Here is a 144,179-nt window from a genome sequence, read left to right on the forward strand (position 1 = left end):
TTTATCTATTTTTCAGTTTCTATATAAACTCATCAATTTCCTCCACATTTTAACACAACTCCCATAAATTTTCCAATCTTCATTTAAAATCTCCATTGTTTTGGAGCTCTCTCGAACCTTCCAATTTTATTTTTATTCATTCCAATTTTATTTTTATTCATCTTATTAGAGAGATTTTTATTGTATGGTGAGAAAATAGTTGTGAGTGCTTCAAATTGTAAATCTACTCTTTGAGAGAGTTATTGTGTGTTACTACCAAATCCAAATACTTCTACCGGTTTGATCCTGCGTCGTAGAAAGAATTGAGTTTGCTCTTGAACTCATAAAAATAGCGGTGTAGCGGTTTGGCTCTGATCCGTGGAAAGAGTCGAGAAAATTTTTTATTCAAATTCCCAAGAGGCGCTTGGGGAGTGGAGTAAGTCGAATTTGACCGAATCACTATAAAACTACCATATTTTCTAACTCTTTTCTATTTAATGTCGAAATTATTATTGTGATTTCTTGCATATTCTAGTTGATTATTGTTTTGACTTGAATTATTTTGTTCGAGTAATTATCATCTTTTACTTATTTGTAAAAAGTTTCATACTTAAAAAAATTAATAACGTTTAAATATTTTATTGTTAAAACCCCATTCACCCCCTCTAGGGTTGCCATACCGATCCAACAAGCTTTCCCCTAGGTTTGATTGGGCTAGCACAAACTTAAGCTATCGAAAAATTGGTAGAAAAGAAATGAACGTAAAAATGTTGTGATGTATGTATTTGTACATATCATAAGTAGAGAAATAATTCATGATCGTATGAGCATACAACATACATGAGGTCTCGTATTTATACATCATAACTGGAAAAGTAATCCATGTAGAATGAAATGATCCACATAATACTTCCATACATAGTATGACTGTACATATCCATGAAATTTAAATCATATCGAGTTAATGTACAAAAAGAATATCACATCGACCACAACATCACAGTCTAGCTGAATAAAGGAAGAGAAAATGAATGTAGCTAGGTCACTGGCTCTCTGGGACTAACTCTAAGTTTTGTAGCTTTAGGCGAGCTTATGTAAAGCATTGGACCCTATGAGTCTCAATCTCTTGAAATCTGGCACTATTCAGGTCTTTATTGAATTGTTGACCCTCATCCCATAGTATCTCATGTACTTGCCCTATTTAGGCATTAATCGTCTTACAGTGTCTCGTTATTCGACCCTTTAAAGCACATTTATACCATCTGAGTTCTCTCTGGGATCTTAGTGTAAGTTAGTTAATCATAAGTTGAAGTGTTATTGCTCATGTCACGTACCAAGTATCATGTATATGTGAGGTACGACATTTATCTGCTTCTAACTACTAAGTTGTTCATAATTTAAGAGCAGACAACCCTCGTGCCTACCAAGATAACTCATACGAACCCTCTCTCTTCAGGCAAGTTCAAGATCAATGAATAGTTGAAGATTCCTTAATTGTCCCATCATGAGTTATTTATTTCAAACTCAAGGAAAGCCAGAACCCTATCAAATCCAACTTTGATAAACTACTAAATACGAATTCAAACTCCTACCACTGAGATAGGTTCACTAATAGGAGTCCATAACAGGCATCACCGTGAAGACATTCACCCCTCAAAATGAGTTTACAATTAAGGATAAGTTAGCCAGCCCCCTAACTATCCCTATGCTAACTTACCCTACATGCTTGTCTCATTTAACTATAAGCTACTAATCATGCGTCATGAGATAAAGCATAAAACTCTCTCGCCTTCTTGTAAGGTTTAGCTCTCTATATACACTGCTTTAAACGGAGGAATCAATATCTTAATCATAAAATATTAATAAAATAAGAAAAAAGAGTAAACAATTGGAGAGAGAAAGATTTGTTGTCATTGGTTGCTGAATTAGGGTTCTACTTTTGGTTAGATAGTCTTTCTTGTCTACGTTAAAAGTCCCACAATCATTGAACTTAATTTGGCAAGAATCCGAGTGAACCATCACTTAAAATATTGTGCCAAAGATGCAATTATTTGAAGGTTGATTCTCACCACCTCAGACGTTCTCAAGCCAATCATAGTTATTGGATAGCCTCGTGAAGATACATCATAGTTCCTATGTGTTATTCATGAAACGTGAAATGTTGTAGGTCAACTAATTTGGAAAAAAAAATCTCAATGGGAAATAAATCATAGGTCCTAAGTGGATTTTATGAAATCAATAGGGATGAATATGCATAATTACATGTTATATTTCACTATATCATTCAACCGCTAATTTCTCATCCCTTATTGGACCTCGTGCATATATGTTACTTTATTTTGTATATGGGTTAGTGAGTCCAAGTTCAAGTTCATGTATACACGTTGTATGCAGTGGGACCTAGGATGGTTAATATTTTCTTAGGGGTTTACGTTCATATATGTTGTATGTGCTTACCTTTTCTAATCCCAAAGTGGTCAAAATACTAATATACAATCCATATATCAAATATTTCAAACGATAAAACTTTTTTATTAATATGTCGTTTCTCATGATAAATGTATATATTGTTTTGTACATTAAAAAAAAAAAAAAAAAATAAATATAAAAAAAAATAAATAAAATCTCACATTAATAAGTTTAAACAACATTATAGATTTGTTTTTAATATAGAATGGCGTTAGATTCTGTAGGATTAAAAATAACTTACCTATTTTCTTTTCAAAGTTTAGTACAGATTGTGTCATTAATGGGGTTTAAAGTTTGTCGTCAAAATTTTACAATAAAAATCCACCTTCGCACCTATATCACACATATCAACAATTTTTTTACAACACAATCAAGAGAGATGGCAAAAGTAGGAGCAATTTTCACGTGCGTTTTCATTGCCTTCCTCGTCTTATATTCAAGTCTAACTTTTATTATCAAATAAATTTTGAATGTTATTTTTTTCTTATTGAAAATTAATGAGTAGAGTTCTAGGGAGTTTGAATGCCAATGGTCAATTGTGTTGTAACAACCATCCCGAGTTGGGAACTTGCAAGCCTCGACTCACTGCATTTCTAGATGTGAGAAATGAGGAGTTTGTCAGCTCAATGGGAATCGTCGTGTATGTCATTGCTATTGTTGATTTCATATATTTTATTTCATTTTCGCCTTCATTTTCATGTATGCAATGGAATGCATTGCACTTTTTACAAATTATGGTATTAATAACGAAAAAATAATGATTATTTCTCAACTTTCAAGCGTTCTATTTTATAAATTATGGTTTTAGTAATGAAGAAATAATGATTATTTATGAACTTTCAAGCTTTCTACTTTACAAATTATATCGAAACTTAATGAACTCAACTAAGAAAAATACATATTTTGTTATGTTGATTTCTGTGAAAGAAAAACACAAACAAATTATAACTAGTGTCACAATTTGATGTTTGAGAGTTCGAATTTCGAACAGTGACTTAAAAGAAAAAAAAAAACAAAGTAAAATAAAATAAACTTAAAATACAACAAATATGAAAATTTAAGCAAATATGATAAGTTTACGGAATCGCAGTGTTAACCCATTTCTACACGCAATAGAAGCATTTGCCTAAACATAACTAGGTGTGTAATCCCAAATCCATCTTCATGGCTGGTTTACAAAGTTACGGTGTCAGTCTTTTGTTCTCTCTTTTTGGCGTTTCGGTATTGCCTGGCAACTTCCGAAGAGGTCTATTTTGTAACTCGGTGGCTAATTGGCCTACTTGAATTTCTAGATTTCGCAAGAATTCTTGCAAATTTTGTATCATAGTATCATCCTGGTTCATATATTCGTTCATTAGGCTCTTAAGTAATGTCTTTGATATTTGCTAAGCTTGACTAGTTCCTTTCCATTGAGTATTGGCGTGTTGTAAGCCATATATCATTTGATTTTATAGTCCAAAACTTGGAAAGTAATTTACCTTAGCTGACTTTGTTGATTGTACGCGTTTTGTCCCTTCCGTGAGAAGTTTGGATGGTTCTCCACATTTGGTTGTAAGTATTGAAGAATTAGCTTGATTCCTCACATAAAAAATTGAAGTTGGATTACTTAGACATTGACCAAAAGTGTGCTCATGTCCACAATATACACAAGATTCAACTGTTGCTTGAGTCATTATAGCTGCAACTTGGACGGGTGCTTTAGTCATTGAGCCTTGACCCAATGCTAGAGTTTGTAGAATATTAGTCACTAAAGCTAATTGAGCATTGATAATCTCATAAGCTTCATTGTACGTCTTTGACAAGATAGCTCCATTGACAGAAGCATCTACCATTGGATTAGTAGCAATGTTCAGTCCATTGTAGAAAGTCTTCATTTGGATACAATGGGGTAGCTTATGGTGAGAACATTTTCGAATATCTCCCAAGCTTCACTTAGTGTTTCATCGTAAAATTGTTGAAAAGCAATAATTTCATTTCTAAACCATGCATTTCGAGTCGGTGGGAAATACTTGATCAAAAGTTTCTCTGCTAGACTATTCCAAAAATCAATTGCTTCCAATGCTAACGTATTTGATCATGATTATTTAGCATCATCCCTCAAACAATAAGGGTCTAAACTTGTTGGCTTTTTGGCCGTTGATCTCACTTTAATTAATTTCAATCAATTAATTTATTGATGTTTTGATTATAACAAACATACTTTTAATTATTAATTATTTACGGTATTTTGAACTGTCTACCGTATATAGTAAGTAATAAGTAAAATATTAATTACTCAAATTTTTTTTTTTTAAACTTTTGTGGCTGAAAATTAAGTGAGTTTTAAGTGTCATTCAAGTGTGTATTAAAGTGTAAAATATCTAAACAAAATACATCCAGAGTGGTAACTTACGGTCGAAAAACAAAGAGCAATGAAAAAATCAATAATAATGAGGAAAGTTCGGCTTCCAGAGCTTAAATAGATAACTTGTTGAACTTTGTGGTGGAGTTAACTTCTTTTAACAAATGCCTAAACCGTATATCGAGGGTTATGCATGATGATTATTTCTATAATCATTTTGGGCTCTAGAAGAGAATTATTTAATCCTTCAATTAAATTTAAGTATGATTGTCCTAAAATTAGAGTATTAAAGAGAATTTTCTTGCTCTTTCTCTTCTTTAGAATAAGAGAAACAAAAATCACACCGTCAACATGCTTTAAGTATATAAAACTCTCTCACCTCTCCTATAACGTTTAGCTCTCCATACAAACTAAGTTAAACAAAGGAAACAACATCTTAATCATACAAAACTAATAAAATAAGAAAAGAGAGTAAATGATTGGAGAGTTATCATGCTTACTAATTAGAATAAATGGAGCAATTAAATCTTTCTGTTACTAGTTCAAATCTGCTATGAAAATAAATAAAGATAATAACGAAATGGTGAATATTGATGCAAAAATATTTATGAAAATACTCGGTATAACTCTACTTTTGCAAAGTTATCATAAACCAAGTAGGTATGCCCTCGTTCCTTGAGACGCTTTTTTAACACGATTTGAAGGAGAAAATCATTGGTTTCATTTTCATTTTTTTCGTTAGGATCGTTGTGTGTTAAGCCCTTATTGTCACAAGCAACAAGAGCGTTCACTAAGGAGAGTGGTGGATGAGAGAATAGTTTGAATGCTATCAAAGAGAAGTCGGAGTATGCGTGAAGGTGAAAAGGAAAAACGAAGAAAATAAGGGATTGAAATATAGGGAATTGGGCGAAGAAAAAAGTACTCTCGGGTCAAAATGGGAGTTGGGTCAAATTTAGGTCTAAATCAGGTTTAGTATTCAAGCACATGGTGCACAGATGTTCACGGCCCAGATTCAGTCACATTCAAGTAAGTGGCTTTACTGTTGGCTTAGTTGGACAAATTGTGTGATCTATGATGACGCGTGCCACATGCCTCGTGGCCCCTACACATGTCATATTTATGGCTGTTAGTTATGTTATGTTATACTATGTCATGCCATGTTATGTTATGTTAATCTATGTTGTGTTATGCCATGTCTATAAGCTATGCTATAATGTGATTATGCATCGAAATACAGATGTGTACCTTATTATATTTATATTTGTCATGATATCATGCCGGTCATTTCCCTTTGTGGAGCCTGACGGCACATAAGCGCATTAGTCCAACGAGCCAGGCCCATGAAGTACATATATGAGCCTACTTTGTAGGTCTATCTGTGTGTCATGTGTGGGAACATATCATCCAATCTTGTCTAGACTGGAAAGCGGCACCCAAGGCCATGTTATGATATTTTTAAAAGTATAGGTCTTACCATGATTGCTTGTATTTTTATTTTCCGACCCCAACAGTGGGGTTAGTTACTTAGTATTTTTAAAAATACTTAAGTCACATACTACTCTTATTTTTTAGGTAAGGATAAGGTCGTGGAAGTGAAGTTAGGACAGTAGTATTCATTAGTTTCCTTTAGAATTTTGTAGGTAGTTTAGGGTTTTTGTTTGGTACATTTGAACTTATGTTAATGTTTTTACTATGTTGTTGACTGAAATGCCCCAAACCCACTGCTAGTAGATATTGTTTTCTTTCGGCTTTTTCTTTCACTCCCTCATAAGGTTTTTAGAACGCGTCTGCTAGGGAGAGGTTTTCACACCCTTATAAAGGGTGTTTCATTCTCCTCCCCAACTGACGTGGGATCTCATAATCCACCCCCCTTCGGGGCCAAGCGTCCTCGCTAGCACTCGTTCCCTTCTTCAATCGAAGTGGGACCTCCCAATCCACCCCCCTTCGGGGTCCGGCGTCCTTGCTGGCACACCGCCTCATGTCCACCCGTTTTCACACCCTTATAAAGGGTGTTTCATTCTCCTCCCCAACCGATGTGGAATCTCATAATCCACCCCCTTCGAGGCCAAGTGTTCACGCTGGCACTCATTTCCTTCTTTAATTGATGTAGGACCTCCAAATCCGCCCTCCCCTTCGGGGCCCAGCGTCCTTGCTGGCACACCGCCTCATGTCCACCCGAGCTCCCCCTCAAGGTTTTTAGAACGTGCCTGCTAGGGAGAGGTTTTCACACCCTTATAAAGGGTCTTTCATTCTCCTCCTCAACCGACGTGGGATCAAATAATCTACCCCCCTTTGGAGCCTAGCATCCTCGCTGGCACTTGTTCTCTTCTCTAATCGATGTGGGACCCTCCTTGGGGCGCATCGTCCTTGCTAGCACACCGCTTCATGTCCACCCCCTTTGAGGCTCAACCTCCTTGCTGGCACATCGCCCGGTGTCTAACTTTGATACCATTTATAACGGTCCAAGCCCACCGCTAGCAAATATTGTCCTCTTTGGCTTTTTCCTTTCAGACTTCCCCTAATCGTTTTTAAAATGTGTATGCTAGGGAGAGGTTTTCACACCCTTATAGAAGGTGTTTCCTTCTCATATTGACAATGTTATTTTAAATGAATATATAAGTCCATGGTTTCATTTTGAAATGTTTTAACGATTATTTTAAGCATATTAGTCAAGTCATGCATGTAGCAAACATCTCTACCTAAGTAGGAAAAATAGGGACTTTACATGAAATCAACACTCAAGAGAATGACTCATCTACTTTCAGCGTATGGAAGCGAGTAAAGTTTATCTCCTAAGATTACATTCCTGACTCCGTGTTTAGTTTCTAGAATGGTAGGCATATTAAATCAACTACAAAACTCATTCTCACCCATGCAAATCAAAGAACAAACCTTCACAACTATAAGTTTATAACTCACTTAGGATTAAAATCGAGTCACATCTTATCGTCCTATGAAATATTCATCTTTTAATTAATAGATTATAAAAAGAAATTATATTTTGTAGTCCAGCCATACATAAAATCATGTATATAATATCCCACACATAAATCTCCACATGAACAATTTGGATTAAATGCCTAGGGTTCAATACAAGATGACGAGTGAGAGGCAAGGGCCAATACAACCTCTTTAGTTTTTGCATAATAATTATAAAAATAAGTCTAGGGTTCAGCCATTTGAGCCAAACCATTAGCCAGCCGCCAACCTCTTTAGTTTTTGCACTCAGCCAGAGGCAAGTCAGCCACAACAAACCCTAAACCGACCGCCGCTCTTTCTTCTTTCTTTGTCATCTTCTTCCTTATTCCAACCGCTGCCCTCCCTTCTTTCTATGTTTGTTGTGTGCTGTGTAATCTTATTAGGTTGTGTGCTGCGTAAGCTGTTGGGTGTGTGTTGTGGGCTGTGTAAGTGTGTGTTGTGGGCTGTGTAAGTGTGCCGTGTAATTGATTGGTGGGCAATAAATATTGGGTAACTGATGACTGTTAAACATTGTATAAACTGTTAATTGTGTTGAGTTGTATTTTGTGATTGAGTTCGATGTGAGTTGTATGACACAATATATGTGAGGACCTATTGCATGCATAGGCGATGGTGAAGGGACTTGTGGTTGTGTTGAGTTGTATTTTGTGATTGAGTTCGATGTGAGTTGTATGACACAATATATGTGAGGATCTATTGCATGCATGTTGTGTTTGTTGGTGGCGATGATTAGGGGACTTGTGGTTGTTGGTGGCGATGGTTAAGGGACTTCGTGGTAGTAGTTACACGTTATGTGTTTTGGGTAACTAGCCATTAATAGTCACCTTCGGTGATGATTGTAGAAAATGACTATCGATGTGTTTCGAGTAACCAGCCGTCGATAGTCATTTTGAGGAAATAAGGAGTGATGTTGATTTCCTCGTGATAATGATTACACGCTGTGTGTTTTGGGTAACCAGCTAAGGATAATCATTTTGAGTAAAGGCGGGTGTTGATTTTCTTATGGCAATAATCACCTGCTGTGCGCTTCGGGTGATTAACCACTAGGGTCCTTCAATTTTGGTTGATCGTCCTGTGACGATTTATGTATTTGACCCAATAGGGAAGTTCTTTACTGAGTATCCTGTTTTTAAAATGGTTTTCAAACGAGATGACGAGTGAGATGCCAAAATCAGTCATGGGGCGACTCAAGGATTTTATGTTTTTTGGAGTTTTATTTTGTTGGATAGACGTTTCCGCACTTTTGTTTATTAGTTTAAATTATGTTTGTGGACACCTAGTTTATGGAGACTAGGCAGTCACGCCAGATTTTCTTTTAGGCGGCATGTTTTTAACCTTTTAAAGGGTACCCCACCTGATTTTAATAAATGATCGTTTTTGCATCTTTTTTATTAATTTTTAAATAAAGCAAATTATTTTTGGTAACGACCCTGACCGCTACTTAAAGGATAAGTTGAGTCGTTAAAAAATCATTTATAACAATATAAGGTGGGTCGTGTAACGACACTATTTTTCTATTAAAATAAGGTTACCACTGCATGCATGACGTGTTTATCATGCATAGAACAATTCATTTAAAACATTTCATAGATGATGTAACGTTGATAAAATTCATTTCAATTAAAAGTAAACATCAATGAAATAGGAGAAAATGAAATAACAATAAAATTTAAACATGCAACTACTCTAGTTTTGGTTCCATGGTCTACATAACAAAGTTGTCATTCGTACTTAATTTTACCTGCAAAAATAAGAGTAGTACTGACTCGAGTATTTTAAGGAATATTTAGAAATAAGAGGAGTACTGACTTGAGTATTTTAAGGAATATTTAGTAAGTAACTCCATTAATGGGGTCGAAAAATGCATACACAAACAATTATGGTGGGACACTTTGAACTCTACTTTCCTGGACTAAAATTGTATGTGTAGTACTCCTCTTTACACAACCCACGTATGCACACATGAACCCACCAAGCAGGGGTAGTATATACCCTCTGGGTCTGCCCTTCATCTAGCACACACTCACCTGCCGAAGTGACACACTCACCTTCATCTAACAAACACCCACCTGTCATGCACACTGTGGTTACTTCGATATCATAATGTATACATCTGTACTCATCATAACAAGGAAGTATCTTGATGCACATGACACACAAAAATGCCTGAGAACCCCATAGCTTTAAATCATGTCATAAACGTAAGATGCAAATCGTACATTCGTTTTTTCATAAACATTTTCATGAATACATACTTGACATAACAATATATCATAATCCCAAAATAATTGTGCTAACACAGTGTGCATGACATATCATAACATAACATAAATCATAACACATCATCACATAGTCATAGCATAACATAGCTTAATGTACATCATAAAACATCATCACATAGTTATAGCATAACATAGTATAACATAAATCATAACACATCATTTCATAGTCATAGCGTAATCTAGCATAAGTCAATAGCATCACATAACATAATACATGTCATAACAATCATATAATACAACACACGGACGACCACAGAGCACGTGTCGTTCATATTTCTTTCAATTCATCTAACCAAACCAATAAGAGAGTAACTTACCTGGTTGGCCTTGGTAGGACTTACTAATTATTCTTGGTACTTGCTTGAGTGTTCTCTTCAAACTTACCTGGTTGGCTTAGGTAGGACTTACTACCTTCACGTACCGTAACGCATACAAACGTCATCTTCATCATCCATTCCGTAGCTCATAGTGCCATTGCCAATACCTTTTTCTCCACGTTCATGTTTCTAAAGCAACCTCTAATTCATAGGAAGGACACTCGAGCCTCCTGAACCAAGTGTCATACATGAATCAAAAGAAGGTTAAATACGATCAGGTAGCAAGGATATGTTCGAAGAGTGATTGAAGAAGAAGAATCTAAGAAGATATAGGACATAAGTAGGGGAATAAAGAGGAAAACTTCTTACGATAAATGGGGTGAGAGATTTAGGTGGAAAGTGGGTAGAAGTTTTTTTTAGTTGGTACGTGTTGTATCAATAGTATTATCAATATATGAGTAACTAGCACTATTAAACTCTTGCCCTTCAAGATGAGTTCACGACTGAGGGTAAGTTGCCAAACTTTCTAACCATCCTTACCCGACAATCTCATCTATAATATAAATTATTGATCCTGAATAATGGAACAAAGTATAATATCTGACCTGACTTATGTAACACTCGAGTTCTGACGAATATTAATTTCATGATTTTTCCTTTTAAGCTCAATTTTTTTGCATTGTATTGAGGTAGGATAGAAAAATATTTATGCTGTGGGGCCTCGAGAGAAATATTTTGGGCTTCGAAATCACTCAAATCCCTCCAGAATCAAGGAAGAATTCCAAAGGAAGAATTTTTATTTTTGTTCTCTAACTTTTCTCTAGAACGGAGGGATTTATGAGAAATTATGATCTAAATTTTTAGCATGTTATTCTTGGAGGAATTTTGAATTCCTCGAAGGAAGGCGTAGTTAAATTGGATCTGATGATGAGTTTTCAGTATGCATTAAGAACAGTGAGATTTATAGTTTTAGAGCGATTTTGAACGTGTTTATTTTATTCTACCGTTTATTAATTATGAGAATAATACCTTTGCAAAGATGAATTAAAACTCTATAGTTTTGGTGAAAGGAACCAAGTTGATTCAAATAGAAAATTATGAAAATTCAAAGAAAATAGAAAAAATTTGTAAATCACGAGGAATTCTATGTTTCTGCACAAGAAAGAAGGACACACATCGACGGAGGAGTGGTGTTGCGTAGCCGTTTGAGAGGACACATGTCAACAAAGGAGAGGGTCATGTGTCTAGCAAAGAAAAAGCCACGCATCGGCACATGGTTAGTCGGAGGAATCTGACTCGAACCCGAGGGCTGACCCACATCACCAAACTCAAGAACCAAGTTGACCAGTAGGCGTCTATCCATGTGCACCATATGTTGTGTTGGCAACACACATTGTACTTGCGTGTGAGGAGCCTTTCAATGCGTGTGGACAACGCATGAGTCTCCATTGTTTCTCCGTTTGAATTCTGTTTATCAGTATTAATTTCGATACTGACCCTCATTTGTCTGGAATTAGGACTTACTAGAGAAGTTTTAGAAATTTTGGAGCTCCTAACCTGTAAAAAAAAACTTGCTTGGAATGACACACGCCATCCAAGTAAGTAACCACATAGACTTTAGGCTAGTAATACTTGTAGGAATTGGTAAGGTATACTAGCATGCGAGCATATTCTTTACCTTAGGTGGTTAGAATATGCATGTTTAGAATTACAAAAGGGTAATTTTGTAATACTTCTAGGATAAGATTATGAGATGCATGTTGTTTTTATATATTTTGCAGAGCTAGAAAGAAAACATGTGTAATAGAATACGAGTTGGACAATATGGATGAGTATGGTTTTTAAGATGTAAGAACTTACTAAATGTCCCGATGAGATTTGTGATGAATGCTGTTTTAAATGCCTTTCGATTTGTTAGAAAAGAGGACGAGCTAATGTGATATGTACTCCAGGTGATTGATGAATGTTATCTCCTCATTTAGCTTATTTGTTTGCATAAATGTTTTAGTTTATGTTTTTCAGTGTTTTAGGTGATCGATGGGATATCTCCCTAATAAGCTCATGAATGTTTATGTTATGTATACCATGTTCTAGGGGGATCAATAGGATAATCTCCCTAGCAAAGCATGCATAAAAGAACCAAAATAAGACTAGAGTGCTAGAGCTAAAGTAGTTGCAAGTTGACCTAGGTCAATACGTTTCCAGTAGACCATGCACCATAGGATCGTGAGTTGCGATCAAAGTTTTAATCTGTGTGCACCCAAAGAGTGGCTTATCCCTGAGGAGCTAACCTCATACGTTTTGAAAACGAAGATGAGATCTAAACCACGTAATACCCTAAGAACTTAGTAGACTTCCACGACATTCAAGTACGACAAAGGTAGTTCACCAAGCTATAAGCAGTATGAATCGTGTCATTAGTTTCTCCATTACTCTTTCCATTCTTATATCACTACTTTTGAGGTAGGCAGTATGAATGGTGTCATGTGCCCAACCTTGTGAAAATTGGCTAGAAGTCTCTTAAACAGAGCCATATTACTCTAAATCAATTCCTAAAAGTATGGAACCACATAGGTTGACCTAGTAGCTGGCTGACACCTGGGGATTGCATCCCCCAAACTTTGGTGATTTTAGGGTCCTGTGGGAGTATCTGCCCGTCAACCTTCTATGGATGATGTTCAAATTAGCTCACACTATACTATCCCCAACCAAATTAGCTCACGCTATACTATCCCCCAACATTTTTATGAGGTAGCGCTTCAATCCAAGACACCGGATATTAAGTGAACAAAGCAAGTTACCTAAATAAAAAAAATAAAAAAGTAGTTTACCCTAGAGATGTAACTTGTCACTCAACGATTTGCGACGCTAGGAAAGTGTGACCCACCATCTCCAAACTCAGAGTGGGTCTGCGAGCAGCTAGAGTACTATACAAAAATTTGAGGCCTCCCTAAATGTCCAGATAGCCGAAGAGACTAGGCCACAAGATCCTAAAGCCCATAGTAAAACCCTTGGATGCTTACTAGATTAAGGATGGGGAGCCTAGAAGTAGGTTACTTATCGATTATTTTTATACTCACCTTTTTTTTTCTAGGTGTTCGTAAGCTACTAGCGAGGGGGGAGTGTTTGAGAGTTGTGGTCATAGAGGGGTCGTTCTAAAGTGTCAGTCCGTTTTTTTATTTCATTTTGTAATTTTGTATTTCGTTTTGTAATTGTATCCCATATCCATTTTATCTTTGTGATAAATTTGAACAACTTCTTGTAATTGGATTTCATTTACTAGCGAGGGGGGAGTGTTCGAGAGTTGTGGTCATAGAGGGGTCGTTCTAAAGTGTCAGTCCGTTTTTTTATTTCATTTTGTAATTTTGTATTTCGTTTTGTAATTGTATCCCATATCCATTTTATCTTTGTGATAAATTTGAACAACTTCTTGTAATTGGATTTCATTTTGTATTTAATTGTGATGTTTGTTTATTTTTATTTGATTTGCAGGAGTTGAGTCCATCCATTTTTATTCTCTCTTTCCTAACTTATTCTAAGGAAATTTTTAGATACGGTAGTTGTCGTAACCAGCATTTTTATATTTTATTTTATTAGCATTTTGGTCGCATTTTTATATTTTATTTTATTAGCATTTTAAAATCAGATCGTGATAACTCTCTATCGACTCAAGCTCATTTCTTTAACGTGTTATCTATCCCCTTAAGCCCCCTTTGGGCATACTCGAGGATCCCTAAGATCCATACCAAACAAATCAATCACGAATTGTCTCTACTAAACCTCACAACCTAGCACGCATTTAAGGACCAAATCACAGTGGTGATTAAGTCCAGTATCTATAGTAGTTTGTATTATTGGATTGCAAAGTGTATTGGCTTCTCCACGTGAGGTGATATTGAGAGCTATAACTTCCAAAACATTAAATCATATCATTCATCAAAATTCAAACTATCATATTCTAAAACTTCCAAAACACTAAATCATATCATTCATCAAACCTCAACAACCAAAAATTTTACATAACGATACCATGCAATGCTTGTTACAAATACAAACTCATACAAGATCGCGAATGAGGATAACACTCGTGACATTCAACTTAAAACGAAGACACTACTACTTAATGATACTCTGCAATCTCAAAAACACGAGCTGTATTATCAAGAGCAACAGAAACAAGGTACTCGTGGTTGGCAGACACCGAGAGAGATTGGATGGCGTCAGTGTGCCCTGTAAAGGTTCTAACACATTCTCCAACTAGACTGTCCCATATTCGTACTCGACCATCGACACATCCGGTCACAACGTACCGTGACGTGCCAATCCAAGTCAGACATGTAACTCCATCCTGTACAAAATAGGAAGGGAACAAATGTTTTAGCCAACACTATACAAGCACGGATTGTCAAAAACTTGAATCTGTTAGCAACGGACCTCGTGCTCGCATATACTGCGTGGCGACGACTGTCGAAGATCCCATATGATGAGCTTCTGATCCATTCCTCCAGTTGCAGCCCAAGGGGAGCTGATTGCAAGTTTATAACAATCAGAACATTCATACGCTATGGAAAATAAAAGGTTCAATAGCATTTTTGCAGAAATCTATTCTGGACTTAACTACTAATTCAACGTAATTTATCAAATTCTTGGCATCTGGCAAGAAGATTGGTTTTTTCAGATCATCATGCTTTCATAATCTCTTGTTTGAAACATCTATCCTCATGATAATATGACATAGCAGAAAGTGAAGATTACCTTGGTGCTAGACCAATGCACTCGATTGAATCTGAATGGGAAACCAGAGAATTTACCACCTGTCAAAGGCAATAAGTGATTCGTTTCAATCCATCAATTGCACAACCAAGCCAAGAACATGAAAACATAAGAAATCTATATCCATGGTCAAATTTTAATCCTTAAATGCGAATGTCCAGGCCAACTTAGGGATATCTCAACTAGTCATATACAACATTGGTCAGACCCGACAGTATTAGTATTAGAAGGAAGCAGATATGATAAGCCAAGATTTTGTCCAAATTCTCTATCTATCTTGATGCATGACCCGTTAGATAACAAGACAGAAAATTCATAGAAACCCCATTTGTCATTATTAAAGGCCCAAAATAAGTACAAAACAAAGTTTTAATATTGATTCGATACCAACTCTCACAAAACCGTTATGTTCATGAAATGCTTTCAAGAAGCCAGATTTTCCTAAGTTTTTAAGATGCTAGGTCTCACAATCATGCTTGTCCAAGGCATGTTGTCCATGGCCGCATGCTCGTGACACGCCGAAACCTTTGCCTTGTACTATTTTATTGCTTTCTTTTACCGGTTTCATGTTGTATTATTTCTTTCTTGTTTTCTTGAAGAGTGACATTTCGGCGATGTCATGGCTACGCCTGGTAGACATGAAATGCCTCAAAATGTACTATAGGAGGATATGACTAGTTGTCAACTTCTCCCAACCCGATAGTTATATGCAGTAAGCCGTTGTTGTTGCCTTTTGCTTACATTCCAATATAACACCAATTTCAATTTCTCTCTCTTGCTTTCAAAACTCTTTTTCCAAAACCTCTCTCCCCCGATTTCTAAAATCTTCTCTTGAAATCAAGACCTGAGGTTTGTATTCACGTTGCCCGATTGCAGGCAACGTAACTCGAAGTAAGCTTGACCCTCCCAGTGCTGAGAGTGGATACCGCACAATCGCCAAATCTGCTGCCTAGAAACCGCGATTGTGACACTAGCTCTCGCTGGCTCCAATACAATGCTTATCTCTCTTATACATAACCGACCAACTAATTTCCAACATGCTATATTTTATAATATCCCCTTCTCTTTACGCCTTCCTCTCTAGCCGCATAGTAACTGCAAACTGTACCGTATATTAATGCACATATGTGCAACACCTAGTCCAAATGCTCAATTAAATATTCAACAAAACAATGACGTGGCCATATTTCACAATATCCTTCCAAGGAAACTAACATTTCCAAGAAAGATAAATGGTCATTCATTGTTAAGAACTTCCCTAGCAACTCCCTGCATAACAGCTGTCAGCTAAATAGACAGACGAAGGATGTGTAAATGAATTATAGAAATAACCTTTCCAGTTGCTATATTCACAATATGAACAGAACCATCATTTGAACCAGAAAGGGCAAGGGTTGAATCAGAACTGAGTGCTAGGGCAGTCAATCCTTCAGTGTGATAAGGATGACCTGAAGAATACAAAAAGGTAAAAATCGTCACCACAGAAGAACTACCGACTTAATACGTACCCAACACCGAGTTCAAGTTATTATCATATAAATAGTAATCATTTTAAAATATTTTGGTATATACATTGTTTTTTGCTCAATGATGTAAGCTTAAATTGTATATCTCGATGAACTTCACAAAAAACTAAATCATGATAGTTAACCTAGAAAATATGTCACAAGTTTATAGTTACATGATACCAAATTATTTGAATTAAATTGTTACGAATTTGAAACGGACTAAGGACTACAATTGAAGAACTAATCATGAACGTATAGACACCAAAAGGATTTATAACCAAAAAATATATATATAATACTCCTATAAATTCAATTTCCTATGCATAATAACTTACTAATAGGCAAGGATAGAAATTTCAATTCTCTCGGTACTCCGTAACCAATCAACATCTGTCCTATGGTAATTTCATTTCCCCAAAATTAGACTCAGAAGATTGACGGTCAAGTTCCAAAATCAGGGTACGGATTTCATTTTTTAATTCCTTGTGAGTTTGAGATCTCAAAAAAGCTTATAACTCTGTAAGGAAAACTTAAAAATGGGTTATACACTCAGTTTTCAATCATACCCCTCACAACATGAATATTTTCACCACTTTTTGGGTTCCATATCCTCATTGTTGCATCGTCCGAACCGGTGCAAATAATTTTACCTGGAGGGAAAAAAACAAAAATAAAAAAACAGAAACGGAAAATTTACCAAACATGCACCAATTTTTACATGGGAAGTAAGAAAAAGAAACGGAGATTAGTTAAATACCATCAGGGGTAAAATCACCACAAGTAACACTCGCACCATGACCAGAAAACATATTAAGATAGACACCTCTATCAGCATTCCACATCCAAACGGTGGAATCCTCAGAACCAGCCAAAACTAGATGTCCTCTCGGATGCCACCTTACCCACTGCGATATCAAATGGTTATTATTGATGAATCTACCACGATCATTCTGTTATTATTGATGAATCTACCACGATCATTCTGTTATTATTGATGAATCTACCACGATTATTGTAAAGAATGAACGACTTGGTTAGATTATCAATTATATAAAAAATAAATATAGCTCCACCTCAATTCCCCCTCCAGGGCCTTCAAGTGTGCATTTAAGATTCCCTGACGAAATATCCCAAATTTGGATAAGTCCATCAAAACTCCCTGATGCAAGTAATTGTCCGTCTGCACTAAATGCTAGGCTAGACACAGAATCCTTGTGACCTGCATTCAGTTGCCCTTGAATCGGTTAGAAAAAATTATCAAATATTACATCTAATATGCTAATTCACAGGTTTAGCCAAGGGGAAGTGGGATTTGCTACTTAGCAAGCACAATGCAATGCTTTTGGAAGTGAAAACAAAAGGATAAACATAAATTTACAGTATCATTGCACAAACCAGTAAGCTCCTGTGCAAAATCTCCTCTGCCAATCTTCCACATAAATCCTTTGTCATCTCCACCACCTGTTGCAACTAACATGGCATCTATTGGACTACAAGCCACCGTGTAAACCTCACCTAAGGAAAAGAGTTACACCAACATGAACTTCCATTACAGAAATGACAAAATTAACAATATTAAGATCTAAGTGAAGGGGAAAAATAAAAAAAAAAGCCATTCCCAGAGTGCGTGTCGTCTGTAAAAAGATGAAAGGACATGAGCGATGTGTAACATTTTTTTTTATGGAGAAACCAGATCTTCCAAGTCTTGTGCGGATATTGCCAAATCCAATATGACGTCAAAGAAATTTCCAGTATGATCCATGAGGAACTATGCCTCTTCTGAACTTTTGTGAAATTTAGTTGTAACCAGGTTATGCATATGATAACTAGAAGGATATCAAGGGGGCTCTTGAGGAACATTTGAATATCAGTAGTCAAATTAATCCCCTTCATGGATGATAAAGCTATCCTCAGACTGGAAAATGGGAAAACCCCTTTGGTTCTTGAGCCAGTTGGAAGGTGGAGGTTAAAAAGTGTTTTTTTCACTTGAAGCTCGAAAATTAATCAGATGAAAGCATGGAATTTTAGATTATATCATATGTTATTGTGCCTGAATTTCAATAAAAAAAAAACTTACCTCTAATATATTGGGAACACCAAACTTTTGAAGCTATTAGAACTTACTTTGGGGGTCTTGCTGGTATTTCTATCCAAACTCTCAATCTCTTGGATTCCTCCTGTTCTTTCATTGAAGTAAAAAAGGAATCATTGTGGTTTTCTTCTAACCTAAAACGAGATAAATGAAAAAAATAGGGGCAGTACCTTTCTAAGAGTTGGTGATATTGCTTTATGTTCTGTTCAACATTTTTTTTCTTCTTAAAAAACAATTTAATATTGGAAACTTTTCAAATCCCTTGGATGTTCTTTGAACACCTTTAGTGCATGCTTCCGAGGTTAAGAGGTGGTAGACGGAACATTAAATTCGAAAAATTCCAAATGAGCTTTGCATGTCCTGCTGGTTTTCTTGAAGGTCCTATCCAGAGGAAGTTATTGCAAGTTCCTTGCATGAAGAGCATTTGCAGTCGCTTTGAAAGAAAGCTTGTGGTTGAGGATCATTAAAACGCGTGATGTATTTTTTCTTAATCCCTGATTGAGATGGAGACTGTATCTCTCGAGCATAAATCTTGTGATCAAGCCATTTGTTGGTCTTCTCTTCAGGATTTATGTTCAATTTAGAAGGTGTTCTTATTTTTTCATTTTTTTGTTTTGCTTCTCTCCCTTGTGGAGATGGTATCTTTTGAGCTCTACTCTCTTTTCATTTTTTTTTTCAATGAAAAGTTTCGTATAAAAAAAGGAAAAAAAAAACTGAAGCTCCATTAATATGAGAAGACAGGTTTAATAATCAAATTAACTTTACCATATGCATGAAAAGTAAAAAACACACCTCTACTTATAAGATGAATAAGGATAAGCCTAACATTGTTAGATTAGGTGAATTTAGTAGAGCTAACACAACTCCAATTTGATTCAAGCATTTCAAACGTAGTTATTCATTGTCATCAAATAATTCATTTAATAAATATTTCACCTTGCAGAAAAGAGCAAACGAATGAAATGAAAACACTATACATTCAGATATAATTTACAACATAATTGAAAAACAATTAGAATAGATTCTTACCAGTATGGCCAGTAAAAGTATGAACTGAATCATCAGCGTCATCTGAAAACACACAATAAATGCAACACATTTAGAGAGCAGAATACTCAAAATAAATTGCTAACTAAACCTATATAACAGAAAGATTACTGAAAATAACATCTCATACCAACAAATTCATCATCAGAGCCTTCTTCATCAACAGCATGAGGAAGATCTTAAATTGACAGAATAAGCCAAATCATTAGTAAAGCAAAATTCACAGCAACACACACACACACGCTCACAATCATCAGTAGGAAAGAGATACCTTCATCATCAATCACAACTTCCTGAATTATGTCAGATTCATCAAGGAAGACCTCTCCGTGATCCTCTTCCTCCTCGTGTGAAGCTGGAGCATTCATAGCTCTATATGCAGTAGAACAGTTGGAGTTGCTCTGAAAGAGGGGGGAAATATAATTTGAGAATCTAGGGAGAAAATACTCTTCTCAGTAATGTTTTTTCTCTTTTGTTCAGTTTTTACATTTTTGAAGAAAATCATTAAATAATGAATTATAGCTCAACCCCAACTCTCAATCATATTTAACACATTGCAATGCGCCTTGATGGTTTCATTTAAAAAAAAAAAATTGTTTTAAAAAAATAGGAATATTTATTACACAGTGTTAGTGGTACAACACCGATTTTCCTTTTCAGACATTTTTATATACTATATGGAGAAAGAACATATTTCAAAGAAAGCACAAAGAGGAACAGTCAAGGGACGAAGGGCCCCTCCAAAAAGTGAAAAACTCAAAAAGAAATAAGAAGACCAACAAAAGAAGAGTCTTCCAATCTACAATAATTCTGAGAAGATTGTAATTACAAAAGAATTTCCATAGCTAGAGCACCACAAAAAAAGATCGTGTCATACACTGTTACAAAAAACAATCAGCCACCATTGGTTCTTTTCGAAGGGAAAGGTTATAAATCTCAGGAAAGGCTTCACAAGGGGGATCTCCAATTCACACATCTAAAAATGTCCATTTAACTTACGGGACTAGGGACCCACAATTTGGAGCGGGGAATAAAGCCGAGAATAGACAATATTCCCCATCCCCGCCCTACTTTATATATATAAATATCAAAACTATGTATATGTGTGTACATATATTAAAACTAAGACACAAAACTAACCTATAATGCATTTGTATTATATTGTATATACACATTTCTTGCTTCCATTTGTTTAAGTATGCTGAAGTTTTTTACAAGTGCTAAAGACTATGCTGAAATATTGAAATTTGAATTTTTAAAAATTATGTTGGTAAATCATTATATTATATTTTTGCTTGTGAAATATTATTGGAGTTATTAAGATGTTTTACCTTTATTAATATAAATTATATAGAAAAATAGAAATTATCCATTAAAAATATTTTTTTTGAAATTAATAATTTTTAATATATATATATATACACATACACATATATAAAATTGAAAAAGAATTCACCACGAGAAACCCAATCCCCGCCAATTTCTTGTAGGGAATCCCTACCCCAATCCCCACAAAAATAAATGAAAATTTTTAGGGGATAGGAATTGAAGTAGGTGGCGGGGTCAAGCCCTCTCCATCCTTGCCCTGTTCTGCTTTGTGGACATCTTTAATCCTTCCCAAAGTAATTTTCTGCCCATTTCCGACTTTGAAAGTAATGAACTGAGGGGACAAAGGGGCTTGCTCAGCCATGTCGATCTTAGCCTTTCCTTTAAAGCTCCAGCCTGTAAGGGCTTCCACAAGCTACTCATTCACCAATCTAGGTAAGCATAATGATACACCAATCTCCTCAAACCACCCTCACAAGGAAAGGACAATGCACAAACAGATGGTTTAAAAACTCCCCACCTTGGAACATAAGCACCAAACCGAAGGGAAAAAAAGACCAATTAAGAAATTTCCTTCGAAGCTTCTCGTGGGTATTGAGGCTCATGTATGAAAACAACCATAAAAAGAACCATATCTCTTTTGAAATCAAAAAACTCCCAGCCGGTTAATTAGGGTGGTTTGCAACTTTGTTGACGAGGCAGCAAGCTTCGAAAGGGAGGATTTGGAGGAAATTTTCCACAAAGAGTCAAGGATCGAACATAGTTGTCATGACCCTTCCCCAACTAAACAGAGCCAATTATCTCGATATTAGCTGTCCAATACCAAAATTTTGTCAAATTATCTTCTTCTTACCCCCAAGAATCCAGGTCAACCAATCATTAACCCAGCAATCCAAAATTAAAGCCCCTTTCTTCTGGGAATCAAATAGATGTCAGGATATACTTGCAAAAGCTGGGCTGACTGGGCTCAAGGTACCTCCCAAAAATGAATTCTTTTGTCGTTCTCAACTTTAACTCCAAAAAATAAAAGAGAGCATTACCATCAACAATGTTGAATCAAGGCCTACCCCCGCAAGCACCTTTGAGAGGTTTTGATCCACAACAAGACTCGAACTGTTCTCCACAAGGTGATTCCTCTACTGGAAGGAACCTACCCCAAGACCCCATATTGGATAGGCAACGAAGCCCAATTCCAACTAACCAAACTAAATCTTGGAATATAAACATCACAGTTCCACATGAAGTCTCTAGTCAACTTCTCCATGGTGTCGATGACTTTGACCGTGTCAACCCATTATAACAACCTCTTGAGACTTAATTCAATCTACATACACTTATCAAGATATTTTCTCTGAAGTTTAGTTGAAGCATGTATAACAACCTCGAATTTAGACCAATCAATGAAATGGTTGCTCCCTGTAAGAAGTCCCTAAAGACATTTTCCATCCACCTTTTTTTTTCGGTAACAAATCGAGATTTCATTAAGAGAAATAAAAGAATATACAAAGGCTTACAAAAAACAACCCCAACAAAAAAAGGAGACCCATTCAAACTACAAAAAGGAATTCCAAAACAACAAAATCAAGGACATAGTTACAAAAATGCCTGGTGACAACGCCCACAAGGAGGCATTGAACCTCGCCATTTCCCTATAAATCCTAATGTTCCTCTTGAGCCAAACTCCCCACAAAATAGAAAAGAAACTAACTTTGTCATAAAACTTTATCCTTCTTCCTAAAAGGAAAACCCAAGAGAAACTCCTCAACAATAGTGTAACCATCGCGATTTCATGCCAAACATAAGCCAAAAGTCTCCAATCAACAAACCCAGAGAGAATGAATAAACTGATAGCCCCACAAAAGCAATGAAAGTCCTCTACCAAACACCCACAAAGAATACACCATTGCAAGTACAACACAAGGGAAGAATGCTTTTAAACAAGGTCCATAGTGTTGTCTCTGCCATGAGAAGTCTGCCACACAATTTTTTATTTTCCTAGGGACTTTAACCATTCAGATGGAGAAAGAAAAGGCGTTTAGGACAAGGAAGGGACAAACAACTTTTTCCATCTTACTAATATCCAAAGGGATTCTAATAAGTAATAATAGGAGGGATAATATGAAGCACTAAATGAAATACAGCAGATTTAACTTCTTAAGGGATATAAAGGCCCTCCTTTCAGCTAATATGCTTATGATTTCGACACAGTCTAGGGCTCAAAACATATCAGTCTCGGTCCCTTGGACCCCTTTCACCGATTCATTTCACTCAGACGCCTCAACAACTATCATAATAAACAGGTTTACTTCCTTAGTCTCTTATGCATAACCACAACTTGCCGAACCACAAGAACGAAACATGAACCTAAACTTCATGCTTTCTCACATGCCCATACAAAGCAGCATCCTTCTAACTCAACTACAGCACTAAACTATAACAAAACAATCATTTATCAACAACATTTCAGCATGCTATCCTTATTAAAATCAATTAGCAGATAAATCAAATATAATGCCTTCAACATGCATTGAGCAACAAGCCCACTATCAAGTAAAACAATTGAACAGGCACAATTTCCCACAAGGCAGAAGTACTTACCCCAAGTTTTTAATGCACTTCAATTCCTATTGGTTCAAATTTCCTATCTTAGCAAAATATGGTAAACTAGGTTTAGAACCTATTCTAGTCTAAAACGATTTAATAGAGCCTAGGAGATTGTTCAATAAAGTTTTACCGATTGGTTGACGTGAGTCCTCGCCGATTCGTGTCCGAAAGGAAGCTAAAACACAGGGTTAGTTGCCTTACGTCCCGATTCGCGTGGGTGTGTTCGCCGCTCAGGAACACTCGTCTAAGTTTTCCGTCGCCTGGAGGGTGGGAGGTTAGCTTCGCCGGGAAATGTTACTGGAGACGTAGTCGCGCCGCCGGCGTGCTGGAAGGGGGTTTAGCGTGAGAGGGATAATAGACAATTTCAAATTATGTTTCAATTGACTAAACCCTAAAACTTGAAATTTCATTTCATAATTTTAGCTATTTACACTATTTCTATTTTTTCAATTTAAAAATGGTTTAATTGATTAAACAAATGCACTCTATTAATACATCACATGTTCGACTAAAAATATATACAAATAAATAAATAAGCAAAAAGTAAAAACTTTCATGTTTTTTAACTCTAAACCAATTTTTTTTATGTGAAAAAAATTTATACATTTATTTTAAAAATAAATAAATAATCATTTTTCAACTGCATCGAGAATGGGTTGTGATGGCCAACGATATCCTGAGACTTGGGATGGCACCAAGACATATGAACCATATCGATGGGGATCGAGATGACAAGATAAGATGCGACGATGCATTGAGAGACCTTGGGCCCGAGTAGAGGCAAGGTCGAACCAAATGACTTGGTCTAGTGTAGAGGCAAGTCGAATGTGTCACAGATAATTGAACATGCACGCACAGGCGCCGTGTGGGGTTGAACAAGCTTGGATTCCGCACAAGTTATGTTCGATTGGCAAAGACAAACTTCGCCTAAGGTCCAACGAAGCCACAAAGTTGAGGCGAAAAATTTATATGGGGCTTAATTCTCTTTAAGGCTGATCGTGAGCATGTCAAGATCATGACGCCGCGCGGTAAAAAATGTACGTATAAACAATGGATTTGCTCGTTCATAAGAAGTGATATTATTAAACCATATTTGTGGAAGGAGCATGCTCACAATAGAGATAGTGCATATAATTTTCGGTGTGCCTCCTTGTTTGGCATAACAACAAAAAGTTGACTGAACTCTACCATATGGAATGGACATATTTACAACCAAATGCTTATCTTTTACAAAGATAATCACCTGCCTTAGATTTGATTTGCTATTTTCCTCCTCATCATTTGAGAACACGATTGTCGCCAAGTTCATCGAACACTTAGAGCTTCCCAACCTGTTTGGCGAGAGATCTCTCGAGAGTTCACAAAAATTCAAACCGACTTTAGTTCTCAGCATGGAAACAGTAACACCAAATGAATCTAAAAGATATAAGCTTCAGTACTTTGTACCAACCCATGTGGGACGATCCCACATCAATTGGGGAGGAGAACGAAACACCCTTTATAAGGATGTAGAAACCTCTCCCTAGCATACGCGTTTTAAAGCCTTGAGGAGAAGCCCAAAGAGGACAATATCTGCTAGCATGGGCTTAGATCGTTACAATTTCAATAAGAAAGCTCCCGTCTCCAACATCATAACAAACACACAGCATATATTGAATAAATGTAAGGGTTTACCAGTCATACTAACAAACAACCCTATCTTTGATCTCCACACTATCCAACCCAAAAATCTAATGTCAACACAAGATCAATTATCTCCTTCAAGTGTTCCCATGAGATCTTGTAGCTTTGGACACTCGATGCTGCTGCTTTGACAGAATGTCGGCAATAAGCTGGCGACCAAATAAATGTGAGTTTTTTAAGATAAGGTTTCTGGTTGATGAGTCAACGACATAACCCTGACCAGACATCCATTGTAGCAATTGAATAAACAAATCCTTCTTTTCAGGCAGCTCAATGAAACGTGATGTAGCCATCATAAATAAATCCTGAGGAAGAAAAAGAAGTAACTTCATAAAACTAGTACTAGTTACTGGTTGAATCTAAATTTATGAACAAGTTTTATGTATGTCCATTAATAATTCACCTGATCAATCTTATATCCAGAACAATGGATTGCCTTCATTACGTCATTTATCAAGTTGACGTTACCGAACTTCATGAATTTGAAAGCGAACTTCCTTATGGCAGGTTTAGAAATCAGTCCTGCATTGTCCTAAAAGGAAACAAAATTTTGAGCATAGTGATAACGAAGTATAGAGTCGAAAATTAAATACGGAATAAATAATTATTATAAATACCTTGACAACGACATAAGCATCTTTGAGAAGTCGACCTGCAATTAGAATATGCAAAATCTTTTCATGGAGTGCCTTGCACATTGTTCTTTTACTATATTTCAATATATTGTAAACCGAAAATGCTTCGGAATAAGCCCGTATCGTCCCAAGAGATGATATTAAAGATGAACAGAGTTCCTGCACAATGTTGCATTTGGAGTGAGCAAACCAATTCAGATCAAGAAAATCTAGTACAGTTTTTCCAATGTGAACTTGAAACGTGCGATCTCCCACGCTTAAAAATAACGTTAAACAACTCCATTGATCCTACTTTATATTGAAAATTCCTAAACTCTGTATGGATAAAGTTCGGGTTCTGTGGCATATCAGTTAGGAAAATACAACACACAACATGTTTCTTCAGGGGACCAAAACATTTATAAAGTGTAAATTAATTGATAGAAAATAACAAAACTTGACCTCATCTGGTTGGTGGCCTTGACGATGCATGTCCTCCAAGGTCCTACAGCCAAGTAGATATAGTTTCTCCTTACAGAAATATTTGATTAAGATATGAAAGGTATTATAATCTGGACTGATTGCTAATTCATCCATTTTCCTAAGCATTTGCATGACACTCTCCATTTCTCCTGCTCTGCAGTACGCACAGAGCATTGTATTCAACAATACAATGTCATATCTGTCATATGTGGTTTCAAAATCCTTAGCCAACTGTTTTGCCTCTTCTAGAAGCCCACCTCGGCAAAAAGCTGATATCATGATGCTGTGGGCATACCCATCTGTGAGACGTAAAAAGCATAAGAAAAGAAGTTGGAATTTCTACTATATAAGAAAACCTGAATTGCACATATTGAATAACAAGGATATTGATATTCTCTTAAAATTACGATGGCATCAGAGCACTATAATTCATGGTGGCCTCCAAAACCCCTAGCCACTTTCTAATCCTAGCTATCACCTAGCTACCACTACTGTCTGAACCCTACCGCCAATCAAAATGGCACATTCGACCTTCGGCAATATCTCTTTGGTAGCAGGTTCGCATTTGTAGGGTCGGTTGTTCTTTTTTCTGCGGTGGCCATTCAGAACCGTTGGTCTTTTCATTGTGGCCTAGTTTGCTATTGTTGCATCTCTGCAGTACTGTTGCTTCATTCGTTGCCTCTGTCCTGCACCTGTTGCATGCATTCAACGTCTCTGCATTATCCATGGGTTTGAAATACTTTTGCTCGATTGTTCGTGGTTGTCCTGTCCTTTCAAATCAGGTCTGGTTTGGTTCAAGTCTGGTTAGTTTGGTTCCGTTCAAGTCTGGTTGGTTCAGATTAGCTTTTTGGTTCAATTCATGTGTATCTTTGGCACAAAGAGTATTTATCCTAAGGCCTTCTCTTGTAGTAATTCGTCTCCGTCGATTATTGATTCTGGAGCTTCTGATCACATCACAAGTTCGTCTCATATGTTTGACTCATACTCTCCTTCGTATTGCAGTTTAGAAAAAAAGAATGTAAGTAGTAGTTTTTGGGTGTACTACTCATGTTCACATACTTCGTCACTTTTGGTATGATCTTGATCATCGAGTTGTTAAATGCATTTTCGAGTGACTGTTCAAGTAAAAAAGGTTGATGCCAAGTATAGAAACTTCTCGATTAGGAGGAGAAATATTACAAAATGATCCTACCAACCAAGTTCTTGAGTTTAAGTTTTATACTAGAAAAAAAATTCATTCAAAGAACCATGAACCGACACTTGATTCTTTAGAGAGCCAATGTGAGACTTCGACCCTAGTAATCCTTCCGTCGTTCCTACTTCTTCAACTATTCAAATTATCAATAAACATTTGCTCATGTTGCTAAAATAAACCACATTAGAGTTCGTTTGTCCCTTGTAGTTAATTCAGATTCCCATTCGACCAACTTGACTTAAAAAATGTCTTTGGAAATGAAAATCTTGAGGAAGAGGTATTTATGAGCCTACCACTTGGTTTTTAGAAAGGAAATAGGATCTTAACAATCTCCAAGAGCTTGGTTTGAGCATTAAAGATTGTGTCCAATCATGTATCTCTTCAGAGTCAAGCAAATCATACTATATTCTATAAACGCAGTGAAAATCTCGAATACAACTTGAAAAAGCTATTTTATTCAAAAGGCATAGCATAATCACTTCCAACTAGAAGTCTATACTGATGCATATTGGGCAAAAGGATACTTAAAGAAGTGAAGATTCCTTTGAAGACATCGATACGAAATTAATGTGAAAATAAAGGTGTTATCTCTATATGTTAGATCCCACATTGGTTGGAGAGGAGAACAAAACGCCCTTTATAAGGGTGTGGAAACCTCTCTCCCTAGTAGACGCGTTTTAAAAACTTTGAGGGGAAGCCCGAAAGGGAAAGCCCAAAGAGGACAATATCTGCTAGCGGTGGGCTTGAGCCGTTACAAATGGTATCAGAGCTAGACACCGGGCGATGTGCTAGCAAGGAGGCTAGGCCCCGAGGGGGGGGGGGGGGGGGAGGACTTGGTGGGGGTCCCACATCGATTGGAGAAATGAACAAGTGCCAACGAGGACGCTGGGCCATGAAGGGGGGTGGATTGTTAGATCCCACATCGGTTGGGGAGGAGAACGAAACACTTTTATAAGGGTGTGAAAACCTCTCTCTAGCAGACGCGTTTTAAAAACCTTGAGGGGAAGCCCGAAAGGGAAAGCCCAAAGAGGACAATATGTGCTAGCGGTGGGCTTGGGCCGTTACACTATAGCTCATGATAGAATAAATTGTTGAAGTACTAAAAAAATGACTTTCACAAAAGTAATTCAACAGGTTGGAATTAGACTACTTATGAATGATTTTGTGTAAATACTATTTATGAAGTATTTAGCCTTACAAGGGTATTGATAAAATTCTGGAGGGGCTTGACCCCTACAAAGACTCAACGGCAACATGTAGAAAAGGAAAACGCAGAAACATAGATAGGAATGAGTTCATACTACATTTTAGTTGCGGTTTATAACTTCAAATCTAAAAAGGAGAAAACATACCAGATTTAACGTTTTTTTCTTTCATTTGATCAAAAACTGCCTTCGCTTCTCTAATAGCACCTGCCTTGGCCAGCCCATCCATCAACAAACAATATGGCATCTACAAAAAAAAAAAAAATTAAATTTTTAGATTCGGAACTTTATGCTGGAAGAATGAAACTTGAAATATTTAAGATCTTTAAGAACAGAATTAAGTCCTTTGATGGAATTAATGTTTCTAAAAAGCTATCCGTACAAAAATCCTCCCAAGTGTTGTGTGTGTGTGTTTTTTTTTTTTTTTTTTTTTTTTTTTTGTTCCAAGGAAACAATATTATTTTGTGAAGTTATGAAAAGCTACATGCATGACTTACAAAGAGCTCCTTGGAAAGAGAATAAAGTGAACTGCCAACACAAAAACCAAACCAACTTCTGATAAGAAGCACCACAACAAATAACCCAAAAAAAGTACATAAAATACTCCAAATTCCAGACCAAGGATACATTAAGAAAAATAGAGTTTTCAATCATGATGGGGGCGAGTCCATATCGAGGCCTTGGGATCTAAAATCCAAGGCGTATTGTACATTGATAAATGCCTAGGCCTACGATTCTAAATCTGGTTCAAGAATCCTTGGCGAGTGTCCCTACAAACCAACACAAGTGGGGTCCGTTTAGTATGCTTAGAAAATCCCAACAAGTTAGTCGGGTCCTTTTAGTATGCTTAGAAAATCCCAAGAAGTCACCCAACATAGGATTGTTCCAAACCAAGCATGCTTAACTTTGGAGATTTTATGATTGAGTCCTTGAATAGAAATGATGTACCTTATTGGTATAGGTAGTAACTATCAATTCTTTTAAGCTTTTCTTAACCATACTGGAATATCATCATGTCGTTGTTTGGATGTGGTATCGGTTTATTCATGTACCCCTCCTTTACTCGAGTGTCATATGTCCACTAGAAGATGTTCCGTATTGATATCATCTGTAGTGCCACAAGCCTAAGGTTCGAACCATGATTAAGAATCAAGATTTGACACTCGACAAAACTTGTCGATGAGGTTAGGATCTCATTGTTGGGCATTTAAAGTTCTTCGACTCATGTTTATAATTTTTTCCAAGTGAAAAAGTAGTTCGAGCTTTATAGTTCGTGAAAATTTGAATTTTCTCTCTATATAGATAACATCTTTAAATCTCCAAGGCAATGACCATAACTACTAAGTCCAAATCTAGATCAAATAATTACGCTCATAATCTTTCACCAGGCAACCAACTCCAAGAAACTACACAACTCACTAACATTATCAATAAATGCAATTACGAAGGTGTCTAGAAACTCCTTAAACACTCTATTCATCAAGTCCATGAAAATTTTTGGCGCATTGATCAAGCCTAAGGATATTATAGTAAATTCGCAATCTCATACCAAGAGCTTAAAGTTGTTTTAGGGATATCATCGCCCCTTGTTCTCAACGGGTGATAGGCTGATCGCAGGTCGATCTTGAAAAACACCATTGCTCCTTGTAACTAAGGTAGAGGGTACTTGTTCTTTATTGTTACCATGTTCAACTCACAATAGTCTATACAAAGATGCATGGATCCATCTTTTTTCTTCACAAACAAAATTCGTGTGCCCCAAGAAATTACATTAGCGTGCATGAAACCTCGTCCAGTAGTTCCTGGATCTGTAACTTAGCTCTTCATCTCTGTTGGAGTCATTCTATATGGAGCCTTAGAAAGGAAAGTTGTTCCTAAATCTATCTCCCATTTTGGTGACAATCCTCGGAGGTTTTTAGGGAACATGTCTATGAACTCATTAACTTCTAATCCCAAAGCCACAACGACCTCTGTAAATCTTGTGTCAACCGCACTAGCCAAAAGGGCCCATGCTTGTTGGCTTGATCAACCCTTTCGCCTTTAACGGAAAGACCATTTTAGAAATGATTTCGGTTCGGGATCCTTTGAACTTGAAGTTTGTTTCTCGATGGTGTTCTGAACACACTTCCTTGAGATAACAATCTATGTTGTCATGATTTTCAGCTAACCATTTCATACCAATGATAACAGTATATCATGTCCAAGACTATCAGTATATCATATCCAACAAATTATATGATACTAACACCTAACAGACTTTTACTTTCTCATTTTAGCAAACAAAATCAACCTTGATCGGGTGGAAATAGACAAAACATATCCTAATAATTCCAATTCTAACTTAGCTTGACTTGAAAACGAGGCAGATAGAAACGAATGAGTAAAGCCTAAATTAAATAATACTATTGCATAGTGACCAATAACGGGTAACGTCCTATCACTACAACATTTAAGTTATCAACCTCCAAACGAACGATGGAAAATCACCTTACCTATCTGTTTAGTCTGCTTGCATTTGCCTGGTTGGAATTTAAGGATTGTCTTGCATCAGGGGCATTATCATTGTAACAGTTGGCAGCCACATGTCCCTCCTTCCCGCATTTGAAGCACACTCCCAAACCTTTGGAAGTTCAAAAGAAGTAGTTTTTTCATTTGCTCCTCGAAATTTTGCTGAAGGAACAAGTTTTTTCTTCAAGATCGCTATTTTTATTGCTTCGGAAGTTCAGAGATTGTCTTTTATCCTATTTATTCTTCCATTGGTTGCACTGATTGCCATTTTTTAAAAATCTTTTTTCAGGTTTCCTTCGTGCATCAACCTTATTTGCTTATCTTATGGAGTCTAAAGATGTTGATATTGCTCAACTTTCGGCACGTGGAATTGGCTTTTCTTTGTAATGAGACGATTTGTTGAAGAGAGTCTTGCATTAAAAGGACTTTAGAGATGCATCCATCATTGAAAAATTAGAGGCAAACTTCTTGCAGAAGTCTTGAAAAAACCCTTCTCGCTCCTTTAAGTCCACTTCAAACTGAAAGCCTTTAACTTTGTGATTTTTAAGTTTTCTGTTCTTCTGTACTTGATTCTCTTTGTTCTCTTTGTTTTCGTTTTCATTCCCTTCAAGAAGCTTGTACCTTTGAACAATTTTCTTTTCATCTATCAAAGAAAAGTTGTTTCTTGTTAAAAAAAAAAAAAAAAAAAAAAAACACGCTTGAAATACATTATGAACAGCTCATACCGAGACAACGAAGGTGACTTGAGTTAGTGAAAGATTATGGCTGCAGGATTTTGTACCATCTAGGTAAGGCAATTGTAGTTGTGCAGGTGCTTTTCATAGAAAAACAGCTCATACCTCAGCTCATATCACTACCTAGGCTCGTATATACAATAACCCGAAACGTGCATAGATAGTAGTTCCAATGGATGAGATCACCTCAAAACTAGCACATATGTTGGCTACATGAAGTCCGAGGCAAGGAATTACAAATGTCCAGCAAGGAGAACCTAACCTTATTGACAAGTACCATCAGGTACTGAATCCGGATTTTGAATCTTGGTTAAAATTCTGAACCTAGGACATCACAGATAACTTGCTCACTTCAACACCTTCCTCATAAAGTTTCTCTTGCTTACTGAATACTTGTACAACGCTATCACTATTTGTTAGTCGCAATTGCAACCTAAGGAGGTATTTGCTTGATAATGCCCACTTTGTTCATATCTGAAGTATTTCCTACTGGTTGAACACATGTAAGGATTCTAGTTTTTCTTTTTTTCTTTTATAAGAAACATAACTTTCATTATCAAGAGAGGAATTATAAAGGAAAAGGAGATGAGATATCCACACAAATCAACTGGTGTAAACACGAGTTACGCTGTAGTTACAAAAGAACTTCAGAAGTAGAAGACCAAGTAGAAATAAAAAAAAGAGTAACCAAATACTAACATAAAGTCTCTTTCAAACCATAGTCTTCAAAGGAGGGCAAAGACACCCTTGGACCATACGATTTTCACCTGAGGGCCATCAATAAGATGAAGAATGGCATCCGAACCCTTGTCGGGCCAACACATTACAAATTGAACAAAGTTAACAACCTTTCCCAGTAAACAGCAGCAAAGGGCAGAAGAAGAAGAGGTGCATCAAATATTCCTCACTTCTTTTACAAAGAATGCACCAATCGGAGGAAAGCGCGGAATTTTGAAGAATTCTATAGATTCTGCAGCAATTCAACCTCTCAAAAGAAAAAATCTACAAGAAAACTTTGACTTCTTTTCTCTTTTTTTTTTTTTTTTTTTTTTTTTTTTTTTTGTTGTTGTTGTTGTTGTTGTAAGAGACAATTTCATTGATGAGTGAAATTTACAAGAGGGATGTATAATCCATGATATTTACAAAATACCTTCCCAATTTGCAATGAGGGAGGTATAACTATAGGAAGTAAAAATATTAGACAGTTTACACCAAGATATAGCTTAGTAAACAACATTGTCGAAAAGTTTTGTGTAGGTCTGTGTCGTTTCTGCAAATATTCTCTGATTTCTTTCTTTCCACAGATTCCAAAAGAAAGCCATGATGAGGTTTTTCCATAATAGGGCTTTTGCGTTCTTGAAAGGGTGGTACGTTAAGGCCATATCCAAAAAAATCCTTTACCTCCCTAGGAAATGTGAGATGCCATCCGAATATATTAAGAATCGTTGTCCAGAAATTTTGAGTGTATGTGCATTGCATAAACAAGTGACTTTGTGATTCGTTTGCTTTCTTGCATAGTGGACACCAATTTGGAGAGAGAGTGATGTAAGGCATTCTTTTTTGAAGATTTTCACTTGTGCTGATGGCTTTATGCGCTATTACCCAAAGGAAGAACTTCACCTTTTTTGGTTGATGTCCTTTCCATATTGTCTTTGCTAGCGTGGGATTTATTGCTTCTACTTTTTCCCCCATGTCCATCATCAAGGATTTTGTAGAAAAGACCCCGTCAGTGCTGGGGAGCCAAGTTAGTGAGTCTTGTTTGTTTGACAATACCACAGGGGCAAGGTCAAGGCTTAATTCGGCCCACTATGTTGCTTCATTATCCTTTAGATTCCTACCCAGCTTCAAGTCCCAAAATTTGTTGACAACATTCCACGTTTCTTTAATCGTGGCTTTTTTGTTGTGAGAAAGCCTGTACAAAAGTGGATACTTCAAAGCTAGCGTGGTGTTTTCAATCCATGGGTTGGTCCAAAAGGATGTGCTTCCCCCATTCCCCACCTTATGGCGAATGATTTTCATATAAGATCAGATTTTTGTTTGTCCAAACTGCTTGCTTCACAATAAGCCCAAGGATCTAACCGAAAAGGAGCCATCATTTTCCAGCATCCACACTATCAAACCAGAATTGGCTAACCATCGATTGAGTCCTTGGTAACCACAATTCTAAACAGTCTAGGGAACTCCACACAAAGGAGCGAATCCATTAGCAATTTATCCTTCCAAAATCAGGTCTTATCCCCTTGACCCATTCGAATTTTCTACCACTCCTCAGATAGGAGAATACTGTTCATGATTTGGGGCCATGGGCCTTTAAACGACCAAGAGCCTTTCATACATGGCCACCATTGATTCACATTCCATTTGTATTTAGAAGCAATCACCTATCTCCACAAAGTTTTCTTTTTTTGTTAAAGATCTCCAGCCCCATTTAGCTAAGAGAGCTCGACTTTAGTAACAAGATTACCAATACCCAAACCTCTCATTACGGAATAATGTGGTCAGGGAAAAGCAACGTATCAGCAAATTGCAAGTGTTAAATATGAACCCGTTCACCTATGATGGATAGACCTTCAGAAAATCATCCTTCACCCGCTTTGTCAATCAATGTACTAAAGACATCCGCGACCAACAAAAATAGAAAAGGAGCAAGCAGACCACCTTGCCTTAGCCTCCTAGTAGCTCAAATTTGGCCCATCGGGCTTCCATTAACCAGAACGGAGAAGGAGGTATTGGTAATACACGCTTTAATCTAGCCAATCCAGCGAGCTCCAAAGTCTTTACACTTAAGCACCTGAAGGAGAAAGTCCCAGTCAACCATGTCATAAGCCTTCTCAAAATCAAGCTTGAAAACACAACCATCCTGAAGGCTAGCAACAAAGTCATCAAGCAATTCAATGGCAATCAAAATAGGGTCAAAGGATTTGTCTACCTGTGATAAAAGCTGATTGGATGCAGCTGATTCTTTGATAGACAACTTTGTTAAGCCTCTTAGCTAAAACTTTGGCAATAAGCTTGTAGAGAATAGTGATCAAACTGATTAGTCTGAAGTCAGTTACTTAAGAAGCACGCCTTTGTAGGAACAAGACAAACATAGGTTTCATCGATGCCCCGGTTCAGAATGCCAATTTCAAAAAATTCATGGAACACCCTAAGAATTGGGTTCGCTCCAATTTGATTACACTTTTTTTTTTACCCAAGCTCTTCAATCAATCTACTTTCTTCTTTAAATGTGTCTCAATTCTTTGGGCAATAGCTCAATAGCTCAGCTTCATCAACTCCTATTGGAGGGGGGAAAAAAATATAACCAGAGAAGAACGGCATCCAAGTAGTGATCTTCCAAGTCAATATCATGAAACCTTTGCATCCTTCATCGTATTCACTTCTTAAGCCCTACCAATTACTCGACCCAATGGAACTACCAAACTAGAAATTAACAAATTTTGAAACATTAAATTTAAATTTAGTACTTAAACTTTGAAGTTTGTGTATAGTTGATCCCTAACTTTTAGAAATACAGTTTAGTCTCTCCCGATATTTTTTTAAATTCACAGATCTACTAGGTACGAAATTGAAAGTTCAAGGACCTATTAGACACAAAATTGAAAAATTAGGGACCTATTAAACACTTTTGAAAGTTCAAATGTCAAATAGACACAAACTTCACGGTTTATAGACTAAACTTGTAATTTAATCATTTTGGAAAGTACAAACATCAAAACCAACAATATGACCATCTTTCTAGTGTGGAAAGAATCATATAAACAAATGGTAATTAGCAAACATCAGCTTCAAATGTACAAAAAGTAATACTACCACAAATCATTGGCACAGACCTCATTTTCACCATAGCCAAGGGCTTCCAGTTCTGATAAGAGTTTCCTTGATTTCTCAAACAAACCTCCCCTGACATAAACCTTCAGCAATGTTGTTAAAATCACCTGCAAGTAGACAGAAAACTTGAATACCAACCGTATACAATTTTTTAGAAATGAAAGAAAAATTCCATTGTAAGTATTAAAAAAAAAGAATATATATATATATATATATATATTTCTAAATAAGCCAGAGAAACTACAGTCGTATTTTTTAACCACGTTTTTATAACTTCTCTCACATGTACTTTTGAAGCCTAACCCTAAACTTTTTGAGGGAAAAGTTAATGATTTCCAGATTCTCCAGAGTAACATGGACCGGTATGATGTAAATAAACACATTCAGATGTACTTAAACATTGATTTCAATACTTGTGCCATCAAGTCAAATATCTTATAACTGTAGAGTTGTCTTCCATGGCATATTGAAATAATTTTAACAAACAAGTATATAACTATTTGTACCCAGAAATACTGCATGCTAACATTTCGATTAAAATTGATGATTGCTCCAGCTCTCTCTTCTCATATGATGACAGGTTAGGTCCACGCTACCTCAAACTCAAATATCCAGACTCTGTGTGCTTTCCACCAACAATGGTAGAATGAATACGATCACTAGTGGGGAGCATTTGGACCCTCTCCATCGGGTGCTCTCAAGGATAGAGAGGCAGAAGACTAGAATGCTTTTGCTGTTAACCTTTTCAGAAAAAGCGTCCGCATCCTATCAGACCAACTATATTGGAACCTCGAAAATGATGGCACTTTATCTATTAAATCCATGGTGAACTTCCTCTCGCTAGGCAATTTCTTCCCACTCTTTTCTGTAGTCTTTACAACCCCATGGAAGTCTTTACAACTCATTCTTTTACAATTAATAGGACTTTAACCATATAACTTCGTATATTTCCCGAACAAATTACTATGCTTTCTTCTCGATTCTTCTCATAAAAATTATTCATATATAAATACAATCTAAAGTTTCGAAGGCACCATAACAAAAAAACAAACCTTATTTGGTACTAACCCCTTCAATTTCATATCCTCGATCAGCTCATCAGCCTTTTTATAGTTTCCACTCATTGAATAAGCATTGAGTAGCGAGCCATAATGGAACATATTTGGCGAATAGCCTTCATTTTTCATCTGGTTGAAGAAACTCTCTGCGTCTTCCAATCTATTATGTGAAGCACAAACAGCTATCAGTGTCCCATACGACACAGAATCCATGCATAGTCCATTGTTTTGCAACTCCTTAAGAAGCTCCAATGCTTTGGCATAACCACGTTCAACCTTGATACAACCAGTAAGCATCTGTTGAAAGTAGACAAGAAGAAAATTTTTATTTTTCATCATATTAACAATAGAACATATCAATTAAAAGTGTAACTAGCCCCACTCTCCACTCATGAACAGATCGAGATTCCTGTTAATAATAACATCACACTTGGCGTAAATATATCCTTTAAATAAAGGATAATACAGCAGACTTTCTTAGAACGAGAAAATAATACTAATAAACAAGGACAATTCAACGCCACAAAGAATACCATACAATTCAGTATAAAATTCGAGAATGAAATCTTTACAACACATTTTAGTTACAGTAACAATTAAAAATCAGTTATTCTTTCTCCACAATGTGAAATGCTCTCAATATTATTTGTCAAGAATGGCAACAACCTAGGGAAGAATCATAGAATGGGTCAAGACTGCCAAGACAACTGGATATCTAATCACATAAGTACCCCCTTACCAACTAATTACATTCCCAAACCCCCTCTGCTCTCCTCATACGCTTGCTTTAAGATGCATTTCTAATAGGAGGCCTATCACAATATCGTTGCAACTTTTATGACATAGTAGTAAGTCACGGAACTAAATATATACATCGTTGAAATATGATAGATGTCTACACAAATTGAGCAACTGACAAAGCAACACAATTTCTTTTACTGCAATGGCCATGCTAGAAAAAAAATTAATATCATTACTAGCAAAGAACTGTCAATAGCATTTGTTTTATATAAGAAACAATTTAACTGATAGACAAAAAGGGATGAATAAAAATCCAGAGAGATTACATGAAAGCCCTCCAGTTTAGGAGAATAGAAGACGCATCAAAATTCAAAAACAAAAGCAAAAGCAAAACATAACTCTGAACTACAGTTCCAAGGGGAGGCAGTGAAAAGAATGAAGTCCCATCGGATACTTCTTGGATAGAAGCTTCAAATTGGTCTTAACTTTGGATGGCAGAGTGACTAAGGAAACGCAGGAGGCTTGAAAAAATGAGTCATTTTATTTCTAAAGAGAGGAAGTATACATCTTATATTTCTAGATGAAATGAGGAGAATAAAAACTCCTTGTATAGGTCTCAACTTCTACTCCAATACGTGTTACATCATCATTAAGCCTAAAAGCTTAAGTTGATGGTTTATAGCATATTTAATCCATATTCATACTCTTAAAACTCTCCCTCACTAGTGGACAAGAAGCACGGACACTTTAGTTTGGTTAGTGTGTTCATGTCTGACAAGAAGCACGGACACTACGGAATTAGCTAACATTAACCCTCATTTTTTTGGCTTTAGGTGTTCTAAAAAGTTATGGCATTCAGAAATTGCATGGAACCACATGCATCCTCCTTCTCACCAAATTGAGAAGCCAAAGCTCTATAGGCTTTCTTTTGGGGTATGTGTATGATGTCCATTAAATATAGAGCACCCACTTCAAGCTTATTACCTATCCACTTAAAAAATAAATATAAAACATAAAAAATAAGCCTCATCACTCATGTTATTGAGGTTCACACCTTTTCCTTTGTCATTACGGAGCTTGACATTGGCATCATGCTCCTTGGCTCTACCTTTAAGAATAATTTCCTTTGTTACAGGATTTATCTCCATTACTGTTCCCATTATTGATTTCCTTCTCCTTCAAAGGACGGTTGTCGTTGGAGGAGAAGCAACAAAATTTTCCATCAAGAATTGAAATGTTATAAGTTTTTAAAGATATAAACTTCCTACAAGAATATAAAAGAAAATCTAGGGGTACACACTCCACTTCGAAAAACTGATTCAGCAACTCAAACGGACGTTGGTCGGTTGCTGTAACCAAAGTTCAGCTGGCATCAACTTTTCTATATGAAAAAACAACTAGCCAGTCAGTCCAAGTGGCCAAAGAATAAGTTTTCAGCCGACCAATTGATATTCATTGATCAGTATTTAAAATTTTGTGGCTGTTTTAAGAAACCAGTCATGGTTTCTCAAAAAAATATATATATTTTCTCTCTTCTTCCTCCCATTCTCCCGTCTCCCTTTCTATCATTCTCTTTTTCCCCTTCTCGTCTCCCAGCGACTTCAGTCTTATCCCCTTCTCTCTTCTCACTTTCTTTTTATCCCTTCTTTTCTCTGGACATTCCTCTCTATCTCTTTTTCTCCCTCAACATTCTGGCTATCTCTATCTTATACATCAAGCATGTTCATCTATCTCCTTCAAGTGCTTGTTCACAGGAGTTCGATCAGTCAAAGTTTGGTCATCTCCCTGCTACAGTTGCTCTCTCACTCTATTTTCAACAGTTTCGGCCAAAACAACAATCCAGTCAGTCGACCAGTTTCATAAAGCATTTCAAAACTGCCAACCACTGGCTGGTTAAGATTGATAGGACGGTTATTGGTGTCAGTTTGTGCTCAAAACCGACATTGACTTACTGATGTTCACTGCTAGAGAAATCCCCTATCCCAAAATAACAGAGAAATACAGAAAATAGAAAAGTATCAGAACAGAAAAATACCAACTAAAAACCAGCAAAGTTACTGAATAAATTACAAGAAAGGCCCCTGCAGGAATTAACTACATTATAGGAATAACTCAAAAAAAAAAACCCAAAACTGAAAGCACCCAAGAGAAGCACAATTCAACATTTTGATCGTTGTCTTGTTCTTATGTTCCTCAGGAAAAAATAATGGCCTCAAAATCTTTTCTTTTTCGGTTGAATAGTTCAAACATAATTGCTTTTACAAAGTGGCTAAGTTTTCTACAAAAATCTGATAGCTGCTTAGAATAATATACAACATAAAAGAAAATGTGGGTCAATTTTCAAATTAGGTATGATGCTATGAACTAAAATGTCATACCGTGCTGTATGTAACTGTATCTGGACATAAACCATCATTCTTCATTTGATGAAACAGCTTAACACTGGTATCAAACTTGCCATTTCTCACCAGACAATTGAGGATAGAATTACAAATATAAACATTATTCTTTATTGATACTTCTTGAATATTATTGTATATTTCTAGTGCCTTCAAAGGATTAAGGCCTCTCCCCATGAACTTTATATAGCTGCTGTAAGAAGAAACATTGGTCTTTCCAGTCTGCTGCATCCACTCAAAGAGCTGCAATAACCACAAATATAGATAACAAATGTAAAATGACAGGCATTTAGAAAGTTCTCAAACCCATGGGTTATGGAAACAAATAAAAGTATGTAACAGGTTCAACTCAACCAAAAAATGTAGTGATGAAAATGAGCAAAAAATATTTTGACAAAAATGAGGAATTCTTTCTTTCTTGGAAGGAAACAGAACTTTTCATTGATAATTGAAAGGTTAAAATAGCTGCACAAGATAACAAATCCCAATTAGGAGTATAAACATATTTTTTCTGATATATCATGACATCACAAAAAAGAGATCCCAAGTCAAGAAGAAATACTGTGAGCATTTGTGAAATTTTCTTGTTGACACTACATTTCACTGGAAACAGCTTGATTCTCATCCAACAATACACAGACAAGCAGATTAATATTCCTAGAAGCACCTGAGATAGATCCTGCCACCTACTTGACATCCCAAAATGCCGCAGTATAACATTCAAATCCTGCGCTTTTAGTAGTCCACCATATCTGCACAAGAAAAGTTAATCCAGCTTAATGTTTCAGCCCGTAAACGATCTTCTATTTTGAATGATAAGGAGAAGCAAAACTTCTGGCAGAATCCCATCTCTTGAACCAAAGTAAGAAAAAAAATGATCAAACACATTTTTGTTTCTCCTTCAAAGAAAATAAAAACATGAAACATTAAACACTAAACACTGAGAAAAATGAGACATAGACAAGCCATCATAGTTAGTAATAAGATGTTAAAATGGAAAAAGTCATAAAACAATGTCACCAAACAAGAGGTATTATGTAAACAGACTCCCTTTACTTGGGTATTACAGTTGGTGGGAAGCCTAGTCTTTTTGGAGCCCGGTTGTTGATAAAATTCATAGCAACTAGGCGGTTTAGAGAGGCTTCCCCATTTCCAAAGGGGTAGATCTGCTTTCAGTAAGGTCGTTCTCTCTAGTATGCCAGTTTAATTTTTTCTCTATCTTCAGAGCTTCAGTGGGCGTTTGTAAAACTATTGAAAAATTCTACAGAAGTTTCTTAGGACGAGGGCTGAGATGTTGAAAGGCAGCCACTTAATCAACTGGGACAGAGTCACCACCTCTAGCTCTTTAGGTGGTTTGGGGATTGATAACCTTAGAGCCAAGAACCTTGCCCTTCCTACTAAATGGTTATGGTGTTTTGAGTTGGAGGAGACAGCTTTACGGAGAGTTGTGATTAAAAGCAAGTACGGGGAGTCTTTTGTTAGGGATGGCCTGGCTCATAAAAAGAAGAAAGGCACCCTCAGTCCTTGTAAGTACATAGCCAAAGCTGCTTGCAGTTTCTGGGAAGATTATGGCTTAAAGGCGTGAAGAGAGGATAGAGTCTTTTTGTAACCCTTCCTTTAGAAAATATCTTTTTCACTAAAACAAAGGATGAAAATTGACACGGCAGTTGATATGTAAGAATTAGAAGGCATACGTGATATTATTTAGAACTATATAGAAGGTAAAGATTATTATTACTATTTATTTCATCTCAAAAAATATTCATCAAGTGTCATGTTAATTTACACGAATGATATTGTAAATGGTGTCACATATCCTTTCAATTTTTATACATTCGCCGACGCATCAATTTTCATCTTATTTTAATGGGAAAAAAACTCTTTCAGAGGATTTCTTGAAACAAATTTCAAAATTCAAGGGTAAAAATGAAACTTTTCAAAATCTAGAAACATTAAACAAACCCCAAAATTAAGGGCATTTTGTAGAATTTAACCATTTATATTTTAGAAAATATTTTTGTAAGTTAGGTTATGTAAAATACTTTGAAACTATGGGGTTTGTTTCAATTATATCAATAGGCTTTAAAAAGTTGCATTTTGATTCTTGAACTATGTTTCAAATATCTCCTAAAGTTTGAAAAGTTTCATTTTAACCCTTTAACTTTGAAATTATTCTATTAAACTATGAAAGAAAATTGGCACAATAGCTGATATGTAAAAATTAAAACAAATACAGGACATAATTTATAACATCATTCATGTAAATTAACATGGGAACTGATGTGTGAAAATTGATTCAATGAATGATGTTGTAAACAATGACGACATTTTTCGAATTGAATAACAACAAGAAAACAAAATAAAACTCCTCTTTAAGGGTACTTTTTTAAATAATTTTAAAATTCAAGGGTTAAAATCAAACTTTTAAAAGTTTAGGAGCATAATTGAACACACCCCTTGGGGTATGTTTGTATAACTTAACCTATGAGTTTTAAGAGCTACATTACCATTATTTTCTATCCTTATTATATCTTTATTTTCAAATTGATCTTTTCCTACATAAAAGACATTTACATTCATTACGGAAGTAAAAGCAAAAGATATAACCCAACCCTAACTCTAACCCTAGCTTATGGGTGTGATTACTCTGGCAAGTTCATGGTACGCCATTGGTGATATTATCTTTGTCGGTTTGCTCAATCGATGTTTGCATTTGTGCAGGACATTTTAAGGTATCATCCATGTTCATTAGGTACACCAGTATCCACATTCATGCCTATGGTTATCTATGTCTACTGGTGTTTTCATATGTACTATCTGCACCTTCATCTTCATGCTAGATTTGTGCAATTAATAGTTCTCGTTCAACATCTTCATTTTTGTTTGGCCTTGTTGTTCTTCGTCTTTATTCAACCTTATTGTTTTCCAATACCACAATAGATATGGTCCATCTGTGTTCATCAAAACTAATCTAGCATCTTAGATTCATTCATATTGTTTATTAGACTCTCATTAGCGGGTATTAGCCTAAGGAGTACAGACACGGACACAGGACAAGGATACAGCACGGACATAGTGACAAATTAATTTCTAGAAATCTAGGACACGAACACATTGGAGATATGTGTTTTTTTAAAAATTATGCGTATACTAAAAAATTTGATTCTTCAAAATAGATAAGACAAATAAATTTAAGATGAAAAAATTAATTTACTTGTAATAATTAGTAGCTTGACCTCCCCTACAACTTCATTCTATCTTTCACATTGGAGATATGTGTTTTTTTTTTAAATTATGTGTATACTAACAAATTTGATACTTCAAAACAGATGAGACACATAAATTTAAGATGAAAAAATTAGTTTACTTGTAATAGTTAGTAGCTTGGACCTCCCCTACAACTTCATTCTATCTTTCAAATGGTGATCATAAGGCTGGCTTAAATTATAAAGGTGATCATAATAGGATAAATAATAGGTTTGGAAGTGGACAGCGACGAGCAGGGATAAAAAAAATTTCATTTTAAATTCTCAATCACTTTTTTTAGGTTGACGTATTTGTGTGTCTCCTATATGTTCAGAGATGTCCCGTGTGTGTCCTTGATGTGTCCAAAATTGAAAAAAATAAAATATGATACTTTTTTCACGTATCGAACACGTCTAAATGTATATGTGTCTAACACAAGTCTAACACCGACACCTCAATCAAAAAGAGAGCGTGTGTTCCTAGGTATTAGTTTGTCATTCATTAGATCTATGTTGTACATATTTAGCTATTCAGATTCAACCTTAGCAACAATACCTAATGTAATTTTAGAAACATGTTAGGCATTCATAACAAAGATTTATGAGAATCAAACTTTCTTTTTTTGTTCAAAACTAGTGAAGGTGGGGATTCGAACTTTTTACCCCTTTGGTCAAGCATATAATCTCATAACTAATTGAGATATGCTCTTATGAGAACAAACTATTTGAAAATGTAGATTTGTTGTTTGAGGATTTCAAAAATAGGGTATGATTAGATTAGCTTGACATTGATAATAACCACTTTTAATCATAGTTTTGAGAAGTCTATCCAACCAGGACGAGGAGACTGTTTTAACCTTTATAATGACTTTCTCAACTTGCATACCAAACTTCTATTAAACTTCTTTTCCATTCCAAGAGGAACCTCCATATAAACTTTTTCAAGATCACCATTCAAAAATGCACTTCTGACCTCAAGTTGATTGATATGAATCATACTACTCGTCAATTGCATGTATCCAAAGGAGCAATTACAAGAAGCAATGCAGAGAAGATTCAAGTGGCAATAAAATATCACTTGACATTAGAAAGTGATATTACATTTAAGATTATTTATGTTATGTCTTATTTTCTTCAATTTGTATTTAATAGTTTTTATTAGTAGTTTGTAGTTGTACTACATTATGTTTAGATTATCTTTTTTGGTCTATTTAAAGGCATGTAATATTCAAGTTTAAAATCATGATGGAATACGAAAATCTTGTGTTTGAAACCCTTTAGGTATTATGTTTCTTTCAAACCTTGTTTTAGGTTTGATGTTAAAATCGATTCATTGGATTAGTCATGATCAAGCTAATTCTAGAGTGAGTCATCTTGGTATCTAAGAGTGACCATCGTAGATTCCAAGTTCAATCTAAGAGTTATTCATCCTTCTAACCCGCTCTTGGTTAGAATCATTTGTTAAGTTAGCTTTTTTGGTGAAAGTTTGCAAGGATACTAGAAGGACCTCTAGCTTTGCAAAATCCAACATTTTTTGCGCTTATCATTTGGTATCAGAGCATTTGGTCGACGTCTTTGGCCAACTCTAGAGGTGAAATATCTTTACTTCGTTAAGTTAGCTTTATTTGTGAAATTTTGCAAGGATACTAGAAGGACCTCTAGCTTTGCAAAATCCAGCATTGTGAGCGCTTATCATTATGTTTTTTTTTTCCTATCAATTTCTTTACTACGTTAAGTTAGTTTTATTTGTGAAATTTTGCAAGGATTCTAGAAGGACCTCTAGGTTTGCAAAATCAAGCAATTGTTATCCATTAAATTAGCTTTACTTTGAAATTTTGCAAGGATACTAGAAGGACCTCTAGCTTTGTATAATTCAGTATTGTATGGCGCTTATCTTTACTTTATTCTTTTTCTATCAATTTTTATGAGTCTCTTAGATTATCAAAATATATATATATATATATATATATATATATATATATATATATTAGTAGAAAAAAAAAGAGAAAAAAAAAAAAGAAAAAAGTATATGGAGTAAAAAAAAAACGGAATCATTTGCATGGACTCGAAGGAGTAATTACAAGAAGCAATGCAACGAAGATTTAAGTATCAAATTAAGAAAAGAATGAGTGGGCAATAAATATCACAATGTGATATGAAGACTTTTTGTTTTTGGTAGTTGAACTACCATTTAAGACTATTTATGTCATTCCTTAATTTCTTCAATTTGTATTTAATAGCTTTTATTGGTAGTTTGTAGTTGGTTGATGAATTACATTATGTTTAATTTTTAGACCTCTAGCTTTACATGCTTTTAAATAGGCCAAAAAAGATAATCTAAACATAATGGAGTTCAACTGCCAACTACCAACTACTAATAAAAGCTATTAAATACAAATTGAAGAAAATAAGACATAACATAAATAATGTAATATCACTTTCCAATGTCAAGTGATATTTTATTGCCACTCAATTTTTTTCTTGATTTGATACTTGAATCTTCTCTGCATTGCTTCTTGTAATTGCTCCTTTGGATAGTCTTCATTCCCTTTTTTATAAGAACTGAATATTGTTTTTTTTTTTTTTCTGTTTTTTTTACGGTTGATTTTTTTCTTCTTTACTGATATTTTTTTTCTCTCTTTTTATGATAAACTGAGAGAGACTAAAAAAAATGACATAAAAAGAATAAAGTAAAGATAAGCGCCATACAATGCTAGATTTGCAAAGCTAGAGCTCCTTCAAGAATCCTTGCAAACATTCACAAGTAAAGCTAACTTAACGGATAACAATTACTTGATTTTGCAACTTCTAGTATCCTTGCATTTCACAAATAAAGCTAACTTAATGAATTAAAGCTAGAGTCGGCCAAAGACATCGACCAAATGCTCTAATACCAAATGATAAGCGCCAAAAATGTTGGATTTTGAAAAGCTAGAGGTCCTTCTAATATCCTTGCAAACTTTCACAAAGAAGGCTAACTTAACGAATGATTCTAACCAAGAGTGGGTTAGAAAGATAAATAACTATTAGATCGAACTTGAAATCTATGATGGTCACTCTTAGATACCAAGACAACTCACTCCAAAATTAGCTTGATCATGACTAATCCAATGAAACGATTTTAACCTCAAATCTAAAGCAAGGTTTGAAAGAAACATAACACCCAAAGGGTTTCAGACACAAGGATTTTGTACTCCACCATGATTTTAAACTTGAATATTACAAGCCTTTAAATAGGCCAAAAAGATAATTCAAACATAATGTAATTCAACTACTAACTACCAATAAAAGCTATTAAATACAAATGGAAGAAATTAAGGAATGACATAAATAGTTTTAAATGGTAGTTCAACTACCAAAGACAAAAAGTCTTCAAATCACATTGTGATATTTATTGTTCCTCATTCTTTTCTTCATTTGATACTTAAATCTTCTTTGCAATGCTTCTTGTAATTACTCCTTCGAGTCCATGCAAATGATCAGTTGTTGGATTCGTATCACTGATAACATGGCGAATCTTGATTTATAGGATACGTACACCGTTTAATTTTGCAATAGGAGCAAAAGTCTCTTGATAATTTATACCATACGACTTAGTAAAGCCCTTAGCCACAAGTTTTGCTTTCAATCTTTCCACACTACCATCTGACTTTTATTTAACGGTAAAAATCCATTTGCACCCAACGGATTTCTTTCCAGGATGATGCATCTTGAGAGTCCAAATTATATTCCTTTCAAGAGCTTTAATTTCCTCATCCAGTCCTTCTCTATTTGGGATCCTTAAGTGCACCTTGAATATGTCCAATTGAATTACAAAAGCTTAATAAGACAGAAGTAATTGTTCATATGTCACACTTTTTTTAATTGGATAACTGGTATAACTTCTCACACTTTTTTGCTGAGCAATTGGTAGTTTTGCATCATCAATCAAGGGAACCATAGAAGTAATGTTCTCGCCAGTGAGATTCAAAAAGGGTGTGTCTGGTTCAGGTGGCTGACATTTTGAGTCTTGCAAGGTAGCCCCTTTCCTTCTCGTGAAAACAATAAGAATTCGACTTTGTGAGACTAATGGTTCACAAACGTGTGAGACTTCAAGTTCAAAAACAATAGATTGGTCCAAGACAGAAATAGGTAGCTCATTTGGAGGAACTAAGACATCGATTATAATGTGAATAGGAGGTGTGGCACAAGTGGACTCAACTTCCAATAGCTCAAATGCCTTCGCGTTCTCCCCCTAGATTTGTGACTTGATAAGAAAGTAGTGTTTTTCAAATAAGGTAACATCCATAAAGATGTCTTTTTTCTAGTCATGGGGAATAACATTTGTACCCCTTTTGGTGGGGTGACTAACCTAGAAAAATGCACTTGAGGGATTTTGGATCAAGTTTGGAGCGATGAGGAGAATGATTGTGAATAAATGATGAACATCCAAAAACTCAAAGAGGTAAATTTGAGAAAAACTTTTGAAGTTGGGAATGAATTTGGAGGAATACATCTCAAGGAGATTTGAACTTGAGAACCCGACTAGGCATTCAATTTATAAGAAAGGTTGCAGTAAGAATGGATTCTCCCCGAAAAAAGATTAGGAACATTCGTAAACATTGAGAACAAGCTACCTTAAGATGTCTATTTTTCCGTCCTACAATCCCATTTCCATTAGGAGTATCCACACATGAATGAGTGTGACAGTCACCATGGGATGAAATAATCTTGGTCATTGTCTGTTTTGAGAACTTGCATTTTACTTCGAAATTAAGTGTATTGAAAAATCTTTATGTTTCAAATTTTTCCTTCGTGAGATATGCCCATGTCAGTCTTCTATGGTCATCAATAAAAGTTGGGAACCAACATGCTCTTGATATATCTTTAACTTTAGAAGGCTCCCAGATGCCACAGAGGATTCGTGCAAAAGGGTTTGATGTTTGTAGAGCGCACTTAGATAAGTATTTCTAGTATGTTTGGAGAGTTCGGAAAATTTTGCACTGAGAGTAACTTGATTTTTTGTTCATGAATCAATGAGGAAACAACTTTTCAAGATACAAAAAATTGTAATTTTTATTATATATGCAGATGATATTATCATTACATGGGGATCACCTATGAGAGATCATTGATTAAAAAAGATGCTAGCATCTAAGTCTTAAATCAAGGACTTGAGAAGTATGAGATATTTTTTTGGGGTGACGAGATCTAAGGATGGTATTGTTATTTCTATATGAAAACACATTCACACTTGCTAAAGGAGATAGGAAATCTTGGGTGTAGACCTGTTGAAACACCTATGAATCCAAATTTAGGCCAACACCAAAGTACAGAGATTAGTTCAGTTGATAAGGGCATGTATTAAAGACTTGTGGAAAAGGTAATTTACCTGTGACATACCAGACCAGATCTTGCATATTCCATTAGCATTGTTATCCAGCATGTGAACAGTCCAAATGAACATCATCTTAGGTTTTTTAATAGGATTTAAGATACTTGAAAGGTACTTCAAGTAATGAGTTACTGTTTAAAAAGTCATCAAACACAATGGTACTGATGCTAGTTGGGTTGGAGAATTAATTGATCGAAGATATACATTTGGGAATTGCTCGTATTTGAGATAACTTAGTCACATGGACAAGCAAAAGGCAGAGTTGTAACAAGCAGTGTAGAGGTTGAATATTGAGTGCTAGCTATGGAAATCTTTTAAGGCAGGTGGATTCATGAGCTTTTGAAAAAAAAAACTAAGGATAGAAACTCAAAGTTCATTCAAGATACTTTGTGATAGTCAAGCAGCAACCAGAATAACGAAGAATCTCGTACATCATCCCATACTTCATTTAATCCCTTGTTTGCTATGGGAAGGCTAAAGACTCCACGGTAATCACGTGGTTGGTAAAATCTTTAGGTGGAAAGTCCCAATTATACGTATCATTCTACAAGAAAGGAGTTATGAGGATAATTTAAATAAGCTATACTTTAATTTTGGCAATCAATCACAAGTCTTCAAATGGGCTCCGAAATTAAGACTTTGATTAGAAGCAAGTACGTTACCAAATACTTCAATCCTTTGAAGAAAATTTGGTGACACCTCGGACCTATTTACTAATCTCACCCAAAAATTACAAAACCATCACAGAAAATAGAGAACGGCAGCATTTGCATGTTTATTTTGCGCTCAAACATTGGGTTCAATGTGTAAGAGGTAGATCCATTAGAAAAAATCCACTCCCATCAGTTGCTGAAAGCTTTGCCCAAGTTAGAAGAGAAGTGAATCACGAGAGCATTGCCACAAGAAGAGAGGTAATCCATATGAAAGATCAACTTTGGTTGTCAAGTGTATCTATCAACACTGTAATGTATTATCCTTGAGCCAAAATGGGGTGCAATGATGCACCATACATGAACAAAGTGTAGCCAATTCAAGAAGACTCTCTTAACAAGTCACTCTTCAGAACATACATCCTACTTCAAGTCTCTTATCAAGTCACTCTTCACAACATACATCCTATTTCACGTCTCTTAACAAATCACCCTTCACAACATTCATCCTACTTCGTGCTCACATAAATTATAATGCTATTCTTGTGCACATGACACTTACTTTGAGAATACACACTTCCCATTTTTCCCTTTGTAACATGCACATTAACTACTACGCCTAAGAATTATTCCCATATCCAAAGAAAACCTTGTAATGAAGTAGAATTCTAGAAATTGGCGTAGGATCGTCTCCAAAGATTACCACAAGGCTTCAAACACCAAAAGATCATTTCATTCCCCTTTTTTATATCCTATCTCAACTATTCTCACAAAACAACCATCTAATCTTACTATATCTAGTTGCCAAAGAAGCCTGTAGGGTATTATATCTTAGGAAGGTGGCCACGAGGGCATGAACTCATTCCCTATACTCTCTACTACTCAAATTGGCCCTTATTGGCTATTAAACCGACCCATGGTGGTTAAGAGACCTTCACGTTGGATTCATATTTACCACCAGCCAAACTCTACTCTTCAGTAAAATCAAAACATGTTCATAATCCTTTCTAAGTTAAATCCTAGCATGCGCAAAATTGGTGGAGACAGAATACCCTCTTCTAATGCCTTTCGAAGCTATGAAACATGAAAGACAAGGTCAATGGAATCGCTATTCCTTCCGTAATACAAGGCCAGTGTTGATTAGTTTATTTCTTCAATGTTGGCTAACGAACAAAGACTAAGGAGAGACTAACGCAGTAAAAGGAGGAGCAAGTGATTTTGTTTCCCACAATTCAAAGTCCAAATACACATTTAAAGAAGTAGAAGAAGAACCTGGCAAGAGCCGGAGCCAACTCGGAGCAGTCCTTAACTTGAGCAATAGCGGACTGTCTCTCTAGGTATGACTTCGAGTGGCGCCTCTGGCCCCCATTGGACAGCTTACCATTTGGGGAGTCGGGGAGGAATTGAGGGTGTTTAGGGACAACGGCTATAGAGTTAGGGCGATGATTCTTGAGCCTGGGGACAGAATGCGGTGCAGAAGCCATTACAGAAGAAGGAGTGGGCAACCGAGTCTGAAGGAGATGGCGATGATATCCATTACCAATAACAGAGAGTTCCATTTCGACACAGAGCGAGGGAGTTCAGTTCGCCCTCGACCGTGTCCGTAGCCGTGGATGACAGTAGATATTCAAGCCAACCACTGTCCGTCGCCCTTCCAAATATCCAAGTGAAGAAAGGTATGCTAGCTTTTAGATTCATGTTATTTAAAACTTTTGTCACAGTCTTTATGGTCGCGTGGCAGATGTCTCAGTCATGCTTATGATTGGTCGGATTGGTTAGATGTTCGTTCCAAATCCGCTTTACTTGCTTTTATGTAAGTTAGGTTTTTACCTTGTTATGTCAAAACAATGATATTCGTTACTCAAAATTATATTTACACTGTCAAAGCTAAAATGTCTCAAAATATATTATAAGGGGGTGTGACTAGCTATCAATTATTCCTATTCACCGAGGTTATAAGCTATTAAAGTTGTGGTTGTTACATATTTGCTTTCTATAACTTTCTTTGTCCTCATTTTTTAAAATATTTTCTTTGAAACGGGGTCGAAGGCTTGAGCATACATCGCTCATTCCAACGGTACCCAAATTCTAGTTGGCTAATTTACTTGAGGTGGGAGTAAGTGTTGTACAATTGCGTTGCGAGTCCTAATAGAGTGCAAATATGATAGTTGGTATTAAATCCAAATCGGCTCCTTAAATCTGCGTTAACAAACATGTCCGCTACAAAATAATGGGGCAAGTCTTAGGTTGACCGATTAGTAGAGATCGAAGATTAGTTGCTCTACTTAAGTAAAGTTTTTTAAGGAATGAGACATTTAGAATCTCCAAGTGAGGGTGTGGTCCAATATAACAAGGTGAGTGTCCTCAAGCCTAAACCCTTTTCTGGAGCTTGAGATGCTAAGGCTCTGATGAACTTTATCTTTGATCTTGAATAGTATTTTCGAGCAACGACTACCGTGGTAGAAGAGAACAAAGGTTATGTTGGCAACAATAATCTAGTCGATGATGCAAAGTGTGGTGGAGATCCAAGTATATGGACATTCAAGATGGTCGATGTACCAACTCCAGGGAGCTGAGGAATAATGGAAATATCTAAGACTACATTAAGCAATTTTTTGAGATTATGTTGGAGATTTGAGATATGTTCGAGAAAGTCAAGGTCTTCTGTTTGTCGAGGGGCTGAAATCATGGGTGAAGACCAAGCTCTACGAACAAAGAGTTCAAAACCTTTCTACGACCTATGCTACAGCCGAACAATTGTTTGAACCTTATATTGGTTGTTTTAAATGTTAAAATTTTTACCTCTTTCCTCTTTATATATTTCAAGCAAGTTCTTAACTAGATGCCACTTGAGAAATGAGGTCACGACAAGAGAGAACTAAATGAATATTCAATCTTGAAGTGCTTGGGGAGTTTGCTCCGAATTTTGTCTAGGTTATTTCTACAAATCTTAGTTTTTGAACCCTAAACATGTATATTTCACTTGTAGGGGGAAGTATGTACCCTCAAAGTTAGATTTCTTCGATTTTGGAATCCGCGAATTCGCCAATCACATCAAAATGAAAGAAAACTCATAGAATTTTTTTTTTCTATGGGTAGCATAGGTGTCACAATCTAACTATGAAGAAAGTAGGTGTGATCCTCATGTTGTGACAACAGAAGCAGCGACACTCAAGTGGCGTACATCCGGTCACACGATGGCCTAGATGAGTGTCATGATGCGACTGACGAGGACAATGCATCATCTAGCACACCACACAAAGTGGGTATTGAAGACAAGTCGAGACACAAGCAAGATAGAGATGTCGGATAGACAAGAGAGGCAAAGATAAGCTTGTTGAAGGGTCGGGTAGAGTTTCGGGCCTTAACCCCAAATTTGGGATTCTGGAAGGAATTCGGGCATACGGTTCTGAAGTTAAGTCCGTCCATACGAAATATGAATGCTCACCAAATTTGGTGTCAATCGGACACCGAATGGGCGCTCCATGGCACCATATGACCGTTTACCAAAATCATGTCTATGCCTGATGGATTAAAAATGGCTCAACATGTATAGGGGTACCATGGTATCAGCTCTCCACCACCTCTGGCCCCGTGGCCTAAGCGAGCTACCCAAAGAGAGCTACCCGGTGGCACATACGTGTGTCACAGCGAGGGCGAGTGTGCCGAGATGAGTGTTTCGAGCGACTTCCTTTGAAAAGGGTTTTTCAAGGACAGCACCGAGCGACACGGGTGTGCCGGTATTGCGCCCCAGCCTGCGTGTCAGAGGTTGTTACATACACCTGCTATCTGGTACGGTATACGTAAATGACATAGCACGAGCACGGAAGGGCCAATGCCTCGATAGAACCTGATGGATGGATGTTTGGGATGTCCCAATGAGATGAGCGACACGTGGGTCCATTCTCGATGGCATGATCGAGCGAGTTGTGATGGCCGATAACACCCCAAGACTCATTCTTTGGCTTTAGGGTTTGCTCTTGTTCTTTTAGAAATTTTAGAAAGATGATGAATGATAATACAACTTTCATAAAATGAATTCAATATGAAGTTTTGATGAACTTGTTCTTATAGACTTAATTACCAATTTGTTGGGAGAATTTGAATTCATTCCAAGCATAGGGTTGGAATCTTTACAGAAACCTCAGCTCCTCATGATAAGAATTGCAAGTAGTTCTAAACACTGAATTCAGAGAAATCAATAGAATGACATCCAGAATCATACAAAACACAAAAACCACACCTTAACAATCACAACTGCACAACTTGACTCGATACGAAACGGACACAAAAACGACGAATAAAGATACATGGGTATTATTCACGGGATTAGTAATCTTCCCCTTCCTCCTCTTCATCGACATCTTCCGCCCCGACTTCCTCGTAGTCCTTTTCTAGAGCAGCAAGATCCTCACGGGCTTCAGAGAACTCACCTTCCTCCATGCCCTCACCCACGTACCAATGCACGAATGCTCGCTTAGCATACATCAGATCAAATTTGTGGTCGATTCTCGAAAAGACTTCGGCCACTGCTGTGCTGTTGCTTATCATACAGACAGCTCGCTGCACCTTGGCGAGATCGCCCCCAGGAACGACACTTGGGGGTTGATAGTTGATACCACATTTGAAGCCAGTAGGACACCTGAAAAATTCCCATGGCACAAGTTTAATTCAAACCATAACATTTATGCTAAACCATTATGCAGAGATTATCCATACATTTATACAACTTCAACAATATTATATGGATCATTCAAAGAGAAAATATCAATGGCTTCATAATCTAAGAATACAGAGCAGTTAACTCACCAGTCCACAAATTGAACCGTTCGCTTCGTTTTGATGGTAGCAACAGCAGCATTCACATCCTTGGGTACAACATCTCCTCTATACATCAAACAGCACGCCATGTACTTTCCATGTCGTGGGTCACATTTGACCATCATGCTCGAGGGATCAAATACAGCATTAGTGATTTCGGGGACGGATAGCTGTTCATGGTATGCTTTCGCAGACGAGATCACAGGAGCATAAGAAGAGAGCATGAAATGTATACGCGGATAAGGTACAAGGTTAGTTTGAAACTCAGTTATATCCACGTTGATAGCACCATCAAACCTCAAGGAAGTGGTTAAAGAAGAGATAACTTGAGATATCAAGCGGTTCAGGTTGGTGTAAGTTGGTCTTTCGATATCCAATGATTTCCTGCAGATATCGTAAATGGCTTCGTTGTCCAGAAGCACAGCGACATCGGTATGTTCTAGTAGAGAATGAGTTGAAAGCACACTGTTGTAGGGTTCTACCACTGCAGTAGATACCTACACACGAAGATCGTAGCATTCGACTTCAATCTTCATACGAATGGTTTAAAGGTATGCACATCAAAATCATCAGCTCACTATTTCTAAGCACAAACAGATTTGTGTGTTACCTGTGGAGAAGGATATATGGAGAATCCAAGCTTCGACTTCTTTCCATAATCCACAGACAAGCGTTCCAAAAGTAACGACCCCAGCCCAGATCCAGTGCCACCACCAACAGCATTAAACACTAAGAACCCCTGCAAACCAGTGCAATTGTCGGCTAGCTTTCGCACTCGGTCGAGGCATATATCAACTATTTCCCTACCCACTGGAGAACGATGCAATAAAGTGAGGTTAGTAACGAGAGAGCACAGTAAAAAGGGAAACTCTAAAAGAGCTTGAAGGAAAAGAAATGGACGCACCAGTATAATGTCCTCTAGCAAAATTATTTGCAGCATCTTCTTTACCAGATATGAGCTGTTCCGGATGGAAAAGCTGTCGGTATGTCCCAGTCCTTACTTCATCGATAACAGTTGGTTCAAGATCCACAAATATAGCTCTTGGAACATGCTTGCCTGAACCAGTCTCGCTGAAAAACGTGTTGAAGGCATCATGTGCAACACCTACGGAGGTGTCACTGCAGCATACACAGGTAATACAACATAATTAGAATAAGAGCTAAGAGCTTCAAAGGGAATATAAATCAACGATGACACTACATAAACAACAGATCCAAACAAATTTATTTTCTTGAATACGAGCTGGATCGAGGGCATCTACTCCCCCATCTTAACAGTAACATCATCTAAGACAATCTCAACGTAAGAAGCCCCAAAAGATTGGTGATTAGATTTGAAATTCCTGAAGAAAAGGATTGCTAAATCAATTGGGTTAGCTCGATGCGAATTTTCAATTCCTACGAGCACAGAGTTGTTAAGATCCAAAGTAAACCCAATCAAAATGAATATTCAAACCCATGTCCAGATTTCTCGATTGATCTCATAATGGGACTCGATGCATCGAGAGATCGGGAAAAAGAACCCTAAATTCAAAGATGTGAACGAAACCCACAATTGCAAAACAGCGAGTCGCACAAATTCGATCCAGCCCCACTCCCACTCACCATACAGAATCAATACAGGGGAAATTGAATCTATCCAGCCAAAAACAAATCGAGAATCAAAACTGACGCATGGTTGATACGATTGACAATCAAAATCAAACCCAAATCAAGAAATCAAGTGAGTAATCGAAGAAAAAAGAGATACAAACCTGGGCATCAACCCATCAGGCTGGATGCCATGTTCGAGACAGTAAAGCTCCCAGCAAGAATTGCCGACCTGAATTCCAGCTTGACCAATGTGAAGGCTGATGATTTCCCTCATCCCGAATCCGAATCCGGTCTCTCGAAAAAAAGGGGGCGGAGGATCGAGAGAAAACAGAGAGAGAAATGGGAGAAGAGGGGAAGATGCCGCAGAATGTGATCGCGGAGACGCAGAGGGGAACAGAGATAATTGATTGAACAAATATCAATCAATTATTGGGGGCAAAGGGAAACGGAAGAGAAAGAGGTTAGAGCGATGGATGAATCGAAGCCTTTATTGTCTCTATTGCTTTGTTTATAGCTTATAAGTTGAAGAAAGGGTCGGTTTTGGGTGAGGGGATGAGGCAATTCGGGGTCCCGCCATTTTCATCCAACTCTCCTTCCTTTTTCTCTTCTTCCACTCTTCCTTCTTCCTCCTCCTCCACGCGCTCTTTGCGAGTGGGCCTTCACCCTATCAAAAACCTTTATTTATTTATTTATTAAACTCCCTTAAATTAATATTTTAAAATTTGAAGTTATTTTTAGGTCAATTGAGTTATACTCGTATTGGCATCTTACTTTTATTCTCTACACGTTACTTTCTGATACTTTGTTTACTTGAGAACAATATTGGAAGATTTTTATTTTATTTTATTTTAACTATATTCAACATATATTTTATTTTACTTGAGAACGATTTTTTTATTTATTAATATCACAATTATTATTTGTGAATGGGCGTTGACCATACCAAAACTTCAATTATTATTAGAGATTAAATTGATATTTCAAGATCTGAGAATTGAAAGTACATATATTATATCAATTGAGTTATGCTCGTAATTGCATCTTATTGTTATCCTCTACATGTTACTTTCTGTAGCTTGATACTCCGTTTATTTGAGAACAACACTGGAAGATATTTTATTTTATTTTATTTTATGTTAACTATGTTCAACGTCTATATATTCTCGACTAATTTGAGGAGAGAAGGGTTGTAATTTGAGGGGATTCGGGTGGATAAAAGTTGGGTATTGATTTAATGAGAATATGGGGGTGGTGGGTGTATGCATATGGGTTATATGAAGTTGGAATTAAAGAGAGAAAGGGAATATGAGTGTGATGAAAGGGTGGGGAGGTTGAAAGATTCATTGATGAGTTGTCAAAGACAAAAGAAGATGATGTTAGCCAGCCTGTGTTTGTCCTATACACTCCCCCAACACTCTTCCACAAAGACAAAATATCTGATGCTGTAACCTATCACTTTTATGCTCCAAACAATATTCCTTACACAGTTCGTTCATAAGAGTAAAGTTCGATCGACCCTTTAAACAACAACGTAATACATCATCAAATGTATTGTTTACTTCGTCGATTTGATTGGTTCGAACTTAAAAATATCAATTTCATATTTTTTTTTTCTACTTTTGACTGATAGGTGTATTTCTTCTAATCTAGATCAAATGAACTTATCCATCCCTACACGACGAAGAAACTCAAAATTATATTTGATACTGTAACTATCAGTTCTATGCACCAAACAATATTTCTTACCGAATTTACCAAAGTTCGATCAACCATTTAAACAAGAACCGAATACATCACTTTGAGTTTATTATTTGATTGGTATGAACTTAAAAATATCAATTTCATATTAGTTTTTGTTTCTAATCTAGATCAAATGAACTTATCCATCCCTACCGGAAGAAACTCCAAATAGTTTAAGATGGGTCACCCTATGACAGTGACAAGATACAAAAAGTTAGAAGCCTATTCCTATCAAAGGACCTATTTAAATCGTTCAAGTGCTTAAAAACGCTTTTCAACCCTTAAAAAAATCAATCCAAATAGATTCTTACTCAACCTGTAAACCTATGAGGCTCAAAACACCTACACCTGCTGCCAGAAAATGATTCTTAAGGAGTTAAAATCAAAGTGTGGAGCCAAGTTTTGTCCTAACAAAATGAACAAAACAATGTTAAGTTATAACAAGTAAACAGAAGTTGTCTTGTGTAGGTGTTTTTCCAAGGTTTCCTGTTCAGAGAAGTCTACAGTTACAAATTGTCCACATATTTACATTACATAGTAGTAGAGCCTATTCTCCTTTTTTGAACAAACAATAAAGAAAAGCTTCAATGTCCTCAATAAAAGTGTCAGGTGAATCAATCAATTGCTTATCATCCAAACAAGGGACAAAAGCAATAAGGGCCAGGGGCAGACCATGCAAACATCATTCAGCCTTGTGTCTTAATGGTCATAGCCATAGCAGCTGACGAGGTACAACCGTCCTCACCCTCGCAACCATGTGTTTCTGTATGATGAGTTATCACGCAGAGATGCATCGTGGGGTTTGTATTCCATAACATACCCATGTGGGAGCTTTAAGTGTCGTTTGATCGAATCTCGCAGACCCATCACTGCCTGGTAGGTACAAGGACATACAAATAAGTTAAAACTCATGATCTTGTATTGCACTTATGGGTGATGGGGTAGAAGTAAAAGATCATGTTACAGACCTGATGATCAGATGCATTGCGGTTCCAGACACTCAAAATATCCTCATTGAAACGAATGCTAAGCACGGCACCACATATGTTATCACCGAAATCAAGCTGGTCCCCCACTAATGCGAGAACCTGCAGAAGCATACAACAGAAGCTTTCATTCATCCATGGAATTAGCGTACCTGAAAACTCGTATTAAATTCACAACCAAATGCATGTCTAACTCAAATAAAAGCGTGCACAAAGGAACAATCAAAGGCATGATAAAGAATCTTCTCACTTCTCAAGCCAAAGAGATAGCCTTTGATGCAGATAACAAGGTAAAAAAATTACAGCCCTGAGATGTAAAAACCTAAATGACTGAATATTCAGCGGAATTACAACGGATCAGCAAACGAAAGGCACAATACACAGAACTTTTACAGCTAAAAAGGGAACGTAAATTCCACCACCAATATGCATGAACCCCAATGCAGACTGAATAGTACGACCACCCCACTAGAACTGATACTTCTTTTATGGCTTTAGGGGAGTTGTCTTTTTTCCTGGGGTTGGTGCGGGAGCAGGAGCAGGAATCGACTACTACCTTTATTATTATTATTATCTAAGAAAATGAATATATCGAATAATTATCCAAAAGTATTTTCAGGCAACTTTAGATTTCAACAATCAAGTTGAGAACAGTTAATCAGAAATTAAGAAACCAAAGGGAACAATAAATATCTTAAGATTTGACAAGTAATGCATATTGATCAATAACGATGTCATCTTTGTTATCACTTACCAAATCTTCCCAAAATCGACCAGATACAACTTTCTTAAATCGTATTATCCACTTTCCACCATTGCAGTTGGCTGAATCCTGAAAGATTATTGCATTTGCATACAAACAGGAATTAGACTCCCCATTGAGCAAAGAAATAGAAAACCATCCAATATCTTATGTTACAAAAAGGAACAGGAAGTTCACTCCCTAGTAAGCATAGGGGAACACATGAATGCAACATTCGTCAACATATTACCTCCCAGAGTGGACGGATTCCTTCCTTAAAGAGATGCAGATCTGTTGGGCTTGGCAATGAAGAAGGACGAGCCAAATGGCAATAGCTTACCCAAAAACCTTCAACCTACATGCATGAGGAAAACAAAGTTTAACCAATAGAAAAACAAAGTTCAATCAATAGAAAAACAAATAATTGTAAAGACCGACATAAAATAACCACAGTACAAGATAGTGTTTCAGAAAATCAATGTTGACAAGTCGTACCGAGCTAAAGTCCACAATCTTTTTTATGTTGTCCTCATATGATGTTTGAGTCCGAACTCCAGGTGTTCGACGAGTGTACCAAAATGCAAACTTGTGCTAGATGCAGGAAAAATCCAAAACGGGTCATTGCACACAAGAAAAAAAAAATACATGGACCTTTCTATAAGCCACTAGCCACATAAAAGAAAAGGTGGTAACGTGAAAGTGACGTGAAAAGGTCTAAAACAACCAAAACACACAAAAGAAAGGAGAAAAAACACAAGGGAAATCTGAAGCATACAAACCAAAGTTGAGTTCATCTCAGAAATGTAAAGAAACGAGAACACCAATATGGCTCAATAGGGTATGAACAGGTCAGTCTCCTATCATCAGTGTACAGAAAACAAACAAAAATGCCTAACACTCACTACAGACCTTAATAAACCATGAGAGAATTTTTTCCATGCTACGATGAAAAGAAGCTAATCAGAAAGCACTCCAATAGGTGCTAACTAAAGAAATAATAAAATTACAATACAGGTTTGAGAAACTGCGAGTAGGTCGAAAACAGTGGAAACCCAAAATCTAGGAAACTCCCAAATGAAGGTTTAAACTTTAATAGGATAGCTTGGGGTAAAGAAGTTGAGCATCCTTTGAAATATCTTTAAGGAAAGACTTGTAACTAAAAGATCCCAAGAAATCACAAGTCAGACTCCATTCTCTTCTATTGGGTTGAAAATGAAATTAGCAGGGATATCAGCATACAACTTCCATTTGCGAGTTTCCATATTATTCAGATTTTTTTCTGAATTTAAACTTTCAAGAGTTCGTGGAATTGTAAATTTGAAATGGTCTGTTTTGGAGGTCCTCCCTGAATTTTGTGTTGTGCCATTGTCAACTCCACCCCTCGAGAACAGAAGGCCTTTCAGCTTGATAACATCTTTCTAAGGACCTTTGGAAGATTTGGTAGCCAGCAAGACTGACCACCAATATACTTTGGATATAATATATAGGTGCAAATTTCCTCCAAAAAGCATGTTTCTTGAAGGCAAATCTCAATAGCCTTTTGGTGAGGAGAAAGTTCCTCGCCAATTTCCTCAACCAAGTTAACCTTGTACTAACCAACCAAATAAACTTCTCAACAGAGTGTCCATCCCAATGGAGATCTTTCATGACATTTTCGATTGTGGTAGCAACTTTACTATGCGTTCAGAAGGTGGAAAGGTAATAAGTTGGAAAGTGAGAGAAAGAGAGAGATGCTCTCAACAAGGTTAATCTGTCACCTTTAGAATCAATATTGTATTTCCAAGGTAAATTTACCACCTTAAGAAAGAATGTTTCACTTCTAGCCTTATAGTTTTCCTTGTATTTTATTGGAAAAAACCATAGGCATCTAGATGTTACTTTTTCAATTTCTATGAAGGGGATGATCAAGGTAAAGCATTGGCCGTTGGTCAATATTACAACTACAAAAATGAGCCAAGTCTATAAATCTAGTACATCTGATGCTGCCAACTACAGATTAAGATACATTAAGCCCCACCGCTTGCGATGTCTTGGTAATAAGTTGGTTGGACTGCAATAGAAGATCTTTGATGCACGTTTGGTCTGCCAACTTTGAAACTCAATAATCTTTAGTCTCTCTGCCCCCAAATATATTTGCAATTTTAACTAACTTGAAAGAATCTCGTCTTGTAGCTTTCTCCACAATTTCTACATACTCCTAGCTATCATTTATTCTTTTTTCATCACTTACTCTCATCCCGTCTTGCTATGTCCTTCCCCCTCGGTTCAGTCTTCTCTTATCCCCTTCAATTTTCTGCCCCCTACATGTATTGTTGCAATTCCTTGGATAATCAATTACTTTTGTTCAATTCCTTGTGTTCCTAGTGCTCACTCTTGATTTTTGTTTTCTCCTTCCTCCGGGTAGGATTTAGAGAACCTTTGATTAATTTTAGTTATTAGTTTTGGAACACTGTCTTCTTTATTAGAATAACAATATGATAGAACCCAAATAGCTTAAATAGTATTGAAAGATGAGATAAAGGAATACAATCAACTCCCAATTCGAGGTACTTGGACCCTCTTTCTTAAGTATTCTTACTCAAGTCCACAGCCACTAAACAATTGCCTATCTAACCTCTTCTCACTCACACTATTTAAAACAGATCTTCCAAAAAAAGTCCTTACCTAATTACTAATATATCCTCACTAGCCTAAAAAGATTCCCACTTCTAACCTAATAGCATTCCTATCAATATCTATCAATATCTGTGTAATTTGATTTTGAAGGTTCTGTCTACTTATAGACAAGAACTAGGAAAAATATGTTTGATTTGCATGCTTCAGGCTTTATAACGAACTTGTTCTGTTTGATAATATTACAAGATGAAAGGATTATATGTATATATGAACCAAACTCTCATTGAGAAAAAAATGAAAGAATAAAATGGCACACAAAAACTAAGCCCCACAAAAAGGGAGCCAAACTAAAGAACGGGACTCCAATTAAGTTAAATAAGATCTAACAGAAAACCTTCGTCACAGAAGCCCAAAAAAGAAACATAGAACCTTCTGAAGGACCAAACGACACTCAAGCTCCTATCAACCCTTCTAAAGGTCCTATTCTTCCTTTCCTCCCAAAGGCTCCACAAAACTGCACACACACACCAACTTGCTTTACTCTCGATCATCTCTCCGTAACAAACAAGGTCCTATTCTTCCTTTCCTCCCAAAGGCTCCACAAAACTGCACACACACACCAACTTGCTTTACTCTCGATCATCTCTCCGTAACAAACAATCAAGGTACGTTGTCGCACTTCTACAAATAATGCATCAAAACGACCCTACCAAACTAGGCATCTTTCTCAATAGCTTATCAAAGGTATTCACTTTTCGGTGGATGACCTTTCAGAAAAAGAAAAAAAATTAACTTCGCCTTCCACAAAGAGATACAGACAAACACAATAGAAGGAAATAGATTCACTAGACCACAAAAGAGAGAACTACAAGTAAAACCTTGAAAAAGATTTGGGCTCCAAAGCTGAATATCCCTTCTCCCATGCCTAATTACAAACTCCTCGATCAAAGATAAGAAAGCTATATATCTATTGTTTCTATCTCAAACAACGAGCTATGGAACTCCCACAATAGAGAATGGGAGATCTCGTAAGAGAAAGGACGTTTGTCATTGAACAACTTTTCATAGAGAACAAATGACATAAGTGGGGAACATAGAGAAGAGGGGTCTATCCCCAACTAATTATCCTTAAAAAAAGAAACTCCAATTACTTGGTGAAACACTAAAAAACCCATGAAAAGAAAGGGAGTTCACTAAAAATATATTTCCAAGGATTTCTAGAAGTGCCTTTAGCCCCACCTGATATCCATACAAAAGGGTGAGGACCGTATTTGCTCATTCTTATACCCAAAGGTATAGACTCAAAGGGGAAACATAAAAGGCATTTAGCCAACAAGACCTTGTTTTGAGCCCTTAAAACCCTCACATATTTAATTTGTATCCTACTAATACTCGTCATGCCTTCATTACGTTAGAGGGGTTTACCACATAGATTCCAATGAGCCTCTGAGGCTAAGTGTTCCATATGCTTTAGACAACATCATTATACAAAAATGCTATGAGAGTGACACATCCAATAAATAATATTTTGAAAATTATCATTAAATACTATACACATTTCAATATTTTCAACTGGTGAATTATACAATATAAATAATTTAGATCAACACGTTTGTATTATCATTGTAATATTCACTTTTAAGCTCATTTAAATATTAGAAGGAAAATTATATCTCAATAAAGACAGTGTTTATCAATAATAAAATGAACAAAAGATTCGGACAGATACTCAATAAGTCTTTCAAGCAATATAACTTTCTTCTCAAACATCATTTTTCCATGTCTTCTCACGCTACTTCATTGGGTTTGATTAGTGAACTTTATCAATTCTCTTTCTTTTTTCCTTCAAGGAATGTTTCATTTTCGATAACTTTTTTCAAAAGAAAAATAAATAAATAAATAAAATAACTTCCCGTCAATCATTTAAAAGTTAGATACTCCAGACTCCAAATTAGAGAATACAAGAAAATTTGCCAATAACAACATATGTCATTCATATAATAATTGAAAAGCTCGGACTGATCGAGGAATCATGTTCTCGACTTCTAATAAATTTCAACAAAGTTATTGAAGAGCTGGAACTGATTGAGGTTCCATTGTGTTTTCTCATCCCACAAATCGAGGAAGGTAATTTGTGCAAGTAAAAATGGTTCAAGAGATGAACACAGTTTTTTGTTTCAGTCGTTTGTTTGCTTATTTCTTAGAACTTTTTTTTTTTTAACAAGAAACAACTTGATATAATGAAAAGGAAATGTTCAAGGGATACAAACTCCCAAAGCGAGTTAAGAGATGGAAAGAAAAAGAAAACAGCCTGGAGGCAATTACAATAAAATAGAGGTAAGCCCAGGGAATAATAAAACTATAAATGCTTCATATATTATTACAAGCTTTTCAGCCACTAGCTCATCCAGCGAGACATCTTTTAAAAGCTTTTCATGCAAATAAGCTGTATACCGTCCTGACTAGAAGGCCGCTTAAATTGAAATTTGACTTCAGCCTATAACTAACCAAAGATATTATAAACCGGAGCATCCAAAGCTCCTTTGGAGAACACTGAATTAAATGTTATATCAACCACCTTTTGTCCAACCAAAGCATTAAACACCGGAACATAAAATGCTGATTTGGAACTCCACATGAATTTAATGAGCTTTGAATTAAAAATATCAACATTTAACTCTTGTGGAAAAGCCCAGTCAGGACAACAATGCTGCAAAAACTACTTCAAACAGAGTATTTTCGGATAATCCCCCAACCCCCATGTGTTCTAGGATAGAATTTCCATTGAACCACAAAGGATAATTGCTGAAGTAAACTCACAATCTGACATTTACAACCGACAGTTACAAAATCCAAAAAAGGAAGGCTCCCAAACAAATCTTGCTTCCATAGGAAAGTGGCAAGAAAAAATATGAGTTCATCTCAATGCCGTTGAATGGTCAAACAATTGATCCCATTCTTTTGAACCAGAAAGCCTATCAATTAAAGAATTTGATCAATTTTCAGCCAAAAACTGCAATGTTGGTCTCCTGAATTAATACTTAATCTGGGCAATGAAGCTGAATAAATTTCTTCAAAGCTAGAATGATCCCTAAAGCCTCTAGTATTCCATGATAACTTTCGTTGTTGGCACCACAATAATTAACTCAAATAAATGTTAAAAAAACAATTGGAGACACTGGAGGGATACTACGAATTCAAAGACTACAGATATGAATGAAAGAAGAGAATTTACTCGGGATGGCTGGTGAAGGAAAAGTACTGGATAGAAGAGCTTCACAAGCAGGTGAATTTGTTACTGGAGGCTCATTCTCATTATCAGGAAAAAGAAGACCAAAAGTCTTTGCATAAGAGTCCTCCAAAAAAAAAAACAATCATTATTAGCCCCAACATTCTGAGATTCCAAGAGTTGAGAGATAGTCCTCACACTACATAAACTAACATCAAATTCCCCATTTGAATCAATCAAAGGTGATGAACGCACATGACTGCACAATTGGAAGAGGAAAAACACCTTTAATTAAAACAACATTTGAACCAGGAAGGGAGAAATCTTATTGAGAGTGATGTTGGGAGCTCGTTTTGGAGGATATTTGATTCACATTTTCTGAAGAATAGACTTGACTTGACATTGTTATTAGAAGTCGAGAACATGATTCCCTCAGAACATCTTTCATTAAATGCCGAATTTTATAGAATAGGGAAAGTAAGAGGAGCTGACTCTTTCGTCTGAGTGTAGTGAAATGGAGAGACTTCATTAATTCGTCTTTGCACTTGTCGAATATTTTGAGGAATTTAAACCTCAATAGGCGTAGGGAATAGCTGATGATGAATTCTGAGGTTTGTTGTTATGGAAGAGGAATTAGTCACTGTCTCCACATCAATCAAGTCTCAACTAAAATCGTATCATTCAATGATCAAGCTTCATCAAGAGAGAAAGAGGAACTATTGGTCTGGCCATATTAATCAGTTCTGAAGCAAAATTTGTAACATTTAAATCTGATTCTTCCATTGCTCAATTTTCAACCAGCATAGTATTTAATGTTGACAATTCAGGAGGGATGAAAGGAGTATGATTTGAGGAATGTTATGGATCCAAACCTTTGGAATAATACCCATCAACAAATAAATGTATATTGAGATATGAGAGAGAACCAGTTGAATCCTTCAAAACCACAATGCTGGCAGCATTAAATTCATTTAAAGTATCAAGGGAGGCCGACAGATGAGACTGACCGTGCATGCTATGATCATTTAATGCATTAACTACTGGAAAAATAGAAATTTGTAGCTTGCGGTGCGAAATAACTACATCTTCCTGTACCTGTCTAAGTCTATTTAAATCTATAGAATTTGAACAGTCATTTACAGAAAAATCAACTTTGGTGGAGTATGGAGGATTTAGTGAAGTCGTGCACCAAATTTAAGAAAAGTATTTCCACTCTTCTTATCCATTATCTCAATGGTTGTTGGAAGAAAATTGCAAATGTTCCTTTTGACTTCAATAAAAGTTTCAAAACAATCAGGCATATTAAGTGTTCTAGAAGAAGTACTACGAAGGCCACCAAAACATTCACTAATTGCTTGAAACGTGTTGAGCTCCCAATATGTCAAAGACAAATATTTTATAGAGATCCAACCTCCATATCCTTTGAAAAATTCTAAATGAGTGTTTTTTTCTCGACCAATTTTTGAGTTATAAATGGAACCACTAACCAATCTTCATTTTCCATCGACTTGTCAATACTATCATCCAACTTCAATAAATCCTTATCAGGCAGGAATGGATTGAACCAGGACTTGACTTGGAAATACTCTTCCGAAGCATCTTTGATCGTTTTCCAATAATTGTGAGCAAACAGTCTGGAGACCACCAGCACATCACAAAATTCATATTTATCCTATATTTAGCTTTTCAAACTCAAAAAAAAAAAAAAAAACTCTTATCTTTCTGAGGTAAGCCGTGAAGAATGTATATCCATCTTCTTCTTCACAACCTATACATAACGGCTATTACTTGGTTTTTCCTCGGACACAGCCAGAAAAGAGCATTAGACGAATAAAAACTTCCCTAGGAAATCTTTTAACATTTCCCAGATAATCAGCCATCCTTTTTGGAATAGACAAACTTTTACATGAAACAACTTCCTTCCACCTGAAGGTGGCCAAACAACACACTCAATAAACCATACGGGAGAGGACTTTTGCTTTTCTAGACGCGCAGTACCAAATTCATCTCTAACTTGTTTTAAGAATTTGGAATGCAAAGGTCACTGAAATGATCTACCAAATAACTTACAAACCAACGTAAAAGGTAGAATGAAAGAGAAATTCTCAGATTATGCTTCATTTCTTCAATAAAGGAAACTTCATCTTCAGACCAAATAATGTAAAAAATGTTACCTACACAAAAGCTTCAAGTTTCCATGACCAAGAATCAATCAACTCTTAAAATTATGTATTGTAGATACAACAAGCTCTTAATCTCATATCTCAAAATGTGAAACAAAACAAGTAACTAACTTTGAAGGAAATTCTTTCTCAAAAGAATGGTCACTTCAAAGTAGAATTTACCTTTTTTTTTTTTTTTTTTGGACCAAAAATTTTCAATGATAAAATGAGAAGAGACTAATGCTCAAACGATACATACTCCACAAGGAAATGAAAGAAGAACCAAAGTTACAACAAAAATAAAAACCAAATTAAACATAGAACCAAAAAAAATAATAATAAAAAAAAACGATCAAGCCAAAGAAAATTTAAGAATTAAGATAACCATACTCTCCACAAAATTCAGCAATGAAACCATCTTCCTGTTTTGAATGAAAATGTTGAAGAGTACGAGCAAAAAGAATATTGACTCATTTCTTAAAACCTCTCACTCCAAAAACTAACAACCCGTTTCAATGTACTGAAAAAATCAATCTACTTCCAAACATCGCATGGGAAAATGACCCCAAAATGCCATGATGCAAGGAGCTAGTAGAAGCATCTTTTGATTCAAACCCATAAACCAACAAATTATCTAATCAACTAAAAGCTAACAACTCCTGCTTAAGCTTATAAACGACGATTCAACTAAGAGCTAACAACTCCTACTTAGCTCACAATTGACGCCAGCCAACTTTTGAAATTAATTAACCCCTGCTACCTTTTCTTTTGTAGTAGCCATCATTTGACCTTGCTTTGAGAAGCCTATCTCCTTCGAAGAAACTTCCTCAGAAACTTTTTAATGCTAATCTTTTGGAAGAACCATGACCCTTGGTGATTCAGGATATAAACTTTATTGAAGATGTAAATAGGTAAAAACCAACTAATTTGTACTTGATAACCATTTAACTTCATCAGATAATTTTTTTGAGTCTGAAGACCTCAAGCTTATATGAGAGTTGAGAAGTTGCTAAGTACTGGAGCAGAGGAGGAAGAACTTCTTGATTAAAATTAGTATCCACATCAATTTTAGAAGAATACTCCTCTTGAAAAGTTAAGCCTAATGCTTCAGCATAAGATTCCTTACTAACATCATCTAAATGATTGCACAATGGTTGTAAACCAGATTCCACACCACTCAGGTTTGTCAGACTCCCCATCAGAATTGTCGATACATGAAACCAAATAAATATAAAAAATTGAAGAGCATTTTTTTCGAATGGGTAGCACCTTTGGTAAAAACAATCTCTGAACCTACTGAATGGATTACTTAAAGGCTGCAATGCTTGGGAACTAAAGACTACGAAGGCTTGATCGATGACATATCCTGATTTGTTACTTGCCATGCTGAGGGAACCAAATGTCTGGACCATGATAAAATAAATGACATTCAAAATCACAATTACGGGTGTTCAATTTGACGCTGGTACTCGACTCAAATGACAGAGTCCATGCTACCAGGTGGTCATGATAAGACATGCACGCATGGGAAATTAACTACTACCATCAAGGTGCTCCATCCTCTTAAAATGAACAAGACTCCGCAAAAGGCATCAAGTTGTAATGAAGAGATCGACTCTGGTACAATTTTCACAGACGCATGTGAAAAGTTCCTTTCATCAAAATGAAAATTGATAACCCTCTTAAAAATGAAGCACGATGAAGTAGAACACAAGCAACAGACATAAGAATATTCTTCATTTCTTTAATCAACGAAATTTTAATTTCCTCGTCCTGATTATAACCAAAACTTAAGTAATCAAAGGCACCCTTCAATCCACCCAACACGTCTTGCCTACACCCGTCCCCCACCGGGAAAATACAAAAAAAAAAAAGAAAAAAAAAAGTATCAATAGCGAAAAAATAGTGAAGAAATTCATCTGAGTACGATTCCAGTTCTTCGAACAGATCAAAATCCACATACACTATACGCGCATATTTGTATGTGCGAGCGAGAGAGAGGGAGAGAGTACCTTTAGGGGATGAAGGCCATCTTTGAGGTCTCGAGCTACGCGTTCACTCAAATCTTCAGCTTCTTTGGAATTGTTATTACTACCAGTTTCATCCGCAGCGACTGAGGGAGGATAAGAAGAATCAAGAACTGCTTGAGCAGAGTTAAGCTTGTTGTTGTCGTTTGCAGAATCAAAATCCTTCTTCTCGGCTACCAACTCCATGGACAACAGCTTCTTCTTCGGACTACGTGTGCCCTAAATTGCTTTCGTCACCAACTTTGTGCGTCTGCGAGACTGCAAATTAAGCCGACTAACGGAGAACCGGAGAGGGAACAACAGCGCCTTTGCCCTTTGGTATTATAAAATTAATATCAACAAATAATAATAATAATAATAATAATAATAATAATAAAATAATAATAATAATAATAATAATAATAATAATAATAATAATAACAATAAAAACTTGCGGAAATTTTAATTTCTCCAAATGTGTGCTATTCTAAATAAACTAACAATAATTTTATTATTTTATCTGTAATTTAATTGTTATTGATAGTAGGAAAGTTTATGGATATTAATGTAATCTTAAACTGTATGTAGTTGACATAAGATACATAAGATAATCGTGTTGAAATAATAATCTAAAGAGGTCTAATATATAGATAAAATTGGATGTCTTATTCTGACAACAGTATTGATACAACCTATTTTGTAATTGTTACGATCTAAATCATTCATGTGAGACATGTAAGTAAGGTATCATATACAATAAATTTGTCTAAAACTGAACTAAGAAATATTTAATCTCTCCTTATAAATCCATTAATTGAGAAGATTAGTATTTCATGAGATGATTATATGCAACTTGATTTTAATCCTGAATCAGTTATGAACTCCTGTTTGTGAGGATTTGTCCTTTCATTTGCATGGGTGAGAATGACTCCTTATACAATATGTCTACCGTTTTGGGAATTGATCAAATAGGGAGTTGGAAACATAATATCATGAGATGAAATTTACTCCTTTCTATATAAGAAAAATAGATAGTTGTTCTATTATCTACTGATTTCGAGACTTGAACAATGGGACCCACCCTCTCATTGGCCCGAGAGAGACTTGGTTTATGATTGGATCATAAACAAATTGTTCATTAGAGAATAAGTGGTAGAGGTGTACGTGGTTCGGGTTGGGTTGGGTTGAGGGATTTTTTTGACCCAACCCAAAAGTTCGAGTTGGTTGGATTGATAACTTTAACCCGAAAATTTTCACAACCCAACCCAACCCAACCCTCTATTCTCAAGTTGGATTCGGGTTGGGTTGTCACATTGTTAAAAAAAATTATTTATCCACAATTTATAATTATTGGGATACAATCTTAGATAAAGGATAATTAAAAGTTCACAAATCAATCTATAATTATTTACACACAAAAAAAAACCAATAAAAAACGAGCGAAAATGGTAACATATTAGCATAGTTAACGTTGTCATAAAACTAAAAACAACTAAAATATCTCAACTAAAATATCGACATTTGTCGAGAATTGGTTAAAGTAAAAAAAAATACAAGAATAGATCATGAAATTTAAAAAATAATAAAACTGATGAGTTTAAAGATACTATATAAACAAAAATAAAACAATATTATAAAAATATTTTAATTGAAATAGACTTACCTATACGTGACCTTGATGAAGTTAGAGGACCATAAACTAACATAAAGATAAAAGAAATATGTGGACTGTGATACAATAATATTGCAACAAATAGATAAATTTCAAATCTTGAGATGCATAAAGCACGTGGACTTGCAACGAAAAATGGTAAATCCACAAGAAGGGCATTTGGTCTAGTGGTATGATTCTCGCTTAGGGTGCGAGAGAATTCTTAGAATGCCCCTTTTATATACCTATAGCCACAAACACTAGCTCATTATACTCGTAATAGTAAGCTTGCTTTGTGCCTTTTTAGCAACGGCCCATTTCTATTAATGTAGGTGAACACGTGGATAAATTTCAAATTTTGAGTGGCAGAAAACACATGGACTAGCAACTAAAAATGATTGATCTATTGCAAGGGCATTTGGTCTAGTGGTATGATTCTCGCTTCGGGTGCGAGAGGTCTCGAGTTCGATTCTCGAAATGCCCCCACAACTAATTACTAGCCCAAATTCCATCTGTGGTATAGTTAGAAGATTTAGCCCACAACGAAGCCATGACCCGTGCCGCATCTAACATGAAAGCAAATAAAAGGGGTTTGAAACGGGCATGCGGCCAATGACTACAAATCGTTGACAAGCATGGGTGAGACAAGCGACATGTGGCTACAGGAAACACGCCTTGGGCAATCATGATCGTGACATTCACTCCCATTCAATTGGTTGACATCTCTATCAAACAATTCTTCACAAACTCAGCGTTGTAGGATGAGGTTGACTTCAGGTCTCTTGACGCACTTTCTGCCGATCTCAGTATTGATGAGTTTTTTCCATTCTACTAGGAACTATTGAAAACCACTTCTCGATTCGTTGACTCTTCATGTTTTCTTTGTTGGTGTCTTTCTTACTTTCTTTCTTTGAAAATTTTTCTTCTTTGAATGACGTTGTACCATCTGCTTCTGCTTGATGTTTTGTTGGTCGAGAGAGTAACCTTTCAAGTTACAAACGTGGACAACAGAGTTAGTCCACATTCATAGGAACAATTACAAATCTTGAGGGGCAGAAAATACATGGACTAGCAACTAAAAATGATAGAACCAATAGGACATTTGGTCTAGTGGTATGATTCTTGCTTTGGGTTAAGAGGTTTTGAGTTCAATTCTCAAAATTCCCCTTAATACAAAATGGCTAAATAATTAAAATTGAATCGATCCACCCAAAATTTACTTGTTTGTTTGACTTTGTAAGGTTGTTTGTTTTTATTTGTTGTAAGGTTGTTTGTTTTTATTCGTTTGATCTAAACAGTTCGATAAAATGTTTTTATTAGTTCAAGTGGGAGCTAAAAATAATAGGTCTTCATGAAAGGGCATTTGGTCTAGTGGTATGATTCTCGCTTTGGGTGCGAGAGGTCTTGAGTTCGATTCTCGAAATGCCCCCACACAACCAACTAAAATTGAGGCCCGCGTGTCTTTCATCTCATTTTGGGACTTCCCGAACATCCATCCATCTGAGTTCTATCGAGGCATAGGCCCTCCTGTGCCCATGCCGAGTCATTTATGGATACCGTACCAGATAGCGGGTGTATGTATCAACCTCCAACACGCAGGCTAGGGCGCAATACCGGCACACCCATGCTGTCCGGTACTGTCCTTCAAAAATCCATTTCAAAGGAAGTCGGTATGTGCCACAGGGCCCATGGTTACCCCCTATAATACATTTTTAACCATTAACCATTTTCATTCTACAAGGTGTAGACATGATTTTGGTGAGGTGTCATACGGTGTCGTGCATTGTCCGTCCAATGTTCGATTAACACCAAACTTGGCGAGCATTCATATTTCATATGGACGAACTTAACTCCCGAACCGCATGTCCAAATTCCTTCAGAAACCCCGACTTTTGAGGTTAAGGCCCGGGGCCTTACCCGGCCCTTCAACAAGCCTATCTTGTCCTTCATGTCTATTCTGATGTCTCTGTCTTGCTTATGTCTCAACATGTCTTCAATGCCCACTTTGCGTGGTGGTGTGTTGGATGATGCATCGTCCTCCTCGATCGCATCATGACACTCTTATATATTGGCCCGCATATGGCTGGATGGGCATCTCTTGAGGGCGCCCCTTTGCTTGTCATGGCTTGAGGGTCACAACCTACTCTCTTCATAGTATGATTGTGACATTCTCCCCCACTTAACTTAGTCATCGTCTCGATGACTTACTCGAGTCACAATCATATTGCAGATTGTGACATTCTCCCCCACTTAATTTAGTCATCGTCCTCGATGACTTTCTCGGGCGCATTCGCCCCACCTATTGTGAAATTCTCCCCCACTCAATCTCGGCATCGTCCCTATGACGATCCAACTCTTTGTCTATTGGCGACTCGACTCGCTGGATTTGGTTGTGCTTCAGAAAAGTATACTATTGTCGAGCACCTGACAATCTTTTGTCATAATGCTCTTCTTGCTGACGTCTTGTGCCAACTTGGGACAAGTTCGAGTGGATGCTTCTGACTCTTGACTTGGTCAGTTGTTGGGTGAACTTGCCTCACTTTGGCTTGTTCCTTTATCTACGGCTATCCCCCTTCGGACCTATTTCTATTGTTCGCCCACCTTGGACTCGGCCACCAAGACTCGCAACGTAGACGTGACTCTTCAGCGTTTGCCATAGTTGTGGGTGAGGCTGACTCTCTTTGCAGGCACTCCCCAGACGACTATGGACTTAGAAGGGCACTTTTGCCCTATTGTGGCCAACTTGGCCCCTGTGTGTGTATCCTCTGTGGATCACATAAACTAGTGCACCCCTCGGGGTGGGGCTAGCAAGCCCAGCCGCGACACTCTTTGGTCGCAACCACTTCTCCTGTGAACTAGTGCACCCCTCGGGGTGGGGCTCGCAAGCTCAGCCGCAACACTCTTTGGTCGAGAACACTTCTCCTATTGGGCAAAGTCAAACTCTTTGACAGTCTCTTCAGTTGTTGGCGCTGTCTTTCGGCCAACTCTTTGTACTTTGCCACCTTCGTGTGACTACTGTTGTACTTGAACTTCTAGCTTGATGCTCACTTCTCGAGCGGATATTGGTCTTGACATCTGTTTGTGGAGTCATCCACCTTAGGCACAAGGTGGTGGCTCAAGGAATACACGTGTGCTCGTATGTCCGAGCACCTTTACGGGGTGAGAGACTTATTGATGTTGCTCTCCCCCGCTCGAACTCAGCTACCTCTTTGCAGCAAGGTCGTCCCTCCATAAGGACTTACATTGTGTACAACTTTTGCACTTGGCCGACGCTTGTCTTTTCTCGACTCTCGGCTTCTCTGTTTGCAACCACTGACACTACTCCTCTAATGTGAATGGTTCTTTGGGAGGCACCGTCATGGTGCTTTCTGTGTCATCTGTCTTGTCTTACTTCGGAACTGCAAGCTCTTGTCAGGTGAGCTTAGTTTTGCTTGACGGGTAGATCTCCCCATATTGAGGTGTCGACACACGACACTAGTGAACTTTGGGTAGTCTTGGCTTCAACCCCCAACTGATTATAATTCTGACCGGCAACTGTCCTGCCCACTTCGGCACTCTTGACACACTTGCAAGGTCTTCGATCAACTCTTGGGTTCATTTCACTTGACTTGTCTTGCCCGACAAGACACACAAAGTGTGGCTCTGATACCAACTGTCACGGTCCTACATTCTTGAACGTGCGGCGTCGTGACCTATACACGCTCACGACTAGCCTTAAGGGGAATTAAGCCCCATATATATTTTTCGCCCCGGCTTTGTGGCTTCGTTAGACCTTAGGCGAGGTTTGTCTTCGCCAATCGAACATCGCTTGTGCGGAATCCAAGCTTGTCCAACCACACACGCCGCCTGTGCATGCATGTTCAATCATCTGCGACACATCCGACTTACCTCTACGCTAGGCCAACTCATTCGGCTCGACCTTGCCTCTGCTCCGGCCAAAGTCTCTCAATACGTCGCATCTCATCTTGCCATCTCAATCCCCATCGAGAGGGTCCATATGTCTTGATGCCATCCCAAGTCTCGGGGTGTCGTCGGCCATCATAACTCATTCGGTCATGCCATCGAGAATGGGCCCGTGTGTCGTTCATCTCATTGGGACTTCCCGAACATCCATCCATCCGAGTTCTAACGAGGCATAGGCCCTCCCGTGTCCATGCCGAGTCATTTACGGATACCATACCGGATAGCGGGTGTATGTAGCAACCTCCAACACGCGGGCTAGGGTGCAATACCGGCACACCCGTGCCGTCCGGTACTGTCCTTCAAAAACCCATTTCAAAGGAAGTCGCCCGAGACACTCGTCTCGGCACGCTCGCCCACACTGTGACACACGTATGTGCCTCAGGGTATCTCACTTAGGCCACAGGGCCTAGGGGTGGTGGAGAGCTAACACCATGGTACCCCCTATAGTACATTTTGAGCCATTTTCATTCTACAAGGTGTAGACATGATTTTGGTGAGGTGTCATATGGTGTCGTGCATGGTCCGTCCAATGTCCGATTGACACCAAACTTGGCGAGCATTCATATTTCATATGGACGGACTTAACTCCCGAACCACATGTCCAAATTCCTTCCGAAACCCCGACTTTTGAGGTTAAGGCCCGGGGCCCTACCCGACTCTTCAACAAGCCTATCTTGTCCTTTATGTCTATTCTGATGTCTCTGTCTTGCTTATGTCTCAACATGTCTTGAATGCCCACTTTGCGTGGTGGTGTGTTGGATGATGCATCGTCCTCCTCGACGCATCATGGCACTCTTCTATATTGGCCCGCATATGGCCGGATGGGCATCTCTTGAGGGGCGCCCCTTTGCTTGTCATGGCGTGAGGGTCACAACCTACTCTCTTCATAGTATGGTTGTGACACCGCATAATCGCAAGTCCGCTGCCATTAAAAGTGCGATTGTGACAAGTGGTATCAGAGCTTTGTAAGCTCCGTGAAATAGCAAAGACCGAGAACATGTCGACGACAAAGTCGACACCCAAAGCACAAGCCGACTGACTTACCTAAATAGAGGAGAAAATGTTGTTCCTCAAAGAAGTCCCTGACACCATCTGCTTCCTAGAAGCACGGGTGAAAGAATTGAGTGGAAAAGTCGTAGAGATTGACGCAATGGGTAACCGCCTGGATGGGTTGCCAATCGCAGAACTGATGTTTCGAGTGACCTCACTCGAAGAAAAGGTTGCTCCTACGAGTAGCCCACGACCGTCTGGTAGCCCCAATAGCTCTGTCACACACAAGGAGGGTCGTGGCGAAGAGTTCGACGTGCTACAAAATACAATGATGAGTTTGTTCAAAGGATTAGCTGACGAATTCAGAACAACGATCGATGACATGCAAGAAAAGATATCCGTCATGAGCACCCGAATCGAGGTGACTATGAAAGCCGTTGAGAACGTCTCGGCTGGGCAAACTAATACAGGATCCAACAAACTGAAGTTTCCCGAACCTAGACCTTTCAAAGGGAACCAAGAGCCAAAGAGTTGGAGAACTTCATTTTTGATGTCGAACAGTACTTCAAAGCCACACCGGCTTGTACCGACGACATGAAGGTGACAGTATCCTCGATGTATCTCATAGACGACGCCAAACTTTGGTGGCGTTTGAAGGTACAAGACATCGAGAATGGATTGTACACTATAGACTTGTGGGAAGACCTCAAGAGAGAGTTGAGGGACCAATTCCTCCCGGAAAACGTAGACCATCTAGCAATGTAAAAACTAATAGCCCTAAAGCAAACTGGAAGCATAAGAGACTATGTCAGACAATTTTCGACCCTGATGCTAGATATTAGGGACACATCAGAGAAGGGCAAGATGTTCTTCTTTATCAATGGGTTACAACCATGGTCCAAAACAAAAATACACGAGAAAAAGGTCCAAGACCTAGCTACCGCAATTGCCAGCGCCGATAGACTCCTAGACTATGGGAACGAGGCGAGTTACCAAAGAAAAACAACACAGGCCCCAAACACTGGGGGCAAAACATAGAAGTCGCCAGGTCACCGAAATGGAAGCCCCAATAGGCCAAACGGAGGTAACGACAGACCAAGTGGGTGGACAGATAGACCTCCTCAGAACAACCAAGCGGGGACATCTCGAGGACCTTACCCTTAAAGGAACCACCCAACAACACCTATACAATGCATATTGTGTAAAGACCCCCACAAAGTGTCATACTATCCTCATTGGGCCTCTCTCACTGCACTCCAAGTGTCCATCCAAGAGAGCAACGACACAAGAGTCGAGACTATGCTAGACAAGAAGGAAGATCAAGACAACCCCCGAATGGGCGCGCTCAAATTCCTGTCAGCCCTTCAATGGAAGGTCGAACCGAAGGAGATAATAGAGAAAGGGCTCATGTTTGTAGATGCGACAATAAACTCTCAATCGAGCAAGAGCACTTTGATAGACTCAGGAGCGACTCACAACTTCATCGCCGATCAAGAATCCCGAAGATTTGGACTTACCATATGAAAGGACCCTGGAAAAATGAAAGCTGTCAACTCCGAAGCCTTGCCTATGTTGGGAGTTTCCAAAAGAGTCCCCTTCAAATTAGGGACTTGGACAGGAGAGCTGAACCTTGTCGTAGTTTGCATGGACGACTTTGACGTGGAACTTGGGATGGAGCTCCTGAAGAAAGACCACCCTTGGTCGTGGTCAAATAAATGTCAAATGGCCTTTGAATATCTGAAGGCAACCATGACGAGGGGTCCTATCCTCGGGTTAGTAGATGTTACAAAGCCATTTGAAATAGAAACATATGCTTCCGACTTTGCCCTAGGCGGTGTCCTTATTCAAGAAGGGCACCCCATCGCTTATGAAAGTCGAAAGCTCAATGATGCCGAATGGAGATACACTGTCTCCGAAAAAGAAATGCTGGCTGTAGTTCATTGCCTACGAGTCTTGAGATAGTATCTCTTGGGATCATAGTTCATAGTGAAGACGGATAACAGCGCCATCTACCACTTCTTCGATCAACCAAAATTGACGGCAAAACAAGCCCGGTGGCAAGAGTCGTTGGCGGAATTCGACTTCAAATTCGAACACAAGGCAGGGAAGAGTAATCAACAGCCGATACACTGAGTCAGAAGGGCGAACATGCGGCCTTGTGCATGTTAGCCCATATTCATTCAAGTAAGATCGATGGATCGATGCGCAACATCATCAAAGAACGTTTACACAAAGACCCATCAGCCAAAGCCGTCGTCGAACTAGCTAAAGCTGGGAAGACACGACTGTTTTGGGTCGAGGGAGACCTTCTAATGACTAAAGGAAACAGGTTATACATCCCAAGAACGGGAGAACTGAGGAAGAAGCTCATTCAGGAATGTCATGATACCTTATGGGCAGGACACTCTGGGTGACAAAGAACGTATGCCCTAATATGCGGGACGATATCATGCAGTACACCAAGACGTACCTCATCTGCCAACAGGACAAAGTCGAGAAAGCCAAAGTCTTGGGACTCTTGGAACCTCTACCTGTGCCAACAAAACCTTGGGAAAGTGTGTCTCTGGACTTCATAACACACCTCCCAAAAGTCGAAGAATATGATGCCATCTTGGTTATCGTAGATCGGTTCTCGAAATATACGACGTTGCCAAATTATGCTCGGCTGAACTAACAACCCAATTATTTTTCAAACACGTTGTCAAGTTATGGGGCATTCCGTCGAGCATCATTAGTGATAGGGATGGTAGGTTCATTGGCACATTTTGGACCGAACTATTCGCCTTCTTGGGAACGACTTTAAACATCTCTTCGAGCTACCATCCCCAAACCGATGGACAGACGGAACGGTTCAACTGCTTGCTCGAAGAATACTTACGTCACTTCGTCGACGCTCGCCAGAAGAACTGGATACAACTGCTAGATGTGGCCCAATTCTATTTCAATTGTCAAACGAGCTCATCTACGGGGAAGAGCCCCTTCGAAATTGTAAGTAGACGACAATCGGCCTTACCACATATTATAGATCATCCTTATGCAGGGAAAAACCCTCAAGCTCAAAACTTCACAAGCGAATGGAAGCAGACAATAGATATAGCCCGGGCATATTTAGAGAATGCTTCCAAGCATATGAAGAAGTGGTCGGGCAAGAAGTGTCTCTCCCTTCAATTCTGAGCAGGAGATCAAGTTCTCATCAAGTTGAGACCAGAACACATCAGATTTCGCAGCCGAAAGGACCTACAACTAGTTTGAAAATATGAAGGCCCGGTTGAAGTCCTATAAAAGATCGGGGCTACCTCCTACAGAGTTACACTACCCACATGGATGAAAATCCACCCAGTAATTCATGTGAGCAACTTGAAGCCTTATCACCCTGACCCGGACGACGACCAGCGAAATGTAATCACAAGACCGCGCATTGATCTGAAACAAAGAGACAATAAAGAAATAGCGGAGATCCTAGCCGACAGGGTTAGGAAGATAGGAAGACCCGTACGGACGATTCGTGAATTCCTTGTCAAATGGAAGAATCTCCCTACGGAGGAAACCAGCTGGGAACACGCCGAAGATCTGGACTTCGCCGCCACCTACATCACCAAGTTCGAAAGTAGTCGGTTGATAGGGACGTCAACCAATTAGGTTGGGGAGGATGTCACGGTCATGCTCGTCCAAGGCGTGTTGCCCATGGCCGCATGCCCATGACAAGCTGAACCCTTTATTTCTTTTCATATTCTAGTGTTTTACTTTTATATTTCTAGGAAGTATGACGTTTCAGAAATATCATGTCTAGGCCTGTCAGACATGAAATGCCTCAGAATGTACTATAGGGGGATACGACTAGTTGTCAACTTCTCCCTACCTAAGGTTATATACTGTAAGCCGTTGTTATTTCTCTCTTGCTTGCTTATATAACGTCTCTTTCAAAAATCTCTCTTTCGAAAAATCTCTCTGCCCTCGCTTTCTAACACCTTCTCTTTAAACCGAGGCCAGAGGCTCGAGCATATGTCGCTTGGCCGTAGGCGACGCAAGAACGAATTGGCTTAGCTCACTGGTCGTTGGAAAGTGAGTGCCGCACAATCGCAAGTCCGCTGCCATTAAAAGTGCGATTGTGACAAGTGGTATGATTCTCGCTTTGGGTTTAAGAGGTTTTGAGTTCAATTCTCAAAATTCCCCTTAATATAAAATGGCTAAATAATTAAAATTGAATAATCCACCCAAAATTTACTTGTTTGTTTGACTTTGTAAGGCTGTTTGTTTTTATTAGTTCATGATCTAAAAAGCTCGATAAAATGTTTTTAGCCCATAAAAAAAATCATATCAAGTGGGAGCTAAAAATAATAGGTCTTCATGAAAGGGCATTTGGTCTAGTGGTATGATTCTTGCTTTGGGTGCGAGAGGTCTCGAGTTTGATTCTCGAAATGCCCCCACACAACGAACTAAATATCTTTAAAAGAAATCATTCACGTGGATATTTAAAAAAAAAATGTAAAAAGAAAGAAGCTATATCTTAAATTATAATTAGAAGACCGTGAGTGATAAGGGCACGCGACTAGCCAAAATTCCATATGTGGTAAAGAAACCTTTGCGTGCATTGATTCTTGACAGACATGAACTTCGACCCCAAACTCCTAGCCACGTCACTCCTATGTGCAGCCCGCATGTCAAGTGTCACAATCGCACGTTTGAGGGAAATTTTTTAGAAAATGTGACCGAGGAAATATGTTGAAAACAACTTTAAAGAAAGCAATGTTACAAGCTAAAAGCACATGAGAAACAACGACTTTGATAGCATATAACCAAGGTATGAAGAAATGACAACTAGTCACATTCCCATATAGTATATTTTGGGTCATTTTAGCCATGGTGGGGTGACCGGTCATACACCCCCGTATTGGCACAACAATACTAGTAAAGACCTATCTAACATGAAAGAAAATAAAAGTAGTTTGAAATGGGCATGCGACCGTTGAGTGCAAATCATTGACTAGCATAGTTGAGACATGCGACATGCGTCTACAGGAAACATGCTTTGGGCAATCATGACCGTGACATTCACCCCCACTCAATTGGTTGACATCTCTGTCAAACGATTCTTCACACACTCAACGTTGTAGGATGAGGTTGACTTCAGGTCTCTCGACACGCTTCTAGCCGATCGCAGTATTGATCAGTTTTTCCAATCTACTTGGAACTATTGAAAACAATTTCTCGATTCGTTGACTCTTCATGTCTTCTTTGTTGGAGTCTTTCTTACTTTCTTCTCTTGAATTTTTTTTTCTTTGAATGACTTCGTACCACCTACTTCTATTTGATGTCTTGTTGGTCAAGATAGTAACCTTTCAAGTTACAAACGTGACAACAGAGTTAGTCCGCATTTATTGGATGCAATTTCAAATCTTGAGGTGCAAAAACATATGGACTAGTAACTAAAAGTGATAGATCCAATATGAGAGTACTTGGTCTAGTGGTATGATTTTGCTTTCGGTGCTTGGAGCATTACATTTGAAATATATATATATATATATTTTATAGAAATCATTCATGAAATGTGTTTTGAAATCATTCCTACAATATTGAAAAAAAAAAATAAACGAGAGAAGCTATATTTTTAATTATAATCAACTCTCTTCTCTCGTGGTTGCCCGCTTCGTTGTTTAGATATCAAATGTTGGTTTCCAATAGGTCTTTTTAAGTTATGTGGTTGCTCGCTCTATTGTCTAAATACCACAAGTTGGTCTCTACTAGGTCTTTTCCATATGTATACGGGTTTGTCATAACTTTCTCTTCATTGAGCATCAAAAGGTTGAGAATTTTCTCAAGCAACATCAATGCAGACTCTTCATTATATGTGAACATGAGGTTTGCTTCATCATCGTGCTCCTTGTTGCGGCACTCTACCGCATAGTGCCTTATTTTCCACAAGAGTTACATTTGATCGTACTCTTGTCCTTCCATGGGTTGGCATTGTCATGAATTTGTGAGGTATTTTCATGATTACATCCCAAGGCGTTATACTTACCATCTTAGGAAACAAAAAAAAAAACAGAAGAAAAGCAAACATTAAGGCAATTAAAACTATAATAATAATTCTTTTAATATCATTTCAGGTTTCCCACTCTCAGTTGACATGACTATCCAAATCTTAACTGTTGATATTTACTTTACTTGTGTACTTTAGTTGTATGCCTCAATTGAAATTATCAAACTAAAACTTGCACTAGGAAATAACTTCAACTGTTTTTTTTCTTCTATGAAGTAATTACCGCAAACCCTATATGAATAATTTGAGAATAATTAAACTTTGTAGCCGCCTAGATCTAAAATATATAATAATAATAATTGCACATAGATTTCATTAATAAAGAAAATAAATTTAATATTGATGATACATTCAATAAACAATTTGTCTAGTGGTATAATTCTCACTTGGGTGCAAGAGGCCTCGAGTTTCTCAAAAGGTCCCTTCAAGAGCTTGTCTTCATATTTTTGATGTCGGTTCATATTCTATTTCTTCTTAGTACTTGTTGTCTTTATAACCTTTGGTATGTGTTTGTCTTCATATCTTGATTCTTCTTAGTACTTGGGTAGACAACTTGGTTCTTGTTTTCATAACCCTAACTTTGTTCTTCTTTGTACTTATGGTTCTCGACATTGTTCTTGATACTTGTGGTAAAGGGCCTTACTACTGTGGTTCTGAGTTTTTATCTTCGTAACTTGTTCTTTTTTGTTCATGTGGTTGTAAGTTCTTCTTAATACTTGTGGTTTTGGGTTGTGGTTCGGAGTTCTTGTCTTTATAACTTGGTTCTATTGTGATTCTTAGTTCTATTGTGGTTCTAGGTTCTTGTCTTCATAACTTAGTTCTACTGTGTTCTGGGTTCTTGTCTTCATAACTTGGTTCTACTGTGGTTCTAGGTTCTTGTCTTCATAACTTGGTTCTATTGTGGTTTTGGGTTCTTGTCTTCATAACTTGGTTCTATTCTTGTTTTGGGTTCTTTTTTCTTAGTTCTATTCTTGTCTTCATAACTTTGTTCTACTATTGGTTCAGGGTTTTTGTTTTCATAACTTTGTTCTATCATGGTTCTGGGTTCTTGTCCTTATAACTTGGTTCGACTATTTGTTCTGAGTTCTTGTCTTCCTAACTTGGTTCTACTATGGTTCTGGGTTTCATAACTTGGTTCTATTCTGGTTCTGGGTTCTTGTCTTCATAACTTGGTTCTACTGTGGTTCCCGGTTCTTTTCTTCATAACTTGGTTCTACTATGGTTATAGGTTATTGTCGTCATAATTTGGTTCTACAGTGATTCTGGTTCTTGTTTTCATACTTGATAAAATTGTGGTTTTGAGTTTCATAACTTGGTTCTACTGTGGCCCTAGGTTCTTGTCTTCATTGAAGGGAATGAGTTCTTCATCTACGTAGCGGAAGCATTGGGAACCGTTTTGATTTTTATTGAGAATTAAAACAAAGCAATAAATAGAAGATTAAGAACTCTATCTTTGTAGAAACCCTAGCTTGCAAGACTTCTCGGAGTATTCCGACCATGCAGAACTTCTTCAACATTACACAAGATCTTCTTTACTATGACTCGAACACAAGATCAAGGCTTGTGGAGCCTCTTGAAAGAAAATCCCAAAGGGATTGGAGAAGGAGAGTTTCGAGAATTCTCTAGAGAAAGTAGGAGAGATCGTATATTTTGGCTCAACCTCGAGAGTCCTATTTATAGGGACTCTGAGAATGTTTGCTATATAATATATTTGCATATTTAATATATTAAGATATAATATCTTTTACCAATCATATTTATATTTAGATATTATAAGATATCCTAATATATATTTAATTAATTTGAATTTTATTCAAATTCCATATATATTTTTATTTAATGTATCAAAAATATATTAATTGATTTAATATTTAATTGTATCAAATACAATAAATATATTTTTCCTTTTTAATATATCAAATATATTAAATATTAATTTTAACTCTTCCAACTAATATATTTTTTTCCATTTATATTTAACATATCTAATATATTAACCATTGATGGGAACCATTCAAATTAAATATATATTTTTATTTATTTAATATATATAATATATTAAATATTAATTTGACATTATAAATTAAATTTATTTTCTCTTTATATTTAATATATGTAATATATTAAATATTAATTTGAACATTCCAAATTTTCTTTCAAATAAATTGAACCTTTTAGCGTTACTATGAGCTAGTAAGGAACTTTATGGACCTACAGATTCTAAGCTCCAATGATATAAAATTAATTAATTGAACTCTTTAATTAATCAATTTCCATTCATTAACTATAGGTCACTCCACTGTAGACCTAGAGTTGCACTCTTATGCACCATAGGACAAGTTATGTCCATTGATATAATCATTACAAGTAAGTCGATCCTTCACGAGTTGTTCATAATTACAACTGGGTCAAAAGTCCGTTTTACCCCTGTAATTACATATTTCACCTTAAGTACTACTGATTCTCTAGTGAACAATTTTGTTTATGATCGAATGATAAACCAAGTCCCTCTCGGGCCAATGAGAGGGTAGGGCCCCATTATTCAAGTCTTGAAATCAGTACTTAAGATAACAACTCATCTGCCTTCTTATATGGAAAGAAGTGAATTCCATCTCATGATATTATGTTCCTAACTCCCTATTTGGTCAAGTCCCCAACATGGTAGGCATATTGAATCGGCTAAAAGAGTCATTCTCACCCATGTAAATTGAAGGACAAGCCCTCGCAGCAGGAGTTCATAACTCACTCAGGATTAAGATTGAGTCGCATATGATCATCATGTGAAATATTAATCTTCTCAATTAACGAATTTATAAAGAGAGATTAAATATTTCTTGGTCTAGTCTTATACAAACTCATTGTATAGGATACCCCTACTTACATGTTTCCACATGAACGATTTGAATCAAATCATTTGTAACAATTACAAAGTGGGTCGTATCAATAGTGTTACCTGGATAAGGCACCCAACCTTATCCATATACTATAGACTCTTTAGGTTATTACTTGAACATGATCTTGTATGTCAACCACATATTATTCAAGATTACATTAGTAACCTCAAATTTTCATACAATAGATAACGATTAAATTACAAATAAAATAATAAAATTATCGTTTAAAACTAAATAATTAATTAGAAGGCTTTAGGGCATAAATCCTTGATGGTGTTAATATAACACATGCAGAAGCAATTTGGATCTAGGCACTTTTAGAACATCAATTATAGTAAATAACTAGCATGTTCATAAGTATTAAAACTTAATGAGTTTGAATACTAACCTTTTGTAGTTCAAATTCATTTTTCCTCACGAACCGGTTTCGAACCACCACTAGTGTCTTCTCCATTATCCTCCGGCCTTAGAACGGGATTGTGGAATCCGGTGAGTGACTAAACTTGGGAGGGATTTTGTATATATGAAGAGAGTGTTTGTGAGAGGTTTTTCTCAAGGTTTTTCACCAAGGAAGACCTCCCACCCATGTACGATGATCACTCTATTTATAGAGTTTCACCAAGGAAGACTTCCCACCCATGTACCATGATCACTCTATTTATAGAGTTATGTTTGCATGTTCATGCAAATTTGAGATCACAAAATTTTGACACTCAAAATTCCACTCAAATGTTTGGGATTATGTGGCAAGCATGGAAGTTTGAGTTCACCAAATTTTGACACTCAAAATTCTACTCAAACTTGTGGGTTTATTTGGCAAGCATGCAAGTTTGGTTAAACCAAATTTTGACACCTCAAAATTCCACTAACATGGATTTTTCCATCAAATGAAGTCAACATCTTGACTTTCTTCATTTTGATAAAACAATTACTTTGAATAATTAATTTCAAATTAAAGTAATATTAAATTTTGGATTAAACTATTTAATTAATATTTAATATTGATTCAAATGCCAAACTCAATCAATTCCGACACATATTTGATTAAGATATTTAAATCTTATTTAAATATCTTAGATTCTCTCTTTTTGTTTAATTCGTAAATAAAACAAAAATGCGGTTAAATATATCGTATATATGTAGCGCATATTCCCTAATTTGAATTCGAACACTTTGAACTCACTCGTTACACTATTCTATGGTTTAGTCCGATATGAGCTAGTAGAGGGACCTAATGAACCTATAGATCATGGGCTCCAACGATCCAAGATTAACCGGTTAAACTCATTAACCTTGTTAACCAACATTCAATAACTACTATGACACTCCACTATAGCCTAGTAGTTGCACTCCCCTCACTATAGATATATTTCTGTCCATTTGATATAACCATGATTAGTAAGTCGATCCTTCACAGGTTGTTCGTAACTCGAGCTGGGTCAATTTACCGTTTTACCCCTGAAGTTACTTCTTGTTCCTTATATCTCACTGATCCTCTATGAACAATTGGTTTGTGGTCCAACCAGTAAACCGAATCCCTCTCAGGCCAATGAGAGGGTGGGGCCCCTTGTTCAAGACCTAGAGTCAGTACTTAAGGGAACTACCTCTCTTCTATCCCTAAAAATGGGTAGGAGCGAATTCCATCTTGCACCCCACATCCCCAGCTATTCACCCAGTCTTACCCCTGAAATGGGAGACCTATTGAGTCGGCAAACTCGAGCCACTCTCACCCATGCAAATCTAAGAATAATTCTGAATAAACAGGAGTTCATGGTTAGCTCAGGATTAAGATCGAGTTACCTAGGTCATCGAATGAAAAGAAAATCAGTCTCAACAGTAAACGACATTATAAAGTGAGAGTGGTTTTCTTCATGGTCCGATCTTATGCAATACTCATTGCATAGGACGCCCCCACTCACATGTCTCCACATGTACAATTTAGTGATCACATTGTTTATATCATATACAAAAGTGGGCCGCATCCATAGTGTCCCCAGAATAAGGTACTCAACCTTATCCTTATACTATAGATCATTTTGACTATATACTTGAACTTGATTCACTCTTATGTCTCTACATATAGTTCAAGTAATCATACTATAGCCAGAGTGTTCTTAGTTTATTGGATTTAGATTAATGATCGTGAAGTTCACTTTATTCAATAACAATCTTTATTGAATAAACAACAATAATAACTTTATTGAAAATAGAATATGTTTTTGTTTACAAACTATGAGTTTTAGGACATAAAACCCAACAATCCTAACATTCATAACTTGGTTCTACTATGGTTTTGGGTTGTTGTCTTCATAACTTGGTTCTATTGTTGGTTTTGAGTTCTTGTCTTCATAACTTGGTTCTACTATTGGTTATGGGTTCTTGTCTTCGTAACTTAGTTCTACTGTGGTTCTGGGTTCTTGTCTTCATAACTTGGTTCGACTATTTGTTCTGGGTTCTTGTCTTCATCACTTGGTTCTATTGTGGTTTTGGGTTTCATAACTTTGTTCTACTGTGTGGTCCATACTCATTTCTAAGTTTAACTATCATGATTATTGGTCAATTAATCTTTTAAGTATGATTTCTAATTATATTTCATATCTTTTAATCGGCTCCTACAAATAATACTTTACTACTAGATCCATATGGTTATTTGTTAGTGTGAATTCTTATCATGATCTACCGTGAGGACCAATATGGTTACTTACTTGATAGTGTGAATTCTTATCATGATCTACCCTGAGGACCTTGGCTTCATGTGTTTCAAGCGACATAATCTAAACCCGCATCCAGGGATTCATGTGTTCTCTGTTATATGGTTTGAAAATCTATGTTTATGGCTTCATACGTTCCAAGTGGCATAGTATGAATACCTACACTCAAGGCTTCTTACGTTCGAAGCAGCGTAGTCTGAAAACCTACATCCAAGGCTTCTTAAGTTCCAAGAGATGTAGTCTGATCCCGCATCTAGAACTTCATGCGTTTCCGGCGATACGACCTTGATACCTATACCTAAGAATTCATACATTTCAAGCGGCATAGTCTAAATACCTACGCTCAAGACTTCATACGTTCCAAGCAGTGTAGTCTTAAAAGCTACATCCAAGGCTTCTTATGTTCCAAGCGATGTAGTATGAGTCATGAGCATACTGTATCGTGAGAGGTCGAAGAGTTTCTTGAGTTTTCTGAGTCTGAGGACCATGGCTCCTGTGAGTGAAAGAGGGAGTGATTTAATAGTTGATGAGAAGATTTTAATTATGAAGAGCAAGAATGCTCTCTATATATATAAAATACAAGAAGATATTTAGAAAATCTACCTAAAAATCTGCCAAAAATCTGGTAACAAACCAGTAACCAAACCAAATCAAATCAAAATCTAATCAAATCAAAAGTAAATCAAATAAAAAACTAACTCTAACACTTAACGGAGATTTAATTAGATACTATCTAACAGCAATCTAAACAAATACATGATCTTTAACACTCCTCTTTGTTTAGATGCTGTGAACTCCAAGCTTTTTTCTGAACACCCATGTTGCTCCAATTATCTTTCTGTTTAGAGGTCGATCAACCAACTCCCAGATTTTGTTTTTTTCGATCACTGAAAGCTCCTTCTCTGACAGGTGCATCATCAACCAAAGCATTTTGTCGTTCATCTTCAGACTCTTCTAACATGTTACCAAAGATTAAATTGTTTGGTGCATTAGAAATCTGATTCACCTTCGTCAGTTCTTCCCAATTTCATTGCTCATTTCTAGCAAAATGAACATCTCGGCTCACAATAACACAACTAATTTGTGGTTGAAAAACTCTGTAAGCTTTTGATATAATGCTATACCCAACAAAAATGTCGGCTTCTGCATTTTTGTCAAGCTTATCACACTTGACGTGTGGAATGTAAGTGAAGCAAAGACACCCAAATATTCTAAGAAACTTTAAAGAAGGTTTGTACCCATACCAAACTTCAAATGGTTTCAGGTCCTTCACATCTTTTGTTGAAATTCGATTTTGGAAGCACACAATAGTGTTTGCTGCTTTTCCCCAAAAACGTTTTGGAAGATCCTTCTCATGAAGCATGCATCTCTTCATCTCCATTATGAATCTATTCCTCCTTTCACTAACGTCATTCTGTTAAGGAGTGTATGGTACTGTCAATTGATGTTCAATTCCAGCATCTTCACAAAACCTGTTAAAAGTTTCTAAAGTGTACTCCTTACCATTATCTGATCTTATAGTCTGAATTAAGCATGCACTTTCATTCTCAACTTTGGCTTTGAATTTCCGAAATACACCCGCAACTTCTGACTTGTGCTTCAGCAAGAAGATCCAACACATTCTTGTTAGATCATCAATAAAAATAGTGTAATAAAGATTACCATTTAATGATGGTGCTAGCCGAGGACCACAAAGATCAATATGAACTAGTTGTAGCTTTTTCGAGGCTTTCCATGCCTGTATAGGAAAGGGTTGCCTATGTTGCTTCCCAAAATTACAAGCACGACAAAGAGGCATGTCATCATCAATGTCAGCGAGTCCTTCTACTAGCTTCTTTGACTGCATCTGAAGCAAACCTCGATGATGAAAGTGCTAAGTCTTTCCATGCCTTTTTAGGAAAGGGTTGCCTATGTTGCTTCCCAAAATTACAAGCACGGCAGAGAGGCATGTCATCATCAATGTCAGCGAGTCCTTCTACCAGCTTCTTTGAATGCATCTGAAGCAAACCTCGATGATGAAAGTGTCTAAGTCTTTTGTGCCAAATCTCAGTGGCACTAACTCTGAATATAAAGGCTGTTGGATTTATAGTAAAGTTTTTTCCTTTCATTTTGACATTGAACAAGTCTTTGCCACTAGCATCTTTGATCAAGCACTGCTTATTCTCAAACAACGCTTTATAGCCTTTATCAAGTAAGTGACCAACGCTTAACAGATTTTGCTCAATTTTAGGTACAAATAAAACATCTAGAATAAATTTTGTACCTTCATAGTTTGTTATAGCTACTGTGCCTTCTCCCTTGACTTCCAAGTGTTCACCATTGTCAATCCTTACTCGCTTGACTTCAGTGTTTCTCAATTCCTCAAAAAACTCCTTGTCATATGTCATGTGATTTGTGCACCCACTGTCAATCAACCAGCTCTCGCTTGATTCTTTGCCTGAGGAAGAAGTGACCATAAACAATTGATCTTCTTCTTCTTGATCAACTACCTGTGCATCTACTTCTTTCACCTGATCTTTGGCTTTGCAAATCACAGCTTCATGTCCAAGTTGAGTGCATTTGGAGTAGAAGGCTTCAGGTCTTCTCCAACACTTGTATGGTGGATGACCTTTCTTCTCACAATGACGGCAAGGTGGATAGGATTTTTTAGAACCTCCTCCTTTTGTCTTCTGATAATTAGCAAATGAATCTCCATACGTCAATTGGGTTTTGAAAATTTTCTTGTTTTTATACCTGCTATTGTCTTGATGCTTGACATGTAAGGTACCTTCAATCACCCATTCTTGCCTCATTTACCTCCTTTGCTCTTGTGCTTGTAAAGCATTCAAGAACTCTGTAAGAGAAATCTTTGACAAGTCTTTGGTGTTATCTAGAGTAGTAATGGTAGCTTCAAACTTCTCTGGAACAGTGACTAGCATCTTTCAACGATCCTGGAATCATTTAATACAGAACCAAGCAATCTCACCTTGTTGGCAATGCTGAGAAGTCTGTCAGAGTACTCTTTCACCGATTCAAACTCCTTCATCTTCTGCAACTCGAAATCCCTAATCAAATTCAGGACTTTCATTCCACGAATCCTCTCATCTCCTTCATATTCAGCCTTGAGATAATCCCAGATTTCCTTTGCTGTTTTGAGGGACATTATTCGCATGAAGATCATTTGAGATACAACGGCAAATAGGCAAGCTTTCACCTTTGATTTCCTTGTCTTCTTTTCCTTCTGCAATTTGATTTGTGATACAGTAGGATTTGCTGGAAGCAGAGGGACCTCGTAATCCTCTTCTATTTCTTCCCAAAGATCCAAGGTCTCCAAATAAGTCTCCATACGAACTGCCCACATTTGATAATTGTGGGCATCGAAAACTGGTGGTGCAACAGCTGAAAAACTGAATTCTCCTCCCATTTTGATCTCACAGATCCCTTAAGAAGATAGCTCTGATACCAATCGTTAGTGAAAGAGGGAGTGATTGAATAGTTGATGAGAAGATTTTAATTATGAAGAGCAAGAATGCTTTATATATACAGAGAATATAAAAACATATTTAGAAAATTTACCTAAAAATCGGTAGAAAATCTGGTAACAATAAACAGATCAAATCAAAATAAAATCTAATCAAATCAAAATAAAATCTAATCAAATCAAAAGTAAATCAAATCAAAACTAAATCCTATAAAAAACTAACTCTAACTCTAACTCCTGCAGATTTAAGTAGAGACTGACTTACAGCAATCTAAACAAATACATGATCTTTAACAGTCTCTTCTTCTTAAGTGGTACATAACATTCTTCTTATCTTTTATGTAGAGTTTGTAAGGTATTATTTTTTGCTCTTATTCTATAATTTCTAGAGTTCTTAATTTCTTGTAGCATAAGTCATAACATGCATTCTTAAGCTCCACATAACTTAACGTGCATGAATCATTCGTAGTGTATTCTTTAGGTAATTCTAGAAGAGTCTGGTATGTTAGGCAAGAGGTATTTCCTTTAAGCATTTCTTAGGCCTTAACTTTGTTTGAGTTTCAAACTTGCTCTCGTTAACATGAAATCTTAAACATATCTTTATATTCTGGGGAATAGGCCTTCTAAGTAGTAAATCATCGTGAGAAGTGAATAGCCTCCGTGGAATTACTCATTGACAGTGCAGAAATAGGTTTCTTTAATGTGAATTTTATATAAAAATAGAGAAAATAACAACCGTTAAAACACATTTTCAAGTAGTTTTTTTGGTCCAGTGATATTATTCTTGCTTTGAGTGTGAGAGGTCTTGAGATAGATTCTCGAAATGTCCCTTATTTCATTTTTTTAGATTTCACTTCGTCTTTTTTATTTTCCTTTAGGAAATTCTTTTCTTTATAAGGAAAATCCTAATCAAGTACGAAAACATATATCAAGCAAGAACCAATAATTGTATCTCCATCCAACGACATATATTACAACTTAATTAAACATAACATGATAAGATATGAATTTTATTTATGTCAATATTTCTAATATTAATTGAGCTACATTCAAATGATTTGAAGAACAAATTTTATCGTGGGGTGGACAAGCTGAAATTAACATGACTATAATATTAAGTTCTAAAGCAAAAAATACGTTGATATATTTCAAATCTTGAGGTGCATAAAGCATGTGGACTTGCAACGAAAATGATAAATCTACAAGAAGGGTATTTGGTCTAGTGGTATGATTCTCGCTTAGGGTACGAGAGGTCCTAAATTCAATTCTCAGGGGGAGTAATAGTAAGCTTGCTTTGTCCCTGTTTAGCAACCGCCTATTTCTATTAATGTAGGTTCTAAAGCACACGGATAAATTTCAAATTTTGAGTTGCAGTAAACACATTGACTAGCAATTAAAAATGAATGATCCATTGCAAGGGCATTTGGTCTAGTGGTATGATTCTCGCTTCGGGTGCGAGAGGTCTCGAGTTCGATTCTCGAAATGCCTCCACAACAAAATATTAGATCAAATCTGAAACATATGATATTAGGTTTTGAATTGTATTCAAGAAATTATTCACAAGGAGGTATAGCAAAATAATTTTACCATAATTGTACCACTTTCTATTTAATAATATTTAATAATGTCGATGTGAATTGAGAATGAAAGGAGGGTTTCTCTACAACTTTCTCTTTTGTAATTTCTTGTGAATAAAGAATGAATTATGATTCATATTCTTGGAAGATAAGGGAGAGCCTCGAGTCTGATTTCAAGGGCCTTGTATTACACACGATGGGGCACAAATTCTCAATTTCTCTTATTAAAGGAGGGGGTTCTCAATTACTCTAATCTCCTATTAGGTAAGATACGCCCAAGTAACCGGTGAACAATAGCCTTCGAAGAAGAGGCGGAATGGAAGAAGAAACCAGAAGAGCTAACCAATGAACAACGAAAAGGGCTAACTGGAGCGCCTGACTTCAAAGTCCTTACAAGGAGGGGACAAAGATCAACAAATACTCGATTGCTTAACTGTTGAACAATTAGAAGGGCTAACCAGAGCCTAACTTCAAAGGCCTTACAAAGGAGGGAGGCACAGATTCACATATTCTTGATTGCTTTATCGGTGAACAACTAGAAGGGCTAATTGGAGCCTGACTTCAAAGGCCTTAGAAAGGAGGGGGGCACAAATTCGTAGATTCTCGATTGCTTAACCGGTGGACAAATAGAAGGACTAACTGGAGCATGACTTCAAAGGCCTTACAAAGGAGGGGGCACAAATTCACAGATTCTCGATTGCTCTGATCACCCAATAATAGTTTTACATAAGTCATATGTCATCAGAATCCTATTACGGAAGATGCACCCAAGTAATCGGTGAATAATAGCCTTCAAAGAAGAGACCAAACGGAGAATATGAGTGAGAAGGACACAAATTTTAAGCGAGTGAGTAAGGAAGAAGAAATCAGTGGGATCAATTTTGGGTCAGGTTTAAACTCAAATTTGAGACTTACTAGCCCAAATTCCATTTATGGTAAAAAAACTTCCATAGCCCAACCCTCATTCGCAACCCGCATCCCACCAGTGCCTTTTCAACCTACATGCACGCTCCTTGCACAGATCACGTAAATTGTTAGAAGATTTGGCTCACAATCTGACGAAAGCCATGACCCGTGCATTAATCCGTGACATGAACTTCGACCCCAAATTCCTAGCTATGACACTCTCACGTGCAGCTCGCATTTGCACTTTTGCAGCAATGGGATAGCAAATGTGCAACATTTTTTCTAACTCAACAAACAAGTCAACTGTGGGAAAATTTAGACTGCATCGACAATAATCGCGTATGCTTGAGCCTCGGGTCACGTTTGAGAGAAATGTTTTGAAAAATGTGAGCGAGAAAATACATTGAAAAGAACTTTAAAAAAGCAATGTTATAACCTAAAAACTAATGAGCAACAACAACGAGTTTGATAGCATATAACCAAGGTATGATGAATTGACAACTAGTCACATTCCCCTATATTACATTTTGGGCATTTTAACCGTGGTGGGGTGATCGGTCCATACACACCATATTGGTACAACAATAATAGTAAAGGCCTACCTAACATGAAAGCAAATAAAAGGGATCTAAACGGGAATGTGCCCAATGACTACAAATCGTTGACAAGCATGGTTGAGGACATGTGACATGCAGCTACAGGAAACACGCCTGGAGCAATCATGACCGTGACATCCACTCCCACTCCCACTCAATTGGTTGACATCTCTATCAAACAATTCTTCACAAACTCAGCGTTGTAGGATGATGTTGACTTCAGGTCTCTCGACGTGCTTTCTGCCGATCTCCGTATTGATGAGTTTTTCCATTCTACTCGGAACTATTGAAAACCATGTCTCGGTTCGTTGACTCTTCATGTCTTCTTTGTTGGTATCTTTCTTACCTTTTTCACTTGAAAAATGTTCTTTGAATGACGTCGTACATCTGCTTCTGCTTAATGTCAGGTTGGTTGAGAGATTAACCTTCGAAGTTACAAAGGTGGACAATAGAGTTAGTTCGCATCCATAGGAGCACTTTCAAATCTTGAGGTGTAGAAAATATATGGACTAGCAACTAAAAATGATAGAACCAATACAAGGACATTTGTTTCAGTGGTATGATTCTCGCTTCGGGTGCAAAAGGTTTTGAGTTCAATTCTCGAAAGGTTCCCCACAACTAAGAAATTGATGTGCATAGGATTTGAAATTTGTTTTTAGAAATCATTAACATTTATCATTAGTTTGTAAGGCATTGTCACAACCTCCTCTTCCACCCGGTCCATGGCCATGTCCGCAATCTTTGTTTTCCTTGATATGGCTGCCATACTAACTCTACATGGTCTGCACATTTACTTCATTGACAGTTCCAAGGACGACCTCCGGTTATGTTTTATAATTGGCGGCAAGAGCCATCCTATCAGTGACATAAAACGAACCAGTTAAAGTAAATCAGAAGGTCGGGAATGTATCATATAGGATCCAATTCCTCTTATAGATGTAGGCTAGCCCTATTTTCCACGTTACTAATTTGAAGCTTACTATCCCTACCAGTAAGATACATCATATAGGTTATGGGTTTCATAACTTAGATCCACTGTGATTCTGGGTTCATGTCTTCATAACTGGGTCATAGTACCGTAGTTCTGGATTATTGTCTTCATAACTTGGTTCTTGATCATGTTCTATTTCTTGATTATTGTGTTGGTCTATACTCATTTCTAAGTTTTGCTATCATGATTATTGGTCAATTAATCTTTTAAGTATGATTTCTAATCATATTTCATACCTCAGTATTAATACATGATCCATATGTTACTTACGTGTTAGTGTGAATTCTTATCATGATCTACCCTGAGGACCTTGTCCTCGAATTCTGAGGTCTAAGCTCTTGTTCTGATCTAAGGGCCTTAGTATTGTTGTTCTGGGTTCTTGTCTTCATAACTTTTCTTTTAATAACTTCAATCTTGATCCATGTTCTATTTCTTGATTGTTGTCTTGGAGCGTACTCATTTCTAAGTTTAGCTATCATGATTATTGGTCAATTAGTCTCTTAAGTATGACTTCTAATTATATTCCATTCATCTTAATCGACCCATACAAATAATACTTTAATACTTGATTCATATTGTTATTTACTTGTTAGCGTGAATTCTTATTATGATTTACCGTCAAGACTTTTGTCCTTGGATTCTAAGGTCTAAGCTATGGTTCTGACCTAAGGGCCTTAGTATGGTGGTTTTGGGGTTTATGGTTCTGACCTAAGGGCCTTAGTATGGTGGTTTTGGGGTTTTGTCTTCATAACTTGGATCTTAATCCATGTTCTATCTTGATTGTTATCTTGGTTGGTACTTATTTCTAAGATTAGCTATGATTATTGGTCAATTAGGCTTTTATATGTGATTTCTAATCATTTTCCATTCATCTTAATCGATTCATACAAATAATACTTTAATGCTTGATTCATAGGGTTACTTACTTGTTAGTGTGAATTTTTATTGTGATCTACTCTGAGGACCTTGCTTAGCTTCTAATCTAAGGACCTTAGTACTGTGGTTCCGGGTTCTTGTCTTCATAACTTTGATCTTGATCCATGTTCGATTTTTTTTTTTTTATGGTTGTCTTTGTCTTGGTTTCTTTGTTCTTTTCTTGTTTTGTTCTCCAAGACACTCCCCTCAGGATTTTACGCTACTAGTCATGAACTTGATGACTTATGTCCAAGACTTCATACATTCCAAGCGACATAGACTAACCCACGTCCAAGGCTTCATGCATTCCAACCGACGTAATCTGAACTTGCATCCGGGGCTCCATGTGTTCCCTACCATGTGGTCCGAAAACCTATGCCTATGGCTTCATGCGTTCTAAGTTACACTCAAGGCTTCTTACGTTCGAAGCAGCGTAGTCTAAAAACCTACATCAAGGACTTCATAAATTTCCAAGTGATGAAGTCTAGTCCCACATCTAGGACTTCATACATTTCCAGCGATACGACCTTAATACCTATGTCCAAGGTTTCATACGTTCCAAGTGGGCTTTATATGTTCGAAGAAGCGTAGTCTGAAAACCTACACCCAAGGCTTCTTACGTTCCAAGCTATGTAGTCTGAGTCATGAACATACTGTACTGTGAGAGGTCTAGGAGTTCATTATTTAGTTGGACATTTTAACGTTACTCAAATCTTGAGCAGATCGGTTCAGGGTCTAAACTCACGGTTCTTTGTACTTTTGTTTCATATTTTGTTAATTCATACTTAGTTAAAGGTTCCAAGTAATTCGTACAAGTATTTCTTAAGAAAAGTCTAAGATGACTACTTACCTCGTAGTCGATGTTTGGGACCTTCGTTTTCGAGCTTCCAACATTCGAATTACTTCAAATTTTCTTTGACAGAATATTAGAGTGTCTAGTTTTTAGAACCATAAACTTTTTCATGAGAACCGGTCTAGAAATGAGTTAAAATTCAGAAAAATTAAGGAAGGGTTGAGGTTTAGTTGGACATGGCCGGTTCAGTAGAACCAACCACGTCATCGTTTTCTTCCTGTGGAAAGAAGAAGACGTGCGTGATCATTAGCGCCACCGTCTGAAAACTTGATCCTCCATCTCCATTCACGGCATTTGTCCTCTCTAGTTTTCATGAAACTTAAAGACGGTGTTAAGAGGAAGAGCTAGGGATTGATTTCATACCTTATCATGGATTGTAGCCTAAGTTAGTTACCTCTAAAGTTTATTGGAAATTGTTTTCCTCACCAAAGCTCAACCCAAAAAAATCTTATTGGGCAGCTGTTTATAGACATTTTCAGGGTCCGATTTCATCATGAAACCTCTTCCCTATCCTTCCCTCTAGCTAAAGAAATTTTGTTGGAGAAAGGTCTTTTAGTGTGTGCCCTTAATTTTAGAAATTTCTTCTCAATCTACAACTCACTGAAAATGCACAGGATTGACTCCTTAGGCAGCTTGATCTAGGATGTTTTAGCTCTCGATTTCTTCATCAAAGTTACTCATCTCAATCCTCTTAAGTTAAAGGAATGCTTAATTTTAAGAAAAATGGAGCATAGATGGGAATTCGATCCTTACCCCAAATTTAAATATGAAAACGACGTTCTTTAATTGGACACGCTTCGAGACTTGTTAGTCTTCATGGTCTTCTATGAAATTACTCCTCGACAATGTAGAAATTGTTTCTATAATATGAATTTTATATAAAAGTGGAGAAAATACAAATAATTTGAGTAATAATGTCTTTTTTGTCATGATGATAATGCTTTTAATTTTTGATATCTTCTGATGTGTGGCTCAAGTGAAATTATTAAATTAAAATTTACACTAGAGAAAAAATTTCATCTGTTTTTCTCCGTCTAAATATAAAAAATATAATAATAATACTTGCACAACGTCTTATTTCTTTAATTATAATGATTAATGATAAATAAGTACAATTAATTTTATTAATAATTTCTATGAACATCAAATAAAATAAATGAAATAAAGATGAAGTCCATAACAAGGACATTTAGTCTAGTGGTATGATTCTCGCTTTAGGTTTGAGAGGTTTCGAGTTTAATTCTCAAAATTTTTCTTATTATAAATGTCCAAATAACTAAAATTGAATCCATCCACCCAAAATTTACTTGTGTTGTTTAACTTTGTTAGGGTGTTTGTTTTTATTTGTATTTACAACAATTCAATATTACATGTCTTACTATGCATGCAAACTTTGAATGAATTTTTTTTTAATATCATTGTCTTTCAAAGTAGTTCATGATCTAAAAATTCGATAAAATGTTTTTAGCCCCTAAAAAAAATTATATCAAGTGGGAGCTAAAAATAATAGGTGTTCATAGGACATTTGGTCCAGTGATATAATTCTCGCTTAGAGTGTGAGAGGTCTCGAGTTCTATCATGTAAGCTGAAATATTAGAACTCAAATAACACACTCACTCATATTAATGTAGTGATAATACCTCAATAACAGTCATTTATTTGAAAATTAAGTTTATAAATACTCATGGACAATGTGAAATTAACATGGCAATTATAGTAGGTTCTAAAGTATAGAACACGTGAATAAATTTCAAATCTTGAGTTGCAGAAAACACATGGACTAGCAACTAAAAATGATATACCCATTTCAAGGGCAGTTGGTCTAGTGGTATGATTCTCGCTTTGTGTGCGAGAGGTCTCGAGTTCGATTCTCAAAATGCTCCTATAATTCTTGCCTTCATAACTCTTGTTTTCATAACTTGGATCTTGATCCATGTCCTATATCTTGATTGTTGTCTTGGTCGTACTCATTACAAAGTTCAGCTATCATGATCTATCATGATTATTGGTCAATTAGGCTCTTAAGTATGATTTTTAATCATATTCCAATAATCTTAATCGACTCATGCAAGTAATACTTTAATACTTATCTAAGGGCCTTAGTAATGTTGTTTAACTTGGATCTTGATCCATCTTCTATTTCTTGATTGTTGTCTTGGTCTAGGTTACTTTCTTTGTTCTTGTTCTTTTCTTGTTTTTTTCTCCAAGACACTCTCCTTAGGATTTTACGGTACTAGTCATGAACCTGATAACCTGTGTCCAAGGCTCTATAGGTTCCAAGCGACATATACTAACCCATGTCCAAGGCTTCATGCGTTCCAAGCGACATAATCTGAACCCACATCCAAGGCTTCATGTGTTCCCTGCAGTATGATCTGAAAACCTTCCAAGTGGTATAGTCTGAATACCTACACTCAAGGCTTCTTACGTTCTAAGTAGCGTAGTCTGAAAACCTACATCCAAGGCTTCTTACGTACCAAGCGATGTAGTTTGATTCCGCATCTAGAATTTTATGTGTTCCTTGCGATACGACCTTAATACCTATGCTCAAGACTTCATACGTTCCAAGCGACATAGTCTGAATTCCTACGCTCAAGGCTTCATAGCATATTTCATACACATTTAGCATACGACACGTGCTGAACCACGAGGCACGTGTCATCATAAAACATCAACTTTTAATCGAAACGATAGTACGGTCACTTACTTGATTGGCCTTAGTTGGCGTTCTCCCTAAATTTAACTATTTGGTTCGTCTTTGAATTTGTTCCAAGTATGCACCCTATTAGCAAATCATGATACGTTAGGTTATTGGGTCGTGGGTGCAAAGCTACTAGACTTGATGATGGGCTGCTATAGGTGGGTAGTTGGTTGGGTTAGATAGGAGGTTGGACAAATGAATGTAGGTGGCTACTGATCTTAATCCACTCGAGATATCGTCTTCTTTGCCTGACTGCGTCGCGACTCTCCTTCAATTTTATCTCTCTTCTCGAGGCCTCTATTTTAGTTTTCTTGTCGTTCTTTTTACAGATTTCGTAACTTTACGTCTCTGTCTACTTCTCTGTCTATTTCGTAACTTTTGAAGTCTAGTTCAAATTATTTTTAGTTAGTTTAAATTATTTTATGAAAAATTGGGTTTAATTAGTTTAAGTTATTAGGAGTGAAATTAAATTATTTTATGCCAAATTATGTGAGTCAATTCACATGGTAGAACCCTAATTTATAATTTTGGAATTCTATTAAATTTCATCAGCTTTAAACTAGCATTAAAGGGTCCTAATAACTTCAGTCTAAGACAACCAAGTAGGTGGCCTTACCATTGGCAGAGTTAGAAGTTTATGTTGGTATGATGACATATGCCCCATGTGCTGCACATGTCATATACTTGATATGTGTGAAATGTTTGTTAAATGATATAACTATGATATAACTATGATATAACTATGATATGTTTGTGACATGTTATGCCTAAGATATGATATGTTAATGATATGACACATGTTATGATATGATGTGCTGATGATATGCTACATGTTACAGTGTGATACGACGATATAATACATGAGGTGATATGCTTTATGATATGATACTATATGTTGAAGGACATATTATGTGCATGATATGACATAATATGATGTATGATATGAATGAGACACAGTAAATATGTTTTGATACGGTATTCAACCCCGATACATGTTTTAAATGCTATGTTATAAAATGATATGATATGAAGTAAAATGGAAAGGGGTTGATTTACATGGTTTAATAAATGTGAAAAATGTTGGGAACTCATGCATCAGAAAATTTTTCCGTTTATGATGAGTACGGACGCGTACATTACGAAAAGAAAAATGATTATTATGTTTATCATAATATTACGACCGTCCCTATTCCTACCGGATGTCCGACAAGAGCACTAGAAAATGCTAGTCCAACCAGGTAAGAGGTCCAGGAGGTATGCGAACCGACTGGTGGGTCCATATTCGCATGTATGAGTCGTGTGTAGAATAGTAAATACACATCCAATGACCAATGATCACCTCAGAGAATACATATTTAAATCATAGGTCTCATTCATGATTGTATGTGTTTGCATCTAACCTCAATAGTAGGGTCACTTACTGAGTATTTATTATACAGTATTTAAATGATAGGTCTCATTCATGATGATATGTGCTACTCTTATTTTCTAGGTAAAGGCGTCCCCTATATGGCTGACAGTGGCATCATAACTTAGAATACTATGGTACATGCATAGGATAGTTGTCTTTAATTTCATAGACTATAGGTTAGTATAGATTTTTTGTTTTTTTTTCATTTTACTTATGCCTATTTTAACTTCTATTAAATTGTTTTTAAAAACCTTTCTATAAACATGTACGTCAATGACAATGTTTTATAATTATATTTCAAATGATCGATTTCTGCATAAAATGATTACGTTATGTATACAACAGCGACTTTAGGTTAGAAAGCTCTTCCAGTATTAAATATTAATATGACCCTTCTAATGTTTCTTTCAACAAATTTGTTTTTTATTATTTTTATGAGACTTTATCAACCGACATATTATAAGCTCTAGAGACATTTTTCATATATCACATATGGGGACGATTATCTAGGCCCATCCAATGTTTGAGTTTACACGACCTAATAATGTTATGGTTATAAAAATTTTAAAATTTGAGGGCATAATTGAAACCTAACCTAATCGATGTCGGAGACATTTTTGTATAATTTAAGTTAAATGGAAAAGGTATAAAGAAGTCATTCTCATAAAGTTGTCCAAGGATAATCTTCTCCACTAACATATAAGTTATATATATATATATATATATATATATATATATATATATATATATTTATTTATTTATTTATTTATTTATTTTATTTTTTATTTTTTATAGAAAAAAGGAGATACTTGTTATGTCTATGAGACATCACTAAGCTATGTAGGATGATAGTAAAAGAAATGACATGTATATACATCTATGTCTCCGGTGGGTTATACCATGAATAGACTGAAAATATGACGTGGATCATAACTATGGGTTATGATTTTAAATTTTGAGACCTCATGCATATTGTATATAACGAGTATGAGATACTTCCCTAATATGTTTTTGTACATACGTATACACCATAGTACGATAGACGCTCCTTTCTCTCCTTTCATTCTGTTGGTTTCTGACAATGTAAGTGTGTGCTAGTTCGTAGTCTAACTTAGGAGTATATATATGAGCCTCACCCAGTGAGTTCATGCGCGCATTAGAATATGCTTTGCTTATATATCTATAAAGGATTGAGATTGTTTGATTAAATGTAATTCAAATGCATCAAGAGATTCTTGAGTTTGTGAAGGGTATTTGTGTCTATCACCATGAGTTTATAATACCCTTCAATCATTTATTAATATAACCTATCAACCCATTAAAAGAAAAAAAAAAATGTAGTCAATTAAACAAGGAGAACCTAAATAAATTAATTAAGTAACTCGATCGTTATATAAGATCAAGTATTTCTTAGAGTTCAGATCGATCTAGCACAAAGTGTAAAAATGATACCAGTATGATCAAAGATTAGGGTTAGTAAGTTACCTTTACGAAGGCTTGTTCTATGAAATGGTGCTTGTAAATGAAAAGTTTGGTGTGAGGAATGAAGCCTGGTCCGAGATCCAAAACCGAAACCCTAAATGAACTCGAAACCCTAAATGAACTCGACAAGAATTCCAAGAAATTGTTGTTCTATCCCACCTTTGATAACTCTATGTATACGCCCAATAACCAAAAACACAGTAGCTACAAAGATAAAACATGAATCAAAATTTCCGATCGAGAAGCCTTAGGGTAGGCTTAAGATTACGAGATCCCATGCATGTTTTGACTTCCTTATCTCTCTTCCTTCCCCCTAAAAACAAAACTTCTTTGACTCTCTATTTCTTTTTTTGGATTCAACCACGAACGAAGCTAAGAACGAGACGTAAAAGGAAAACCAGATGATCGTTCGACGGATGGAGTCGAGGAGGATCTTAGATCAAACTTCATTCCAAACACCATCTTTTCTTTGTTTTGTCATGATTTGAGCAATCAAAGGAGATGAGGGAGTGATATAATGAGGGAAGATGATGGGTAGGAGAGAGAAGAATAAAGAAGAAGGAGAAGAAGAATGAAAAAGCTGGTGGGTTGAAATTGTGTTCTTGTAATTAGGTTATAGAGTTAGTGGGTCTGAAAAAGAAGAAAAAGAGTCCTATTTTGAATTATTTTAGGAGCTCAATTAATTGTGAACTTGTCGTGGTTGTTGTCGGTTTTGATGCTCCACTTTCTTTACATAAAGCTACACCAATCTATAACACTTCTTCATCAGACCCAACAACAACAAAAAATAAAAAAATAAAAAATAAAATTTTATTTTTAAAATAAGGCCACTCGCTTCGGGTCTGATCAATATATAGAGACACTGACCACCCTATGCGTGCGTTATTGACCCATTCTAAGAAGAGGTCCATCACGACCAATGACTTAGTTCGATGATCTTAGTGGCTAATTACATAAGCTCACAACTTGGAATTACCACCATGTAATTATAACCCATACGTGACCCAGTTTAGCACCCGAGCCAATTGTTTGACCCTACTGTTAGACGAACACGACTCTCCACAATACTATGATATTGTCCACTTTGAACATAAGCTCTCGTGGTTTTGCTTTGGGCTTCATACTAAATGGAGAGAGTATTACTTTATTATAAACCCATGATCGTTCCCTAAATTAGTCGATGGGAGACTTTCATCATCCAACACCTACAATCTCTACTATGCCAACAAGAATGTGTCACGTGTTGCGCAAGGAACGCACATCTATACTCGCGGTAAGTCCCTTGTTTTTATCTTATTCGACCTCCGTTCAATTTTTTTTTTTTTTTTTTCATTCTGATTTTGATATTGACCTTAATTTTACTTCAATTAGGACCCAATGAAATTTCAAAAAAAGGGCATGCTTCATCCATGCAAGTAGTCGTTTAGACTTTTTTTAAGTAATACTCGTAAGGATTGCTAGAATGTGCTAGCATGTGACCCTATCATGCCTTAGGCGGTTAGAATATGTATGCTTACGACTCTAGGAAGACTATTTAGATGAGAATACATTATACATTAAGAAAAATTACTAAAATGCTCCTTGACGAGAATTTACAAGGCATGTCGACTTTTATGTTTTTCGTTGTGTTAGAATGGAGGATGAGATATTTTAATATATACGCCGGGTGGTTGATAGATGTTATCTTCCCATCGAGTTTACTTGAATGTCTAGATTATGATATTCGGCTTTAGGTGATTCATAGAAATATCTCCCTAATAAGTATGCATGAACGATTAGAATACATTTTCTATGTTTTAGGTGATCAATAAGAATATCTCCCTTACAAAACATACATGAATACATTATGTTATGTCTAGGGCGCTGGTCTCAATAGACCAAGGACAATACGTTTCCAATAGACCTAACACCTTAGGTTAGTAGAACGATTAGAATATATTTCCTGTGCTTTAGGTGATCGACAAGGAGTTTTAAATGTTTAATTCCGCATAAGAGCATAGATTATAATGATGGTAGCGACTTTAGGTTAGTAGAAATCTAGGGCCGTTAAATCGTAAATAGTTTAGCATGGACATGAGAGTCCAATACTCAAGAGAACCCAAATGGATGGACGTTTGGGATGTTCCGATGAGATGATCGACACATGAGTCAGTTCCCAACTGATGTGTCCGAGCAAACGAAGATGGTTGATCTGCCAAAAAACCTCACTAACGATATTTGACATCACAATAGATATGTAAGAATTTATTTTGTAAATAGTTATGTGGTAAATTATGTCATTAATAACTATTTTAATCTTCTATATAGTTAAATGGATAATTCAAATAATAATTTATATTTTTTATCTAAACAAAAAAAAAAAAAAAAAAAAAAAAAAAACTCTAATTCAACTTTTGAGATAATTTAGCAAAAAATATTTTAAAAAACCAATAAAATGGATAAAAATTAATTTATAATTTCTTTTAATATCTTTAATTTAACATAGAGTTGGCCTCGAATTCAGGGTTGCTTTATTTTAAATTTATAATAATTATTTAAAGCTTTCATTTCCTTAATTAAATATTAAGCAGCCCATCCTGTGACTGCTGAGCATGGCCTCCACAGCTTTTCCACCTTTTTCTTTTCTCTTTCATCCTTTACATGCCTTGATGTTTCACTTGTAACCACATTTTAATTTAGTAATGACATTTTAGAACTATTAATATGGTGTTAAAACTCAGTATATAGCTACTATTTAAGTTTAATTTATTGTTAAAACGACTATGAATTGGGTTGGATGAAATTGTTGGATGCATGAATAATGTGTACTATGTGACCATATTTATGTGTTATTATTTATGTTGTAATATCGGAATGAACTATGTGACTTCCTATTATATTTGATTGTGGTTGCTTTGTTGATCTGACCATGTTTATATCTAGACACCATGATGTATATATGATAAATATGAATGAAATGTATGTTTCATAAGGAATTTACGTCATGATTAATATGTTACAATACAATACCTCACCTCGGTATGTGACATCATTCACTTGAAAAGAAACATGTAGAAAGAGGTGAGTATAAAAATACCCGTAAGCAACATACTTGTAGGCTCTTATCGTATCTTTAACTTAGTAGGAATCCACAAATTTGACTTCTTGGAAATGGGGCAATTTAATAACTCCTCTAGAAAAACATCCCTAAACTCTCGGACTAAGGGAACTAAAGAAAATGTTTGCTGAGACCTCTGGAAGCAACCCTCGTACATGAAACTCTCCCTTGACTAAGGTCACCTAAAAGGCTTCACAATCTATAAGGGTACAATTCTCACCTAGTCAATTCATTCTTAGGATGACGTGCAAAAAAATAATAGTATAGCATCTAGGACTAGTCTTGAAACTGTCAACACTACCTACCTAGTTAATAGGGGTACGGTTCTCAATGAGTCAATTCATACTTAGGATGACAATAGTATGATGATGAGGGTGTTCATGAGGCGCATGACACTAGGGGTTCTGCTGACTTCCGAACGTCGCTACAGATTAGCTGACCAGAGAGGGCAGGAGAGGGTCTAGGGGGTGTGCGAGCCCACCTGGGGATTCACACTCACACGTGTGAGTCGTGTGTAGGGAAGTACGACACATTTATAGTGGTCCGAGACTGGAGGCCACCCCTAGATGAGCTAGAGATAGATCCCAAGAGCATGATTGCATGTGTTTGCAGTTGTATGGCCCCTATAGTGGGGCCACTTACTGAGTATTCTTCGAAATACTTAGGCCGTGTGCCACATCATTTTTCAGGTAAAGGCAAGGCACACTTGTATGGAGGACTATGACATCGCGAGTAAAGACTGTGGCACGTGCATAGGGTAAACTCATATTTAAATTCCTAGTCTTAGGTTAGAATAGGTTTTTTGCATTTAATCGTTTTAAATTATTTTGTATTTGTTTTTATTTTCTCTAAATTCAGTGTTTCGTATTTAAACACGTAAGGCCATGACTGTGTTTCCCAGAGAATAAGATATTTTAAATGTTTTCGAAGTTTATGTTATAAATAAGGTTCATTTTAAGAGTTATATTTCGGCATTAGAGATGAGCATGAGATGTTAGTAACGACTCTGAGTATGTAGAAATTTAGAGTCGTTACAGCCATATTGCATTATGTCGTTAATTCAGCCTACGACATAACCCTACAAAATATTAATATGACGTTAAGAGGAGAAGCTAACGCGCATGTATTGCTAATAGTAATACAAGATGAAACTAGGGCTGTGTCATAAAGACATTTCAAAAAAGAGAAAAATTAGAGGGACCTTATGCATTTCTGTATGTACACGAGCATCAGGACACTTCTCCTTTTTTAAGATGACGAGTACGGACGCATACACTAGGAGGATGATGGTGATCATGTTGAGCATGACACTCAGGGATTTGCTGACTTCCGGACGTCGCAACGGACAACTAGCTCAATGATGATGAGTTCAAGTGGGGAACGAACCGCCTGAAGGTTCACACTCGCACGTATGAGTCGTATGTAGAGAAGTGCTACACATCCAAATTGAAAAACTTTTACTAATAACACTTCATTAGGTCTAGTTAGGATGAGTTTGACATCTTAGAAATACTCAAAAGTACCATTTAATGACAATGTGTACTCATTTAAACATTGTCTCTCCATTTTTTTTTTTTTTTTTTTTTTAAATTCCCTTGTTCTTAATTCTCAATTTTTTTTTCTTTTCCACACTTTATTATATAACTTATATTTTATTCTTATTGTACATTACATTGTTTTACAATAATGTTTTATAACTTATTTAAGTATGTTTTAAAGTTTCACTAAAAGAAAATCACAACATTTTTATAAGGTTCCATGATATTCCTTGATACCTCCATAAATTTGAGTTTTCCATATTGTATTTTGATCTTATCTTTTAATTTAATTTTTGTTTATTAGAACATTTGAGATAAATACATTTTACTAGCGAGTTATTGAGGTTAGGTTGAATTTCTAGTCTTTCAAAATTTTATAATTTAACGTTCCATATTTTCTAATACTCCAATGAAAACTAAAAACAACTTTTATGTTTTGCTGTAGTGTAATGGGACTTTACTCTTGTTTTCTTTATTATTGATAGGAATGTGTATTATCGATATAGAGATCTTTCAGGGGAGAAGATCACTCTTTTGAACGACTTTAACTTTCTTACTTGTATCTTTCTAAAGTTCTTTTTTCTTCAATAAAAATGTCGGTTTTAAGAATGAATGATCGTCCTTCTTTGACCTTTACTATCAAATCGGAGAATAGGGGGATAAATAATACTAAGAGCATCTCTTGCTTGTGGCATCTTCTTTAAACTTTATAATCTGGAAATTATTTGTGATGGTACAAAAAAAATCTCCCATTTCTCCATTGATTTTTTTTTTTTTTTTTTCTCTGTAGGAAGGATTTTCTTTCTTTTATAGTGTTCTTGTGATTCAAAAATGTCAACAACCGGGTTTGAAATGAACTTCTTATGCAGGCAAAGCTCAATCGATTTCAAACCTGTCTACTTAGACATGCACACCAACCTTGATTAGAAAGTTTTATTTTATATTTCATAAATTATTGAATGGTGGAAGGGTCCATTTGACTTCGTTGAGATTGGAGGGGATCGGGATTAAATCTCAGCCACAAACGTCTTTCATCGAAAACTATAAATACCCACAATATATAACGTAAAAATCAGATTCGTGGATGAATGAAGTCGATATCTCAAATTGAGATGTTTCCCTTAAAAATCTGAGTATCAATTGCATCCGAACCATAAATTTTGATAAATTCGATTATAGAGTGGCTCAATTTAGAATAAGGTTCCAAATTTCTAAATTTCTAAATCTTCTAAGAGGAACCCTCCAATAAATTTAGTGACTCAATTTAAAATAAGATTCCAAATCTTTCTAGATATTATGTAGAGGTAATCTAAGCTGAGTAATCTAATTCTAGATCCAAATTTAATTTTGTATAAGAATAGGTTAATTACTTTGATTCTGGATAGTTGGGCTAAGAATTAGAAGGATTAGAATTAGGATTGCCTTATCGGAATAGATTTCCATCAAAAGTTCAAATATTGAAAGCTTTCCAATTTTCGTTTTTAACCCCATTAAACGTCTGAGTACTCAAGACAGTTCCTTGCCCCCAACATTTTTATCACTACGAATAATCCCCCAAAGACAAAAGCGATCAGACATCAACAACGTTGTTCCAAGTATCGTCAACAATTCCGAGTCAAAGAGTTAATACACACATGTATATATCTACCTATGCTTTAGAAGTATTATACTTCACAGTCCTGACTGTGGTTAGGTTACAATTATTTCAAAGTGAGTTAAACCATAACAAAGCTTATTGATTCGCTTTGGTCGAGAGTGAGAATGCAACCCATTGATCATCGCTTACTGGTAACACAGTAATATCCTTCGGAAATGTCATATTCGGCTGACGGGGGCAAACAATGACCCGTTTGGAAGATGAACTCTTTCCGGCTTCTAGCTTTGAGACTAAATTCAAAACGTAATCATTGGTGTTACCAGGTTGAGCAACATTACGGGATGATATAGCAATATCACGAGAAACTTCATGATCAATGTCACAAGAAGATGGAGCTCTCTTTCTTGTTGAAATGCTTTGAGATCCTAAACATGGAATATAAGACTGTGACTAACAAATATAGCACAAATAATATCAAATGACAACAATCAGAAACTTGGTGGACTAAAAGGATGGTGTATCTAACATGTTTCAATGTTTGAATAACTTTTCTATGTCATATTTGGGTGCGGATTTATGCATACTTTTGATTGCATGCCATCAGTTCATATAATGTAATAGCCAAGGAAAAGAACACCAAATATAATAACAGTCTTAAAGGGCAAAACCACCTCCATCATTGGGTTGTTTCTCAAATGCCGGATGTGAAATTACAGGACTGGATCTCACTTGCAGTTCCAGGTCAGTGCTGACACTGGATTGCAACCTACATGAGATGCCTTGAGGAGAAGCTCGTCCTCTAGGAGACGTAGAACTCGACTTCCCTGGATTACAATTGCACAAAAGATAGTAAATGCTATAAAGCTGAGCAATAACTAGTCATCAATAGTTAAACACGAGGATAGATATTTTCTGCTTTAGTCCATCGACTCCCATGTCCCATCATGGCATAAACTAATACACATTGCCTACCGAAACCTCATAAAATAAAAAACGTGCAATTGAAAGCCATGCTTGGAACCAAAACAGACAAAAAAAAGTATACTATTGCCAAAATCACTTACCCTCTTTTATGCTAATATAAGCAGCTTTGGCTGCACTCATCTCAGCTTGTTTCTTAGTCCTCGATTGTTCCCCTTCAAAATTTGCTTCTCCTATTTTCACCGTTGAAACAAAAACTGGAACATGAATTTCACCAGATTGTGATGTTGAATAAGCCGGTAAACCTAGACCTTTTTTTTGGGCCATCTCTTGCAACAGATTTTTGTAAAGGCCAGAGTCCTATAATTTATAAACGAAATAAACATCCAGAAATTAGTAGAAGTAACAGATAAGGGTACTTGATTTAAGCACAAAACCACATCCAGAAAGTTGGTTTGAATTGGAATACTAGCCTCTTGAACTCCATCTTGACATGATGACAGTAAAGCAACTTTTGCGACTGCATTCTCAGCATCTTTTAATGTGGCATGAAATTCTGGACTTTCATAAGTTTTTCCATCGATTTCCACTTTACATCGAAAACGACTAGCATGGGGTGGGCCATCACGCTCACATGTGTATACAGGTAAAGTGAGGTTTTTCTTCTGAGCGAAATTTTGCAACTTATTCTTGTACAAATGTTGCATACCTATGTGCATCAAAAAGTTCCCAAGTTGTTATATGTAATCATTCATAATTGGAGGGGCAGTATGAACTCCAAATTTTGAGCAATGTGAGATAAGTTGGAAAGAATAACATGAGAGAACCAAAAGAATTGGAGTTCTTCCTCTTATGAGTCCCGATTTCGAGCTGTAACTACCTGATACAATGCAACTCAACCATCTAACCAACCTAACTCCCTTATGAACATCATCTATAGTTAAGGGTAACTGGTCACACAGTCTTACTAGCTTTCTATCTTCTTCATGTATGAGTTGCACTGTTTTTTATAAGGTCGTACTAATCTTTTCTGTATCATTCCAATTAATCGGATGTATATCCACATCAATACCAACAACTTGAGCTAAGTGTATCAAGTGTAGCTGGTAGAAAGAACAACCCAAGTATTACTCGAATGACCATGCCAATGAATGAGCACCTCCTATTCGAACAAAGCTAGATTATAAGCAAGGTATGCTCCTAAACAGAATGTCATCTAACCAAGGGAGCTTCATTTCCAAGGTTAAATTCCCAACACAGAATGTCATCTAACCAAGGAAGCTTCATTTTCAAGGTTAAGTTCCCAACTCCCAACCTACCTTTATCATAAGCTAACCCTCTCACTTAATTGGATGCAACACATGCCCTTCACCCTTACCTATCCACTAAAAGTTTCTGTTACCTTCTCCAACCTAACTAAAATAAAACGCGAAGACTTAAAGATTAGACATAAAATATAACAAGATACCACCCAATATGAACTAAATAAGAGTCAACTTGCTTCAATCTTTAAAAAAAAAAAAAGAAAAAAAAAAGAAAGAAGCTTTTTTCCCAAAACACCAAACTTCTGTGCACCCTCTACAAACAAGATTACGACAAGATAGAAATATGAGATTATGAAATGAAGAAAGACAGATAGGAGATGATTGTAGAACTTTTATTTGTTACTAGGTGCTTCAATTCTTGTTGATAAAGGCCTTGTTTCTTATTTGGATTCCACCGGCAAATTTTTCATTTTTATTATTGAAAATGGTATATTTGTTCTCCCGAGATAAAAAAAAAAAAAGAATAAAGAAGTCCAATACACTCCTTTAGAACCAATATATGCAAGTCCTACTTCTCACATCCACGAATTCTCATCACATAGAAGACACATAAACCATGTTCTCTCCTATTTGCAGATATGCATTTGTGAGTCCCTTAAATGTCAATTAATCACTTTTGCACTAGCCTTCTTTTTCTTTCTTTTTTTAGTTGGATTGAAAATTTGGAGGCCTAGCTATTGTCGCATTTGCATCCTTCCTAACAAAGTATAGATTCACTACCATAGTTGACACACAGCCTTTTTCCCATAACTTTAATTCCCTCTTCCTCACACAGACCCATTAAGAACATCTTCACCTCAACAAGTATGTTTAGCTTAAGTATACCAGAAAGACTCAAAAAATCAAACCATCAAAGCCACTAGGGGAAGAAATGTAGGGACTCGCAACTTTCCTCCTCTCGCTTCGATTGACCTCTACGAGAAGTGTGTGGATCTTTATGCCTATAGAAGAAAAGCTTATAGCCATTTCCCTTTAAGATTAGTTATTATTGACTGTTTCCATTTCACAATCTGCGTTCAAGCAACATTTCTACGTTCTTTTCCATCATCCAATTTTTGTGCAGTATCACCCCCTACACCACTTCCTCGTGTCTTCCAATTTCTCTCTCCTCAACAGAACCAATTCACCTTCCATGCTTTTCCCTTCCAGCATTCCAAATAAACAATTTGCTCCGGTGCTAAAGATAATGCAATTGAGAATATCAACCATTGGCATCCCAAAAACAACGTAGGATGATCATGGGTTGCCTATGGGTTGGCCTTGTTAAAGATGGTCATACTAGACATGTTCTCTAAGATGAAATGGCTACCCTTTCTTTAGGATGTACTAGAACCACTAAATTAATTAGGGTTAGAGTTGACTAATTTTATCTTTTCTAAATTTGTTAGTTTGTAAGGCTATAAAAGTCAACCAAGTTGATTTGTTTAATAATGTAATTAATTTCAGAACTTTAGTTTGTGTGTTTACAACATTTGGTATCAAAGCCACATCAGGCCATTATGACAACTGAAATCAATTTTGTTCAACCGGCAATTCCTAAGTTTGATGGCCATTATGATCATTGATCTATACTTATGGAAAATTTTCTTCGTTCAATGGAATATTGGTCCTTGGTGGAGACCGGAATCCCTGCCGCAGCAGAAGGAGTAGAGATTACCGAAGCACAACAAAAAACAATTGCAAACTAGAAGCTGAAAGACTTGAAGGTCAAGAATTATTTGTTCTAAGCCATTGATCGAACTATGATGGAAACGATCCTTAATAGAGATACTGCAAAACAAATTTGGGACTCTATGAAGTAGAAGTACTAGGGTTCCACAAGAGTTAAAAGAGCTCAACTCCAAGCTCTTAGGAAAGAGTTTTAAGTCCTACAGATGAAAGAAGGTGAGAGTGTTGATGCATATTTTGCTCGAACTCTCACCATTGCAAACAAGATGAAAATTTATGGCGAACACATGAAACAAGTGATGATTATTGAAAAAAAATTTGAGATCAATGACCTCAAGATTTGACTATGTTATATGTTCGATTGAAGAGTCTAATAACTCAGACACTTTAACCATCGATGAATTGCAAAGCAGCTTGCTAGTACATGAGCAAAGACTAAATGGACGTGTAGGTGATGAACAAGCACTAAAGGTGACATACGATAATAGATTCAGTGGAAGAGAAGTTGATCGAGCTCGTGAAGCTTTTTGAGGAAGAGATAGAGGAAGAGAAAGAGGTAGACATCCATTCAACAGAACTACAGTTGAGTGTTATAAGTGTCATCAGTTAGGACACTTTAGATATGAGTGTCTTCAATGAGAAAAGGAAGCAAATTATGCCGAGCTTGAGGATGAAGAAGAAATCTTGTTGATGTCATATGTGGAGCTTAATCAATCAAGGAGGGAAGATGTTTGGTTCCTTGATTCGGGGTGTAGCAATCATATGTGTGCAAACAAGGAATGGTTCTCAGATTTTGACGAGGAATTCCGACAATCTGTGAAGCTTGGAAATAATTTCAAGATGACGGTGTTGGGAAAAAGTAAGAAGAGGCATTTTATAAGGTGTGAATATATTTTCTTGCTGAAAAGTCGGAAGCCTTTACTATCTTCAAGAATTTCAAAAATCTTGTTGAGAAAGAGACTAAAGATTTTATTCATTGTCTACGCCAGACAGGGATGGAGAGTTCACCTCTCACAAGTTCACCAATTTTTGCAAAACTAATGGTATCAGTAGATAACTTACTGCAACCTACACTCCCCAACAAAATGGTGTAGCTGAGCGCAAGAACAGAACAATTATGAACATGGTTAGAAGTATATTATCAGAGAAGCAAATTCCAAAGAATTTCTGGACAGAAGCAGTAAACTGGACAATGCACGTGCTCAACAGAAGTCCTATAGTGGTAGTGAAAGATATGACTCCTGAGGAGGCTTGGAGTGGCGTAGAACCTAATGTTGACTATTTTCGAGTTTTTGGATGCATTGGGCATGTTCATGTATCAGACAGTAAGAGAAAGAAGTTAGATGATAAAAGTTTTCAGTGTGTGCTGCTAGGGATGAGTGAAGAGTCTAAAGCATATAGACTTTATGATCCAGTGTCCAAGAAGATAGTTGTAAGCAGAGATGTTATTTTTTAAGAAAACAAATGTTGGAATTGGGGGAAAACTAATGAAGAAGCTAGACTTGATACCCTTGAATGGGAAGATAGTATTATAGAAGGAGGCGAACATGACCAAAGTGAGAAAGAATCTGAAGAGAGACGGTAGCAGAAGAAGAAGGGGAAGTTAGTATATCTTCCAGTGAGTCATCTGAATCAAATTCCTCAACATCTGAAGAAAGCACTCCCGAAGTGAGGAACATAAGAGCACCATTATGGATGGAAGATTATGTGAGCGGGGGAGAATTTTATGAAGAAGCTGAGAACAACAATTTAGTTCTATTAACCTCAACTACAGATCCAACTACCTTTGAAGAAGTTGTTCAAAGTTCAAAATGGAGAACTACAATGGACTTGGAGATAGGAGCCATCGAATGAAATGAGACTATGGCGAAGTTGGATTTTCAAAACCAAACTCAACGAATATGGCGAAGTTGACAAGTATAAGGCTAGGTTGGTAGCAAAATGTTATGCACAACAACATGGTATAGACTATGCCGAGGTGTTTGCACATGTGGCTAGGTGGGATTCTATTCGAATGATAATTGCTTTAGCAGCTCATAATAGTTGGAACGTGTATCAGCTTGATACTTTCTTATATGGAGAATTAAAAGAAGCCGTCTTTGTTAAGCAACCACAAGGTTATGAGAAAAAAGGTCAAGAATATAAGGTATACAAATTGAAGAAGGCACTATATGGCCTTAAACAAGCCCCATGTGCATGGTACAGTCGAATTGAAGCACATTTTGTCAAAGAAGGGTTTGAGAGGTGCAGCTGTGACCATACTTTATTCATACAAACAGGAGATGGAGGTAAAACTTTGATTGTTAGTCTATATGTTGATGATCTAATTTTTACTGGTAATGATGAGAGCATGTTTGTTAAGTTCAAGAATTCTATGAAACTTGAATTTGAAATGACTGATTTGGGAAAAATGAAATATTTTCTCGGTGTAGAGATTTTACAAAACCCTGAAGGCATTTATATTAGTCAGAGAAAAAATGCAAAAGAAGTTTTGGAGAAGTTTAGGTTGGAAAAAAGTAATAGTGTGAAAAACCCTATTGTTCCCGGGGTTAGACTGACAAAGGATGAAAAAGGAGCCAAGATCAATGCTACCATGTATAAACAATTGATTGGAAGCCTTATATATCTAACTGCAACAAGGCCGGATTTAATGTATATAGTGTTTCTAATGAGTAGATTTATGGCAAGTCCAACAGAGTTGCATTTGCAAGCTACAAAAAGAGTGTTGAGATACTTAAAAGGTACTATAAATTTAGGAATCCTTTATCGAAAAAGGGGTAATGGAGAGTTGATAACATATACTGACAGTGATTATGCAGGAGATATAGATGACAGGAAAAACAATTCTGGCTATGTGTTCTTACTCAGTGATGGAGTTGTGCCTTGGTCCTCAAAAAAACAACTTGTAGTTACGTTGTCCACTACTGAAGCAGAATTTGTGACAGTCGCATCTTGTGCTTGTCAAAGGGTGTGGATGAGGAGAGTTTTGGAAAAAACTTGGTCATTTTCAAGACAAGTGTATCACTATGTTATGTGATAACAATTCCACTATTAAGCTATCCAAGAATTCAATCATGCATGGACATAGCAAACACATTGATGTGATGTTTCATTTCTTGCGTGATTTGACCAGATATGGAGTTATTGAGCTGAAGCATTGTGTAACACAAGAACAAGTTGCAGATATTATGACAAAACCACTTAAGCTAGATGCATTCATAAAACTACGTGAGTCAATGGGTATGTGTGTAGTACCACGAGTAAACTGAAAGCATTCGTGCAATCAGTTTAGGGGAGAAATTGTTAAAGATGGTCATACTAGATCTGTCCTCTAAGATGAAATGGCTACCATTTCTTTAGAATGTCCACATCTCTAGGAAGGTTAGAACCACTAAATTAATTAGGGGGTTGGTTTTCCTATTTTTCTAAATTTGTTAGTTTGTAAGGCTTAAGCCAACCAAGTTGATTTGTTTGACAAACAATGTAATTGATTTTAGAGCTTTGTGTGTTTACAACAAGCCTGATAGCCATTGGGATCAATAAAGAAGGTTAAAGAGCTTTGAATGAAATGGAATGACTACCGACTTAGGATTTAATACCCTACAAATTTATTGGCAACCAAATGTAATAGTATCAATCAAATGTAATTGAGGTGCATAAAAGTTAGCTAAAAAACTCATGGAGATAAATATATACATCAAACTTTAAACGTTAAAAAGAAAAAAATGATAATGCATTGTTCAAAACAAATTTAGAAGACATTGTTAATAAATATTAGGTACTTCACCTTCCAAGCACTTGAGAGGTGGGACTTTCACATTCTAGCCTCCTATCAATAGTCCTCTCCCTATATTAGTAGCAGTTGCTCAGTCTTAACCCACAAAAACCCGACTAGCCTATCGTGCCGAATAACCTCGACAGTGTTAGAGGCTAAATGACCCCCAACCTTACTAGTTCTTCCCTCTCCTTGCATATGTGAAACCCACTGGTCACCTATTCTTTCTTCCTTTTTTCTCTCTTTTTTCTTATTTTAATTGGATGTATATCTTCGACTTACTTGAGAACTCCAAGGATAGAATACATATTTTATTTTTCCCACCTATGTTGGATGCATATTTTATTTTTCCATCCTCCAGAATCCAACATACATTACAACAAAGGATACAATAACAAATGCCAGCATGTGTTTCCAAAAAAAGAAAAAGAAAGAAATGTAAACATGATATTTTACCTCCATATGTTTTTAGATAAAAAGTTAGCATCTACCTCCATATTGCAATCTAATATTTGTGCCAACCCGACATAAAGTTGCTGATCATATGAGAATTTAAAGTGTTCAACCATCTTGACTTGGTAAAGGATACGAGTAAATCATACCATATGCATGCCAGAACATAGTCAAAATAAACCAATATGTGCCACAATGCTACCATAATATTGAAGCAATATATCTTTTTTAATGTACATGAATATGGTGATAATCCTTTCTAACCAGTCAATTTACTGCATTCTTTGTCAAAGTAATCAACCACGGGAGACTTGTCAGTGTTTTGAATTTTCGGTTCAACTGACTGTGCTGAAAATTTGACATCCATATTACTCGTGATAGAAGAATCTACAGGAAGAATCAAACCACATTAACAAATGTAAGTATCCTAGCGCGCACACTCAGAAAATAATTTGATGAAACAATAATTATTATTTTTTAAGGATGTGAAAAGTGTTGAGATATGATTCAAAGTATTCAAAATCAAGATATGATTTAGAGTAGTTAGATATGATTCAAATATTCAAACTAACAAGATTTTAGGAGATTGTTATTAGATTTGAGTTTATCTAGATTTCTATGATTTACTATTTCTGGTCCACTGTATTAGCTATAAATACGGGAATTGTGTAACCCTCTAAGCATCAAGTCAGTAGACATTAATAAAGCACTGCAGCTTCTATCTATTCTCATCTATTCCTATCTCTTTCACTATCCCTCTTTCCAACAATTTTGGTATCAGAGCCAGGTTCGTTCGACACGAGGGCGAGTGATTATTTTCTTTCACAAAACAAAAATGGCAGTAGCTGGTTTTTCTTCCTCTGCACCGTTGTTACCAATATTTAATGGTGAGAAATACGAGTGGTGGAGCATCAAGATGAAGACCTTGCTCAGATCGCAGGAGCTATGGGACTTGGTGGAGCACGGGTTTGCTGATGTATTAGAACCCACAATAGAAGAAAAGGAGAGACTAAGAGAAACCAAGAAAAACGATGCCAAGGCTCTATTCATTATTCAGCAAGCAGTTCATGAGACTATTTTTTCACGAATTGCAGCAGCAACCACATCAAAGCAGGCATGGTCAATTCTACAGAAGGAGTTTCTAGGAGACTCAAAGGTCATGACAGTGAAATTGCAATCTCTAAGACGTGATTTTGAAACTCTACTCATGACGAATGGCGAATCAATTGCTGATTTTTTGTCAAGATCAATGGCAATAGTCAGTCAGATGCGTACCTATGGAGAGAAAATTTCAAACGAAACAATTGTTGCAAAGGTGTTGAGAAGCTTGACTCCAAAGTTTGACCATGTGGTGGCCGCCATAGAAGAAGCTAAGGATCTATCCATACTCTCCGTTGATGAACTGATGGGCTCGCTTCAGGCTCATGAGGCAAGAATCAATAGAGCATCAGAAAGAAACGAAGAAAAGGCACTACAAGTGAAGGAGACAACCAATAACGAAAGAGAAAATATTCATTTAGCAGGTAGAAGTCGTGGAAGAGGAGGATTTCGCAACTTCCATGGTGGTCGTGATAACAGGTGGAGAAGTGATGGACAGAGACAATTTAATGAACAAAGGAATGTCATACAATGTTACCATTGTAGAAGGTATGGTCACACAAAATCTGATTGTTGGTATAAAAATCAACGAATGAATTTTGCAGCAGAGAATGAAGAAGAAGAAGAAAAGTTGTTTGTGGCGTGCATGGATACTAATCCAGAAAAAGGTAACTTATGGTTTGTTGATAGCGGATGCTCGAACCATATGACAGGCACCAAATCCTTATTCAAAGAGCTTGATGAGACGCAAAAGATTAAGGTGCAACTTGGAAATACAAAAGAGATGCAAGTTGAAGGAAAAGGTACAGTGAAAGTCGAAACCAGTCACGGTAAGATAAAACAATTAGATAATGTTCAATTTGTACCTGATTTAGGGTACAATTTATTGAGTGTTGGACAATTGATGACCAGAGGACACTCAGTTCTATTTGATGATAACACATGTGTCATCACAGATAAGAAATCAGGCCATAAAGTTGAAATTGCCATGACTTCAAATAAGATGTTTCCACTTGATGTTTCTAACATGGAGGATTTTGCTCTTACTGCTAGCATGAAAGATGATTCAACATTATGGCATCTCAGATATGGACATCTTCATATGAACGGCCTGAAAATACTCAGGGATAAAGGTATGGTTTTCGGATTACCAAGAATTGACTCAACTAATTTATGTGAAGGATGCATTTATGGCAAGCAGACTAGGAAGTTCTTTCCTGTTGGAAAAGCTAAAAGAGCTTCACATTATCTAGAACTAATTCATGCTGATTTATGTGGGCCAATGCAAACGAAGTCCTTGGGTGGAAGTATATACTTTTTACTATTCGTTGATGACTATAGTCGCATGAGCTGGGTTTACTTCCTACAACATAAGTCAGAAACTTTTCAGAAGTTCCAGATTTTTAAAGCTATGGTAGAGAACCAAAGTGGCTGTCACATTAAAGTTCTTCGCACAGACAGAGGTGGCGAGTTCGTATCTAAAGATTTCAATCTCTTTTGTGAAGAAGAGGGCATCCAAAGGGAATTAACAGCTCCCTACACTCCAGAACAGAATGGAATCGCTGAACGAAAAAATCGAACTATTGTGGAGATGGCAAGAAGTATGTTACAAGCAAGGAGACTTCCAAACCAATTTTGGGCCGAAGCCGTAGCAACATCTGTTTATCTATTAAACATCTCACCAACAAAGGCGGTTATGAATCGAACTCCTTATGAAGCATGGCATGGAAGGAAACCATCTGTAAGTCATTTACGAATCTTTGGTTGTGTTGCTTATGCTTTGAAACATCCTCAAACTCGTCAAAAGCTTGATGAAAAATCTGAAAAATGCATTTTCATTGGCTATTGTACTCAATCAAAGGCATATAAACTATACAACCCCGTTAGTGAAAAGATTTTAGTTAGAAGGGATGTAATATTTAATGAAAACGTGAGTTGGGATTGGAGTAAAGAACAGGAGCAGCAAAAGATTACAGTTGAAGTTTCCCCAAATGAAGAGACAAGGGTCAACTCCAGTGCATCTCCCAGTGCATCCACTGCAACACAAAGTGTGTCAAATTCATCATCTTCAGAATCACTTAACAGCAATTCCTCTCTTGAAGAACTTTCAGATGAGACACCTCCAAGGAAGTATAAATCTTTAGCTGACATATATGCATCATGTCAATTTGCTCTTACTGTTTCAGACCCTATGAATTATGAAGAAGCAACTGAAGACGGGAAGAAAGCCATGACAGTAGAGATGCAGTCCTTTAAGAAAGATGAAACATGGGATATGGTTTACCTACCAAACGAAAAGTTTTATGGAGATTTACAAGAAGAGGTTTATGTAAGACCGCCAGAGGGATTCATAAAGGAAGACAAAGAAACAAAGGTATACAAGCTGAGACAGACAATGTACGGGTTAAAGCAGACATACTTACGAAGGTCTTGTCAGAAGAAAAGCTCTGTACTTACATCTGCAACTTTGAATCATGGGGGAGTGTTGAGATATGATTCAAAGTATTCAAAATCAAGATATGATTTAGAGTAGTTAGATATGATTCAAATATTCAAACTAACAAGATTTTAGGAGATTGTTATTAGATTTGAGTTTATCTAGATTTCTATGATTTACTATTTCTGGTCCACTGTATTAGCTATAAATACGGGAATTGTGTAACCCTCTAAGCATCAAGTCAGTAGACATTAATAAAGCACTGCAGCTTCTATCTATTCTCATCTATTCCTATCTCTTTCACTATCCCTCTTTCCAACAAAAAGTTGCTGGAAAGCTTTATAAACATTGAATGCTGCTTTTAAAACCTTTAGTGGATTCCACAAGTTCAGAACATTCATTTGCCACCTCAAGCTTTAGTGGTCTCAGTGGGTAAGAAACTGTGTTGTCCAGGTTAGTTGTTGCACCAAAAGTGTCTGCAAGAAAAGGAAAGTGACAACAATATTTTAAGCATTCTAGCATATTGGAAAAATAAATATTATGTCTGAATCCCAACCTAACTAAATCTTCATCACATTGTGTTGTCCAGGATAACAACTAATAGCAGAAGGCCAAAGTTTTCAAGTAATTAGTAGTCCATGACAATGTCATTAAGATTAGAATAGAAGGGAAAACTGTACGCTGGGTGCAATTGATTGAATCATATTTAATTTTATGTTTTTAAAAATGCAAGGCATATCAAGAACGACAGGTAAGTATTTGGTGGGCACAAATCCTGAAATGGTTTTCAGAAACAGTTACTAATAGGGCCCATTTCATGAAAACATTTTGTAAAAATTCATGCCATCATCTTGCAACGAACATACTCAAACCCAAGGTTCATTATCTCTTTCATGCATGTGGTGCACTCTTTCACTCACGATTTCTAGTCATGATTAATCTTCAAAAATCTAAACCATGTCCATTATCTCTCTATGGCCAAGTCATTTGTATACTTGATCACCGCACTTCTATCTCCACAATAATATACCTACCGTTAGTCTTTAGATCTATGAATATGACATAATTTTGTGGATTTTAAGGGTCCAAACTTTTCACACTAGGTAGTTTAATAATATTGGCTTTAGTTGGATATACCTAAAGTAACATCCAACTCGTGCTCATAGAACGGACAAACATGACCTGGAAAGTAGACTCTTCTTCTACCTCACATCACGCACCTTCCACTTGTGTCGTTGACATCTCCATGTATATAGTGTCCATAGACAACTCTTTCTCCATCATCTGCAAATTTCTCCAATGGTCCCAAGTCCACACGTGATAGGCATCGGCCCCAGTAACAAAGGTTTTTCATAGGACAACACTAGGGGGAAAGATAAATTATGCAAGGAGTGAGTAATATATGAGTGGGGCCCATGAATTGGTTAAGACATGGATTGAGAAATGTCGTCGTTATGGGATATATAAGCATATAAGGAAATAGGAAGGTGCAGGAATATTTTTTTATTAGAATTATGTTGGACATTTGGAGAAAGAAGCTCTTGAATTCTCCCTTAGCTTGTATTTAATGTTGCACCCATCCTTTCTTCCCATGTTGGGACTTTCAATCCAACCCAATCAGTCTTGAACGACATCCCGATCTATTTTTATGTCCCTCTTCAGTGTCCCTAGTGTGGTTAGCTAAGTTTTTGAGAAGTTGAAAAGGATTCTTATGGGAGGGAGCTGATGAGGAGAAAGGTTCTCATCATGTGAGATGGGAGGTGGTGCAGGCTGCTAAACCTTGGAAGGTTAGGCATAGATAACGTAAGAGCCAGGAACAAAGCCTTAGTAGCTAAATGGTTATTTCTATTGAGCTTCCTTGTTAGTGGGGTTAAATGCATTTCTAGAAACCCATGAAAATATATTTCTATTGAGCTACCATTTCTTTCACAATTTCTTTATTGTGTTAAAGGAGGTGGGGGGATACTTACTTTTGAGAGGATAAATGGGCGGGGATAAACCCCTTTACTCCATGTTTCCTCCTTATATCAGCTATTCTCTTCGAGAATCATTTGGAAGCTACAAGCCCTTCTCAGTTTGAGAACTCTCTATCTCCTTCTTTGGGTTTCGTCGTCCGTTGATCGATAGGAAAATGACAGACGTTCTAACTCTTTAATCTTTGTTGGAAGAGTTTTGTATTAGACCAGGGAGGGGATGTTCGCCTTTGGAGTTCTAGTCTGGCCAAAAATTTTCCTACAATTCCTACTTTCGATGTTTGACCTACAAATGGTATTTTCTCTTACCGTTAATTTTGAGGTGCAATGAAGGAAATTGGCCAACTTCTTATTTGGAATTGCTTCTCAATGGCAAACCTCAATCTTACTCCTTTTGGCTTCTACTCTGGAAAAAGTGCAGAATAGGCTTAACTCATGGGGATAGTTTCACATATCGAAAGAGGGTCGTCCTCTTATCCAAGCTACTTTGACTAATCTCACTAGTTATTATTTGGCCCTTTACCCCATCCCTCCCATGGCCTTGTTTGCCAGTGAGTGTTTGTCCTGCAATTTTATTTGGAAAAGCAGGAAAGAGAAGAAAGGCTTCTCACCTCCTAAAATGGGTCAAGTCAAGCTCCTAATTGATGAAGGGAGTTTAGGGAATATTGGCTAACAGCATAAAAATAAATCTTTATCGGCTAGGTGGATCTGGTGTTGGTTATAAACTTTTTTATTTATTTCTTTTCCTTCGTAAGTTTTTGGCTAAAAGTAGCTGTTAGTATTTATTTTATTTTGTTGTTTATTTGTCCATGAAAAAAGGCTGGAGATATCGATGATAGGAAGAGTGGAAGCAGTGGAAGAGTGGAACTAATTTTTAGGAGGTGGAATTAGTGGAAGTAGTGGTAGCTTATTTGTATCAAGAAATGTGTTATTTTTTTATTATATAACAAGTGTCAATATAGTAACACACCACAAAAAAGAGAAAAATTAATTTGTGTGTCTTTGCTCCTTCTCCCGTTATTTTCTTTCATTTGGTATCAGAGCTACAAGATCAAAGCTTGTTTTCAATCATGTCTCACCTAGAGATTGAGCGGTCAAGAAGAGAGAGATCAAAAAATGAGACAGGAATCGAGTGACAGGAGCCAAAGCACCAATGCGATAGAAGATGATGCCTCAAATGAAGTGAGTGTACGGATTCAAAAAAAGGAGGGACCTGTCACACTCAAATACCCGATGTTGACAAAATGCAACTATGCAGCTTGGGCAATTAAGAGGTATTTATGATGGCACAAGGTATTTGGGAGACAATTAAATCACCCGAAACAGTAGATAATCGCAAAGATAAGATGGCTTTAGCAGCTATTTATCAAAGTATTGGAGAAAATACGTTGCTACAGTTGGGTGCCAAGAAAACGGCCAAGGAAGCCTAGATCATGTTGAAAAATATGAATCTAGGTGCGGAAAGAGTGAAAGAAGTTGGAACGCAAACTCTCTGGTGGGAGTTTGAAGCGTTGAGGATGGGATTCAAGAAGTATTGATGAGTATTCTGGAAAACTCACCATAATTGTCAACAAATTGAGAGGCTTCGACAATACTGTGGATGATATCCAAGTAGTTAAAAAGCTTCTACGATCCACCTCTGCAAAGTTTCTTCAAATCACTTCAACGATTGAGGAGTTCAGTGATCTCAAAACGAAATTTGTTGATGAGATTATTGGATCACTCAAGACACATAAAGAAAGGATGCAAGGGTTTGGAGAAAAAGATGAAACCGTTCTCCTCACTCGTGCAGAATGGAAGGGACGACAGAATGCAAAATCCTCAAAGAAAGAAGGGAAGGATCAAGGCAGTTCCAGAGGAGGCAGGTGACGGGGTTGTGGAAGATGGAGAGGCTGTGGGAGATGTGATTGGCATCGAGGAGATGAAGGAGAGTCACAAACTCAGAAGAAGAAATTCGACAAAAGTAAAATTAAATGTTACAGGTGTCAGCAGATGGGACACTTCGCATCAGAGTGTTCCACAAAAGACAACCAACTCAACTTGAAGGAGATGCAGAAGGATGAAGAGTCTTCATTGCTAATGATAGAGGCGTGTGAAATTAAAACTGCACGTGACAAAGAGCCTGATTTTGTGAGGTTGAATGAAACTATAGTGCCGCCAACCACCAATATTGGAGCTAAAAATTCCTGGTACCTAGATACTAGAACAAGCAACCACATGTCAGGAAAAAATGAGGGTGTTTCGTGAGCTCGACACATCTGTTGTTGGAAAGGTACGTTTCCATGATAACTTTATCTAGGCTTTCTTTTGGTCTATTTGGGTGGAGAGAAGTTCTCATACTTTCTCATACATTTTTTACCTAGGCTTCAATTCTTTACCCAGCTCTTTTGTGGATAAATTTGTAAATTGACTCCTCCATTTTGTAATTATAGTTTATCTTCTCTCATAACCCATTGGAATAGTTTTTAGTAACATAATGGATAGGATTCACCGTTTTGTAATTTCATTTTATCAATGAAATTATGTGTTCCAAAAAACAAAAGGGATGGCTCCAAATTACTTCAGTAAAATCCTGACTGAGGATAAAACGATTGCTGTATATAAATCCCCAAACACGAAATTCGCAAGAGAAAGAACCTAATCCCCATCAAGCTTCCAAGTTAATGTCTTTGTCTCTATGAATAAAGGTCCAAAGTTCCTCACAAGGGAAATATAATCTTCCGCTTCTTCATCTTTGGGATTTCTTTTGTGTGAGATCCCACATCGGATGGGGACGAGAACGAAACACCCTTTATAAGTGTGTGGAAACCTTTCCCTAGCAGACGCGTTTTAAAAACCTTGAGGGGAAGCCTAAAGAAGACAATATACTAGCAGTAGCCGCAGGCTTGGGCCGACTCTAAGATAAGAAGTCAAAAAATCAAAGAATCGACAGACCGGCAATAGGAAACAAAATAGCAATTATCACGATAATAAAGGTAAAAACAATTGCCACTCCCCACTGAAATAGCAATTCTGTCCCAAAATAGGTTCATGAGGCGAATGAACATGTATATTGTCACTTCTAGGAGGCTGATTGCAAGACAACATAAGCCATTCACATGGAGTAATGCAAAATTTACTAACTACAATCTTGCCCTAAAGAGAGCCTCATTCTGATAGGGAACCTCCAAAAGAACCTAACAAAAGAAACAGACACAATCTTTCAATTCGTTCTAGAATTTCCCTCTACCACTTATACTCTTGCCATAGAGATGAAATATTTGGTTCTCAAACATTTAATTAACTGATACGTAGAAACTATGAACAAATGCATATCGACAAGTAAATGGAAAGTGGAAAGAAGAGTCTAAAGTCATACCCGATTGCGAAGGCAAGGACGGCTGTGGAAAAGAAGAAATATGCAGAGAGGGATGAGAAAATTGAGGACTGTAACGAAGTTGTTCCATCGGAGGAGATGATTCCGGAAAAGATGGCTGGGGATGGTATGGCTGAAGCTTGGGTGAAGAAGGAAGAGAAAAGAAGTCAAAAGCAAGTTTAGCAGCATCGTTCTGTGCTTGCTTGGAAGACTTACAAGGAGTCTGGGAACAGAATTTGTTGCCGGCGACGGTGACTGTGGCCTCAAAGCGCGGGTCATGATCTTGACCTTGCTTGACAACGGAATACACGGGTAATTCGTAGGATTTGCGATGACAGAGCTCTTGAAGCTTTGTTTTGAACATGATTTTGGAAGGTGGCGTTCGATCAAGAAATGGATTCAGGTAGAGATGGAGAGGAAATCAAGAAATTGAGAAGATGATGGTGACAGTGGAGTGCTAGCTTGAGGAGAGACTTCACTTCTTTCTTCACACTTAATTTCCCCCAAATCCAGGAATGCATCGTGTAGTAATAATACATTGTAAATTATCCCTTTTTCTTTTTTTTTTTTCTTTTTTTCTTTCTTTTTTTTTTCTCTTCTTTTTTTAAGAGTAGAATATCTAGGGGTATACATTCAACCGGACAACTCGGACCAACCCAACCCGAACTATAAGGATTGGTTGGGTTGGATTAGCATTTCGGGCAGGGTTTAGTTCACTTTTCTGAACCCGAATTGAATCGGTTCGGATTCGAGTTCATGGACAAAACCTTCGAGTTGTCTCGAGCCAAATAAAAATATATAAAATATATTAAAAACTTTTCATATTAATGAGTTTGACAGAGTGAGTGGTATTGAGACTAGTCCAATGACACTCACGCACCAATTTGACGGCCAAATAATTGTTTATATTATTATTATTTTGATCCATATTTTAAAATTATATATTATATATTTTTATTTTTCTAATAGTTTAGGACTTTCTAAGTCTGAGATCAATAATGTTCCATATTTTAAAATTATATATTATATATTTTTATTTTTCTAATAGTTTAAGACTTTAGAGTAGTAAATAGTATATTTCAATTAAAATATTTTTATATATATATGTTACATTATTATTATTATTATTATTATTATTTTTTTTTTTTTTTTTTTTTTTTTTTGTTAAAAATTATAGATTTTTGTTTGTTTGTGAACTTTTAATATATTTTATCTAAGATTGCATTCGAATAATTATAGACGGTAGATAAATAAAACTATATATATGTTATAATTTTTGTTCGTTATTTTTTATTAAATTTGTTTTTTTTTTTTTTTTTTTTTTTTTTGTCAATAATTATAGATTTTTGTTTGTTTGTGAACTTTTTAATATATTTTATCTAAGATTGCATTCAAATAATTATAGATTGTAGGTAAATAAAACTATATATATATATATATTACAACTTTCGCTCGTTGTTTTTTTATTAAATTTGTTTTTATTTTTATTATTATTTTTTTTTTTCAATAATTATAGATTTTTGTTTGTGAACTTTTAATATATTTTATCTAAGATTGTATTCAAATAATTATAGATGGTGGATAAATAAAACTTAAAAAAAACAACCCAATTAGAGATCAAGTCTAAGGTCAGTAAATAGTATATTTCAATTAAAATATTTTTATATATGTTATAATTTTCGCTCATTGTTTTTTATTAATTTTTTTTTTTTTTTTTTTTTTTTGTCAATAATTATAGATTTTTGTTTGTTTGTGAATTTTTAATATATTTTATTGAATAATTATAGATTGTGGATAAATAAAACTATATATATATATATATATATATGTTACCATTTTCGCTCGTTGTTTTTTATTAAATTTGTTTTTATTTTTTTTTTAAATAATCATTTAAAATTGTGTGCAGACAACTAATCCATGTAGCCCAAACGTGCAAATAGCATGGCTTCCAAGTCTAGCATGGCTTCCAGCCTAACAGTCATTGACACGATCTAGTTCTCCCATTTCTATCAGCTCTTGTGCGACTCATCAACTTAGGTAGCATGTTATAGCTTAGGAGTGGTTCGGTTGGGTTTGGTCTGCTTCAATCGACCTCTAGTCAACTTTCTCAACTCGGTTTAACTTTAATTGGCTTGTTTTGACCATTTTAGATCGTCCCAAAACTGTTTCTGACATAATTAAGGCTAAAAATGATTAGGATAATTACTTTTTTGGATAATTAAAAATATTTAGCACTATTTTTATAAGATCAAAGCCTGAATGGAAAGTTTAATATGTTTCTTAAGAAGGGACACGTGTCAAGAATCCAATGGCGGAGAAAAATTCAATAAAATATTTCGCATCTGGCAGGAATCGAAGGCCGACGGCCCGCTGCTCGAGTCCACGACTCGATGACTCGCACGCAACCCGAACCACCGACCCGGCTTCTCGTTACCATGCATCAACATAAAAGAATTCGGATTTCCAGCGCGTCCTTTCAGTTTCAAACCAACAACCTTGACCTCGATTGACCGTTCAACGGGCGCCACGTGGCAATACCTCAGCGCGCGTCTTCTCTCCCTCATGCTGGTCCGTACACACGTGTGGCCATGCGCATATAACATTGTCTTCTAAATTTGTTTTGAACAATGCATGCCCTATTCATAAAGTCCTCCATTTCTTTGTAATATTGTTCAACACTTTTGGATCCGTGTTGCAAAGTACATAGTTTTTGCTTGAGTACTTAAGAATAATACTTAGGAATGTGCCCTTTCTTTCTTCACTGAAATGGTTGCAATTGAAAACATGCTCAATTTTATTGATGGACAAATCAAAAGATGACACTTGTAATTTTGGAAGAGTAACAAAGGGTGAAATTTTTCTTATTGTTATATTTTTAAATAAAATTATTTTTACATAAAATATAAACTTGAATCTAACATTATATTTTTATTATTACTCTATTATTTATTATATTATTATATTTTAAAATCGAGGTACTTACTTACATACTTTTTACTATTTTATATTATTATATTTATAATAAATTTTGAATTTGTTATTCGACCCTTACTTACATTAGTTTTTTATTATTTTTATATTATATTATTATTATATTTAAAAAAATTAAATAAATGAATTTGAAAATTTTTCTTATTTATTTACTTTTAATCTCCACCTTCCATTACTTCTAACACAATTCAATGGTCAATATTAATTCCTGTTTTTTCCACTTTTTTTCACGGTATAAACTCATCAACTTCCCCCATATTTTTAATACAACTCCTATAAATCTTCAATTCTTATTGGTTCAAAGTCTCCATTGTTTGTTCCTCTCTACAAGCTTCCAGTTTTATTTTTATTATCTTATTGTTGAGAGAGATTTTTTATTGTATTGTGAGAAAATAGTTATGAGTGCTTCAAATTGTAAATCTACTCTTTGAGACAGTTGTGGTGTGTTATTACCAAAATTCAAATACTTGTACCGGTTTGATCCTGCACCGTGAAAAAGATTGAGTTTGCTCTTGAACTCGTAAAAAAAGCAGTGTAGCGGTTTGACTCTGATCCGTGAAAAAAGTTGAGAAAGTTCCTTATTCAAATTCCCAAGAGGCGCTTGGGGAGTGAAGTAGGTCGAGTTTGATCGAACCACTGTAAAACTACGATGTCATATTTTCTAACTATTTCCTATTTAATTTCAAAATTATTATTGTGATTTATTGCCCGTTCTAATTGATTATTGTTTTGACTTATTTGTAAAAAGTATCATAATTAGAAAAATTAATCACGTTTAAATACTTTCGTTAAAACTCTATTCACCCCTCTACGGTTGTCATACCGATCCAACACTCCCTCTCAATTTTTTTTTGTGCTAAAATTTCTCTACCCTTCTTCTGCCTCTTCCTCTCCCTCGACCAACATCTCTCTCTTCCTAGGATTATGTCCTGACAAAAGGTGACATTGTCATCTTCTCATTTTCAACTCCTTCCTTCAAGAATATTTCCCTTCCTTGAAGATTACCTAAAGTTGTTTCCTCTGTCTTGGTTCATGATTGTATAAACAGTAGTTAAATATGTTTAGGATCTCTCACCCACAACTCATTAATTTTACCCTCAAGGGCACTCGTGTTTATTACCCACAAAGGTAGGTTATTTGAGAAAGTGGCTAAATTTTGATGTAAAAAGCAATGATAGTAACAAGCTATTCAAGGAAATCAAGATAAAGCAAAATAAAACAAATAAATGAACAAACAAATAAATGACACAAATATATTTTTGGATAGAATTGCACACTTAAAAAATGAATTCCAAAGAGAATGGTCGTGAAAATTTGAGAATGATCTAACTTTCGTCCTTACAGAATTCGGAAAAATTTAGAAGTTATCTTCAAATGCAAATGATACAAAAAAAAAATATAGATATATATATATCAAACACAACGGTTCCAAATTTACATGGATTAAGAAAAATATGAATTGAAGTTTATTTGATCTTCAAATAAACATGCAAGTGGTCTAAAATACACCATAAAACCATTTATAATCACAATTTAAGAACAAATATGATAAAAGAATTTGTTTTTTTTGTTTTTTTTCCGAATATCTTTAACAACAAAATGAGAACAATGTACAACAAAATGAGAACAATGTCAAAAGATCATGTGTAAATGGCAGTAAGAAAATAAATGGACAGATTTCAAAAAGAAAAAACAATGGAGAGATAAAATCAATTTTTAGGGTTGGCCACAATATACAATGTACCAAATTGACAAGAACTCTAATGGTCAGCACAACAATCCAAAATTTTATACGAGCAAGAACTCTTAATAAAAAAATTAACACCTCCTCATACAAAATTCGAATCAACCAAGAGTAAGGCTAAAATTAGATTACTCTTAGGATGAATGAGGTAGAAGCAAGATTTGAAACCTTGTTCTAAATTGAGTCAATCCACAATCGAACTTGATCAAGATTTGATTGAATGGCTCGGATGAATGTTCTAAATTGAGTCACTCCACCATTGAACTTGATCAAGGTATGATTGAATTGCTCGAATGAAATTTACCATAAGAATTGCTTGAAACATAGAAATGACAAAAAATAATGGTCAAATTTCTAAGGGGACGTCTCAAATCAATTTGAGAGATCAATTTCATTCATCACAAATCTAATTTTTAGATAATAATTTGTGGTATTTATAGTCTCCTCACAAAAGAAGTTAGTGGTCGTTATTTAATCCCGAACCCCTTAAATCTCAACAAAAGACGAAGTACTTGTCACAATTGCACTTTGATGGCAGCGGACTTGCGATTGTGCGACATTCACTTCTCAGTAACAAGTGAGTTAAACCTATTTGTTCTTGCGTCGCCTACGACCAAGCAATGTATGCTCGAGTCTCTAGCCCTGGTTCAAGAAGAAAGTTTTTAGAAAACGAGGGCAGAGAAATTTCGAAAGAGAGTTTTGAAATCAATATTTGAAAAATTGAAATTTGTGTTATATGAGAATGTAAGCAAAAAGACAACAAACGGCTTAACTAAGGTAGGGAGAAGTTGCCATTACAAACTTCATGAAATTAAAAAAATAATAATAAATAAAGTTTTCTAACAACTCATGAAATGATGCTTGCAACTTCATCCGCTACTTCAACCGTGCAAATATTAACTTTTAAAGCTCCAAATGGTCACACATGAAATGATGGTTGAACTGAGCTTATCCAATTTTGGAGATGAAAAATGAATGCTTGTTAAATCGCCTTGGATGGTGTAATAGGTCCAGTTGGAACATTTGGAACAACGTAATTCTTATCATTGTCTATGTCACCTGCTCCAAATTCGCATGTATCCTCAACCAGCTCAGCTCCTTATTGTCTCTTAAAAAACCTGAGAAAACTTGAATGAGACTTGGGCTTGAGGAATAGTCAAAGACATACCCAAACTTGACGCGTTGATCATAATGAAAACCAATTTTTGTTTTTCTTCTAAACGAATACGATATTGAGATTTTGTACGAGAACGCGATTGGTTTTTAAGATCGTTTCTAGTTTTGGGCCTTTTTTTGAGTCAAACCGATTATGATTCTTCCAATCTTTCATTATTTAGTGATAGATTGTGATAGCGAAAAAGCTTTACACCCTTTGCTTTTCCAAATATTTTTTCGAATCCATTTTTTTTTTTATATAGAAGTGTTTTTTTTTACAACAAAGGAATGGTTGTTTCTAGGGTATAATTGGTATGCTAGGGTTGTTCATGAAAGACTATAATTCATTACTATAATTAGATGTGAAAAACATCTAGTGTTCAAAGGAATTATTGTTTCTAGGGTATAATTGGTATGCTAGGGTACTGCAAGTGTTCAAAAGACATCTAGTGAAAGACTAATTGGTATGCGAATGACTATAATTGGTATGATGCTAGGGTACAACACTCTTTCTTGACTTGTTCTTGTTTTTGTCCTAAGAATTTAGGCCCTTAGGTACTTTTGCTGTCAAATTATCGATTATACCCTTAGATACATGGTCGAGAGGCACATTACAGTACTTATATGCTTCTAGCCGGAATCTTATTAAAAATGGGAGCATATGGATTGGTTCGAATCAATATGAAATTATTACTCCACCCCCATTCTATTTTTTCACCCTGGTTGAGCATAGCAGCTTCAACATCTTCGGGTCAACGCAATTTAAAAAAAAAATGAGTTATTACCGTGATTTAGCCCAAGGACCTTGGTCCTAGGTTCTAAGGTCTTAACCTTGGTTCTTTTTCAAGTATCTTGGTCTTGGGTTCTTATGTATTTATCTTGGCTCCGTTCCAAGCTTTTGAGTTCTTAGTTCGGAAAACTTAGATCTTGATATGTTCCAACTCTTATACTTCTTGACCTTAGCCTTGTTCTTAGTTCTTTCTTTAGTTCTTGTTTTTTTCTCGAATGGTTACCTAAGATACCCCTTAGAATTTGGTACAAGACATAACATGACTATTTGTGTCCAAAGCTTCATGCGTCCAAGCAACACAGTCTGAACCTTGACGTGATTTAATCCTGTATCCAGGACTTTATGCATTCCTTGTAATATAGTCTGAAAACTACACCGGGTTTGAAACCTATGACCTGTTAACTGACCGCTCCTTTTCTTCATTTCAAATAGCGTGGGAGTATTAATCTCTCTAAACCCTAATTCACAACCAGCAATCCCAAATATTATTTCCACTATTAATACAAAAGAAGTGGCGAAGAGAGAATCGACCACTCTATTCATCATGTGAATTTAGGGTAACAAAAGCCATAAGCAATCAATGGCCAAACATATTGAAAGCAAAACATAACAGACTACTACACATACTAGCCTCGATTCAAAACAATCTCGAGAGCAAGAACTGCTCCCAAGAGCACACCTACACACTTATTTGGACAAACAAAACAGACTCATATCTCTTCTTTTTTTTTTAAGAGACGGTGGAGAAAACTCATCATCAACAAACTCACTTGGCACTGGCAAGCTCCTTCCGGAGAAGCTTTGCGGCGGCCACCATGTTTTTGAGGGCCGGGTTCACCTCTGTATACTTGCGAGTTTTGAGTCCACAGTCGGGATTCACCCACAAGACGTTCTTCTCCAGCACTGCAAGCATCTTGTTAATGCGGTCTGCAATCTCTTCGGTTGATGGTATTCTTGGGGAGTGAATGTCGTACACACCAGGCCCAATTCCAGCACCATACTTCACTCCCTCACGGAACACCGACAACAGCTTCTCATCTGAGCGAGAGTTCTCAATTGTGATCACATCAGCATCCATGTCGATGATGGATTGGATGATGTCGTTGAAGTTGGAGTAACACATGTGGGTGTGGATCTGTTACATCATGAAGAAATCTTAGACCAAGAAATCTTAGACCAAGATATTGGATGATGTCCATTCTAGTTTTTAACAACCGTACAACAAAGGTAATTGGTTATTAGTAGTAACCTGAGTCGTGTCTTGCACACCGACGTTTGTGATACGGAAAGAGTGAACAGCCCAATCCAAGTAGAAGGCTTGCTCAGACTTCCTCAGAGGCAACCCTTCTCTCAAAGCAGCCTCATCAATCTGGATAACATTAATACCAGCCTTCTCCAGATCCTCCACCTCATCCTTGATGGCCAACGCGATCTGGTAGCAAGTTTCAAACCTGGAAGACAGTATATACAAAAGGATTAAGAAAAACAAACAAACTTTTCTTTCATGGAGGCATTCTCTTCCGTTACCTTGGCTGGTCGACTCTAACAAAGGACCAGTTGAGAATGGTGACAGGGCCAGTGAGCATTCCCTTCATTGGGCGGGATGTCATGCTCTGAGCTGTGGTCGACCAGAAGACAGTCATGGGTTTTGGGCGGCTCACATCACCATAGATGATTGGGGGCTTCACACAACGTGATCCATATGATTGCACCCAACCGTTAACGGTGAAGGCAAAACCTGACAACTGCTCACCAAAGTATTCAACCATGTCGTTTCTCTGCAGTGAAAATAAAACTCATGTTAGAAGGTGAAAATTAGAATATAAGATAGGGATTAGCCTTCACTTCCTCCTCAAAAGGCTCTAAAAAAACTCACCTCGGGCTCTCCATGAACCAAGACATCAATATCAAGCTCTTCCTGGAGCTTGACAACCTTGTTAATTTCCTCCTTAATAGCCTTAACATATTCATCCTCAGAAATCCTATAGGAATCCAAGGAAAATTCCTATGTTAGAAATAGGTTCGAATTATATTTGAGTTTTGGAAAGGTAATGTTAATCTATTTACTTGTTTGCTTTGTATTCCCGGCGAACCCTCCTGAGTTCAACAGTTTGAGGGAAGGATCCAATGGTGGTGGTGGGAAGGATTGGAAGGTTAAGCTTCTTCTGTTGAGCATCAAGTCTTGTACTAACGTTTGTAGCACGGCGATGATCGGAACCCTTCAAAGCAGCAGCCTGTGCAAGCAAGCACAAAGCGATTCATCAGCAAATGCAGTGTTTGCAAACAGAAAAATTAAACTTTGCAAACTTTGAGGATAGGATAAGGAATGAATGTGCTCACCGCTTTCTGAACAGCCTCATTGGTCACCCTGGGGGACGACTTTCTTGAAGCATGAGCTTCAGCATTAGCAGCAAAGAATGCCTGAATACAAAACCATGAGCTTAGTTTAAGAGAGTTCAGGAACCAAAGCCTATAACATAGCTTAAACGCAGCCGGGATGAATTTCATGAGGCACAAAAACTCACCGCGTCCTTGTTGCCAGCCAAAGCCTTCGCCAATGCGTTGACCTCAACAAGCTTTTGAGCAGCAAAAGCTAGCCATGATTTTATTTCGTTGTCCAACTTAGTTTCGTTGACAAGGTCGACAGCAGTGTGCAGAAGTGAGCAGGAGGTGGAGACGACAAGATTGTCTGCATTTTTGTTTTTTCAGGGAAGGAGGAATTAAGGAATCAGTAAGAAACCAGTCTCTATTCTGAAACCATAACATCAGGTGCAACGTACATATTAAGTACCATAAATAAAAGCAGAAGATACCTTTGCCCACTATGCCAGCAAGTTCCTCCAATATATTGACTGAGGTGGCAAGATCGTTGGCCCAAATGTTCCTTCCATCAACTACTCCAGCAAAAAGAAATTTTCCCTTAGGGAAACCACCCTTGATTAAATCAAATGTCTTAGTTCCACGAACCAAATCAAATCCATAGGCAGTGACACCCTTCAAAGCAGTCAAGGTCTTGTATGCCTCATCAGGAATATCAGCAAAATATGTCTCAACAAGAACATTCAACCCAGAGAGAGTTGATTCCAGTTCAGAATATGCATCAGAGAAGGCCTTCAATTTGTCAGAACCAAGATCCATCACCAATGTAGGCTCATCAAACTGAATCCAAGAAGCACCTGCAGCCTTAAGATCTGACACAACCTCCCTGCAAAATGATCCATTGTTAATCTACAGTGAGAAGAGACGGTTGTTAATGGGGAACACACACTGTATAGAGGTAAAGAAACAGTTTTTTACTTGTAGATGGGAAGGATCTTGTTAAGAAGGGAAAGAAGGACGAAGTTCTTGTCCACACCCTTGGCTGGCTTAGAGAGCAACAAATATGACACGGGACCAATAAGAACTGGAACAGTTTCAACTCCAAGCTGCACGAGTTAACATAATCTATCATTACAAGTATAGTTACAACGAACTAGACTAGATTCTTCTATTGTCTAAATTAAGAAATATGAATTGAGAACAACACGTACAGCCTTGGCTTCTTTGTATTCCTCCACGGCCTTGTGTGAAGCATATGAGAACTTCACCTCTGGCCCCAACTCAGGGACGATGAAATGACTGCATGATTGCGTTGACAGGGTTAGTTATGCCAATTCCATTATATTGTCACTGCATAATAAGAACAAATCTCGTTCCTCCTAATCATTACTTACTAGTAACAAATCTCGTTTCTCCTAATCATTACTTACTAGTTTGTGTCAAACCACTTGGTCATTTCCATCGCTGGAACCGATGCATTTCCTCTAGCCATGGAGAAGTAAGTGTCGAATCCAATCTCACCACCAGTCCAACCATATCTAGGAGGAACAGCTCCAAGAGTTGCAGTGGCATCAAGCACCTGATCATAGTACGAAAAAGTATTGCTGGGGATGTACTTGATCCCGGCATCAGCCATCTGTTTCCAGATGGATGACCTCAGATCTGCTGCCACCTTTTTCAAATCTTCTGCAGAGCTCTTTCCATCCCAGAATGATTCAAGAGCAAACTTGAGCTCTCTCTTGGGGCCCATACGGGGGTATCCAACAATGTGGGATGCCATTGTTCTGCTTATTAAGAGATCACAGACACAAGTACAAACAAACAAATTCCATTATGCACTTTACAGCATTTTTTCTTCTTTCATTCTGCAACTTCTGTGATGGAAGGCTATAAAATATCCAATAAGAACTAGAAATATTATACAGCATGATGAAGCAGAAACAAGGATTCAAGTAATCGATAAACTTGAATGTTCGCTGATGCATGGATCTATAGTAAGAGCAGTCCAATCTAGAGTATTGCTTTATAAGAAATGAGATGAAATCATTGGATTGATATGAAAATGAAGCGAAAGAATAACATCCATAACACAACAAGAAAACACAATGGAGATACCAACGGGCATCCGTAAACTGGAGATCCATGAGTAAAGTACAAAAAAAAAAAAAAAAAAGAAACAAGTTGCATATCCCGAGAAAAATAAAAGCATCATCAAAAGTAAAAAGGCATCTGAGCAGCAGACAGATCTGGTACTTGAAAAGGCTAAAAAAGAACCTCCCCCGGTGGCAAATGAGCCAGATCTAGGTAAAAAAAAAAAAAAAAAAAAAAAAAAAAACATCCTAAGCATCAAGAATCTTCGCAGATCTGTAGCAGAGTAGTAGTGAAAACGGAAACAGAAGAGAAACGAAGAAGACAGTGAATCGAAGAATGCGAAGCAGATTCCGGAATGAGCAACCATTCAAAAGCAAGAAAAGAAGAAATTGCGGAATCCAGGGTAAAGCAAAATGTAGATACACACAGCATGAGATCCAGCAATAGGGAATGGGAAAGAGCATTGAGAAGGGAAGAAGAGAGCAAACCTTGAGATAGAGAGAGCGTAGGGTACGTACGTGAAGTCGGAGAGAGTGGGGGGGAGGCAGAGAGAGGAGCAACGGCGCGAGTTGGAAGAAGCGGAAATGGAGTTCGATTTATATACAAAACGAGACCAATGACGTGGCAATTAATTTAAATTTATAATTTTTTTGAGTTCTGAAATGTTGGTTAATAATAATAATATGGTTATGGTTAAGCGTCAAAATCTGAGTGGCAACTGAGTTAACAAGGCGTAAAATACAAGGCAATCATGTGGCTGGCTGTGGCTACCATTCTTTTTCTTTTTCTTTTTTCTGTTTTTTTATTTTATTTTATTTTATGTAATTTAATTATTCTAAACGACAAAATACTTTTAATCACGTGATTAAAAGTGATTAACATAATTGGGGATTAAAAATGAATTAGCGCACGTGGGAGTTTTGTTTATATTTTATATTTTTTATATTTTATGTTTTTTTGAGTGGAGTGTGCCCAATCCCCAACCCAGCTCCAGATTTTCAAGTTGCTTAGATGTGTCTCAATCTTATTATGTTAGCCCACGGGATGCCCATTTTTGTCGCTCGGGATTCGAGCTTGTACACACAGAGTTGTATTGACAATCAGTTTATCCTTTTGGTCGATAAAGCTACAGCATCGTTTTAGTGGTAATTTCTCGTGTGCAACAAGGTGTTTCTTGACTCGTTAGTCCTCTCTTCCATGTCATTGCAATGTCTTATCTACTTACAACAAAAACGTGAGATTTCCTGACGTTATCGTTTTTCTTAAACCCATGCTTGTCAGCTTTGTTATTACACATTTTGGAATCATATAAACTCGTGGAGCTCGCCCTCATCTTCCCAGAATAATGGTTGTGTTAATCCTCGGTATGTTTTCTCATCTTTCGTTTGTTTCGCCGGCGTTTATGTTCAACGAGACAAAATCGTTCGTCATCCATCCTTTTCTCTTGACATTTCATGTTTCCTTTTCTTACATGTGAGATCTGAGAGTTTGTTGAAGTTTAGGATTTCCAATATGGTCGTGGGTTTGTTGGAGGCGCGATTTCTCCATCACTCACACATTTCTCGACGACCACGCAAGTTATTATTATTGTTATTATTATTATTTTTTTTTTAACCTAACAGGACGTTACAGTCAAAATTCTATTTCATCGTTGTAATTCATTTTACACCTTATGTACTACTAACTCTCTACTGAATAATTGGTTTATGATCTAACCCTAAATTAAGTCGTTTTCAAGCAAGTGGAGAATGGGCCCATAGCATGAAGTATAAGCATGGGTGGATACTCATTTGGCTCAATCCAATGGTCCTATTCATGAATATGGAGAGAATGTTTACTGAATTTGAAATAATATATTTTAATATACAAATGAAGATATAACCACAATTCCAATTATGAACGAATTTTTAAATGTCTTTTTAAAAGAGCTGCGAGGATTACCATCTAGAAGGGAGGTTGACTTTAGCATTAAACTAGAGCTCGGAACAACACTAATCTCTAAGACTCCTTACAGAATGACCCTAGCAAAGCTAAAGCATATGACCCTAGAGGGCTCAGTGTTGTTTATAAAGAAAAAGGATGAATTCATGTGTCTATGCATAGACTATAAAGAAATTAATAGTCACACCACGAATAGACGACCTATTTGACCAATTGTAGGGAGCTGTAGTATTTTCAAAGATTGACCTACACTCTAGATACCATCAATTGAGAATAAGGGAAGAAGATATACACAAGATAACTTTTCGAACTTGCTACGGGCATTGCGAGCTAACTGTAATGTCCTTTGGGCTAACAAATGCTCTTGTTATATTTATTGATCTGATGAATAGGGTATTCAAAAATTTCCTTGACACGTTCGTTATATATTCATTGATTACTTACTGATCTATTCTAGATCCCGTGGAGAACATAAGGATCACCTAAGGGTAGTATTGGCCACACTGAGAGTGAACCGATTGTTCGCAATTTTTTCAAAATGTGAGTTCGGGCTTCAAGAAGTCGCCTTTTTAGGCCAAGCAATGTCAAAGGGAACGAATAACAGTGGATCACGCCAAAGTTGACGCTATGATGGAATGACCTCGTCCAACTACAGCGATCGAGGTACGTAGTTTCTTGAGACTAGCAGGCTATTATCGTTATTTCATACAAGATTTTTTTCAAGATTGCAGCCACCCTTACCCAGCTAACCCAAAAGGACAATCGTTCGTATGGAACCCAACTTGTGAGAGAAGTTTCTTGGAATTAAAAGAGAAATTGGTGTTAGCTCCACTTTTTTTTCCATTTCATAATTACATACTTCTTAGTGATAAAATTGCAGACTACAAAATATTGTCATCTACTCAGCTTTCTTGGGAATGGGAATTTGCATTTGAAGCTACTTACTCGTCCGTATACATGGGTACATTCATTTCCATTTCTATGGTCATTGACATTCCTTAGCAAAATCATTTTCATGTAGTTTTTAGTAGCTTACTACACTACAACTCTCCATTCACAGTACAAACTAATTGATCCATCAATCAACATTCATATTCCATGCAAAGTAAGTCATATCATAACAACAACATCATTTATTATCTTTTGTAAGGCATACTTGAAGGCGACGGTAGATCTGCTGAAGGACCATGGAAGTATGATGTAGGCCCGTCTATAGAATCTAAAAACCTAGGGCTCTGATACGGTAACGACTGCTCTCCGACGCATCGAATCACAAATTGCTACGTGGATTCTAGGGTAAAAGCCTTACAACATTTCCATTTTATAAAATGGGAGACACAAGAAAATTAAAGTTACGTGATAAGCATTTAAAATTCAAAATAGTTTCAAAACATAACAGGATTGGCCGAGTCACATAAAAAGAAATTAGTTACAAAATAGCATAAATTTTCCCAAAATAAACATCAAAATGACATTAAAACGACATGGATAGAGAGGACTCGATCTAAGGGTCTCCACTGCAGCTGCACGGCTTCGCACATTTTCACCACCGTCTACTTAACACCTGAAAAAAATAGCAATAACATGGGATGAGTATAAAAATACTCAGTAAGCAACTTACTTTTAGGCTCTTATCGAATTTAATCCTATTCACGGAATCTTTGGCTATGTGCTCGAATCTATCTCTAGCAAAATGTACTGTGGTCTCAAAAGAAGACCCTATGGATTTTATTCCATACCTAACTATCTACTGAGCTCAAATTAGTGGATTCTGCCTAGTGGTGCCTGGCATCAACTACCTGTTCCTGAGAATCAGTAACTACCTGCCACTACGCCCCGCTGGGCTGGGTCAGTAAACTACCTATCTTACATCCCTGTCGGGTTTAGATCAGTAAAAGGTCATGGCTCTCCCCACTAGGCACCCTTGACGTAGTACTACAACAATATACTCACTATGGCCACCCATATCCACTATAGGTGACAACTAAGAGACGGTAACTCATAATCTATAAAATTCATAATTCACGTTATCTAGCACATAGCAAATGGTCGAATTCACAAATGGGCAATAATGGGCTATCCAAACCCCAAATCAAAACAGAACAAAGTATCAAGGCTTACATCATACTCATCATGCAAATCAAGAACTAACAATCTACCTCGACATCCTATCATAAACCCAAACGCCTATCAGAGAATTTCACATTTATGCATGCAGAAGCTATAGAACCCTAACTATAATCAAGGTATAATCATTCACGATATCGAAGTACAACATACATGAAACTAATGTTAACCAAACTCCTAAGTATAATACTAGATCGTTTGCCCTTACTCCAAACCGACTCCTACAAGCATTTCTTAGAAACTTGCTCCAACGGTTACTTACTTGTTGTAGGCTTTCCAAGCTTGTTCCGAGTCTTCAACAAATTTTCAATTTCTTCAAAGATCTTCATTTAGGTCCTACATTAAGAAAATATATCAAAACTATAGAAATTGGATAGAATTCGAGTCAAACGATGCAAATTTGCGAGAATTGGGTCTCTAAACCTCGGGTCATGTTTACCTTCGGGTCTGATTTGGGTAGCGGATCGGAGTCAGCTAGATGGGTCGAGTCGACCCGGTGTTGACTTTCGGGTCACTAGGTGGGTAGGGTCGGTCGACGGGTCAGTGTGGTTTTGGCAGGGCGGTTTAGTACAGTGGGTTGATTTGGTCCAACGGTCGGTTAAATCCGGCGATCAACTCCTTCCTCCCCTCGACTTCCCTTCACTTCTTCAACTTGTTCGACATTTACCAACTTTCCTCTTTCCCTCTTCTTCGACCCTTGATTGTCTGACTTTGTTTACAAGCAATGGTAGTTCCTTGCAAGCTTATGGCCTCGTTGGTATTTTCTCCCGTGTGGTTGCTTTGACTCCAACGAAGTACTTGACGTTTTCCCTCTCATTTCAAACATCTTGGTTCAACTCCCTCTCTCTGTCAACCCTTCCTTTTCATATTCCTATCATTATATTTATTTATTTATTTGTCTTTCTCTTTACCCAAGATGTTGGTACAGCTGGCTTTTTCCTCATCTAATGCCAAGTTATTATGGATACAGACCGTAACACGCCTGATTTGTGAATGACATAAGTGCCTGTAATGGAAGTTGAGCACTAGAAGCAGTGAGATGTAGAAAACCCCTCTACCTTAGCACTAATTGAAAAGTTTTAAATCTAAGTTTGAGAACAACCACAAGTATGAAAATTATGAGGTGATTTAAAAGTATCGAGTCATAGTTGAGATGAAGCATTACGATCATAGTCAAAATTTTATAGGTATGTATGGAGGTTTGAAATTTTTAAGATATCTTAAATTTAGAAAACCATTGATGTAAGATTGATTTGGAGGAGAATTCTCCATAATTAAAAATGTAAAAAAAAAAAAAAAATGTTTAAATAAATTAGAAGTTTTATGGTAATATTTCTAATACCCCTATAAGAATATATTTCAGTAGTATAATATGAACTGAATATTGTAGTAATTTAACGTTTGATTTCCTAACCATGTCAAGATACTTCAAAAGCATTACCATAGTTAAGTATTTAAGGTTTTCCAATATTAGTGTCTACATGAATGTTGCTTTCAATAAAGCGCCCGAGTCATGAACCTACTAAATGGATCCTGTTGCTCATGAAATTTTAGAAGACTCAAAATGACATGATGAGATTAGGTATGAAATTGAGTGATCATCTTATGACTAAAATGTCCCTATAATTATTTACCAATAGCTTATGACCAAAGTGATCTCTAAATTATATGAAATTTGATGAGGAGCCTTATTTCATGATTTAAAAGGATTTACAAAGTTACAAGACCATTGGAATAGGACGAGGATTTAAACTAAGATTTGGGATGGTAAATGACCAAAATACCCCTATGAGAATTCTAATATGTTTTCAAGACCTACAAAACACAAAATACTACGAAAATTTATATGAGACTCATTTATGATATTATGGGTAAATATGTAAGATCTTAAGGGGATTAAGAAAACTATGGAGTATGAACCAAGAGGAAAAGTACATAACTACCCCTCAAGACACTTTATATGAAATCAAGGTTTTTATGAATACTAGGTGACAACCTGCTTATGAAAGATTTATGCACGCAAAGAAGTGTTTATGACTCATATGGATTAGGGTGTACTTGTTAAGGATTTTTTCTTAGTTATGCTTCAAGACTTAAGAAAAAACTCTTAGAACTAGAACCCGTGATATCCTAAAGACCTTTTGATGTGCAGTGCAACATGATCCTATGACACAGACTACGTTGCAGAGAACACATAAAGCCCTGGGCGTAGTACACTCAAACAATGTCGTAAGGAACACATGAAGCTTTGGAAATAGGTACACAAATTGTATCGCACGAAATACATAAAGCTGTGGATGCAAGTATCAGACTATATAGCGGGAAACACATGAAGCCTCGGGCATAGGCCAGAATTGAGTTATCACTGAGCATAGGACCCCATAAGTCTTTGAAGGGGAATGTCTAAAGGATTAGAACTCAAAACTCTGGACCAAAGTCCATACTACAAAACTAGGTCCCAAAAAGCGGTTAGCCTTAAAAAAAAATGTTAAAAGAAGAAAGTAAGAGAGTGGGAAAGTTTGGAATTAAGGCTCAATTAAGTATTTGATGTTTTCTAGCATTTTTATTGATACCTTAGCATTTCCAATTGAGCACATTAGCTTTGATAAGAGGATATGATCCGATCGTGTGACTATTTATTGAATATAAGGAACTGATCAAATTATGCTTGAAGGTGGCCTTGAACAATATACTAAAGTTCGGATGAAACTGCAAGTTAACTCCATGCTTCATTGAACATTTCGATACTCTATATTGAATCACTCCGGTGGCATACAAATGAAAGGTTAGTAAGAATCTTAGCCCATGTAATGAAAGCTTATGTAACCGAGCAATAACCCCGTTAAGGTATAGTGGCAAAAACCACTAAGCAGAAGAAGCCACCTGAGGACGGAAGGATGAGATAAGAGAAAAATATTGATCGAGGAAATAGACACTTATGAAGATGAAAGTACATTTAGGGGTATAATGTAACTATAGTTATTTTAAAAAAAAAGAAAAACTGATTTTCCATCTCTCCACTTATCTCTTACTACCCTCAAACAAATAAAACCAAACGATTTTAAAATTTAGGCAATTTAGTTTAATGGGAAGAGAGATATCATTTGGAGAGGTGGGTAGTCATATTTTAATTTTTTTTTTCAAAAGAATTTAAATTGAAAAAAAAAAAAAAATATGAACCCAATAAAAAAGAAAACAAATAGAGAGGAGGGAAGATAGGAATGTATTAACTTGTTAAATACATTTATATCCTAACACACTAAACAACATAAAATAATATCTTTAATAATAAAATAATATATATATTATTA

At 36.6% G+C, this 144,179-nt stretch overlaps 6 protein-coding genes, 3 non-coding genes and 1 pseudogene across 14 annotated transcripts; 4 read left to right on the forward strand and 6 right to left on the reverse strand.

Moving 5' to 3' along the window:
• The first annotated feature begins 4,337 nt into the window (after positions 1-4,337).
• On the forward strand, positions 4,338-4,432 carry LOC111791921 (small nucleolar RNA R71; annotated as a pseudogene).
• Positions 4,433-14,299: 9,867 nt separating this feature from the next.
• LOC111791065 (uncharacterized) lies at positions 14,300-24,110 on the reverse strand. The gene is made up of 12 exons (XM_087122069.1): positions 23,848-24,110; positions 20,059-20,188; positions 19,918-19,965; positions 19,770-19,811; positions 18,044-18,163; positions 17,722-17,867; positions 17,406-17,553; positions 17,215-17,298; positions 16,473-16,588; positions 15,123-15,181; positions 14,802-14,892; positions 14,300-14,715 (listed from the first exon to the last, which is right to left on the reverse strand). The coding sequence occupies exons 2-12, from the start codon at positions 20,153-20,155 to the stop codon at positions 14,488-14,490; spliced, it is 1,179 nt and encodes a 392-aa protein (XP_086978195.1). The 5' UTR covers positions 20,156-20,188; positions 23,848-24,110; the 3' UTR covers positions 14,300-14,487.
• A 1,236-nt stretch (positions 24,111-25,346) lies between these two features.
• EMB3103 (Pentatricopeptide repeat (PPR) superfamily protein) lies at positions 25,347-51,109 on the reverse strand. The gene is made up of 10 exons (XM_023672724.2): positions 50,710-51,109; positions 40,836-40,920; positions 40,148-40,411; positions 37,023-37,325; positions 35,973-36,077; positions 29,045-29,144; positions 26,477-26,796; positions 26,018-26,194; positions 25,804-25,932; positions 25,347-25,705 (listed from the first exon to the last, which is right to left on the reverse strand). The coding sequence occupies exons 1-10, from the start codon at positions 50,994-50,996 to the stop codon at positions 25,478-25,480; spliced, it is 1,998 nt and encodes a 665-aa protein (XP_023528492.2). The 5' UTR covers positions 50,997-51,109; the 3' UTR covers positions 25,347-25,477.
• Positions 51,110-53,569: 2,460 nt separating this feature from the next.
• LOC111789643 (tubulin alpha-5 chain) lies at positions 53,570-56,405 on the reverse strand. The gene is made up of 5 exons (XM_023670279.2): positions 56,013-56,405; positions 55,163-55,377; positions 54,869-55,068; positions 54,247-54,755; positions 53,570-54,079 (listed from the first exon to the last, which is right to left on the reverse strand). Exons 1-5 carry the CDS (start codon positions 56,123-56,125, stop codon positions 53,767-53,769), a joined length of 1,350 nt encoding a protein of 449 aa, XP_023526047.1. The 5' UTR covers positions 56,126-56,405; the 3' UTR covers positions 53,570-53,766.
• Positions 56,406-58,007: 1,602 nt separating this feature from the next.
• Positions 58,008-69,658, reverse strand: NCBP (Putative cap-binding protein). The gene is made up of 6 exons (XM_023670280.2): positions 69,339-69,658; positions 59,815-59,910; positions 59,570-59,674; positions 59,332-59,409; positions 58,560-58,679; positions 58,008-58,464 (listed from the first exon to the last, which is right to left on the reverse strand). Exons 1-6 carry the CDS (start codon positions 69,537-69,539, stop codon positions 58,333-58,335), a joined length of 732 nt encoding a protein of 243 aa, XP_023526048.2. The 5' UTR covers positions 69,540-69,658; the 3' UTR covers positions 58,008-58,332.
• A 1,737-nt stretch (positions 69,659-71,395) lies between these two features.
• TRNAP-CGG (transfer RNA proline (anticodon CGG)) lies at positions 71,396-71,467 on the forward strand. Its single transcript has one exon. It is a non-coding gene; the product is annotated as a tRNA-Pro (tRNA).
• An 873-nt stretch (positions 71,468-72,340) lies between these two features.
• On the forward strand, positions 72,341-72,412 carry TRNAP-UGG (transfer RNA proline (anticodon UGG)). The gene has a single exon. It is a non-coding gene; the product is annotated as a tRNA-Pro (tRNA).
• A 20,046-nt stretch (positions 72,413-92,458) lies between these two features.
• On the forward strand, positions 92,459-92,532 carry TRNAP-CGG (transfer RNA proline (anticodon CGG)). The gene has a single exon. It is a non-coding gene; the product is annotated as a tRNA-Pro (tRNA).
• Positions 92,533-108,544: 16,012 nt separating this feature from the next.
• Positions 108,545-126,225, reverse strand: LOC111790691 (double-stranded RNA-binding protein 1). 5 transcript variants are annotated; one of them, XM_087122157.1, is made up of 8 exons: positions 125,714-126,225; positions 120,751-120,858; positions 117,112-117,234; positions 110,100-110,335; positions 109,770-109,986; positions 109,377-109,529; positions 108,818-109,130; positions 108,545-108,783 (listed from the first exon to the last, which is right to left on the reverse strand). In XM_087122157.1, the coding sequence occupies exons 1-7, from the start codon at positions 126,072-126,074 to the stop codon at positions 108,841-108,843; spliced, it is 1,488 nt and encodes a 495-aa protein (XP_086978283.1). In that variant the 5' UTR covers positions 126,075-126,225; the 3' UTR covers positions 108,545-108,783; positions 108,818-108,840. The 5 variants fall into 5 exon arrangements, with proteins under 5 accessions (XP_086978283.1, XP_023527472.1, XP_086978285.1 ...); XM_023671704.2 differs by having other exon boundaries at positions 108,545-109,130; XM_087122159.1 differs by lacking the exon at positions 125,714-126,225 and adding an exon at positions 121,603-121,731 and having other exon boundaries at positions 108,545-109,130.
• Positions 126,226-132,852: 6,627 nt separating this feature from the next.
• Positions 132,853-137,386, reverse strand: LOC111790987 (5-methyltetrahydropteroyltriglutamate--homocysteine methyltransferase). 2 transcript variants are annotated; one of them, XM_087122655.1, is made up of 12 exons: positions 137,289-137,386; positions 136,140-136,493; positions 135,921-136,008; positions 135,688-135,815; positions 135,204-135,595; positions 134,916-135,079; positions 134,731-134,811; positions 134,458-134,624; positions 134,267-134,372; positions 133,918-134,168; positions 133,640-133,841; positions 132,853-133,525 (listed from the first exon to the last, which is right to left on the reverse strand). In XM_087122655.1, exons 2-12 carry the CDS (start codon positions 136,487-136,489, stop codon positions 133,157-133,159), a joined length of 2,298 nt encoding a protein of 765 aa, XP_086978781.1. In that variant the 5' UTR covers positions 136,490-136,493; positions 137,289-137,386; the 3' UTR covers positions 132,853-133,156. The 2 variants fall into 2 exon arrangements, with proteins under 2 accessions (XP_086978781.1, XP_086978782.1); XM_087122656.1 differs by having other exon boundaries at positions 136,140-136,596; positions 137,289-137,366.
• Between the last annotated feature and the right edge of the window lie 6,793 nt (positions 137,387-144,179).

This window comes from Cucurbita pepo, chromosome 3, assembly GCF_057944985.1.
Source record: "Cucurbita pepo subsp. pepo isolate OVF chromosome 3, ASM5794498v1, whole genome shotgun sequence".
Classification (NCBI taxonomy): Eukaryota; Viridiplantae; Streptophyta; class Magnoliopsida; order Cucurbitales; family Cucurbitaceae; genus Cucurbita; species Cucurbita pepo.

Excerpts from the sequence above, each read along its gene's own strand:
- LOC111791065 (XM_087122069.1), bottom strand. The coding sequence starts at position 20,155 with ATGAATGCTCCAGCTTCACACGAGGAGGAAGAGGATCACGGAGAGGTC. Across the intron at positions 19,812-19,917 it reads CTCTGATGATGAATTTGTTG|ATGACGCTGATGATTCAGTT; the intron begins GTATGAGATGTT and ends GTGTGTTTTCAG. Across the intron at positions 14,893-15,122 it reads TGCATTGGTCTAGCACCAAG|CTCCCCTTGGGCTGCAACTG; the intron begins GTAATCTTCACT and ends ACTTGCAATCAG.
- EMB3103 (XM_023672724.2), bottom strand. The coding sequence starts at position 50,996 with ATGGAACTCTCTGTTATTGGTAATGGATATCATCGCCATCTCCTTCAG. Across the intron at positions 29,145-35,972 it reads TTGGCTATGGTGAAAATGAG|ATGCCATATTGTTTGTTGAT; the intron begins GTCTGTGCCAAT and ends TTTTTTTTGTAG. Across the intron at positions 26,797-29,044 it reads AGAAAAAAACGTTAAATCTG|ATGGGTATGCCCACAGCATC; the intron begins GTATGTTTTCTC and ends TACGTCTCACAG.
- LOC111789643 (XM_023670279.2), bottom strand. The coding sequence starts at position 56,125 with ATGAGGGAAATCATCAGCCTTCACATTGGTCAAGCTGGAATTCAGGTC. Across the intron at positions 55,069-55,162 it reads TGCTAGAGGACATTATACTG|TGGGTAGGGAAATAGTTGAT; the intron begins GTGCGTCCATTT and ends ATCGTTCTCCAG. Across the intron at positions 54,756-54,868 it reads CCATATATCCTTCTCCACAG|GTATCTACTGCAGTGGTAGA; the intron begins GTAACACACAAA and ends CTTCGTGTGTAG.
- NCBP (XM_023670280.2), bottom strand. The coding sequence starts at position 69,539 with ATGGAGTTGGTAGCCGAGAAGAAGGATTTTGATTCTGCAAACGACAAC. Across the intron at positions 59,675-59,814 it reads AGATTGTGGACTTTAGCTCG|GTTGAAGGTTTTTGGGTAAG; the intron begins GTACGACTTGTC and ends TCATGCATGTAG. Across the intron at positions 58,465-58,559 it reads GCAATGCATCTGATCATCAG|GCAGTGATGGGTCTGCGAGA; the intron begins GTCTGTAACATG and ends TGTACCTACCAG.
- LOC111790691 (XM_087122157.1), bottom strand. The coding sequence starts at position 126,074 with ATGTTCAAAACAAAGCTTCAAGAGCTCTGTCATCGCAAATCCTACGAA. Across the intron at positions 109,987-110,099 it reads GTCAAGATGGAGTTCAAGAG|GACTCTGGCCTTTACAAAAA; the intron begins GCTAGTATTCCA and ends TATAAATTATAG. Across the intron at positions 109,530-109,769 it reads TTATATTAGCATAAAAGAGG|GGAAGTCGAGTTCTACGTCT; the intron begins GTAAGTGATTTT and ends ATTGTAATCCAG.
- LOC111790987 (XM_087122655.1), bottom strand. The coding sequence starts at position 136,489 with ATGGCATCCCACATTGTTGGATACCCCCGTATGGGCCCCAAGAGAGAG. Across the intron at positions 134,625-134,730 it reads ATGAGGCTGTTCAGAAAGCG|GCTGCTGCTTTGAAGGGTTC; the intron begins GTGAGCACATTC and ends TTGCTTGCACAG. Across the intron at positions 133,526-133,639 it reads GTGTGCAAGACACGACTCAG|ATCCACACCCACATGTGTTA; the intron begins GTTACTACTAAT and ends ATGATGTAACAG.